Raw genomic sequence first — 144,179 nt, 5'->3', positions numbered from 1 at the left:
CCAATAGGCTAACATTTTCCATGGTTTGTTTGCAATTAAATTACTTCCCTGGATATTTTTAAATGAAGTCATGGCAGTGAAGAGGCATGAGTAGCATGTTCTTCTTGGTAGAGAACACTTACTTAGTCCAAAAGCAAAGATTTCACCCCGTTGTTCAAAGGAAAAACATAAAGAAAAACATTAAATAAAAAAAAGTCACATGTTTTACTGTGATAATTAATGGTTGGATGTCGGCAATGTGCTTTGTCATGGAAAACAATTTGGAGACTTTTCTACCTACTGAAACTTTTTCTTACTGTTGTTGTAACTTTTATTCTTTTTTCTTGTCTGTTGACTTATTTTTAGACTATTTACAACTTGATTTTTGTGCTTGTTAGTTTTTTGATTGAAGGACTGATGCTGTAGAATCTGCATGCTACACATCATGTCCTACTCTAAGTCCTATTCCTAGTTCTTGAAGCCCATCTCTGTGTCACCCAGGAAGAAACTGAGAAAACACATACTGTTTGATGTGCATTGTATCATGTCTCCATTATGCTTCTTCCCCACCGAAAGTTTTAAGGTGCAGGAATAACACAGTGCTAGGGCTGGAGTAAGCTCTTCTGAGTTGCAATGCAGCTTTTTGTTATGACTGCCTTGTTCTGGGCAGTGTGACAGGCTTTGTCGTAAACATAATGGAAAGGGCTGCACCTTTTCCTAGAACAGCGATTGCTCAGAGGTAGCATTTTGTGCTGGTGTGGGAGTTCAGACTTGCAGGCTCCAGCCTTGAAGCTCGAGCAATGCCATCACCTGCATTTCCCTTGGTCCTATTCTGCCTGCATTGGGTTGATCTTAAGCAAGGTCAATGCCTGGCCATAGAAAAATACATTGCTGACTGTGGAGAGACAAGTTATGTCTTTAGAAAAATAAAGACATGGATGTAAAAAATAAATGAATGGTGTGTGTGTCCAAATTGTGTACTTGCGACCTGCATCACTGTGCCTAAAATGGGGGGGGGGGAAATGGTTATATTGGTCTCACACAATAGGACTGAAAGAAATCAGTGGTTTAATCGCTCACTGAGGGGGGGAGATATCTGGGCTTTTTCATTGCCCTTTGCTCCTCCTCTTTTGGCTTTGTGTGAGCTTTTAGGAAAAAAAAAATCTGTCTGGGGGCAAGCTGTAAACATAGTTGGCCACGGCTGTGATTCTGTGGTACTCTGCTGAAGTGACTCAAATTGGGCCAATTAACAACAGCAGGAGGATCTGGCTTTCCAAAATCTGTGACGAGTAGGATCAAAACATGCATTCAGTCCTGTGGAAGACAAGCGGCCTCCACCCGTTTGTCCTCAAGGTGTCCTGCAGCAGAGCTGTAGGCCAAGGCCCACAGTGCCTGCTTGTGAGGCCCTGCCTCCTGAGCAGTAGACCTGGCCACGCGGCTCCTGCTAACCTGTGGGCCTGGGCCTGCCTGGTTTCTGCAATGCCTTTGGCAACATCTGCTTTGCCCATTAGAGCAACACTCCTCTCCTGGCCTCTGGCCCATGCCTTTGCTGCCATTGATTAGCAGCAATTTCCTTCCCAAACCTGAAAGTTTGCGAATGCCAGATTGGATTGCAGTCTGCCTGCCGTCGCAAAGCTGTGGTGTGGCTGTGTGCACAGATGTATAAATAGCACAGGCTCATTGCCCTCTTCGACGTTTCAGGAACTCTTCTGCTCACTCTGAAGTTGTGATTGCTTTTCAGATGTCTCCCTTTTGAGCCCATGAGTATAAACTTATTGCCCTGCCAACTCTTTGACTCCTAAATCAACGTTCTCTTATTTGCCTTACGTTCCTCCTGTTTAACTCCAGCAGCTGTAGTGCTAGACATCTCTTACCATCTTCATTTGCTCCCTTGACACCAACGTATTGCCCTGCAAAGCCCCTTGTAAGATTTCCCCAACTGGTTGCTGGATGAAGACCTCAGTTGTTCCTAAAGCCAAAAATACTGCACTTCAGTAAACTGAAGCGAGGGCATGGTGCTGCTGTTAATTACATTTTGCAGATGAAGTGCTTGTAAGCAATATATTTGGTTAGAAACCAAAGAGATGATTAGGTGAGCTTTTTGGGAGGAGTGTGATATCTTTCTATGCTGTTCAATACAGGGCTACTCTCAGAATTGATGCTTCATTTTGGAGTGAAAAACGGTGCTTTTTTTGCAAGAGTCAATGGAACCTATCACAAGCCAAGGTGCTGTGGATAGGTCCCAGCAAAGACAGTACAAGGTATGTTGGAAAGGGGGCAAAATATATGAAATACCTTGTGGTAGATCACCTCATAAAAGTTATTGCTGCTGCTTCTGCCATCTTTGTATCTTATTACTAAGCATTAATTCTATTTATTATGCTATTTGTAGTTTGCAGGAAGCATCACTTGTTTCTCCTGTGGTGGAAAATTTATGTCTGTTTTAGAGTTCATGACTTACTTGCCTTTCTGAAAAGAAAGGGAAGTTGTTAAAGTAGAACTGTTTTCTTATATAAATAATCTCTTATACCCTTAATAAACAAAACAAAACAAAAACCTCTCATCCAATGCACCAGATCTGTGACCCTTTAAAATTCTAGAAAACCAATTGTATTTAGATGTTTTGTAAATTAGCAGGCTGTGAACTATTTCCTATGTCATAAAGCCAGTGCCAAATCCTTTCACTGTTAAGTCTATACCCACTCTGTCTGGCCGAGCTCTGGTATTTGGGACAATTTCCAGAAAAATTAATGGACAATCCTGGATGAGCTCTTCTCTGGTTAGGTTCCTTGTTTAAGATAATCAGATAACCTCTAAATTTTCTATCCAGCCCCAAGAAGAACAGTGATGCAATACTGGCTGAGACTGCAGTGCAGTGGTCCAACTCCATTGTAGCATGTCCACCTCTTGCCCTGGTAGTCAGGAGTTGTAGTGGGTAAACAGCTGGGTGGGATGTGGTGTTATGGTCTCTACCTCTGTGACAGCCCTTGTGCTGCAAAGCTTGGCCCTGATAACAGGGAATCCTGGCATGCTCCCCACAAGGGCTGCAGGTCCATGGGACCTGGCTAAGGTCTATCCCTTTGTCCTGCTTGAAGCTGTCAACTCCTATCTCTCCCTGCAGCAGAGATGCTGTCAGTCAATGTTGCTTTTCTTGCCATCTGTGGCTGAGCCAGATGCAAGGCTGACAGAATAGGAGGGATGCAGCAGCTCGATCAGCAGCTTAGAGTTCCCTGTCCTTAGTGCCAATGCTACCAAGGTGCTGACATAGCACTACAAGAAGACCGTATAGGTGAGGCCTATTCCATCTCTTTGAATTCAAACCCATCAAAGAAGTGAACCATTCCTATAGGAAGTGATGTATCTGGGAGAGCATAGGTTTGTGGGACATCAGCTCCTCTCTAAATAAATGGACACACTGGGTTGGTTTAACACAGGATGTGGCTGTATTAAAGTATCTCCAAAGGATATGACCAAAAGAAGCTGTACCTCTATTTAACATAGCATCATAATATGGAACCAAACCAAAGCATATGAGAGCATGAAGGAGTAATCTGGTGAAGTGTATAGTGAAAGAGAGGATGGTACTTATAATTATTAAAGAATAATTTAGATCAAAAGAGCTTTCTGGAGGCCTCTAGTCCAACCTTTGCTCAACGGCAGGCCAGCTGTGAAGTTGCATCATACTACCAATGCTGGATTCTGCCTGTAAATGATGTTACTGAAATCAAGATCAAGAAGCTGATCTTGAAGATCTGCTTAGTAAGGTACATGGCCTTCACGATCCATCTTGTTTCAAATGGTAGCTGTCACCAAGTTGCTGCAAATGGGACAAGGGAGGAAAAAATGTTCTTGAATCTCTGCAGGTTAATGTCCTTCCAGGAAAAAAATGGTGCTTGGCTCACACTAGAAAACAAACAAAACCTCCCTGACTGTCTAAATTGCCATCTGCAGTAGAGGGAAATGTTTACCATGGCAAGCTTGAGGGTGATGCAGCCTGTCAGAATTATAAAATATTCTTGAAATTGCATAATGTTGTAGATGGTAATTCTACTTCTGGAAAGTTTCCTGTTGTAAATGAAATCTACTGAAAATCAGCTTGATACAGAATGAAACTGCTCATCGAAGTAGGAATTAGCTGCTTCTTGGTCCCAATTTATTGAATCTTGCTCAAGGATACTCTACCAGATGCTCAAAACCCTGTAACCTGGTAAGGAAGGCTGCACTAGTGAAAAAGTCAAACTGACATAGAAGAGATTGCAAGATAACTACTTAAAACCAAACCAAGCCTCAAAACAGTCTGCAAGAGATGGAAATAATAAATGGTGAACCATGGCTGTGAATGAAGTGTTAGAAGTTGTTCAAAACTGACAAGGAAGTTAAAGGAAATGAGAAGAAATTTTTGGCCAGTGGCATTAAAATGAGAACAAACACCACTGTCCCCCTTTGCGGCTGCCAGTCCTCCCTTGTCACCACCTGGAGACCTGAGCCTTCAGGTAGGTAGAGCTGGTTCTTGAAGAATGCAATTAAATAGTTTAAGACCGTTAATGGTATTAGACCTTAGAAGGTAAATTACATCAGGATAAATTGACCAGGAAGGTGTTAGAGGTTCTTAAAATCAGAAAAATCTCCCTCAGGACCGTGTGCCAGTGAGCTGATATGAGAGAAGTGGTGGACAGATGCTAACCCCCCTCCTACATCACTGCCCAAATGAAAAATAGCTTCAAGAAAGATTTTTTGCTTTTGGATAAGCAACTTCTGAGAGCTTTGGAGAAGTCTGAGGAGCTCTGAGAGCTGCTGGGAGCTATTAAAATGCACCATAGGGGTGGTAACAGCTCCCAGAGAAGCTGCAGGAAGACAACTCAAACTGCTGTAAACATGCAGGTTGACCCAAGCAAGCCCTGGTGATTGTGTAATTCATACTGCTCATTGGGCAGTCACAGGAAAATGCATAGTCCAGCCTTTCCTGCTCATGACTGGCAAGACTTAAACATTGAATCTCAGGCAGATTAAATAAATTTGATTCCTATAAAGGCATTGTATTTGGTCCTGCAGGACCATCTGAATGGAAACATCTAAAAATGTGCATAAAATGCATTAACAGGTTTAAAAACTGTCTGGTGAGTCTGGACATCCCTGTGGAAATAATTGTAGAGTGTGATTCCCACAGTGAGGGTCTGGCCTGGACTGATTCTTTGCCATGTGTTATTTTGCATCAAAAAAAAAATATATATATTATTATTATTAATTATTTATTATTATATATATATTATTTACTATTATTATCATTTATTATATATATATATATATTATTTCAACATTCTCACATGAAGCATAAAGTCTATGCTAACTGTTTGCAGGTGGAAGAGGCCAAGAAGCCTGCTGACACTGGAGTGTCTGTCATGCTTTATCTAGCCTCCAAATCAGATGAGACCATATCCTGAAGCAAGCCAACACCTTCCAGCTTCAAACACTTCAATATCAGGCAGTGGGTATTTACATTGCACTTCATTGTCAGTGTTGTTTTCATGTTTTTATGACCTTCTGTGCTCGTGAGCTTTTTCAGGTGTTGACCCTGCTTCCACAGCAGAAATACAATTTTGTGGCAGTGCCAGTACTTGCTGAGCTGCATTCAGCCCCATGTTGCAGCATGGCCATGGATCACCTTCTGCTGCTCGGACTCCTGGTCCCAACATGTGGTGCATTCATATATCCTTGCACTGTAATACTTGTAATAACAATAGCATTGTCATTACCTCTTTTTTAACCTTGCTCTAGTAAAGGGTTATTTTGGAAGGGCTGATAAAAATGCTCAATGGAAGTTGTCTTGTAAATAAGCAGTCGCACACTAACAAAATTAAGGTAGAGTTCAGAAAGGCCAGGTAGCACAGAACTTGAGTAAATCCTGCAGAAGCTGCCTGTTTCGTCTGCTGCCACCACCGTGGCTGGCTGCGAAGCTGAATAACAGCCTTGGGAGCAAGCCAAGATGCTATTCTTAAAGTAAAAAGAACGAAAAGCAGGCATGCCAGAATGCAACATCTGTTATTGGCCTCAGTGCCTCAGGCTGATGTTGCAGTACAGTACAGACTGAAGTGGGGGCTGCAGCTCTCCTCTGCAGGTACAATGAAGTCCCTTTGCTGCCAAAAGCCCTCTAAGAAACCTTTTGAGTGACAAAGCATGGTGTCCGGCTGCATCCTGCCACCAACGGAGAGCAACGGAGAGAGTAATGCCATAGTGTGCTGAGTCATTGCTTCTGGCTCTGTAGCACTGATGATGGGTGATTCAAAAAAAAAAAAAAAAAAAGGCAATTTTTTAGGACAAAGTTCCACTGTCACATCAACTTAAAATGGACACCAAGCAGGCAGTTTTAGGTAGAGCAAAGCATTCATGACTGCATATATTCTGACAAAATGCAGGGCCTACCATGACATGAGTCTGAGTAAGGTTTAGTGCTGGGAAGTCCTAGGTAGGAAGACACCTTTAGAGGTCCTAGGGACAATGCTGCAGCTCCCTAGGTTGCTTGGGGCTGTCCCCAAGGATGGAGATCCACCACCATTCCTAGGGACACCCCTCTCACGAGGCATATCACACCGACACACGCAACACTTAACACACTCAGGTAATAAACCAGTAAGCACAACCGTCGACACTTAAATTTGTGGTCTATGTCTAGAAGTCTTGCTTAAATCTGTTCTCCTTTTTGAAAAATCATATACTTGTCACACAGCAATAAATTATGCCCTTGTTGAACTGTGATTCCCTAAGAGCAATCAAACCACTAATGATGGACATATGGTTATTTTTGGAAGTTGATTTCCTATTACTTGGTTTGTTTTCATTTTTTCTTGAGTGACTTTAACCGTGGAGGTCTGTGGTTTCTTTCCTGGATTTGATAATAGGGACAAAATAGAGACACTTGAAACTTCAGCGTGCTTAGCTACTTGATTCAACAGACTTTTGAAAAATTTTCTCACAGAAGGAATTTTGGGGAAGTAGGAGCTTGCCTATCAGATGTAGTTGTGATAGAGGACAAGAAGGAATGAAGAGCAGCAAGCATAAAGAAAAGAATGCAGAAAATTCATACTGAATCCTGTTCTGACTTCAGAATTATTTCCTTGCTTGCTAAAATCAAGAGTGACTCAGCCCTGTTATTTGGCTGTGCCACCAAAGGTGCAGGCTAGACTTGCTCTTCAGGAGACCAGTGGGTCTGACTGGAGATGCTTCCAAAAAGAATTTGTCTTTAGAGGTGAAACTGGTGCCACTTGGTAAAGATGCTGTGATGATCTGATCTTACCCCTCTGAACAGCCATGGAGGAATGGGATCTGTACGGGTGATATCGAATGGAGAAATGGGATAGGGAACAGAAGAAAGGCAGGTGATGCTGGAGGGGGCCAAGGGTCCTGAGGAGTTGGTAAGCTGGTCCAGAACCAAAGCAGCAGGTCTGAGGTAGGGATAATCTGTATGTAGCACTGGGGAGGTCACATCTGAATCCAGGGGTCAGTTTGGGGCCCCCAGTACAAGAGAGGCGAACTGGAGCATGCCCAGCACATGGCCTCATGAAGCTAGGGGTGGGAAGGAGCCTAGTGTTTTCTTTCAAAAAAAAAACGTAAATGGTGGTTTTTCTTTATAAGGTAACAGGCTCAGTATTTTGAAATGGGTATAAGGAAATCCTCCTTGCAATATGCGTTACTCTTCAGCAAAATGCAGGGAACATCTATACTCATATACCCAATAAAAAAAAAATAATCTTCCAGAGGTAACTGCAAGCATTTGTATACAGCTGCAGAATCAAGATGCCGCAGACTGACTCAAAGCACACAAGTTTGAGTGACTGATTTCATTTAGAAAGTTTCAAATCCACTTACTTTCCAACTGTGCTGGTTGTGTTCATTTATTAACTTCCTTCTCCACCTTATTTGCTGTGTGTCAGATGTTCACACCCAGGAAATGTGCACTTGCATAACTGAAACTTTTGCAACGTGAATGTTTAGTGATAACTTCACCTTCTGTTTTTTTCTAAACTGTGCTTTGCTGTCTCCATGGTACATGCAGATCTATAGTAATAGCATACTGTTAATTCCTTAGCTGAGTAAAACAGACCCACACTCTTCCTCAGATAGGTGATAAAAGCTCTGAAAAATAGCTGCATGTAGCATGGGAATTGGCTGTTTTCTGTGGGCATGGGGCAAATGAAGCATACTGACCAAAAATGTGAAGCAACGACAAGCAGCCAGGCCACAGATAAGAGCCAGGTCTTCTCCTGTTTTGATTCTTGAATTCATTTGTTTTGTTTGAGTGATTGGCATACTAAATATCACAGACAAGTGTTCATCTCAAGATCATTTATTGCATGTCCCATTAGGAAAAAAAGGATTAGCAGAATATTTTAATTAATACTCATGAAATAATTTTGTCATCTACCCATAAATTTCAGATTAAAGTTTTCTTCATTTGGTGGGTGCACATAAAGAAGGAATGTGCATTGCACCCTATAAAAGCATTGCTCGTTTTGAGCTTTGATATGCAACTCCTGCACTCAGGAGCATGGATTCAGTCCCCCGTTCCTTGGTACCAGTATTTCTCTGTGCTTTCACAGCTCCTCACGTCACAAGAACTCAAGTCCAGGCTCTGCAACATTGTCAAGTTATGCATTCACACTCTGCTAGCACAGTCATCTGGATCACTTGGGAAACCTCAAACTAAAGACAGACATTACTTGCAGTTGAACATAGATGGGGAAAGCCTAATTTTGAGCTAATAAATTAGCATTTTTAAGTGCAAGCCTCGTACACTGGAGGGTACAGGGGCTCTGCTTCCACCTCTTGGTGAAGAGGGAGAACAGCTGGAGAACCACAGCACCCTGAGGAGCAGATGCTTACCTGGAGACGTTGTGCTGTCTGTGGAGAAAGGGGAATAGTGGGCACAGACCATGTAGCCATGGGATAGGCCATCCAAAGAGCAAAGGTGGTCTTTATCCCTCTTCACTGCTTGTCTGGCAAATGCAACAGTTGCTCTGGTCCTTTGGCAGGGCCAAGGACTCCTCCTGATGGGGAGGTTGCCCAGGTGCATCTCAGGGTACCCAGGCTGGAATTTGCTGTCACCTGTCTGAGTGGGATCAGTAAATAATAGGGGAAGGTATAATTTGCCTGGTGATGTAGGGAAAGAAGAAATGCCCTGTTGTCTAGGCCAGTATGAACATACTGTGGGGGCTACAATGAGCTACCAGGCAGAGCAACCCCTGCTCCAGCATCAGAGTTACCATGAAGCACATCATTTTTTCTTACAGAGGCTCAATGATGCATTATTTTGAGCAGCATATATAGAGACTACCTGAATGATGCTGTCAACATCTGCTACAAGGCTGACAGTGTGGTTTCTTACTGAGCCCTCTATAATCCAGGGAGCTGAGCAGATTTTCTGTCTATATCTGCTTGAGTGCACCCTCAGAAAATCTGCAGATGATACCAAGCTGAGTGGTGTGGTTGATAAGATGGAAGTAAGGGATGTCATCCAAAGGGACCTGAACAGGCTGGAGTAGTGGGGACATGTGAACCTAATGAGGTTCAACAAGTCTAAATGCAGAGTGCTGCACCTGGGCCAGGGCAATCCCAGATGTGAATACAGACAGGAGAATAACTCATTGAGACCAGCCCTGCAGGGAAGCACTTGGGGCTTCTGCTGGATGAAAAGCTTGACATGAGCTAGCAGTGCACACTTGCAGCCCAGAAGGCCAGCTGCATCCCACGTTGCATCAATAGAGGAGTAGCCAGTAGATAAGGGAGGTGATTGTCCCCCTCTGCTCTGCCGTCATGATGCCCCACCTGGAGTGCTGTGTCCAGGTCTGGAGCCCCCAGCACAAGAAGGAGGTGGGTCCAGGGGAGGGCCACAAAGATGATCAGAGGGCTGGAACACCTCTCCTACGAAGAAAGGCTGCGAGAGCTGGGGCTGTTCAGCCAGAAGAACAGAAGGCTTCAGGGTGACCTCATTGTAGCTTTTCAGTACGTAAAGGAGGCTTATAAAAAAGGTGGAGAGCAACTTTTTGCTCAGGCAGATAATGATAGGACAAGGGGGAATGGTTTTAAACTAAAAGAGGGGAGATTTAGATTAGAGGTTGGGAGGAAATTCTTCCCTCAGAGGGTGGTGAAGCACTGGCACAGGTTGCCCAGAGAGGCTGTGGATACCCCACCCCTGGAGGATTTTTAGGCCAGGTTAGATGAGGCCCTGAGCAACCTGATCTAGTGGGTGGTGTCCCTGCCTATGGCAGGGGCTTGGAACCAGATGGTCTTTGAGGTCCCTTCCAACCGGAGCTATTGTATGATTCTGTAGACCTAACTCATCTGAGGCAATTACAGATCTTGCACAATGTAAGAACAAAATTTTTCCCGATTAAACATATGTATCTGAGTTGTTATCTAGAGCATGCATTTCATTGCTTTTCATTTGATTGTAATCTCAAAAGAATAGATATATACGAAGATATAAGATGAGATGGGTTAGATTGCCATCTACCAAGGTGCTGAAACATGCACTGATGAGAGAGTTACATGGACTTTACTGGCTTCTGTATTAAATAGTTGTACACACAAATATTTCCTCAAAGAGATGAACTGACATGCAAGAGTCTTCCTTTTCAATATGGAAAGCTACCGTAACAAAATCCTACAATGCAATGAGCAGTCTTGTATTTACCACACAGTCACGCATGCTGTCATCTTTAGAAAAGTGTTGGAGGTTCTAGAATGATCCTTATTCACTGAACTATGAAAAAATGTGTTCCTTAATTTATGATAATATTTCAAGGATGGTTTAATATGAGTATTTTACTTTGAGAGCAGCTTGAGTATTTCTTTCATATGTAGCATACTGAAGACGTTGTCTGAAACCGCAAACAGAATAGCCCCTGAAAAAATATTTGTGCCATGGCTAAAAATGTGGAAACAAGAGCTCATCAGCCCTTCATTTGCAATGTTAAGGCTGCAATGCTACATTTGGTGCACGATGAAGAGATACCACAATGAAAAACTATGCAAAGGTTCAGAGGTGGAATCAGATACGCATCATAGTGGATGAAGTGACGCTCAGTGTTTTGCAATTTATAATCTGGGTTGGGTGAGAACGAATTACTGGTGGTAGGTAAAGCTTCTCCATCCCCAGTGAAAAAAGCACTCTGAAGGCAAGATGGTCAGTGAGAAGACAGTTTGGTCTTCTCACTGTGGAATCCCAGGAGAAGGATTGTAAGCCTGACAGGACCAATGTCACTTTGCAAATGATAATGGAGCCCAAGGGATTGTGGAAGTGGGGTCACAAGCTTGGAAGTGAAACTGGAAGTAGGGTCACCAGTGAAAAGAGTTTGGGAACCTCTGCTCTCTGGTCTGTGGTGGTGGTAAGAGCCCTCACAATGTTCAAATCTCTTAAAGGGAATGTCTTAACCACCAGGTCATGTTACCTTCCAAGCTCAATAAACTAGATGTAACCACAAGCCTCAAGAAAGGAAACCAGGAAAGAGAAGAGAGAGTTTTATCTCAGATTAGGCAGTAAACCAAAGGTGAAAAATCCAGATTCTTATGGACAAGCTGAATTGTAGCAAGAATTTAAGTCTCTGTGTACTTCTCCCATACAGTTTCTAAGCACAGGCTGCTGCTGATTCCTACAGGCTTCTATGAAAAGCTGAAGTTTAAAAAAATGCAAGTTTTTTCCAGAAACATTTTGTTGAGAAAAATCCTCAAAAGTACCTGAAATCATAGGTTTGCTAAGAAAACTTTAGAAATATTACAAGAAAATATAAATGTATTATTTCCAGCATGGTGGGACTTACAAGCATTCAGTGACTGTTTAGTTGAGAGTTTGTTAGCCCGTGACTATGCACTGACTGCTCAGGTATTCTGAGCCCTTATTCCTACATATAGGCTGGTGTCCTGGTTAGTGTGGAGATTTATGGCCTGCTCTTGTCCTCCTCATCATGGGGGCTGCATAAATAACTCATGTGGTCTCACAGTTCTCATATTTTAACTTGTTTTAGGAGGAGAATATAACTGCTCCCTTCAAAGAAATCCCAGCTCTTGCTGACGATAGCTAGCCTTTTCATAATGTCATCATTTCTCAACTACTCTCATGATTCCATGACACAGACTACAAGTGTGTGTCAGGGCATCTGGATTTTGGAACACCACAGATATCAACTTCTTCTGAATTACCGCTAACTTGAGAAAGGTGTTTTAAATACAGAGGACCTAAACTGCTACGAAAGATAGCATGTTGCTTAGAAATCAGGGGGAGCTACCTGTTTTCCTTCTTAGGTGAAGAACAGAAAGTTTCAGAATTTGTTCTGGATGTGGCTGGATGTTGTTAGGCGTTGGACTTCAATCCCAGGGAAAATCAGCTTTGAGATAACCAGCTCCACAAAAATTCATTTATTTGGTACATTTATTTGGTTTTAACTATATATATGCAAACCATAAACTATTAACTATATATCTATCTCAAATCTTCTATCCTTTTTGTGTCCATAGCAGAAAGAACAACCTTTATAGCAGCTGCCAATGGAATAAGATGTGCAGCAGAGGTAACAGCGCATTCTTCCTGCAACCTGAAGCTTGGCTCTGGTGGTGCTCACTTCAGGTGGCTACATGTGTGGTGTAGATGCCGCGAATGACTCACAGATGACTGCAATGCTTAAAACTTATTACAAGGGGTTGATCTGAGGTGAACAGATAAAGGAACGAGAAATTTTACATAGCTCCATGGATGGGTTTGCCAATGGCAAGGTAGAACTCGTTGGCCTCCCTCTGGCAAAGCTTAGTTTTACAGCAAAATATTCTTAGGAGTTCTGCTAAACTTGTGAAAGCCAAGTCAGGGGTGATGCCTGAGAGCAACACAAGGTGACCCCTGTATCCAGCAAACCAGACACGTCTGGAATGGTGTGTGAATGCAACCAAACAACCATGCAATCTAACACACCGAACTGCTGAGAAAACACCTTCAGAACCAGAATTTAGCTGGTGCATCTGGGTCATCCTATAGCTGCTCCTACAAGAATGTGTTTAGATCTATGGGATCTTTGCCTTCAAGCTTGCCCTGTTCTCTGTTGGCTGTATCTCTTGTGGAGAACCAGAAGAACTTCAGAAGAAATGGCTATGAGTTCTTATAGTCCTCAGTATTATTTCCAGCTCATTTCAGAGATGCAGCTTGCCCATTCTCATTCCATGCTGCAACTAGAAAGGGTGGATGGATTCAAGAAATGCCAAAACAATGCACATTTAGTATCAAATACAATTTTTACCCTTTGCCACTTGTCAGCAGCCCAGACACGTAAACATGGTTGTACCCATATGGGTGCTGCAGCAGAAGAGACAGAAGTTCCAGCCAACAATCATGGAATTACTTTAACCTGATGTCAGCAGTACTGAACTGTCAATGGGTAATCCCTGTGTCCATTTGAAAAATACAAGGAATTAAAATGTTGTGAAAGCTCAAGTTTCCCCTGTGTCCTAGAGCAAAAGCTTAGGAGATTCCAGAAGCTGAAGTAGCCCTATGTTTCTTGGGATCAAAATTCACATCTGCTTTTAGTGGCTTGGACCTAACCTTAATGTAAGCAACTGCTTTGTCATGTTGCACTAGGACTCTATCTGGATGGTGTTGCAATGTCCTTTGGGCTGTGAGAGAAGACAGTGCTTGAAATGTGCATGTTTGAGCAAGTTCAATGCAGCCTGACTTCCTTTCTTGGATGAAAGCAGAGATTTGTGGGCTATAATATTGTAGCAGCAAACCAAATTGGTGTATAGAAACAAGGGCATGTCCCTATTCCAGTTGCATAAAAATGTCAGAGTGTGGAGAGTATATGAAGGTAGAATGAAGGCCTCATTTATTTTCTTTCCTTTAAAGTTTATTTTGTTAGTGTGTTGTGTTTCTTGCTGCTGAGAATGATTTCATAATTACAAACATATGGTGAAAATTTCTTCGTGTTGGTAGAGTTGAGATCTGAACTCAGGTCTCGTCTAGACTGTATTCCTGTGGCTGCCAAGTGGGTAAATCTTGTGGCATATTTTCTTGGCATTTTACCACAAGGAGCAAAGAGAATGGACACCAATTGTGACCAGAAAGACATTGATGTAGCCAATTTATTGGGTGAAATTATTCTAACCTTTCTTCTGTCAGAAACTGTGGTTACTACTGCTTTTGTGGTTGGGCTCATGCAGTGTGCCATGGAGCTGGTATGCAACGTAAACTTAGTGATATGGTTTAGTGGAGGACTTGTTAGTGTTAGGTCAGAGGTTGGACTAGGTAATCTTGGAGGTCTCGTCCAACCTGAATGATTCTGTGATTCTGTGTGTTCATCACTGCCAGCATATGATGACCCAGCTGGTCTACTGATGATCTCAAAAAACACGGTCTGTTTGTTTACCAGTTTTGCCAGGGATGGTTTTTCAAGCCAGACCCTGTAGCCATGGCCTAGACATTTCCTTCTGACAGAAAGCAGAATTGAGACTGATGTAACTACTGGTTTTCATGAACAGAGGCTTTAAAACAAATTGTCAGAAGTTACAAAATGTGTTGTAGAACTGACAGTTCATGTTTTACTTATTAATGTTGTTCCAAATGTAAAACTGGAGAGTACTTCAACATCATTGTTACATTGCTCTTCCCCATGAGGAAAAATGCCTTTGGTCTGCTGGGAATGACAAACAATACTGGTGGAAGGAAAATCAACAAGGCTAAAATCAAAATGAGTGTATTTATAATTGCTTTTACCATGGTCCCTGGAAAGCTCCTGTTGCAAATGCAGGGTCCTGTAGGGTTAGATTCTATGCAGAAATAGAACAGAGCATAATCCCAGTCCCTGAAGGGTTTGAGCTATGTGGAACTCTTCCACTGAACAGATTGACACCAACATGCTTGATGAGGAGGTTACAGGCATACTTCTACTGTTTCTAATTGAAAAAAAAAAAAAAAGATTTTTTTTTTCAATTGCAAATTATATTTCTTCCATCTTGTCAACGGCTCTTGGATGGCCACTGTGGAAGGATCCCTTTTGTAAGAAAAAAAGGCTATAAAAGTAATAGAAATGAATGTCTGCAGCTGAAGAGCTTGGCTGAGACTTGAAAAGTTTGCTTTGGGTAGGATCCAGGTCCTGCTGAGGTCTACATGAGTTTTGCCTCAGTGGGGCCAAGCTTTCACCCTTGGAGACCATGTCCTGAGGAAGAATTTAGTCTAAAATAATTTTCAAAACTTGCTTGACTCACATCCAAGTGTAGGTGTTTTTGTTTGTTTGTTTGTTTTGTTTTGTTTTGTTTTGTTTTGACTGAGTGGTGTTGCATTTCTGGTTGACTCAGATTGCTCCCCTTAGCGTCTTCCAGCAGTGAGCTCTCAAGGAATTTCAAGCACAAGAGAGGATCAGATGTGAATGAGACTGCTGCTGGGTTCTTAAACCAACAGCTTCTACAGGCATGGTGCCTACTTAAGCAATGTATTTTTGGTGGGAGATGGGACCTTCGAGCCTCAGCACATGAGCACACCACACTGAGGTCATGGCCATGACCTGGAGCCTGGCTGAGGGTATGGCTGAGGATCCTGGCCATCTTTGGGAGATCCATCCCTCCCTTCTACAGATGCTTCTGTGGGTGAAGCAACTTTTTGAAAGAGAAACAAATAGTTAAAATAGTAAAAAGCATTTTGATTCCTACCACACATGCATGCTCTTCTTTATCATTTCCCCTATTCCCTGGACATTTTTCTTGTAGGTCCCAGAGACCACATTGGAAGTAACTGCTATCAAAGTGAGGTGTATGCTGTTCTTCTTTTTCTGCATAGAGGAAGGACAACACACTTGAATATTCAGTCTCAGGTTGGGAACAGGTGAGACAGCACTATTGTACCCTTATTAGGTGCAACTTCTAGGCACATTTCATATATATCTTAGATATTTACTTCCTCGTAAGGGGGTGTCGAGAGGCAGGAGACCTTTTCTCCAGAACCAGTGACAGGACCCGCGGGAACGGGGTTAAGCTGAGGCAGGGGAAACTTAGGCTTGACATCAGGAGGGGGTTCTTCACAGAGAGGGTGGTTGCACACTGGAACAGGCTCCCCAGGGAAGTGGTCACTGCACCGAGCCTGTCTGAATTTAAGAAGAGATTGGACTGTGCACTTAGTCACATGGTCTGAACTTTTGGGTAGACCTGTGCGGTGTCAAGAGTTGGACTTGATGATCCTTAAGGGTCCCTTCCAACTCGGGATATTCTATGATTCTATGATTCTATGAAATAGATATATATATAGATATATATGTTATATATATAGATACAGATATAGATATAGATAGATATATATAGATATATATCTTAGATATATATCTTATATATATCATATATAGATCTTGCTTTGTTGTGTTGCACCGGTAGCCAGTGACGTCAGTGTGGTAATGTTGGATTTTACCTCTCTGTATCAGCCTGTGAAAAAGCATGGTGTTATCAGTGGCCTTTTTCCTATGGTGAAAGCAGAAATGGCAAGTGCTTCTTTGATCATTCAGAACACGGAGTTGGGAAAAACAGTGTGTTCAGCCCACAGCCCTGAAACCTGTGGCAATATGTGGCTTGATGTTAAGACCTGCTTTAGTATCAGATTTAAGCAGTATATAATTATCAAGATTTAAGGTTTTATTCCTGAAGTTAATTTGTTCCATAGCAGACCCTGGCAGATCGGGTCAAAATTTTATTTATTTATTTATTTATTTATTTTCTGAAATGGAGTGTGAAATCATTTTAACAGGTTCTTCTTTGAAAACCTTGAAAACTGTTTAAGAAATAGATTTACAGGCCCCGAGACTATCCCATTCTGATGCACTTGAAGTTGTCCAGCATGGAGTGCATGATTTAGACTTGAAAAAAAAAAGAACCTGTGCATTAGTGACTATAGTACAGGGGCTACCAGTCATCAAGAGTCTCCTTTAAATCTCTGCTGAGCTGTGCTCTCTAAAAAGTGTGAGTTTGTGTGGGGAAGAATAATAAGAAGGAAATCTGAGAAAATTGAATTTTATTTTTAGGAAGATAACTTCTTTTTGCTAGGAGAACTTTTATTTTCTCTGCTTTAAAATAAAGCAGTGATATGGTCCTGCTGTGCCTCAGGCTGTCCACTTTACATAAGGAAGGGCTGAAAAGATGGACCATCTGGAAGCCTGTGCAGGAGTGTGCCAGTGCTGTTCTATGTGGAAAAGAACCCTTTGGATGTATTTTTGAACACCAGTGAATACACTGAGGATTTTGTGTTGTGTGTTGGGCTGATGGGAACATCTCAGAGGATTTATGCTTAACATGATAGTGCTCACTGCTTCCTTCCTGTTTCATCCTGGGAAATGGCATTTCTCTCAGGCTTGCCTCCTTGCACTATGATTAGCACCAAAACCATATTTGTAGAGAATAGACGGTGAAGAAAAGTGTTTTCTCTTGTTGTTGGTTGTTTCCCTGTCTGGCTTCCTCTGCAATCAGGAGAGCACTCTGCATTGCTGCTTCCACTGCTTCAATAAGGACCAGTTGCACTTCTTCTCCCATGCATGGGTGATGGTCAATCTCACTCTTGCCTTCCCTTCCCTTAGCTTTGCAGGGATGACTGTGGGTGCTGCTGAAGCAGCTGATTTTCCCAAACTTTTGGGCTGGGACTGTTGCTGGGTGTGAGGATGTCTGCTGTCTGTGGGCTCCAAATTGTTTTGATCACTTATCCTTATCAGTGAAAAAGTTTTGAGTGCACACCCAATATATACATGTTTATTTATTTATAAATTTATGAATTTATTGCATACATGCACTTCTGAAGTTCCAGTATTTCTTCTTGCACTTCAGTGCATTGTCTCATGTACCACACTTAGGAGATCACCACTCTAGGTGGTCACAATACAAATGGAGCCTGGAGGCTGGTGGCTTGATCTTGGCCAGATCTGCTCTTTTCCAGGGCACAAGAAGACCTTCCTCATTTGGTCAGTTTTTCTGGGAAGCCTGGAATCTCCTTGGTTCCTGCCAGACCTGCTTACTCAGCAGGCTTTGCTTCAGTGTTGCTTCTGAGATGAGGAGAAATTCCTCACTGTCCTGGGAAAAGGGATGCATCTCAAGCACATGCAGTGTTTCTCTGAGGTTGTGTGTGCAGGTGTTCAAGTCCCAGCCCTGCACATGCTGATGCCTATTTGGCTTAACCTGCACATTTGATTAAGACCATGCAAGGTGCTCTGTTGCTGATGATTAAGAGACCACTCAGGCATAAGGATTAGAGCCTTGTACTCACAAGCTTCTGCAGGGAAACACAAGCCAGCTCTTTCGTTTTAAAAAATGTTGGGCGACTTTTTATTTTTTTTTGGGGGGGGGATGGAAATTTTCATGAAACATACAAGATCAACTTCACCTCCTAAAAAACAATAAAAACCTCCCATTGCTTCGTGCACCCTCCATCAGGATATGACTCTTGTTTTTGGGTGGGTTGGTGGGCAGGGGATGTGGGCAGGAGAGGGACATTTGAGAGCCGATGCATTTTCTGGAAAGGACAATTGTAGGCAATGTTCCTCCTCTTAACATGGCCAATGTAGAAAGTGATGAAGAACTAAAGGACCTCACAATGTCGTGGACATTTGTGCCACTAACTGCAGTTGCTTTTGTCAGCCATATGTACAACTGCATTCTTTTTATAGTACTGCATATGGCACTATCATAATTGATTTTTTCATGATTGATCTGACCTGTATCATTCTGTTCACTTTAGCAGAGCTAATTCAAACAGATTGAGATTAGGACTAAAAATATGGTCCAGTCAGCAGAGGAACCATACAGAGCCTGACTTCATAGCAATGATGATGCACAATCTGTTTCAGCCATTTAGGTTTGTACTATTTATATGTAGTACATGGTCAAGGCAGTGTCTGTTTTGATTCCATTTGTGTCTTCCAGAAGCTGTGATATGTGGGGAGCAAGTGGTGGTGTGTCTATGCTGAAGATCACTCTGGTTCCCATGGTTTGATGCCTTTCTGCCTTCTGCTGCCTTTGGCCAAGTGAGCACAGCCATTCATTTCCTCCAGCAAGGCCAGCAGGTCTAGGACTGTGTGGCTCATGTCTCTGTCCATGCTGCAGTAACACTATGGAAACCACAAATGCAAAGGATTAGATCGGCAATGCCCCAGCCCTGGGCAGGAAGAGGTGATGGTCTCTTGTGTCATGTGCTAAGCTTCATAAGTGAGCTACAGAAATGCCAATGAAGGAAAAATGTGGAGTAGTTGAACAGAATCTATCCTCAGGTTTAGAAGCAAAAACCTTTTGGTGTTCTCTGAATCTCCCCTTGCTGAAACTGGAGCTTGGCTCTTTGGTTCAGATTCTCAAACAGTGGTGGCAGACTGTGGATGATTGAGAACATTAGGTATGGCCCTAAAGATTAAGAAGCTGCAAAAATGAATGGCAGCTACGTTCTCTCCCAGTGTTCTCAGCTGCAGCTGAGAATCTGGACCAGACTATTTTTGGCAAAGGGGAAAAAATAAGTCTCCTTAAAAAAAAAAAAAAAAAAAAAAAAAGCAAATGTTGAGCCCTGTGCAAAGGCAAGGATCTCTTCTGTTGTATAGCAGCAGTATTTTAGAACCAAAATCCACTTGCTTTGATCATTGATGGAAAAAAAAAAAAAAAAGAAAAAAAAAAAGAGAGAGAGACATAAAATGGATTTATTGTGAAATAATGGATTTGATCCCCAGTAATTCTTTCTTTGTGATTAACTTGGAATATTTTTGTGACCGGTAGAGTTGGACTATGCTGGCATAACAAACCAAAGCATGTGAGTTTAACTGCAGGATGAGGTTGAGCTGTGAATAGATCAAGTGAATTACTTGCACAGAACAAAGCAGCTGATGAATTTACAGTTCTATTTTTGATGACGCAAAATCTCCAGACAAGCAAAAACTACAGAAAAAGCTACCCCAGATTTACAGCAGAAAAGACCCCAGACCTTCTCTTCTCTCTTCTTCATAGCTGAAAATGCACCTGAGCTATTATGATCTGAGGACTATTGGCTAGAGCTGTTTTGAGTATTTCCTGCTACGAGAATTACAGTTTCTATCTGCTCCTGATGGTATGACTAAGAACTTTGGACTTTAAATGTTGGTGTAAGTTTCCTTGATTTGTGTATAACCACAGTGCTTTCCCAAGAGATTTGGCAAGCTCCACTTTCTCTGCCCAAACAGTGCTGCATTCACACATCTTAGGTCTTCAGCACACAGTTAATTTGGCTGGATATGTGCTGAGAAGTCTTCCTGAGCAGTTTGTTATGGGTATATTAAAACCAAATAGGTACAAAATGTGCTGTAAATCCTTGGTATGTAACTTCTAAGTCACAGATCTTTCACAGAAAGCTACTCCAAGAAACTTCTCCCACTTTTCCTGCCAAATTTTAACTTTTTGCAGTCGAGGTGGGCCTATAGATGGTTTCTAAACAGGGGGAGAGTTCTTCTCTATTATGCTTTGAAACAGCTGATCTTAAAACAAAACAAACAAAAGCTGTGAGACAGAGAGCAAGCTAAGGAAAGGGGGAAATATTCCTTGCCAGCCCCATTCTTGGTTTTGCTGTTGGACTCAAAACCACACTTCTGTCTGCAGAGGTCACTTCTGCAGCTGAACGTTGATCAGGCTCCCAGCCTCACCTTAACCTTGGGAGCTGCCGTCCTAAAGTGGCATGAAAGGAGTAGGTGAGGAAGAAAAAAGAAAGCGAGCCCTTTAAACCCCCTTTGGAGATGGGCCACCTTAGTCTGACGGCCTGCACCAGCTGCGTCTGGCAACAGACTCGGACCTTGCACTGCTTTGAATGAGAGCCGTGTTGCCTTGCAGCCCTGGGGTTTCAGAGCTGTAGACTGCCCAGCCCAAGCAAGAAACACCCCAAGTGTTACCTTTTCTGACAGGATACTTACACTCTTTCAGGTGAAGATCCAAAGCCTTCTGGAAGCTCAGAGCTGTTCTGGGATGTACCCCTAAATGTAACCTATTTCTGCATATCTCAGGCTTGATATTTTGGTCTCTTAGGGCCTCTTTGCCTTTCTCTCACAAAATGCTAACCCAGAAAGCTGCCTACTCTCTCCTGAGGGCTGCTTCACCTGCTGCTGCAGTCATTAACCAAGCACTGATGTAGGATTGCTGTGCAGCTCTCTGAGCTTGGGAAATTCATAGAGTGCCTGGATTCCCATTAGAATGTCTGCAGCTAGCATAGGGTTCCCTATAAAAAAAAAATTGCGACTACTTCTTGAAACTGGGCAAGGTGTACCATGTAATCCCCCAGGAAGCAGCTGGTGACTACTGCCCATGTTCCAAGGTCTTGTGTTTCCTTTGTGGCATAAAAATGCATTAATTATTTCCATTTTTGGTTCAGGAGGAGTGAGTTATTTTTCCTCACAGTAACATATATTGAAGGATTACAAGTGGTGCACAAGGAGTTTGGAATAAATCCTGCTTGGATGATATTCAAAAGCTTTTCTTGAGTACACTGTGTCTGATTATTGCTGCTGACAGCCTTGTACACAGTGTACTGCAGACTTCACTCCAGTATAGCACCATTACATGCCACCTGGCAAAATCAGGGGTGTCAGTTGCTGAGATTCAAAGACTGGCATCAGCGTTTCTCCCCTGAAGCCCTTAAGAAACAGCAGGAGAGATGATTCAGTTGTGCAGCCCTCTGCCCCAGGGTGGATGTGTTGGTGCATGTGTCCTGTCTGCTGTGTTCAGGCAGAGCTAGAATCCTTTCCTGTGTGCACCACTGGTGAGGGTGCCCAGTGGGATTCCCAAGCCCTCATTACAAGTCTTTCCAGCAAATCATTCTGCTTTTTTCCACTCAGCTTGCTGTGCCTGATGCTTCTGCCTTCCTTCTCAGCCACACTGGGGAATGCTGCCTGCACTTCTCACTTTTCTACCATAGAACTTTGCAGTTGGATATTCCTTTGCCTTGCATTGTTCTCTGTGCCTTCTTCCCCGTCCCCCTTGTCCCCGTCCCAGTCCCCGTCCCCATCCCATGCATGCCCTTGGACAGAACGCACACTCAGCAACTTTGCAGACAATGCAGAACTGGGGGGAGTGGCTGATGTTCTGGACAGCTGAGCGTCGCTCCAGAGGGACCTCAAGAAACTCAGGGAGTTGGCCAACAGAAACTTCCTGAAGTTCAGCAGTGAGATATGCAAAGTCCTGCCCGGGATGAGGGGGGCGGGGGCAGGAAAACCCTATGCACCCGTCCAGGCTGGAAATCAGCTGGCTGAGCAGCAATCCTGGAAAGGACCTGGGGGTTACAGTGGGTGCTGCACTGAATGTTGTCCAATCTGTATTCTCACCACAAAAAAGGCAAATCACATCCTGGGGGCAGTGGGAACAGTTTGTAGAGTGGATCAGAGGAATTTGTTATCTCCTCTGTTCAATGCCAGGGAGGTCATATCTGGATACTGTGAGCAGAACCCATATAGGAAATGCTGGTGCTTGGAGTAGGTCTGTGATGCTCTCTGCTGCAGGATGCCAAAGGTGCTAGCAGTTTCCACGGGCTCAAAGAGAGATGGTATGCAACCACAGAAGATAGACCTGCTGGGAATACATCCCAGAAGAAAAGTATGCATGGTAAATTATACTGATACCCCCTTTAATTCAGTGATGGACCTGAGCTCCAAATTGCTGGAAAAAGCATTTTCTGAAGATGTATAGTTGCAGGCATGCTCTGTTCTTCAGTAGTAAGTACCTGTTAGCAGCAGATGCTGAAGGAGTGATAATACACAGATTTGAGCTGTAGCAATTTCTTTGTTCTTCAGCTTCTTCCTGGGAAGCTCTTCTTCATTGAAAAGAGTGACAGATGGATGGAAACGCATTCAGGTTTGCAGAAAAGTCAATTAGTGGAGTCTTGGGAGGCACAGGAAAAGTGGGATTGAAGAGTTTTGCCCCATGCCCTGATCTCATGCTCAGCAGGGCTGGGAAAACAGCTGCTCTGAAGAACTTACATCAAGATCTCTAACTTGGTGGATATGGATGTGATTTGTTCCTTCTGGTCTCCTTCTAGCTTGGTAGAGACCAGTGTGATTCTTGTGTCAATAAGTGGCCTTGAGCTGACTTTCATAGAACCACAGAATCATAGAATCATAGAATATCCCGAGTTGGAAGGGACCCATAAGGATCATCAAGTCCAACTCCTGGCACCACACAGGTCTACCCAAAAGTTTAGACCATGTGACTAAGTGCACAGTCCAATTACTTTTTAAATTCAGACAGGCTTGGTGCAGTGACTACGTCCCCGGGGAGCCTGTTCCAGTGTGCAACCACCCTCTTGGTGAAGAACTTCCTCCTGATGTCAAGCCTAAACTTCCCCTGCCTCAGCTTAACACCATTCCCACGGGTCCTATCACTGGTGTTTACAGAGAATAAGTCACCTGCCTCTCCTCTCCTCTCCTCTCCTCTCCTCTCCTCTCCTCTCCTCTCCTCTCCTCTCCTCTCCTCTCCTCTCCTCTCCTCTCCTCTCCTCTCCTCTCCTCTCCTCTCCTCTCCTCTCCTCTCCTCTCCTCTCCTCTCCTCTCCTCTCCTCTCCTCTCCTCTCCTCTCCTCTCCTCTCCTCTCCTCTCCTCTCCTCTCCTCTCCTCTCCTCTCCTCTCCTCTCCTCTCCTCTCCTCTCCTCACTTCAGCCAGTCTCTGCAGGCACCTGCTGACTTTAAGATGTGTGTCCACAGTTGGTATTGCAAATCCTCTGTAATACACAGCAGGTGATGGAAAGCACTTCTTTGTTCTTGCAAACTGTTACCCTGCATGTGTATTGCATGAAGTGTGGGAACACATACAACAAGCTTAAAGTTAGTTTCCATTACTCATTGTTTTAGTTCTACATAGTCATTTTTCTTGCCTAAATGGAGCAGCCTGCTTTTCAGCATTGTGTGATAGAACTTATTTCTTTCTGTGACCTGGACCTGCTGACCTTGGAAGCAAGGTCACAGCTTGCTGATCTAGCAAGCCCCGATTTTTCTTATGCTCACCCCCTAATCATACAAAATAGTTCTCAAACATACCTACGTCATGACCTCAATTTTGATTGTCAGTTTGATTAAAAAAAAATTCTTTTCACAGAGAGAAACAGGCAGCTACAGGGGAGGTTATGCTCTTTTCAGCCCTGTTAGTGCAGGAACTAAACAAACCACAATGCACAAAACACTGCAGGCAATCCAAGGTATGATGCAGAGCCTGTAGACAATGAAATGCAAGAATGGTGGAATAATCACATGATAGAAACAAAAATATTCATTTCTACATGAGTGACTTTCTTTGGGCTACAGTGGAAGGAATATCTACCTGCCAGGGGGATTCTTGATGTTAAACATTAAAGGATGTGTATTTGCATTGAGGTAGTGTCTGAACTCCTGTCATTGCTATTCAAATGTTGTGGGTCCTATTCTGTTTTCATTTTGTGCTAAGAATTTTGTTGAAAGTATGAAAACCAAACAGCTGATTGTAGGAGGCATGTACAAGCACTGCTCTTTGTAAATCTGCACCGCTCAGTGAGCACCAATAGTTTGATGTCAACACACAGCAGCTGAGCATCTGCAGCAGAAACTTTTCTACATTTTCTTGCCTCAGTATTATGCCCTGTTATAGTTTGTTGTGCAGTAAAAGCCCCACTAAAAAGCATAAAGATTCAAAAGTTGTTTAGGTTTTGTAATCACAAAAGCTTGTAACAGCCACTGTCTGTCCCACTTAAATGGGAAGTCTTGCCAAAATGTCCCTTGCCCAGTCTCACCAAGGTGTTCTAGTGTGCAGCCACATGAGGCTGGAGTCTTACTCTGTGGGTCATGGCTGCAGTCAGCCCCTCTCCTCCATGGTTGCAGGTTCTCTCCTCTCATGATTCAGAATGCTCTGCCACTTGGTCTCTGTGTTTAGCAAGGTCTTGCCCTGCTGAGCTGTCTCTTCTGCCTTCCCTAAAGACTTTGTGCTGCTCTCATGGACGGCGACAGTTCCACTTCTGCCTTTTCTCCAAATTTTTTATGTAACATGACACTTCATTTTTTGACTTTTCACACTTAAGCAGCTGGTGAAGGTTTCCTCCTACCCTGGAGCTGATTATGACCATGTGCCCTTGTACCTTTTGCCTCAGCCTCTCTGGTGACTTCTGGCATGCCTGTACCATGGAGAAGATCATCTCAAAACTTCACTTGCTGCATACGGCTTTGAAGGGTTCTGTAAAGCCAGTATCTGCAGGATCTGTTGTGGAGTCTCACAACAGGCTGTTTTTTTAGTGCAAAGAACTCCTCTCTGCTTCTTACCTGTCTTGTCTTGAGGCAAGCCCGAGGTAAAGTCTGGGGAGGTGGCACCATCTGCAGCTGTTGGGACAGGATTGCTGTGTGAGAGCTTGGGTTATGATGGAGACAGCTCTACTACCCTCCTCCAGGATTATCACTGCACTTCTCTCCCCGTTTGCACCAGTGGGTTGGAGTAAGACAATCACCTTCCCCTCTCTGTGCTCCTGCAGTTGGTGAGGCTCCTTGGTGGGGCACCAAAGATTGGGAGGGAAGTGTTTTATTGCCTTCAAGGTTTTTCACCTGTTTTTGTTGCCTAACTTTGGTAGAGAGAATTTTGCCCACCATTGTGAGTTCTCATGAATGAAGTCTGAAGGACTTCCCAAGGAGATGTAGATATCTGCTTATTGCAAAAGGAGCATCTTCCATGTCTGTTTGGATAAAGGGTAGAAAAAATCCTCAGTTCTTCAATGGACTTTCTGGACAGCCCATGTACAATTGACATCTCCTGTAATGCCACAGAAGGAAGCAACATCTCTGACCTTTCCTCCCCACTTTATCTGGCTCTATGTCTGTCAAAGATCTCTTGTCTGCTTTTCACAGTGACAGAGCTGCATCAGATATGCCCACCAGAGTCACTGGCTCTTGACCAGCTGTATGTTCATTTCACTTGCCTGCAAGCTTGGAGGGGTCTGAAGATGAGGCAATAGGCTGTAACTGTCTTGGATACTGGATTTTACTGTGGATACTGGATTTTACTGTGTCCTTACCTTAATGACTGGTGAGCAGCTGGACTATCCAAGAATGAGGAGTTTTGGGCAACTGGTCAATGCTCACAGTCTTTTTCATCTCGCTTTTGTGAGATTGATAAATGTCATGTGATTCACCGATGCCTGTGAAAGGATAACTCTTGGTCTGAAGGAGAATCATAGAATCATTAAGGTTGGAAGAGACCTTCAAGATCATCTGGTCGAACCATCACCCTACTACAAATGTCACCCACTAAACCATGTCTTAAAATTGTGTTGGAGCCCAGTTGTTCTCAGGAAAGTTCTGTAGAAATCAATTTCTTACAGGTTCTCAGATCCTGCTGTTCCCATTAAAGTTCATTTGACATAAGACAGCATGGTGAGAAATTTCCTGGACAAATTACAGAATCACAGAATGTTTGAAGTCAGAAGGGACTTCTGGAGGTCATCTGGCCCAACCCTTGCTCAAGCAAGGCCACGCAGAGCAGCTTGCCCAGGACCACATCCAGAAGACTTTTGAAGATTTCCAACTTTTGTTGATTTCCACAACATCTCTGGGCAACCTTTATGTTGAAGAAGCGCTTCCTGATGCTTGGAAGAGACCTCTAGTGCTTCTTCTTGTCATGTCACTGGGCACCACTGAAAAGAGCCTGACTCTGTCCTCTTTGTGCCCTTCTTTCAGGTGTTTATAGACATTGATGAGATCCCCCTCGTCTTCTCCAGGCTAAACAGTCCCAGCTCTCTCAGCCCCTCCTCACAGTGGAGGTGCTTCTATAGAAACTTTTTTTCTAAATCATTCTATAGAGTGGTGACCACTGTATAAATCTGTGCTCATCACTGAATTAAAACTCAGTTATAAACAACATAAGTATTGTAATAAATAATATTATTTGGAAAAAATAATACTAATTGAAGTGTCCTGAGGAGGAGGTCCAGTGTGCAGCTTGCAGAACAATTGGTTCCTTTGCAGCTCTCTTTCCCAATGCCTCCTTCCCTCCTGCAGTCAGCCTCCCAATGCATCCCCATGGCTAAATGCCCAGGGAAGCCAACAGCTCCAGGGCAGATTCTTCCATTGCTACAGGAGAGTGCAGGATTCATGTCCATGAAGCACACCAGCAGGCCTGAGGTGTCTGAATTACTTTATTAAACCTGTATCTTGTCTCCATCCAACCCATCAGACCCATAGAAACAATCCTCAATGTTGGCACCAGCAGAAGGAGGCAACGGAAGGAAACACTTAGCAGCTCCTTGTCATTAGCAAAAGGCTGATGTTGTCCATAGCAAAAGGCTGATGCTGTCCATACCTTCACAGAATCACAGAACGGTTTGGATTGGATTATAAAGATCATCCAATTCCACCTCCCTTCCCTTCCCTTCCCTTCCCTTCCCTTCCCTTCCCTTCCCTTCCCTTCCCTTCCCTTCCCTTCCCTTCCCTTCCCTTCCCTTCCCTTCCCTTCCCTTCCCTTCCCTTCCCTTCCCTTCCCTTCCCTTCCCTTCCCTTCCCTTCCCTTCCCTTCCCTTCCCTTCCCTTCCCTTCCCTTCCCTTCCCTTCCCTTCCCTTCCCTTCCCTTCCCTTCCCTTCCCTTCCCTTCCCTTCCCTTCCCTTCCCTTCCCTTCCCTTCCCTTCCCTCCAGCATGCCAACTGCGCCACACAGCTTGCTGCCATCAGCAAACTTGACGAGAGTGCACTTGATCTCACTGTCCATGTCACAGACAAATGCATTAAATAGTGCCAGTCCCAATACTGACCACTGAGGAACATCACTTGTCACTGGTCTCCACCTGGACATTGAGGTGTTGACAACAACTCACAAAAAACAAACACTATATTGTGCAAACAGATGAACCTCAGTGGGGAACAGCCTTGGCACTTCCATGTTGTTTTATGTTTTTTAAGTGTAAGGTTAATCAAGATATCCCTGTAACAGCTCTTTGAAGTGTACTCAGCCAGGCTGAATCCATTCTTCCCTCCAGCTGTACAAACGCCCACAGCAGGACAGGTGGGACTGGAGGCTGGGGAAAGAGGATGTCACAAAATGGATGGGAGCCTCAGCAAAGGGAACAGCATTTGCTGGGCTGGTACACATGGCTGGCAGCCATCCTGCCGGAGGAGGTAGGTGAATCCATGCTGAAACTGCTGGAGACCTCAGGAAGTCCTGGGAGCAAAAAGTGTTGACTAAAGCTGAAGATGGACAGGTTTTCTTGTTACATTTGCTTTTTCTTGAGATTTCAAAAAGGCTCTTTGCTAAAATGTCTTCTGTTAAATATGAAGCAGTGGCTAATAAATGAAGTACTAGGATTTCAGTTTCCATTTGCTGAACTTCAACATATTCTCAGCCATGTTTCCAGAGAAGCACAATAATAGAGAGATTAAACCCATATATTCTACTATAAATGTATTGTATACGAGGATGTATCTGTTTCAGCATGCTAGCTATAAAATACTGGTCTAATCTCCCTGGGCTGATATTGCTTCAGTTTAGTTCTAACAGGTTTATTGCCCCCTTAGGAATGGAGACCAAACACATGGGCTCCTTAATCCAGGAACCATGAAGTGTCCAAACTCAGCATGACCTAACAGACAGAAGTTTCCAACTGTCATTGCAGTTGAATAATTGTTAGAAATGTTCATTAAAAAAGGTTTGGACAAGGACATGTCCCTGGCTCAAAGGGGTCTACGAGATGCTGGGGCCAGACCCTGCTCCCAGGGGCACAGCAAGAGCACTGGAGGCATCAGCACAAGCTGCAACACAGAAATCACCCTTTATTAGGATCCAGACTTTTCAACACAGTCATTAGCAACCTGGAAGAGAAGAAGTTTGCTGCAGATGCTCTGTTTTGCATGATATCAATGCTGTAGGACAAGGGTGAAGGACTGTAGATCCATTAAGGAGGTGCAAAGTGATGCACACAGGAAAAATAACCTGAATGCCACATACGAGATGACAGGGTCTAGCAGATTATTGACATTCCAGAATGAGATCCCAGTGCTGTAGATAGATGGTCCTGTGAAAACACCAGTAGCATCAGAAAAGCCAACAAAGCTTAGGAAATCATCAGAAAAGGAAAAAATAATATAATGACACTGCACCATAATTCCTCCATATTCTACGTATTGGATGCTGGGTAAGGTTTTGGTCTTTCCCATCTCAGAAGGGGTAAAACAGAACTGGAAAAGCTTCAGGGAGGATGAAGGATGTAGAATGGTTTCTGTAGGAGTGACTGCATATGCCAGTTCTGTTTGTTGTACATGACCTCTGCTGCCATAAAAAATTAGAGAGCATCAGATGATGCTGACTTCAACTGATGGTAGGTTCAGACCAGAAAAGAGGAGTGGTTTCCTCTCCAGACTCATGGTTCCCCTGCAGGATTCCTTGATGCACAGTTTTGAGAATGTGATAAGTTTTTGTGAATTCGAGGGAGGGGGGTTGGGGGGAACAAGTTCATGGATGAGGAATTTGCTGAATGATACTGATCATTCTTCAGATGACCTATTTCATAAAATCCCTGAACATCAAAGTACCAGAAGCTGTGAGAGCACCCTGTGCTCTTCCACAGGGAAAATTCCCTGTGTGCTTTGCTTATTCTTATGCTCTTCCCCATATTTTTGGCCACAGTTCAAGACAGTATCCTGGGTTTAGTGGATTTGAGCCAATACAGCCATTTTCATGTTCTTTTGACACAGGAAATCAAAGAGACGTTCCCTTGTGAAGACGGATGTAATGAGCAAGGCATTGTGCATGAGTGATTTCTGTTTTACATCCTGATTCAAGCTAAACATTTAAAGATGAAGCCCAGAGTTCAAAGACTGAAGGATGGAAAAATTAATTGTGTGGAAGTATAAGTAAGTATTACATTTCAGAAAACTCATGTTATTAGGTTTCTCAGTAAAGAAAAAAAAAAAAAAGATACCTCACATATCTCACATTCGATCATTTATGAACTGAATCAGTAAGCAATACTAACAAGACAAAAGTCACTTGCACCAAAATGCTGTATAAGCAAAGAAACGCATGCAATTTTGCAGTGTGTTCACAGCATATTTTGCCAGCAGAAAAGGGTCTCAGTCTTCTGGGTGATTCACTTGCTGCAATTTGGCTTCACTTCAGGGGTGAGGGTTTCAGAATTACTCACAGCCATGCTAACGAATCGGAAGTCATATAACGAAACATGTTGCAGCTTTGCCCCCTTTGAACCCACAGACGTTCTGAGCAGATGACTTAAAAATGAGACCTTGCCACTATTTTTTTTTTCCAGCTTGATTCAAGTTTCATACCAGTTTTGCACTAGTCCTTACTTTAAACTTATTTGTTTGCTCATGGCTGATATGAACGATGACTCAATAAAACAATCTCAGTGCTTCACTGTGAAGAGACAAGTGGGCTTTAATTATTGATGATACAGTGCTCTTAGTCACTACCCAAGCCTTGCCAGCAGCCACAGAGATTTTTCAATAATACCTTAAAGCAGAGTGTTGGGGGCATGGCCTGAATGGGACACAGCAGAGCAAACCAGAGGGAAGCGTTTTCTCTAGGGCAGTGTTGCTCAAACTTCTAACAGGTGTAACTCCCTGATGCATTTGGATAATGCTTTCAGACATGTGGTCCGTGGTTTTTTTTTTTTTTGTGTGTTTTTTTTTTTTTTTTTTTTTTGGGGTGGTTCTTTGAGGAACCAGGAGTTGAACTCGATGATCCTTGTGGGTCCCTTCCAACTCAGGATATTTTATGATTCCCATTTAAGTCTACAGATTCTTTTCCCTCCCTACCTTGACTTTCTACCTAAGGAAGAAGTATGGTAAATGAGAAGGACATGTATTTGTTGGTAGGAGATGGGAAGTAGTGATGATCCTGTCCTGAACTGCCTGGCTGGTGTGAACACTTGCAGCTGGGAACTTCTCACTGCTTTGCTGCAGAGGAGTTTGGTTTTTGGCCAAACCCGAGTACTAGAAACACATCTCCAAGAGATCTTACTCTCAAGGGAACATCATCATTGAGGTCATCATCGTTGCAGTGGGAGAAAACAGTGGAAAACCATTACATTCAATTTGCTCTGACTGTACAGAAATGCGTTCCTCAATGTGCTTTTAGTTCATCTTTTCCGTATGTACTTAGCTAGTTCTGACTTTTACAGTCCTGAGACAACTACAGAGAGCCAAGTGGTACTACTTTTTTATGACCTTGAGTGTTTTCAGTACAAGCTCAATGCACATTTGTTGTTAGAACTGCATATATATGTGTGGAAGCATGCTGCCTTTCCTGAAACTAGACTCTAACACAAGAGAGCAGAAAAACAAAACAAAACAAAACAAAACAAAACAAAACAAAACAAAACAAAACAAAACAAAAAAGCCCTCAGGCAGTCTGTATATCTAAAACACTTATGAAAGGAAAGATTTTAGAGCTAAATTCCATTAATTTTAAAGCCTCTGAATGTGTTCTTTTTCCTTCCACAACTGTCATTAAAAAGCTACTACTCAACCTGCATGGAGATGGATAGTTTCCTAAGGGAGTAAAATGTTTGCCCACCAAATCCTCCAGCAGAAGCTGGAGAGGTCAAAGGAGAGACTGCCTACACTATGGTAGGGATCCTGTTGGCATAGTTGCCTCAGTCTTGCAGGGCTGGGAGCTGTGGTAGAAAATACCTGCTGGGATCTAGTTCAGTGCAGATGGGCTTGCAAGACAACTGTAGCTGTGAAGCCACACAAAGCTTCTCTGCCTCACCAAATTCTGCTTCCAGGGGTAGATGCTGAGCCCCAGGGCATATCACATGAAGTCACCAGCCTGGTGATCGCAGCACAGATGTCACATCTTCATTCTGCCTTCATGGATGGTGCCTCCTCATTAGATCTGGCTGGAGCTCTGCAGGCACCAAGGCAGTGTGAGGCTCATTTTTGCTGTGGGTTGTTTTTCTCAGCATTGCAGTCATCTCTTTGTGGGTATTGAGGAGGATGAGCAGCTCTTGCATGGGAATGTAGTTTTCTCCTTGTCCATCACAGGACAACTGGTGACAGCCTCTCAAGTCCTCATGTTTTCTGAGATGGGGAAGCTTGGCATATTTTTCTCCAGTTTTCAACTACATGACCACCTTTGTTTGTTCCATGGAGCCTCCTTAGCCAAACGAATGTTTTTATTAATACTCATCAGCAAAAATATAAACAGATAATGATTTATGTCCACAGGCTCTGTTCTGATTATTTGACCTTTAGTTTCTATTGACAACAGCAAAGTAAACAATATCTGTAGTGTCTCAATGCTGATTTCATCCAGGAATAAACAAGAACACAAAATGCATACAGTGAGCTATAAGCTATTAAACCAGAGACCTAAAGCCATCAAAACTGGCAGCTGCACTAAAAGTGTCGATGCCAAGGGAGCAATGATTGTCCCTTGCAAAACACTGCTCTTTGCTCATCCAGGAGTCAGGGATGGGATTGATTAGCATGGATCTACCTAGTGGTTATAGACTTGAAACATTTTTAAAAAGTGCTAAACTGAACTTGAGACAAGCATCTTCCCTCCTGATCAGGTCAGGTTTTCAGATGAACTCTGGAGCCAGCAGTTTAGGAGAGTAAATGGGAAGTGATGCCTGTGAAGGCACCTTCTGGGTATCTACATAGATAAGTATCTTCATCTGAACACTTGGGCAGACCTTGTGGGCTCTGAGGCTGTCATCTACAACCCCTGAGGGCAAGACAACACTGTTAAATGTGTATGTCCCAGCACCAGCACTATAGTCACACGAGGTCAAGCTCTGCCCCTGGGTCTCCCCAGCACACCCAGAGACAAGTGGTGATACCAGGCTAAGAACTGAAGACACACCCTAACCAGTGATCAGAGAACCTCTAACAGGATAAACCAGAAGGTGCAAGGCTAGTTTTCCAAAAATGTTTGTTGTGGAGGATCACTTTGACAGACCAGAGGTTGAATGTTAATGGAAGCTGGGGCCTTGATAATAAAATAAAATAAAATAAAATAAAATAAAATAAAATAAAATAAAATAAAATAAAATAAAATAAAATAAAATAAAATAAAATAAAATAAAATAAAATAAAATCACCTTGTTAAGAAAAATGACCTATTATTGAATTAAAACAGGATGACAAAAAGCATGAGGGCCTTTGTTATAGCTGTAGTAAAGTAGCCAGAAGTTTATTGGAATGTTTTGATTTCACCATTGTGAATGTTTTTTTTTTTAGAAACTAATGCCTGTTGCTAATCAGATTTAGCTCTGCTTTGGGCAACAGGTTGGACTAGAGACCTCCAGAGGCCATCTAGCATTAAACGATGATTATTAGGCAAGTGTTTTGCCTACAGTACTGGGCTGACTCACAGATGACTTTAGACTCACCAACTGCTTTCTACCACCTTGTTTAGTTACATATCATAATTTAGGGAACTCAAAGCTACAGCTTTTCATAAAATCACAGAATCATTAAGGTTGGAAAAGACCTACAAGATTATCTGGTCCAACCATCCCCCTACCACCAATGTTACCCACTAAACTATGTTCTTGGGCACTATGTCCAACCTTTCCTTAAACACCCCCAGGGGTGGTGACTCCATGTCTCCTAATTTCCAACCTGAACCTCCCCTGCTGAAACTTGAGGCCATTCCCTCTAGTCCTATCACTCCTATCACGTAGTCCTATCATCTATGAGAAGAGGCCAACCCCCAGCTCCCCATACCTCCCTTTCAGGTAGCTGGAGAGAGCAATGATGTCTCCCCTGAGCCTCCTCTTCTCTGTTCTTGACGTTGTAGCATCATTACCAGACCAAACAGCCCCAGTGCCTTCAGCCGCTCCTCACAGGACTTGTGGACCAGGCCCTTCACCAGCTTTGTAGCTCTTCTCTGGACATGCTCCAGGGCCTCAGTGTCCTTGTAGTGAGGGGCCCAAAGCTGAACACAGCACTCGAGGTGCAGCCTCACCAGAACAGAGTACAGGAGGACGATCACCTTCCTGGTCCTGCTGGCTGCACTATTCCTGACACAAGCCAGGATGCCGTTGGCCTTCTTGGCCACCTGGGCACACTGCTGGCACACGTTCAGGCGAGCATCGACCAACACCCTCAGGTCCTTTTCCTCTGCACAGCTTTCCAGCCACCCTGCCCCAAGCCTGTAGTGTTGCATGGGGTTGTTGTGACCAAAGTGCAGGACCCAGCATTTAGCCATGTTGAACATCATCCCCTTGGCCTCTGCCCATTGACCCATCCTGTCCAGGTCCCTCTGCAGGGCCTCCCTACCCTGTGGCAGATTGACACTTCCATCCAACTTGGTGTTCTCCGCAAGCTTATTGAGGGTGCATTCAATTCCCTCATTTCCCAATGCTGAGCTTCTTGAATGAAGTCCTGTATGCCTGCCATAGAATTTATATGGGAGAGAGCTGTCTCTGGCTGTTGCTCTGAAGAACCACAGCTCTAAATTCAGCTCCTTCAGTGGATAAATGCAGAGCTTGTCAAAATACCAAGTGAGTGACCATCCTTGTGCTGGCTGGTTGTGGTGGTCCACTGAATGCATACAGCACTTCTGAGTTTACAGTATGAGTCTATGCCTTGTGTCTTGTTTAATCTTCTGACATCTCAAGACAGTAATGTTTGCAATACTTCACAGTTTTGCTACAATAAACAGACACTTCTAATGCTGGAATGAGAAAAAAGACTTGTGGGAGGTGAGGGTTGGAAGCCCAGAGCTCATCTGCCAGCACCACCCATGGAGAGCTTGTTGTGTAGGAGCCATAATTCTCTCAACCAACTGGTCCTGGAAGGAGCTAGGCCAGTAATGGACTGAAGTGGGATGAACAAGAAACAAGCTGGGGCCTTGTTTGGGCTCTGCAGAGTGGCCTCTCCAAAAACACTATGTCCACAGAGACATTACCCAGGATCTCCCTACCAGGAGATCTTCGAGCCAGGACGGTATAACCTCCTCCTGATAGTCAGCTCCTGAGGAAATCACCCCTCCTGCGTCTGAAATGAAGGGTGCTCCAGCACCTGATTACATCCACCTTCCTGAAATGCAGCATTCAAGGTCTGTGCCCCAAGCTAGGCCAGAGATTCCCAGTGATTTTTGTGAGCTGCCTGAGGAAAAAAAAAATACTTTTTGGTTGGGTCAAAGAGGTCAGTTTTCCCTCGTGTCATTATAAGCACAGGCCACTCTGCTCTTTTTCTTTTTGAGATGAAATAACCAATATTGGTTTTTAAAGAGTAATTGTTAAGGTTGATATGCTGTCTTGCAGCATGTGCATTGCTTTCTGAGTTCATGTTCTCCAGGAGTTTGTTCCACATTTTTTTTTTCCTCTGCCTTTTCATACCTTTGTGTCAAGCAGAGGCAAAATAAGGGGAGTTGGGTTTCAGGGTAATCTTTACAGCTGATCAGAAATTTCCAGTAGAAGCAATTTCCATGCAACAAATAAATAAATGTCTATTTGATAAACCTGAAAAAAAAATCAGAGGGTAAGTCCCAATGGATCTTGCACTGGAGCAGTGGCTGGCTGCCCAGCTACCCCAGCAGGTGGATTTCTGCTAGAACCCCCCAAATCCCCTCCAGCCCCTGGGACCCAATTGGGCAAGAGGGACCTCAGTCCCCAGTTTTGAAGCAAAGCCAAGGGAATCAGTGATTCAAGAGGCTGGGGAAGGAGCTGGGATGGCAGCTGGGAAATAAATTCTTGACTGCTCCTGGGTGGACAGCCATGGTGTTACCCACTGCAGGCAGCAGCTCCAGGGGATCTTGGAAAAAAAATAAATAATAAAGAATTAAAAAATTAAACAAAACAAAGAGAATCGGTAGTTTTGACTTTTCCACCTAATTGCAAGTCCAGCTGTGTGTTTCAAAGTACTGTTGGTGGGTATCCAACAACGCCTGTGCTGAGACGAAGCAGAATTCATCTCACCTTGATGTTTTTGATGGAGCCATGTTTTCCTCAGGCTGCTGCAATCAGCCTTGATCAATGCAGAACAACAGCAAGTGCCTCAGGTTGTTATGCATTTTGATGCAGGTATTTCTTAGGAATAAGTCTTGGATACTACATATTTGCAGACACCTCTGTCCAAAACCCACTCTAAACATTCACACAGGGATTTGCTGGCATTTCCCAAAAGCCCTTAGCAGGGAGTTGAGGGATCCACAGTTTTGAAGGTGCTGTTAGATAAATAAATGTCTCCTGAGAGCCTTCACCTTCTCCCAAACCCACACACCATATGTCTTGGGTGAGACTGTTGTGTCCCAGGCATTTTACCCCATGGAGGGGTTATTTGAAAGAAGAATGTGGGCAAAGGATGTTTGTGCCTCTGAAAGCCACGGTCTGTCATGCTACACGTTATACACATCTCCAAGAAGAGCTGCCCAAACCAAGAGGAACAGCCCTCGCTATATCTCACAGCCTGGAAAGGGCAGCAGCAAAACTCAGTGTTCTGTGTCTGAGGTTTGCACTGCATTTCAAGAAATGGCTTGGATTGGTTTTAACAGTATTTTAGCCTGCTTGGACAGTGTTACCTCTTCCTCTGGGCTTTCTTCATTTCTGTGTTGGGAACTTTTCTGCTTCCACTCCCACCTAACCTGTCTCACATCTCTCTTTAAAACACACCTCTGTGACTGCATGCAGAGCAGGGAGGTAAAATTCCAGATCCCATTGCTTTATAATCAGGGAGAATAATGTTAATTCACAGCTAGTCCAAAGAACCCTCAAATGCCAAAGAACCCACAACTAAAGTGAATATCTTTGAAGACTGTGCAAAGAGCCCTGATTTTATTATAATGATTGCTATTATCAAAGAATAATATGCACATCTCAGTTAAATGTTCTTATCTGAACCAAGGAAGACTAATTAACAGGCCACTCCATCCTTGATATAGTTGGAGGGTTACAGTAGCTGCCTGTGCCACACTGACCTTTTGGTAGATGTGAACTGGCTGGCTCTCCCATCCCTCCCCCACAGGCTGGGACAGCTGTAAACATCCCCATAATAATGACACAATTGTAATATCCTATTCATTTTACATTAAGAACCAGATCAGTGCAGACCTAGGTGGCCTGAGGGGCTGAGCAAGCAGAGCCTGTCCCTGCCCTCCTGCCACTACCCACTGCTACTTACCCTGGGACTGGAGACACCTTGGGGTGGAGATCTCCTGTCCAAGCCCCTTCTCAAAGCCCAGCCAACCACAGCTCATCAGGGCTGCGTCCCAGCACACTGGGGCTATTCGTGAAGATGGAGATTCCCTGACCACACGGGAAATGCTATTTCCTCAGGGCTGTGTCCTGTGTTGCAACTTGTGCCAGTGCCTCCAGTGCTCTTGCTGTGCCCTTGGGAGAAGGGTCTGGCCCCAGCATCTCCAAGACCCTTTCTGCACCATACTGCCTCTTTGCCTCTCACTAGCTCTTCCCATCCAGATTTTCCCCTGGGCACAGGAGCAATGTGTGGGGAGGAGGACAGGAAGATGCTGACGTGTGTGTTTGGATTTCAGTTTGGACACAGTCCAGAAAGGAGCACCAAATATTAGTAAACAGTGAAGGAAACATTTCTGTGTTTGGTGATAACTCCACTTCTCTATGGCAGCAAGCTTCAGTGGTTTTTTCATTAGAGAAAAAGACCTACTCAGTTGCTCTGCTTAAACTGGAGCAGCTCAGAGTCTGAACCCCTTCAGATCCCAGCCATCAAATTAGTTACTCCTCTCCCTTGGAGAGGAGTAATCATCAGCAACTCATCATCATGGAACTCATCATCAGCAACTTCTGATGATGTCTGTGCAGGGAGCCAAGTCCTGCAGAGCAGAGGGTGCATGCTCTTGTCCAGGGGCTTGCAGGACCCTGCAGCTGTCTCTAGCATCACTATAATGATCCAGGCTGAAAAGGAAAGGGTCAAGATGGTTGGCCTATTTTGTTTCTTGAAAGAAGATTATGAAGCAGTTTTCTTGCCATGTGCTAAAGAGGGAATTATTGCATGCCAATGAGATCTTTAAAGCAATGAAAAAGGGTCTAACTAGTCCTGGAGGTTCAAGCTACACCACCTGTAAGGTTAGAAACAAGACCCAAGAGTGATTCAAGCACTGAAACAGGCAACTGAATGATGTTTCACAATTTCTCAAAATCCTCAGATCAACCCTGGAAGCCTTTTTGAGAAGAATAGCCACTAATCTTGCAAAAACTAGGGGAAGTATAATGGCACATGATTTTGGAGAACTGAATTGATGGCTCCTTCTAGCACAGAGAAGTAAACCCTATGTTTCTATACTCTTCACTGACTTCCCCTCAACAAGATCAAATTTGGGTCAGTGGATGGTACATGGTCCTTGGTGGTACATGTTCACAAACCAGTTTTGGAAGACCTCAGCTGGGCACATGTCCCACACAGGCCCTGATGGATGTTGATTGGATGGAGGTGTCCCCAGCATCAAGAAGAGCAAAACTGAGAGGATGAGGGTCAAAACGAGACCTGAAAACAATTTTTGATGAGACAGCTTCTATACTGGACAAAATGCTTGCCTGACCAACAAGGAACTGCAAATATAAATGACAAGAAGAAAGAAGCAGCAGGATTTGCCTGATTTTATGCTAAAGTTTATGAGATGGTGTGAGAATCCATATGACATAATAGTCTTGCTTGACTTGAAATGTCTGATCTTAGCATAGCTTATTAGCATGTCTATGGCTTAGCATTGCTAACTATGTAATTTCAATGCACTCTCCAAATAACTGATGTGTATAGCACTTAATATGCTAGGAACTGGTTTGAGTCAGAGAAGTGATGTTCAAGGTAAAAATTCTTATTTAGGTAAATTGTGAGAGCTGGACCACTCTGGTTGTCCAATCATGTGGCTGCTTGTCCACACATCAGCTTGCGGATTTGAAGCCAGAGAGCAGCAACGTGTCATGTTCCACAGGTAAAGCAGTACTCAGCTACCAGCTCAGAGCAGTACAGAAGATTGGGAAGGTAAAAAGCATACTAGAAAAACATCATCAATGACATCTGCAATAGTAATTATCAAATGCTAATGTACCCTACCTCTTACACTAATTTGTTTTACATGCTGCCTAATCCAGCTTTTTACCCAACAGTGTATATTATGAAAAACTAAAGACACAAATTGAGTTGCTCTTCGTCTTTCTCAGATATTTGCAAGTTGTAGCAGCTAAGAATGAGAAGGGAGGGCAGCATGGCATGATGCTGATGAAGCAGGGAGAGTTTATGCTGGGCAAGCTCTCCTGGTCCTCTCTTAAGCATACTACATTGTGTTAGGATTAGGGTTAAGATTAGGGTAAACAATGATTTCATAGTATGACAGGTAGATTTACTCTAGATGGGACCTATGGAGGTCTCAAGTCCAGCTCCTGGTCAGATCTGGGCTAAATCCAAAGTTAGACCTGAGTGAAGTTTCTCTGTAAATTGTCCAGCTGAGCTTGTCTTCACTTCTGTTTTAAACATTCCTTTTCATTTTACAGATCGAATGTCTTGCTTGCATCTGTAATCTGAAAGAGCAACAAGAGGTATTGTAGCCATATTTCATTTAATTTCATGTGGTTTTCCTGGTCTTGTCAGGAGTCCTGTCCATGTTAGAGAGCAGCTAGGGAAAGGAAGAAGATGACTGAATGTTTTCTGATTAAATGAGTCCTGCAAGTCAGGAGGGAGAAGACAGCAAACAACGTTGTCTTGCAAGGAATTAGCTTAGTGAAATAAACATCTGACCTTATCCAAAAGCAAGGCAAAAGCCATAGACCATCTTGTGGTGGAGAAGATGGGTGGCAATTCTGAGTGCTACTTGGCAGTGAAGAAGTTACTGGATCTTTTTGGAGAACTGTTCTGAGACTTCTGAAGTTACTGGAAGGCCTTCTATTATCCCAGCAATTGAATATGCTTCCTTCTATTTGATCGTAAGCATTTCACCTAGCAGCACAGTTACAATGGAAAGCCTTGGTAAGTGGAACCAGAAGTATGCTTGTAGATGGATCCCACCCAGGTGAACCCATGCTAGTCCTAGGAAGAACCTTTGCAACATAAGTTGGCAGAGGCATATGGGCCAGTAGAAGCCTTGTTCAGCAGGTTAGGGAAGGTTTCAACCCTTCTTGTTTCTCCATAGTGGGTTTAGATGACCAAAGCCATCAGGAAGGGGCTCAACTCATAAGGTGGAAAGTAGAAGCTTACTGAGCTATGGAGCTAGGCTTCTTCAGGTGAGAAGAATCACCTCAAATATACACTACATCTCTGGTGATGCTAAACGATACGCACGTGAGGTCCTCAGTGACCCATCAGTGTTAGCTGTTTTGGTTCCTGTGGATTATCCACCTGTTGGGTCAACCACACTGATACACTGGCCATGATGCAATTATCAATAATGGTTAATAGTAATTACTCCACTGTTGTTGTTACTACTAATAGTGATAATAGTAATAACAGTAGCAATAATGGCACACTGCCATTATTAAAGGTGCTACTGACAGCCACCTTTGTGGCTGTTGCACTTATGGCTCCTGAGAGACCTCTGGAGTGGAGAGAGGGATTGTTTTGCCCAGTGATGAACAACATAAAAAGGATAAAGCACACAGCTTCCAAAAGAAAGGGCTCGGCTCTGCACGTGTGGGTGGCTGAGATGTCTGGAAGAAAGACTTCAAACTGACACACATGGTGTCAGCAGGATGGAAGGATTTTTCCTTTGTAGTTATCGCTCCATCCCTACATGCACTGTCAATAAGAACAACTCTGGGGTGGTATGCATGTAAGCTCTGCTTGCTTGCTGACAGTTACACTTTTCTCCATCTAGGATGTATTCAGGTGTGTTATCAAACAGATTTACCCAAGGTTGCTGGACTGGGTTGCATTTCATTTTTCAAGAAGGAAGGAAGGGAGCTACTGAATCTATTTACAAGCCAAAAAAATTGTACATTGGCTATTAAGGACAAAGTACACCATTGGGACCCACAATGTGCCTCTCTCCGATGTTTACCACCAGGTGTTTAAGATTAGTGATGGTTTAGAAGATGCCATCAATGCTGCTAACAAATGACATGTTGCTTTGGGAACTACTGTCTCCAGTGAGATGACATCATGCAAATCACCTCCAGCTTTTGCCATTTGAACCTCCTTCCTACACCCTTGTCCTACCTTTTCCAGTTTATAAAGATAAGGGGCCTTGGGTGCAGAGAGACTGCTAGAATAGCAGCTCTCCCCCACCCCACCTCCCGAAAATACAGCTCCTTCCTACTGCTTTGGAGGCTGGCTCCATCCCGTAGGATGCCTTCACGGAGTGTGGGACTGCCAGAGCCCCTGCAGCCGCCTGGTCCGCCTTATACTTCAGCTGGGTTGATGCATCTGGATCCTTTTTTATGCCCTTCCCTAATGCCGATGTTTTGCTTTTTTATGAATCACAAATAAAGAGGAGCGTGGCACCTGAAGTCTCAGCAGTGCCTGAGAGGTGACACTTCTCTGTGGTTTTATTTCAACAGCCAGCACACTGCTGTCAATGTGATGACCACCATGGTGGAATTAGATGAAATACTGCAATATAGCAATTAATGGACAGAGGCCTGTTATCTCCTTCACTTCTGGGTCTGGGTTGGCCAAGTGGGGCAGGACCCATCCCATGGGGCAGGGTGCTCTGAGTGACCCTCCAAACTGCAGCTGGAGTGCCGCAGAGTGAAAGAGATGGATGCAATTTGGGGTTCGGCACCTTATCAGTTTGCATGGGTGGGCAGAGCACAAACAGCATCACCTGGAAGTAACAGCCTAAGTAGATTAGGAACAATTCACATGTGTAATGGGTTAGACTCCCAGTTTCCCTTCTGTGGCTTTTCGTAATGCAAGGAATACCTGCAGGCTGTCTTAGTCCTTAGTGTGCTCTGGTTCAAGTATGTTTTGTTTGCTGTCCTCACTTGGTTGGTGTTGGGAGACATTGCTGTTGGGAGGTGGAAACACCTTCTCATCCTGGGCATCCTTCATCCCAGGAGCAAGGGATTTTGAGTGTGCAAGCTGTCTGCCCTGAAGGATGTCCACAGGACTGTTTTTATCATAAACCACCAAAAATCAACCCAGAACGTGTGGACTGGTTGGGGATAGAAAAGCCCTGCTGACCACCCCACTCTGGATGGGTCCAAGCAGGGTTTTGGGAAAGAGATAGAAAACACAGCACCCACAAGGGAGTAAATCCAGAAAGGAAATGTGGCTTCCAAAAGCTGACCCTACTCACCAATCCAGAGACATGGAGCTAACACAGCCCGAGGACATTCCTCACACAGCCTCCCCACATCTGTGGCTGGCCAGGGAAGCCAATGCTTGGATTTATGGAGCTTTGCTGTTCAAGCTCACCTCTGGTTCACCTGGCACAAGAAGATAAGTTTGCCAGTGCATTTCAATGAGGTTTAAAAATAGTTTTTACCCATCTGCTCTGCTTGTTGGGCTTAAATGAAGCTAACAAAAATGCGCTAAGACATAGATGGAGCCTGGCTCTTTTGCTAGCAATAGTCAACTGGGAATAAGAGCTACTTCCTTATAGCAGATGTGTAGCTCAAAGTTCACCATAAGTGCATTCATTTTGAGAGCACAGCACACTGTTTTCTGCAAGAAAACTAGGCTTAGCCCTTCAGGAGACTACAGAACAACTGATTTCATTATTCAGACAATAAAATGAGTGACAAAATTAACCCTCTGGTCACTCTCCTAGTGGGGATTTGTTTAATACCCTTGGGTTTTGCATACATGTTTTGCTCATCTGTACTCAACAAGGGATGTGAAAAATCTGAGCGTGCCATCCAGTGTCCTGTCTCTGCTTTTCTCACTAGTACATGAGCTAAGTATCATATTCCTTCAAAAGTCACTCATTGTGCTAAGGCCAGGTAGAGCACCATGCTCCACCACCAAGTCCTCTGTGTTTATGCTGCATCAGTGCATGCAGGTGGGGGTTTTCATCTACACATAGGACCTCCAGGTAAAACCAAAGCAACAAATCATGCTTTTTTTTTTTTTTTTTTTTTTTTACATTACCCATACAGGAACAAATCATTTTCATAGACCAAATTAAAAAGTAATACTTGCAGGCAAGAGGAGAAGTACCATGAGAAACAGGTATTCTTAGATGTCTTTGAGGAAAGAAAAGAAATTTAAGGCATGGATTACTTTCCTACAACTGCTAGCAAACAAAACACTTCAACTTGTAGCTCTTTGTTAATTGTTTGGTCCAAAACCATGGCAGCTACTTCAAGGACTGTGAGAGTAGACGAGGCTGAACACCCTGGTGTTTAACAGTACCAGTGACTGGAAGGAAGGAGGTTTGACTCCTGGGGGGATGGATGCACACAACTCCATAGCATGGTCCTTGCAGGATGAGGCCCACCTGGCATCATGTTGCTGGCTAGCCATGGTACTGCGATGCCAGCAACAACACTGGTAAGTCACGGTCCCTCCTGCACCGTGCACCTCCACTTGGGGTGAACTGGGGGGCAGGTACCTTTGCAAAGCAGGAGGGGTGCAGGGAGCAGACAGATCCCTTGAATTTGCTGTCACTGTTTGCAGCACATGGTCCTGGAGATGCATGTGCAAGGAGCCCTTTTGAACAGCAAAACAGCCTGAAGTCACCTCCAGCCAAGTTCTGGTTAGAAAACCTGATTTTCTCCCTAACCCAGAGCTGTTACATTCTACAGCCCCTCCCTCTCCCCCCTCCGTTTTCCCTTCCCCTCCCCAGATCCTCCAGCCAGGGGACACTGCCTTAAATCCTGTATCGTGATACATTAAGGGTTTTGTTTATACCCACTCCAATCCTTTGTGGTTCACTTTCCCAACCTGATCTCCAAAACCTTCTTTTACATAAAAGGAGAGCAGGCTTTGCAGTGCCCAGGTGTGCTAAGAGAGACGGCAAGGGTGCAGGGTGCTGACACACTGTGTTTTGGACCAAAGTTGCTCCACCAGCTCCATAGAAATAGCACTTATAATGCACAGCCTTTAACACATCTGTGAGTAGCTGGACAACAAAAATCCAGCAGTAGATCTCTTTGTACCAGTGATGAAACTCAGTGAGACCCAGTTTCTTCTGCAATGGGGAACAGCCACACACATATTTACTGCTCACCCAGTGGCAGATGCAAACTGAGAGGCTATGTTCCACTAGGTTTTGGGGAGCTGAGCTGGGATTTTGTGTAGAGTCCTGCACCTGGGAACAACCACATGTACATGTATCAGTACAGGCTGGGGGACGACCTGCTGGAGAGGAGCTCTGAGGAGAAGGACCTGGGGGTCCTGGTGGATGACAGGTTGACCATGAGCCAGCAGTGTGCCCTGGTGGCCAAGAGGGCTAATGGGATCCTGGTGTGCATTAAAAGGAGCAGGTCAAGGGAGGTGATCCTCCCCCTCTACTCTGCCCTGGTCAGGCCTCACCTGGAGTACTGTGTCCAGTTCTGGGCTCCCCGGTACAAGCAAGACAGGGATCTCCTGGAAAGAGTCCAGCGGAGGGCCACAAAGATGATACAGGGCCTGGAGCATCTTCCCTGTGAGGAAAGGCTGAGAGACCTGGGGCTGTTCAGCCTGGAGAAAAGACTGAGAGGGGATCACACAGAATCACACAGAATCTCTAGGTTGGAAGAGACCTCAAGATCATCGAGTCCAACCTCTGACCTAACACTAACAGTCCCCACTAAACCATATCCCTAAGTTCTACATCTAAACGTCTTTTGAAGACTTCCAGGGATGGTGACTCAACCACCTCCCTGGGCAGCCTGTTCCAATGTCTAACAACCCTTTCAGTAAAGAAATTCTTCCTAACATCTAACCTAAAACTCCCCTGGCGCAACTTTAGCCCATTCCCCCTCGTCCTGTCACCAGGCACATGGGAGAACAGGCCAACCCCCATCTCGCTAGAGCCTCCTTTAATATACTTATACAGAGTGATAAGGTCACCCCTGAGCCTCCTTTTCTCTAGGCTGAACAAGCCCAGCTCCTTCAGCCGCTCCTCATAGGACTTGCTCTCCAGGCCCCTCACCAGCTTCGTCGCCCTTCTCTGGACCCGCTCAAGCACCTCGATGTCCTTCTTGTAGCGAGGGGCCCAGAACTGAACACAGTACTCGAGGTGCGGCCTCACCAGAGCCGAGTACAGGGGGACGATCACCTCCCTAGCCCTGCTGGTCACAGTGTTTCTTATACAAGCCAGGATGCCGTTGGCCTTCTTGGCCACCTGAGCACACTGCTGGCTCATATTCAGCCGACTGTCCACCATCACTCCCAGGTCCTTCTCTGCCTGGCAGCTCTCCAGCCATTCCTCTCCCAGCCTGTAGCTCTTCTTGGGGTTATTGCGCCCCAGGTGCAGGACCCGGCACTTGGCCTTGTTAAACTTCATACAGTTGACCTCAGCCCATCGGTGCAGCCTATCCAGATCCTCCTGCAGAGCCTTCCTACCCTCAAGCAGATCGACACACGCACCTAGCTTGGTGTCATCTGCAAACTTACTGAGGGTGCACTCAATGCCCTCATCCAGATCATTGATGAAGATGTTAAAGAGGACCGGCCCCAGTACCGAGCCCTGGGGGACGCCACTAGTGACTGGCCTCCAACTGGACTTGGCTCCATTTACCACAACTCTCTGGGCCCGGCTATCCAGCCAGTTTCTAACCCAACGAAGCGTGCGCCAGTCCAAGCCAAGAGCAGCCAGTTTCTTGAGGAGAATGCTGTGGGAAACGGTGTCAAAAGCCTTGCTGAAGTCAAGGTAGACCACATCCACAGCCTTTCCCTCGTCCACCCAGCGCGTCACTTTGTCGTAGAAGGAGATCAGGTTCGTCAAGCAGGATCTGCCTTCCATAAACCCATGCTGACTGGGCCTGATCGCCTGCTTGCCCTTCAAGTGCCGCATGATGACTCCCAAGAGGATCTGCTCCATGAGCTTCCCTGGTACTGAGGTCAAACTGACCGGCCTGTAGTTCCCCGGGTCTGCCCTCCGGCCCTTCTTGTAGATGGGCGTCACATTTGCTAGCCGCCAGTCAGCTGGGACCTCCCCCGATAGCCAGGACTGCTGATAAATGATGGATAGGGGCTTGGCCAGCTCCTCTGCCAGTTCTCTCAGTACTCTTGGGTGGATCCCATCCGGCCCCATCGACTTGTGCACATCCAAGTGCCGTAGCAGGTCACCAACCAGTTCTTCGTGGATGGTGAGGGCCACATCCTGCTCCCCGTCCCCTTCCACCAGTTCTGGGTACTGGGTATCCAGAGAGCAACCGGTTTTACCACTAAAGACTGAGGCAAAGAAGGCATTGAGCACCTCCGCCTTTTCCTCATCTCTTGTAACTAAGTTTCCCCCCGCATCCAGTAAAGGATGGAGATTCTCCTTAGTCCTCCTTTTTGTGTTGATGTATTTATAAAAGCGTTTTTTGTTATCTTTAACGGCAGTAGCCAGCTTGAGCTCCAGATGAGCTTTGGCCTTCCTAATTTTGTCCCTGCACAGCCTCGCTACATCCTTATAGTCCTCCCTAGTGGCCTGCCCAATTTTCCAAAGATTATAAACCCTCTTTTTCCTCCTAAGCTCAAGCCACAATTCTCTGTTGAGCCAGGCTGGTCGTCTTCCCCGCTGGCTCATCTTTGGGCACATGGGGATAGACCGCTCCTGTGCCATTAGGATTTGCCTCTTGAATAGCACCCAGCCTTCCTGAACCCCTCTGCCCTTCAGAACCGCCTCCCATGGGACTCCACCAACCAGTGTCCTGAGCAGCCTAAAGTCAGCCCTCCGAAAGTCCAATACAGTCTCATCAATGTGTATAAATACTGGAGGTGTGGGAGACAGAGGGATTTGGCCAACCTCTTTTCAGTGGTGTGGGGACAGGACAAGGGCAACGGCCACAAGATAGAGCACAGGAAGTCCCGCATCAACATGCGAAAGAACTTCTTCACGGTGAGGGTGACGGAGCACTGGCACAGGCAGCCCAGGGAGGTTGTGGAGTCTCCTTCTCCGGAGATATTCAAGGCCCATCTGGACACCTACCTGGGCAGCCTGCTCTAAGGAACCTACTTTGGCAGGGGGGGTTGAACCCAATGATCTTCTGAGGTCCCTTCCAACCCCTTCAATTCTGTGATTCTGTGATTTTCTGTGCACTGACAAGGTGGTGAATGAGGAGGGCTGATCTCATCCCCTTCCCCTCTGCCGCAGTGAGGAAAGTATCTGTCAGGGCAGAGGCTGTGACCTATATTCCGGTGCTGACAATCACTTGTCAGCACTTCTTTTTTGGGGCTGAAAAGGGCAGAGGATGGCCAAATTTGCACAGGGCTCCATGCATGTGCTTTGAGCATCAATCCCATGACCCAAAATGCACCGGGGAAATGAGATCTCAGCCCTTGCAGCAAGGCGTACTTTGCTTCAAAGATCTTCATGTGCGTGATCTCCTGGAGGAGAGATCTGAGCGGCGATAGCGCTGAGGAAGGAAGGATGTTTTGGCACTGGCATAGGTGAGGGAGGAGGTGCCTTACATTTCAGCAGGAACCTGGTGCTGAAAACAATTTCAAGCTCAGCTGTGGTTTACCGCAGTGTCCTTGTGACTGGTGGGGTGCTTGGTGGCCAGCACAGCAGGGAACAGGGTCACTTTCACACAGCCAGGGTGCAAGCAGGCCCAAGTGATGCTTGTCTGTGCAGCTCCACCGGATCCCCCAGATCTTTGGAGCCATCAGAGAGGAGGGTGAAAGCCACAAGCTGCTCAGTGCACGAGGCTTTTCCTTGCTGGGTTTCCATATATTTTCTTCCATGTGAGGAACATTTCTCAGCCCTTTCTGAAATGTAATCTGGACCCACCTTGGGCTGGAATCAGAGTTCTGTCCTGCAATGGCTGCATCCCAAGCTGCCTTCATGGGGGTCATGCTTGGCAAGGACCCATTTGCTGTCCTGTGGCTGCACTGGGAAACACCAGCAGTATCACCACTGCCTGGCCTGGAAGGTGCAACCTAAATATCAGAGTTAAGCAAAATCCTGAAGCGGCTCACACTGAGGCCACGTGGTGAGACAGGTGGAGTGGCAGCAGGCGGCTCTGGGATTTGGGGGGGTTCAGCTCTGCCTTGCAAAGCAGCTTACAAGCAGCATGTCCAAGCTGGAGTGTGGATTAGAGGCAAAAAACAGCTTTGTCCCCACAGAATCTTGGCATGCTGGATCAAGGAGCTCACTTGTCAGCTCAGAAAGTTCCCATTGTGCCCCCGAGAGCTCCAGGGCTCCTGACCCCTGCATCAGCCTCCTGGTTGTGCTGCATTTTGCAACACGGAATAGCCAAGCAAAATATCCCAAGGGCAGGAAGACCATGAGCAAATCCTGGCCTCCGGAAAAGCAGGTCTTGCTCCAGTGGCTTTGGCTGAAGGGATGTTTCACAGCTCAGTGCTATGGGAACCCACCAGGTATGTTTATCTGGGAAGTGCCTCCCATCTGCAGTCACCTTTTAAAAATAAAACAACGAAGAAAAAACACAAAGAAACAACAACTAAAACAAACAACCAAAAAATCCTAAATCAACCTCAATTTATTTTCATGTGTGTGCACAAAAATACAGCCTGGTTCATTAGAGACATGCAATTTGTGAACCAAGGAGCTGGGCACCTATCACCTCTTCCTAGCTCGTTTTAGAAATGGGCTACATTCCTACAGACTGCATCCATCACAGCATCTTTATATCTTCCCCAGGGGTGCACAGTGTGTTTTACAGATCTGGGAGAGTTATTCTAACTAACAGCCACCTCTGTTAGGTGCAAGCACAGTCACAAGAAGACATTACTTTTCAGCCTGGCAGAGGCAGCCCTGGACAGAGCAGTTGGGATAGAATTGCCCCCGCAGTAAGCCAGGTGTGGGGACATGTCCACTGGCCATGGCAGAGTCCTGGCCTTCAGGAGGTCTTCAGGATGGGCTTACAGGCTTGGGCTACTGAGCACATCCACAGCTTCTCACCTGAGAACTAGTCCAGCCTAGATCTGAATGTTTTGCCCCCAGGCTCATCTCTTCCCACCACAACTCCTGTGGTGGGGGCTATCTGCTCCCATCATCTGCCCACTCATGGGACACCAGACACGCAGATCTGTCCTTGCTGGAACTGCAGATGGGAGCAGTGGAAGCTCTTTAAGCATGCCATTAAAATCACTTTTTGGGGACAGGCTTTGTGGCACTGGTGGGCTCAGCCAAGCGATGTTCTCTGGGTGGAACTTAAAGCAACTGTGCGTTAAAAGGCTTCAAGCATTTATGACCCAGTCTTTCCCTGTGATGAGGAAGACAATAGAGCTGAAATGCTTTAATTCAGCTGAAGCATTTGGACTACTGGAAGGATACATTTTGATAGACTGGCATGCTATTGGGAATGCTGGGAGCAATTACCCTTTGTTACTCATCATGATTCAAGTTCAGTCAGGATTCTGGCCTTAAAATCTCTGAATCTGTGATTTGTTTATTATTGGGTATTGTGAAGTCTAATAATGACCAAAGCTGTAAGATTGCTGAAAGAATGCGGTCAGAAACATTTCCACTTATCTGTCATTTGTGGTATTTAAATCTGCTTCTATTACCATAGCACTGTGAATGCATCTTTACTCCTTGAAGCATGCCTCTTTATGAGGCAGCTAGAGGAACAATGTAGCATTGGGTCAAGGATGGCTAATTTTCTGTTTTCTGCATGTCACACACTTTTCAGGATTGATCTTTATTTGGATTTTCAGTAGTTTGACTCAATTCCATTCAAAATTGAAGGAGGGGAAGGAAGTACAAGTTTAGTGTGGTTTAATGCAAAATCTCTGTATATTAAGGCTTGGACGAAAGGATATTGGTGGGATGGGTCCCCACTAATCATCACCATCATCACCACCAGCAACAGCTGGCCCCACTGTCATGGTGGCACCTTCCAGGGGAACTGAGTACCCAGTGGTAAATCCTCTTGTATGGTCCAGCACCACAGAATAAATGTTTTTATTTTGGCAACCAATTCCTGGAGGATGCCTAGGCCTGGATGGAAGCTGAGGAGCAATCTGAAAAATGTGGCTTCATTGCTTTTGTATGCCATCCTCAGTGAGCTATGGTTCATTAATTAAGGTTTTCCAGCACTGCAAAATCAAACTGCTTCAGCTTGGACTTTGGTTGCTTCTGAGCTCTCACTAGATCAAGCCAATACTAAATTCCTCACCAGATTAGATTTATTCCATTACCATGTGGCTCTTCTTGGCTACCTTCATCCTTGGAAGACAGGAATTCATGTGTTCTTGTATAAAATTTGTGCACATAAATGCTCACCACTCTTTCCTGTTTCTGAGCAACATGTAGTGATGGAAACCTAAGGTCTGGAGCTGAATGATGCCTACACAACAATAACATGTAGTTTTAAACTTGGGTTCTGCAAGGAAAGAAGAAATAAATCAATAAAACCAGCTGGTGTCATGAAATATCCTTAAAAGATATTTTAAAAACTAACTTAAACCTTAAACTTTGGTGTCACTTAAAATACTCTATTAGAAATGGTCAAATGCAGCAGGAAACTACTGTGTTCAGTTGCCATGAATGCAGGATGTCATATTTTTGTGAAATGTGGGCATTTAAAAAAGAGAGGCTTAACTGTACTTATTTAATGGATGCAGGGTTAACATTTTGCCTGCTGTAAATAATATTTTGGTAATTTTAGTGCTGGAGTACAGAGAGGTGCTGAACTTGTGACGCATGACTGAGGAGGAAGGGCAAGTTAATATCAAATTTAGAATAAATGATTTGTTAATTTCTAAGCACTTTCAAAATTAATTTCCCAGACACAGTTTCGCAGCTTAAAAATACTTGTAACTGTGACAGTATTTTCAACACAATTACACTTGCTGTTTATTATTTTAGGATTTCAAATCAAATTCCTTGTTCATTCATTCGTAAGTGTATTTATGTTCTTCCCTACACCTGCCCCTGTATTTCTACACCAGTTTTGCAAAAAAAAGTATAGAGCTTCTAGAATTCACCTTGTTTTCAGACTGACTGTTTAAGTGAGTTTTTATGGTGGCAGTGATTTAATTCTAAGCCAGAAATGTCTGCAGTTTTCTTATTAACATGCTGCCATGGAATACACTTCAATTACTTCTCCTCCTCCTCCTCCTCCTTTGCCAGAGAAAGCAGCCAACCCATCTTCCACATTGGCTGCTCCTACCTGATTGCTCATTCACCTGGAGGTAGAAAAAGCTGCTCCTCATGCAGGGCAGCCTGAAACTGCAGAGAGCCATAATGCACTAGCCAAACCTGGCAAATACTGAACTATTTAAAGTGCATCTCTTTTCTTTTACTTTTACCTTCTTTTATCTTTTACTGTGTTAAACTTGTGTTACAGCCCAGATGTCAAGGTAAGTCCCAAGATGCCTTTGGTACAGCAGCCCTATTTCTATGAGAGCATTAGAAACATGCACAGCTTCTATTTCACCTTATCTCCATCCTTTATTCTTCCAGCACTGCTGGGCTGATGTTGCTTGGACCACAGCCAACATGGGTACCATCGTTTCAGTAGCACATCATTTCCAGCAGCAGCATCAAGCTGTTGAAATAAATGAGGTCTTCCACCACCCTGCAAATGGGGCTCCAGAACACTGGAGGTTAAGAGAGCTGGGTGGCAGAGAACTACAATCCCTCACTTTTTTTTTTTTTTTTCTCCAAGTTTGCCATACTTGGAGAAATAGAGTTTGAGTAGATGTTGTTAGACTTTGTGGAGGCTGTCCAACTTGAGAAGCATAGCAAGGCATGCCCCATCACTGATTCACCATGGCCACATCTGTGACCACTGCTGATCTGTACTGACAGAAATGACCACAGGTCTATGACACCTCTGCGATCAATCGCACATGTTCTTTCTTGTCATGTCCGGAGCTCCAAATACTCAAAACAGCAGCCAACTTTGTAGCTCCATGGGTTTTTATGCTCCTTCAGGTTGGGCTCTTCTCCTTGACATTATTTTCGTATGCTGTAAAAGCATCAGGAGATCTGACAAGGCTGTTAGAACTTAGTGGCTCTAACTGGAGATTTCAAGCAAAGTAACCACTCATAAAGCACATATCCTGGAAAATTCAATTAAGTTCCATTCCAAGAATTATTAAAATACACCAATAAATCTTCCTTTATTACTTTATTAATTTCTGCAAGATAGAGGCTAGTGGTGTTAATACTAAACTAGAATGCAATCCATCATAGTTAAATCCATCATAAATCTAGACTATGTTTAGCAGATAACTGAAATTGTTATAAATGAGACTTCACAGCCTCTGCAAGACTCATGGCAGAATCTATGCAGCCATCAAAGTTGGAACAAGTAAATCCATCGCCCCCACAAATCAGGAGAGGTTGAGTATGAAGAATCATGTGTCCCAGACAATTGGGCACAGATTTTGTAACCTGAAAAAGAAAAGCATATAGGAGATGGAAAAGAAAGTTATTTTATTTATCTGAATTCCATGCCAGAAAGAACAGTATTACAGAGAAACGAGCCTTCATATGAAGCACTCCTTCCATCCAGATCTCAGTTTCTACCATTAACAATCGAAGTGCTGTAGTAAAATATTTATCTTGTGTATTTAAATAATTAGAATAAAGCTTTCCTGCATATGGAAATTTTACAGCCCTGTCGTGTCTTATTCTCAATGTGTTGCAGAAGAAATAAAGCCTGATCCTGGACAGAGGAAGTGTGGAGATCTCTAAGCCAAAAGGAATGATGGTTACTTCCGACTTATCAATCAATTCCACTCTTGATCAAGATCTTAACCTGCTGGCCTCATGGCCTGAACTGTTGTTAGCACACATAAAATCAATAGACTGAGTAAACATAAATTCTGGGGGATTTGACTACTATGTTTCTATAGATGTTGTCTTTATCTGCTTTCTCTAAAGTTGAACTAACCAGGGCTTTGCTGTCCTTCATCTGAGAATACAGCTGCAGGAAAATGTGCAAGTGTTAATACAGCAAAGACATTTAATCCAAATAAACCAAGTCCTCTGCTCTCTAAACTCACAAAAAGGGCAAGCACAGGAACCAGGCACTAACAGTGCCATGTTGGAAATCCGGTCAAGGAAATCCATGGGCCAGATCTTGTGGTCCTGCAAGAGACACCACTCATGACACAGCAGCACAGAGAAGCCAGTGGATTTTTATGTTACCCCATGGAGCTCTCTTGATTTAGAATCACTGTGATGCCATGCCATGACTTAATGGACAGCAGGTCAGTAACAACGAACCACAGAGAAGCCAACAGAGACTCACATAATCTGCCTCTATTCCTTTTCCCTATATATTTACTCTCTGTTGGTTCTTCTGAGATCTGTTGGGTGGGATGGCAGGGCTGGAGAAGGAAGAGGATCCTGCCATTTCTGAGAGAGCCTGCAACACAATCGGCTTGACCAGATGACCTTCCCAGATGGGAAGTGAGGTGGACTTTAGTGGAATGACTGTTATAATGACCTGTCTGTGCTCCATGCATACGTCTTGGGACTCTAGCTCTCCTGCATTGACCTCCTCTTTTATTGGAGTAGAGTAGCACTAAAGCTTTTTAGATATTGCCCGAGATACAATCAACACTTTGTAAATAATATGATGACAAGTTCTGAACAAGGTTGCTTTGATAAATATTTAATGTCATTCTCAATGCATGAACCGTATTTATTTAAAAAATAATATTCCAGGCACTATACCCTTGATTAAACTTGTATTTGTGTATTTGTGGAGTGGCTTTTCTAAAATTTAACAGACTTCGCTTTACCAATATCTATTAAGCTGAAGCTACATCTAACTCATGGAGAAAAGATCTCTTTTCAGTATTGTACTTTATGACAAATTTCAGTGTGTGTCAAACAGCGGAGTAAACGCACAAAGCACTTGTGTTTTAACCATGCTTTGCTGTGTCACATTCTCAACTGTTTCAAACCTATGTACAAAGACCAAATGCCCACATTGTACCAAGTCAGTACATCCTAGAGCAGCACCGATGTATCTCAGAAAGGAGGTAAGGTAGCAGGAGCAGCACTGGTAAGCATGACACCAAAGCAGGGTCAGTCAGAGAAAAAAAAAAAGATGAGAAGATGACGGAGAGCTTGATGATGTAGTGATAAGGGGAGGAAGGTGGGAATTATGACAAAAGGAATGACAAAACAAGACCTATAAGGATGAAATGTTGAAATAGAAGAAAAATATCTAGAATGACAGAGGGAAAAAGGAAGCACAACAATAGGGTAGAGTAGAAACAGAGATCGAACCAAAGAGATCATATGGCATGATATGGAGAATGCAGTTTTATTTCCATGGCTCCTTTATTTTATGCCTTATTTTTGGTCCAAAGATATGTTTTGGATTCCTGTGCAGTAAACCATTCCTGTATCCCATTGTGCAAGCATTAAATTCAGTGAACAAGATCTGGAGTCCAAGATATCTTGTTGAGCCCAGGGGATTTTTCCATTGACTCACATGTAGATTACCGTTGGCAAGAAAAAGACCCAGAGCCTGAGAGCTGCCATGGAAATCAGTGCAGTACCAAAAATGATTCTCACTAAAAAAGCATTAGTTTTAGCCTGCACACATATGCATGTGTAGAGAGGAAACGTGAGACGTAATGCACAGGTGTACATTGCCAACAGCAGACACTGTGAGTCTAGCCAAGTCTAACCAAAAATCCCAGACAGCCATAAATGTGGGGGAACAAGAAGCCAGCAGAATGGATCCACTCTCCCAGTGGCAGGAGGGTCACAAATACAGACAAGGAAGACATGCAGCATTACAGGAACTGAAAGAAGCAGGGAGCTGAATTCTAGCCACTGCCGTGCTTCTAGTTGCCTTTTCCAAGAACACATCATCTGCCAAACACCCACACTTATGTTACTTGCTGTACTGTGTGTTACCAGAATGTTAGCATGTTCTTTAAAGGAAAAAAGTACCTGAAATGAATTTGTAGCCAGTTGTGACCCATTCATTCATCTATTACTCAAGTTGATGGAGGAGTCTAGCTGTGTAGTGTCAATCTGGCAAGAGATCTTCTTTCTCTAACTTTACATCAGAAGCTAATTTATGCCTACAATTTTCTATTAGACTGAGGGCACAGAGCACATATAATGAAGAGACGTTTAGCACGAAAAGGCTTCTGGAGTGTTCTTCCGTCTTTAATACCCAATGCTTTTTCAATGCTGGCTGTACTGAACAGTTTCTGATTTGTCATACTGATCAAAGGATCGATACGTTCACATCTCAGACTGCATCTCTTTGCCTGTGTGGCAAGGCTATGCTCGATATAGTAATACATGTATTATGCAATAACAGTAATATAGGAGTAATCATAAATAGAGTGACTGGGAAGAGGAATGATTCTGTCCCTTCTTCGAGTTCCTCTAAAGGTGCTGTACAAAATGAATTCCAAATTACTGTCAGCTACACAGCACAGCCTGTTCCATCTCCAACCTTGGAAGACTTCAATGCTCAGCTAGACAAAGCCACGGTGGAGATTGATCCAGTCTTGACAACAGTTCTGCTTTGAGCAAAAGGTTGGACTAGAGACCTGAAGAGATCCTTTCAGAGGTCTTCTCTAAACAGGTCCAATTTCTGTGATTCAGTGTTTTGCCAATCTCCCTTACAAAGTGACTGTCAAAGGAACATGGTGGCTAGGAAGCTGCTGGCTCTGAATGCTAATAGTGTCTTATTGCAGTTAAAGCAGGGGATACAGAATTGCAGCTGTGCCGCTAAGTAGTGTCAGTAGAAGTTTGGAAGTCCTAGTCCCTCATCTGCCATGGATAATCATAATGTCTGTGCTTTAATCCCAGGATTATGTTTGGTGATGTGAAAGATGCTACAGATGGATTTAATTAATAAGCAGGATAAATCCAGTCTGAAAGAGCCAGGGGAAAGATGCACCCATCTTATCAGTTGCCTTTGCTTCCTCGGCAACAGCTTTTTATAATTGAAAGTAAAGATAGCTGTAAGACAAAAAGGGAACTCTGTCTCAGATATTTAATTTAGGCAGGGATTATTTTATAGGGTCCCCACCTGGTGATAGAGATCTTTTATTGAGAAAACTGATCTGACCTATGCTAACTTATTTGCAACCTAGGATATGTCCACATTCAACCACCGAGTTACAGATTGGTGATAATTCTTCCTGTGACACAGATATAAAGCACACGCAGATGCTGGAATAGGTGATTTTGATTAGTAGCAGCATAGTATAGTAGGCAACAGTGGCAGAAGAAAGTGGGAAGACCTGTAAGCTGTACAGTGCTTTGGTGTTTGAGAAAATAACAGATAATTGTCCAGCAATATGATATCTGAATCTAATTTTTAAATAGGGGAACCAGGACGCATACCTAGTAATTTAGAAAGATGACAAATTTGAAGCAATTGTGGAAAATAAGCGTTCATTCCTGTTCCAACTACCTCTAAAAGATGAAGCTATAGGTATAAATTTATAATAAATGTTCTCTGACCATAAGGAAAGAAATTAATTAGCTATGATTCAGGAAGCATAGGTGTTTGATGAAATATCATTGTAATATGAGGAATCTAAAACATGAAAGTATATATATTAAGATCATCTTTATACATCAACTGACAACAAATACTATGTACTGAGAAGTAATTTGCAAACTAACAATACCTAACTCACAGAAAAATAAACTTTGTGCTAATGAGACCAGGCTCTTAGATTGGATACAGATCAAGGGGTATGAGCAGACTTCACAGCAGTCATCTACAGTAACTTTTCTAGACTTCATAAAATGAAAAATTTTTAGGGAACTGCTTTACGTAAATATTTTGCACCAATTTCCACATTCAATTTCACCAGTGTAATTTAACTTAAGAGGCTTTGGGTAAACATGTAGATATACTCCAATACTTGAGGAAATTGCCAACAATTTCCTTGGATTTTTAAGAGAAGTATGTAAAATCTACATATTTTGCTATTATTACCCTTAGATAGTTTACTTTAGTATACTTAATGTATAGCATACTGTTGAATTGAACTGGGCCAAATAAAATAATAACAAATTTGGAGTATGTCCAAACACAAGAACTTCTGCTACTCTGTGGTAGGGTGGGAATTTTGCTAATAGTATCACATACTTTCGGATGCAGAAGAGACAGACTTAGTCATATTCTTAAATATCAACAAAAATCCCAGCAAAGCATGTGGGATTTGCTTCCTTCCTGTGCACTGCTCCCATTCCAATTTATCAGGAGTGTTGCATAACTTACCACTAAGCCAGGTCCACTATGTGAAAAGATTACTAGAAATGGTTTGGCTGTACCTGGCCAGCCTTGAATGCTGCTCTAGGCTACGTGGAGGAATACAATAAGGATATCAAATGACGATATCCTTTCTTCTTGAGGATGAAAACCACTGGACTGTAGGATGTTCTGTTTCTTGTGATGCCCTCAAAGTCTGTACTACGGCATTAACCAGGCAGCACCCTCCCAGATGCTTGTTCACCCATGTGTTACCTGTGAGTATCTCCATTTCTGACACTTGACACTAGCTGGTTTGGGCAGAGATGGCATAATGCTTTCCAGGTGGCTGAGAATTAACTGCTGTACCTCTGCAGGGTCTGAATCCAGGTGCTCACTCCCAAATGTCACAGTTGTGTGAACTACAACTGAAGGTCCAATTTCAGGAGACTCTGGAATAAAGAAGAAAGATACTTTTGAAAGATTACTCATTAATATTTTCCTTCCCTTGGTACTGCCCATTGTGCCTCTAGCCTACGAGTCACTAAGAATCTGCAGCACCACCCTGTTCTTCCAGCTGCAAAAACACAAGGAGTAACAACACAAGTTGTTCGCGAGAAGTACAACGAAGAAATCCAGGCTTTTTGAAGAATTTGCAGTGGTTTTCTCATTGCAGTAATCCTGTATGTTCCTAGAGGAACCCCAAGGTACTCCCACACCCCACAGCTTGCAGCTGGAGGAAGCAGTGTATGATGTGAACACACTGGAAGCAAACTCTTCCTTTCCCCCATAGGTCTGACATTGGCACAAAAAACTGAATAAAAATAACACAAGGGCATGAGGACAGCCAATAAGAGAATTTCTTTATAATATCGGATTTTAAGGCTTGGTGATTTCGCTGTGCCAAGGCACTATGAAGGCCCAGCAGATCCTTGTGTGAGTCCTTCCTGCTGGGACTTTTCCACTTTGAATGAGACAGGTGCATTTGGAGGAGCAAGGGCATGACCTGGATTCTGCTGTATTTCAGCTGAGGGACTGAATTCACAAAGCTGGTAGTTACATTCAGTGATTCCCTCTCACCCCATTAACCAGAAACACCCTCCTTTAGAAAGCAGAAAGCCTTTTCCAGCTAAACCTTTGTTTGAACTACCACATATTCTTAGAAAATATATTTCAGTTTCAGCAAATGAGCACTTTCTGACCAAAGAATCCACATGGAAAGAGACAGCTGAACACTTTCCAACCAGTTCTGGCTATTGCATATCAGGCTTGATCAAAATCTTTATGTTTAATTTGTCAGTGAGGATATACAGGCCGCCTCCTCCTCCAAGAAGACAGCATATTCCAGCTTTTAAAAGCAACATTAATTTCCTTCTCTGGAAAACTTTAGGCTGAACATTTCAGATTACACTACTGAGGCACAGCAGGACTAAGTCCCAGCATCACAACATGAATGAAAGTGATGGCTTTCGCTTCAACTGGAAGGATCCCTTCACTGAGTCTTTTTCTTGGGTAGGCCAGCTCAGCCAACGCTTACTCTTGAGAACTGGAAAAATGTGGAAAAATGGGTAGGGAGCTGTTTCCTGGTTGTGGTCAGGAATGCACCGTGAGGCCACATCTGAAAGCACCAAGCCATGGTGCTGCCTTTTCTTAACATTCTCTTTTTCCAAGTGAGGCACTTGTAAGAGCAGATCACTTCCTCAATTTGGCTTACAGGCTCTACTTTCAGCAAGTACCGCATCTCTTTTCCTGAGTGGTTTCCTGAAGCATCCAGAGACTTTTAGTTTGTTTCCTATTTTAATAGAAGAAATAACTTCAATAAATCTTAGCCCTCAGGGGTGAAAAGGCCCATGATCTCCACATGACATGAATTTGGGATGAGGCAGAGCATATCAGGGGACTAAGACTGTATAGTGAAACAAGGCCTACTCTTGCCTAGAAGCAGAGACTCAACTGAAGGAAGCATCTTCTTCTCCAAGCTCTGATGAACTGATTGCCTAACATCCAGCCTTAGACTTGTCTTCCAGCAATTCCTCCTGCCACCCTCAAGCCTGGTTTCGTAGGCTAGAACAGGACATACTTCTGTTCACATCAGCTTTTCCAAATGTCTGGAAAATCCACGGGAATGCTACTCCCGTGCTGTCTGTCCTCATTTTCGGATGGAAAACAGGTATTCTAAATCTGACATTTCTACGCAGACTGTCAGGGACAGAAGACCAAGTGGGGAAGCCTATTGGGTACCTTGGGATTTATTACAGTGCACATGGTATTTGGCAAATTCTTCCACACAAACTTGGTAAAAAGGCTCATTAAAAAATGTCTAAGCATTTTAATAACATAAACATTCATTGCTTGCTGTGACTTGTTGTAGCCAATGATTCTTGGACAGGGTCTGCTTCTTCCAAATCTCTCATCTCTTCCATAGCATGTACAAAACAAGTTTCAGGAAAACAGGCAGTTCGTTGAGTTTTTAATTCCTCCTTCAAGCTACTCATAGCTTGGAGAGCTTCCAGAGGCCACTGAGTCACAGCCTTCCAGTATTGAAATGTGCAGACTGCAGGGATCAAGTTTAGCCTCAAGCCCTTTTATTTCTTTCATTTATTTTTTTTCCTACAGAAATGCTGGCTAAGAGAAAAGTTTAAAATAGATTTTTCCCTGAAAGCAACGGGGGTATCTCAGCCTTGATACCTTAGAACTCTTTGATCAGGTATGTTCACCTGTCACAGGAGTAAAATTGGCACTTTCCTCCCAGTGTGTTTAGATCAGGCTGCAACAGCTAGTTTAAAAACCAAGGTTTCTGGCAGGACTTTTCCATGAGATTTTAATTTTCTTTATTTGTGGCAAGAAGCTAGCAGTCTATAGCCATGCTAGCAGATGACAAAGTAGCGTGGGAGATGTAGCAAGCCAGAGAACTCTCGGCAAAGTGAGGGGTAATGATCTGAAGGCAAATGGAAGCAGCATAAAAGCTTTCATCTGCTCCCAGTTCTCCCCCCTCTCATCCCAGCTGCACAGCAATTAATCCAATCAGTTGATGTGGTGGAAGGCATAAGACACCGGGTAGATCAGAGCTAGAGTGAGACAGCAGAGTTGGCTGGAGCTTATGCCTACTTAATTAGCAAGCAACTGCTCAGCCAGTGTTGGCAGAGTCCTCGCCATCCAGAGTTGCTGAGGGATCCCACCAAAAACTCAGCTGCAGAAAGCTTGTGCCTGGTGCTCCTTCATCGACTGCACAATCAGCCCAACCGGGTGTGCACCTGCCCCAGCCACTCTGGCCTGCCCCCACTCACTCACAGCAGGAGGAAAGGGACTTTATTTGCACAGATCCCCTTGAGGTTGCAGTCAGGGAGGGGAGTACTGGCAAAATCTCGTGCAGCTGCAGCAACTCGTACCCCAAGTTCAGACTCTCCTCTTCCCTACGGCATGTAGAAGATGGAACGCCAATATTACAGACTTTCTTTGTTTTGGTGTTGGTTTTCTCCTTTTCAGCGTGAATTTCTTTTGCTCTGCTGTGTCACACAGGACCAACACCAAGAGATGAAAAGTGAAGAACATAAAGATAAACACTTTCATGCTTCCATGTAAACAGAAAAGCACTGTGTGATCTTTGGCATATTGCCCTATCCCGCCAGAGTCCTGTCTGTGACAGTGAAGTTGTCACAGAACTGACTGAGCCCCTGCCTGGTCCTGCAGCAGTGCTGGGGCTGTGTGGACCTTGCAGATTCTAAAGCTGCTGGCTCATGGGGATGAGGAGAGGGGCAGAGTCAGCCTCTGATGCGGGATCCAGATTTAACAAAACCTTCCTCCTTGGGACATCTTGACCACCAATATTTTGGCTGCCATCACAACCTACCTGCAGTCATTCTGAGCAGCCTGCAGGGCTGAACAGAGTAGTAGGAATGAAGAACAATTCTCTTTTTTTGTCGCAAAGTCAACATATGAAGCTCCACCAGTCCCCCAGAAGTTAAAGACATTAGGGGAGACACTGAATCACTTGTGACCAAAGTACAGATGCACTATCAGCCTGACTAGCAGTATTTTCTCCTCTTAGCAAGTCTGAAACCATATCCATGGAACAGGAGAAGGGATGAATTGAAAAGAAAGGAGATGAAAAAAAAAGTGAGGAATTGAAAAGTGAGGATCTATCTGCATCTTCCGCATCCTAAAGGGAAGGTGACAGAGAAGACAGAGACAGACTTTCTTTAGAAGTCCAAAGCAAAAGGACACGAGCCAATGGGCACAACTGCAACAAGAGAAAATCCCAACAGGACATGAGGAAGCAGCACTTCTCCATATGACTGGGACTTCCCTGGCCCCAGGCTGCGTGGGGTCTAAATCCTGAGGGACAGCCCTGACTCACCTCGACATGGCCCTAAGCCACCAGGGGAGTAGATGATTGCTGAGCCTGGTGGGATTGTGAAATCTCTGAAACCAGATGAGAAAGGGCACCAACATGTAGTAGTGTGAAGTAGAAACTGCCACAGGTAGAGGACGTATCAGCTATCTGGAAGGGGTGTCAAAGACAGGAAGCATGAAAGAAATTAAAACTCACCATCCACTACATTTCAGCCAGTTGTAACAGTGAATTAAGCACTAGCAGTCTGTTTTGAACTCTCGAGGGAAGCTGGTGTTCCTCCACAACCTGGAGATGAGGGGATGGGTATTTGTTTGGCTAGCAAGGAGGGGAGGAAGGCCATCAGCTTCTTGATATTTCTGGACTGTCTTCATACTCTTCATCAATTCCGAGCTGGAGAAAACAAAGGCTATGGAAAGAAAAAGAAAAACCGACTGCTGACAGAGCGAATTTATGCAGTATTAAGCCTGCTAGGAGTATAATCATCCAGAAAAATATTGGGGCTAATAAAAGATGTTCTGAAGAAGAGGACAGAAAACAGAGCCCAGTGCCATTCTCCCAGCACAGTGCTTGTGGCTTGTGTGTCAAGAACATCTGGGGTTAGAAAGGTGGCTTCTAGCTTTGAATAACACATTTAATGCAGAACACTAAGATGGAAGAGCACAGTATCCTGGGTGAAGCTGCTCAGCAAAGCTGCTCAGGCTAGAAGCATAGCTGTCACTATTACGATAGGATAAAAGACTTATCAGCCAAGCCCCTGCACTCACTCAGTACTGCAGGATGGTGACAATACCAATAGCCTGTGGTGCCAAGTCCTCCCACAGAGACCTTGTTCTGCCCTGGGAAACATTCACATGATATTAAAGGCATCAAGTCAGCTCTTGCAGTGGCTATGTCCTCCTTACCATCAGTGTCAGGAAAGGAAGGGGTTTAAGATGAAAAGGGACACAGATTAAAAGTTTGCTGAGAAAACCAAACTAAACCAAACAAAACCATAAACATCCCAATAAAACAATACCACACAACTTCTCAGAGAAAACCTAATGTGGACTATGTTGTCCACCAAAATATATACTCTCCCTTGTAAAATACAAAAGCTACTTCTGTGCTGTGTGAATCCAAGCCTAAGTCAGCGTTCAGAGTCCCTAAATTCAAAAGACATTTTAGAGATATAGGGCAATTAGCTGTGATCCCTAGGATCAACAGAGGCCTGAAGCTGAATGTTTCTTTAGCTTAGAGAACATTCTCACAGCCTGAAAGTTGTAGGATCCACTTGGCAAGTGGTCAGCACAGCTATGTATATTGTTCTGGGAGTGTGATGGGTCAATAAGCAACCACAGTAGGGGAGGATTCAGTGGGCAACATGGATTTCTGTGCTTCAGGAAGAGGGCAGAGCACGGTGCTCCTGGGACTATTTTAAAGATAGAAGGTAACTTGAGAACCATCTGTCTGCCCTTGAGACCAGCAGTGAAGACTTGGCACAGATGGAGAGCAGCAGATACCACTTCCCTTGCCATCTCCTAAGAAAGCAGAAGCCAACTGCATTTGTCCAAACAACCAAAATCCAGGAGTGAAAATCATGTCTGCAGGCCATCAGGGAGTATGTCTCACAGCTACTGAGCTAAAAGACTTTGAAGCAAGAAACCCTGAACCATAATAGATGCAGCTGCTCCCAGTATCCAGCAAGGTGCCAAGGATGGGGCAGACCGAGAGGCTGACCAGCCTCATGCCTAGAACTGGTTGGGCTAGCCTGGGACCAGAGCACACTTGAGAGCATGAGGCAGCATGTGCTGCTGCTGGTTGGACTCACTTCCCAGTTAATGTATCAGTACGTTCAGTAACTAATCACCAGAACACTGCCACAGAACCACAGGATTTAGGTAGGGAGGAACCTCTGGAGGTCTCTAGCCCAACCTCTTGCTGAAAACAGGGCCAGCTTCAAAGTCATGCTGTATTGCTACAGTTCCAGGGCTCAGTTGAATGGCTGGGAACTCTTCCAGCACTGGCATGAACAGCACATTGCTCCTTCCTAGGGGATCTACAGATGTCGGTTTACAACCTAGTCTGCAGAAGAGATCTGTGCATGGATGCAATAGGCACACATCTTCCACAGGGATGCTTTCTTCGTTCCTAGAGGAAGAGTGTCAAGTATTTTTCTCGTAGTCCTGCCCAGTGACACAAAACCTAGAGTTAAAAAAAAAAACAAAACTTGTTTGCTTCCTGCCTCTAAGGAATTTTTAATTTGCCTGGGGGGATGTGTTTTGCTATCCAGAACCCATTCTGATTCTATATAACATGAGGGGAAGGGAAAGGACTTTATCACTGCCATGTCAAACAAACCCTAAAAGCTAGGCTGTGAAACAGTGCATGGAAATATTGTTGGTCAGTGCAGAGAACAGCAGACAAGCTGGGCTCCTTCAGACAGGCTGGAGTGGTATCCCTGCTCCCTGGGAGGGACCAGCAGGATGAGTTTCTCTGATGGAAGAGAAGTCTACAAGCAAGCCTCATAAAACTAGAACCAAAATGAAAAAAAGAATAGTGAATAATTTCAGCACACCTAGAAAATAAGCAAGAGAGATGGAGATTTCCTTTCAAAATGCCACACTGCTGTTTTGCAAAAGAGACAGATTCCTGAGTTATCCTTAACAGTTTTCATGGTTTGTATGGCCCCTTATTCTCCACGGAGTAGAATCTGCTGTAATTCGCAAGGCACAGTTTGGAAGACTTCCTGTAAAGAACAGCATATTATATTCAGAAATTCAGCATTTCATTAGACTTACAGATCGTTTCTCATTAGTTTTCCAAAAACAAGCAGGGTAGGCAGGGGATTACAAAACAATTGGCCAGGTAATGAGGGTAAAAACCTAAATAACTCTTTAACTCTACCGAACTCGTATTTTGGTACTGAGAAGATAAAGGAATCTTTATTTTAAGTTTAAAAAGGATACTCAGGAATTACAATGATCCTGAAAACCTAAAAAATAAATCTTCCCTCTAAATTATACGACCTCACAATCCTTACGCAAAAGAAGTAAAGGAACTGCTTCCATTGTTGTGCGTCATCTATCTTTAGTCCTTCAAATGCAAAGAGATGCAAAGACTACAGCATTGCAGAAATGAGGTTTGAAATAATTTATACTGAAGAATTCCCACCATCCCCCTGACCAGTTATAAATATTGATGGGGTGTTTAAAGCAACCAATCACACAAATATTTAATATTCATACATACTGCACAGGGAATTCAACATACACTTCTTGTAGGCTCTTCCTTATGCAACTTTTGAGCACATTACATCTGTGGATGGAGACACAGTTTTACGATCAGCTGCTGAGATCCTCAGCTGATGCAAAAAGCCTTCCTTCTCAGAGGCCTGGTAATGGCTTATAATGCTCCAAATTACACTGCTAATGGCAGCATCAGAGAAACAGCTTTGTTACTGATTCCTCTGCATAAACTGGGAAGAAAACAGATGTCACCCATAGCTATCAGTAAGGAACTAGTCAGAGTCATAACAAAGCCAACTGATGGCAGCACTCAAACTGCAGCCTCCTCTGATAGACAGGTGCAGCCATCTTGCAAAGCCAGCCCTGGGCTTTCTGTGCTGCAGAGAAGAAAGGCAGGGGAAAGGGCTTGTATTTCTGGAGAATTACAGACCTGCCACTCTGCCCAGCCATTTGAAACTCACCGCCTCTGGTAACAAACTGATCTTGCTGAGGATGTGCCACACTACCCTGTATGCTGAGGATGTACTCCTCATAAGCACTGCATTCACCTCTGATGTGCAGCAAAGCTAATTTTCATCTTAACACTGAAGTAATCGAGGGATTGATGCAGGCAGGCACAGAAGAAATACACACCACTGAATATAAAGGGACATTCATGCGTTAAGGTGCTGGCTGTTGGGGAAGGATCACTGTCTGAAAAAGCTCATCCGCTTCACCCAGGACACTGAACTCTGACGTAAATCCTAGTCTGAGCATTTCTGATTTCTCTTGCTGGACACTGACATTTTCATTGTTACCATAATCTTCCTCAGATGAGGAAGGTTTATGAATGGAGGAATGGGGTAATGATGAGTGAGTGGAACATTGTGCTAAAAGATCAGCAACGGCACTGAAAAAACAGTGAGTGAAAAAAGTTGTTGCTGTTCCTCTTATTGAAATGTTCTGCAGGTCAGATCAGCTGTTCTAGATGTGCCCCTCTTTGCAGATGGGTGCCAGTAGCTCCTGGAGTGCCTCCAGAAACAGCAGCTTATGCTGGAAGCAAAGTTATTGCAGAGATGAATAAACTCACCACTGTGAAAGCCTGCTTTTACTGTTTCTCCAAAGAATTTAGCTTATTGGTCTGAAAAGATGGAAAATGAAGGAATGTCTGAACTGGCCAAAACAAAGATGCATCCATTCTGATATGCTTCTTCCTGCAAGGGCCAATAGTGAACACATAAAAAAGAGAGTAAGAAAAGCCAGATGCAAAGTGATTTTTTTTTTTTCTCTGGCATTGTCTCCTTGTTACTGACAATGTGCAGCTGGAGATTTTCTTACATCTCAGATAACATCTCCACTGTTGTGTTTAATGGGAAGTACCTGATGGTTAATAGCACTTACCAGTATTGTCCACCCCAGCTACCTGATTCTAGCTGTGCAGAAGAGGAGGACACAGCCCAAAGGAGAAAATCACCCATCTTTTCCTCACCTGATCATTTCTGTTGATTCAAAGCACCAGCGCTGAGAGCAATGAATATGTAATTATAATTAAATTATCAAATAGCTATCTGCAGTATCTTTGATGGTTCCAAAGGAAATTCAACCAGAGTATTTGGGACATAGCACTAACAACTACCTAGAAACTACTAGAACATCAGTGTTGACACATACCTTTCTCATTGAGATTTCCCTCATATCATGGGAGAGATCTGTTTATACAAGTGAATTTTTCCAAGAAGAGCAAATTGGAACAAACTGGGGCCAGCGACTGAAGATGATTTCTCTCCCGTAAGGCCCTCCTCCTTGTGACTTATAAACAGTCAACCAGACTCCTTGACTGTGCTGTCTTTCTTGGTGAACTTGCGTTTTGCTGATCTGAACTTTGTTCCAGGAAAAGTAGTACTAGGATGAGAGAGCAGTGCATGTTAGTTGGAGCAGTATTTGTGGCTGTGAGCATTCCAGCTGAGCACAGGAGGATTGGAAAGCATGCCTGTATCATGCTCAGTAGGGATATGCTGATATACAGAAATGGAGCAACCAAGAAGCAAGAGCGGTCACCAAACGATTCACTTTTCTTCAAACACATGCATGGCTCTGCTCTAAATGGAAATACACAGACTCAGGCACTCAAACCCTATTAGACAAATTGGGCAAGGGGTACTGAACATGAAATTTACTTATTCATATGCCATTATCACCATAGCGCAGAGGAGCACAAGGTCCTGCATCTGTCAAAGGACAGCCCCATGCAACAAACCATTCTGAAAAGATTCTTCTACAAGTTATGGTGGATCCACCACTGTATTTAAGCCACCAGTGATGGCAAATCACATCATGAGAAGCACAGCCAGCAGATCTCAATTATTTATCAACCCTCTCTACTTGGCACCCACAAAGATGTACCTGCAGTGCTGTGTCCAGATAGTCCCTATCCCCTGCAGTGAATGAGGATGTGGAACACTGAACAAAAACAACGTGAAGAGCTCCCAAGGGCTGGAGCACACAGCATAGAAGGAGAGATGATGAAGGGAGCTGGGCTTGTTGGACCTGGTTGGGGGAGGCTGAGGGAGCAAGGGATCTAAGAGCAGCTGCATTGGATTTATGTGGGGAGAGTTTGGTAGCAGGAGGGCTGCAGGGGTGGCCTTTGTGAGAATAGACAAGGAAATCTCCATGTTAGAGAAGAACCACAGATCACAGAATTTCTAGGTTGGAAGAGACCTCAAGATCACCGAGTCCAACCTCTGACCTAACGCTAACAGTCCCCACTAAACCATATCCCTAAGCTCTACATCTAAACATCTTTTAAAGACTTCCAGGGATGGTGACTCCACCACTTCCCTGGGCAGCCTGTTCCAGTGTCTAACAACCCTTTCAGTAAAGAAGTTCTTCTTAACATCTAACCTAAAACTCCCCTGGCGCAGCTCCACCTATCTTCAAAATGGACCCATCATTGGCCTGAGCTGTGCCACTGAGTGATGCTGGTTGTGCCTCTGGGAGAGCAGATTCAAGGCTTAAAAACATTGTGCAACAGCACAATGCTGGGAGGGATGAGTGAGAAAATGTGAGAGAAACAGCCCTGTAAACACCAAGGTCAGTGCAAAAAGATGGCAGGAGATGCTCCAAGCATGAGAGCAGAAGTTCCCCTGTGGCCTGTGGAGAGGAGAGGCCTCTGGTGGAGCAGACTGTCCCCCTGCAGCCCATGGGTCCCATGGCAGAGCAGATCTCCATGCTGCAGCCCATGGAGGAGCCCACAGTGGATCAGGTTCATGGCCAGAGCTGCATCTCATGAGGGACCCATGCTGAAGAAGTCCTGTCCTGAAGGGTTGCACCCTGTGGTACAGGTCCATATAGAACAGTTCAGGAAGGACTGCATCCAGTGGAGGGACCCTACAGTAGAGGATGACGTTTAAAAAGGAAAATGTGAAGCCCTGCAACTGAAAGGGGGCTGGCCCATGCAATACTACATGCTGAGACTAAGGGAACAGAAAGCAGCTCTGCAGACAAGGTCTTGTTGTCCATATTGTTCAGAAGTCATCAGTGTGCCTTTGCAGTAGTAGTACTGCAGCCCCACTCCATCTCCATCCCTGAAGATATTCAAAGGCCAGGGCCTTGAGCAACATAATCCAACTTTGCAGTTGTATCTAACTTCAAACCTTGAGGGGAGGTAGGACCAGACAATCTCCAGTGGACCCTTCCAACCTGAATCACTGCAATTCTGACTGGCAAGGGCATTCGACACAAGCTGTAATATCCACAGGGTGACCCTTGAGAAGTTCAGACTGCAGATGAAGAAACACCTCTTTCCCCAGTGAAGGTGCAGCCCTGGGAAAGGTGCCCAGAGATGTGGGGTATCTGCATCCTGCTTTAAAAAAAAAAAAAAAAAAAACAAAAAAACAACTCAGCTAGACGAGGTGCAGCTGCTCTGATGTTGTGTTCGCATGGTCCTGCTCTGAGTGGGAGAAGAGATTGCTCTCATCATGTGTACCCAACACCTGAAACAGTGTGCGTGCTTGGATATAAGTGTGACAGGCAAGGTTTGCAATGCCCTGCCAACAGGTACTACCACCACTGGTGTTTATGGACTACAGTGAATCCTGACTGAACAAGGAAGACTAGAAACAGAAGTTTCCTAGGTCTAACTTGAAACATGCTTTAGCACAGTGAATTTCGTAATGTGTAAAAATTATCCCTTGTATTAAGCAGCATAAGATTATGGAAATCTTTCCTTAGTCTGTGGCAGTGCATCATAGTACTTCTTAGGTCACTGCAAAGGTGGAGAGATTTTCACCCCCACTTCACTAATGTGGCTAAACTTGGTAACCATCACAATGTGATCAAGTAATAGAATTGGGAAGAATTTTAAGTTAATTTTAAGTTAAGTTAAACGTACTTGATTAAACTCAAATGCCAGCAGATATTCCTGAGATACTCTATGCCAACATACTTAGCAGACTGTTTAGTATATGAAGTACATTTAATAAATAAAACATATAGCTATTTCACTGCCATCTTCCAGAAACAGATGAGAAGTGTCTGAGTTGTGGGATGTTCTCCAAGCTTTACTGAGCAGCTGTACAACATGCAGCCATTTCAAGGATTTTCCGTCATTATAAAAGCAAACTAGCTAACTGTGAATTAGACTGAACAGCCTCAATTATATAACTTGTTACTACTTCCAAACATGCTCAGTGGAAAGAACAGGAGTTGTAAAGTAATGGATGACGGGAGATAAATTGGCATGTATGTGAATCAACGTTTGAACAAAGGAACTCCAGTTCTTTCTTGGAATAGCAACATTTTGATGTTTTGAATCCCCTGACACTGGTTTCATAAATGCAGTAATGTAAACCATGTGCTGGGTGGTGATTTTCTGAGGACCTTCCCCTTTTCATTGTGTATTTTATTACAGGCCAAATGTGACATTAATTGCTATCCACTGCAGCTTGGAGTTAAATACTTGCTCTGTTCAGAATAGCAACACTCAATTAAACAGCATTTTTCATGATCTACACCCTCTATTGTCACTATCTTTAAGGGAAATAATGGGAGCACTGACCTATATTGCGTTTCTTATTATCGATGGAGATGAAGCGTATGCAGGGATTATCGGTGATGTACTTTGCAGCCCAGGGGACATCAATACACACACCAGCTTCATAAAAAAGTCCCAGAGCGTAGCGGGATGAGTAGCTTGTAGCTTCCAGTTGCTGCTTTTGCCTTTCATTAATTACTGTGGGAGAAAACAAAAACAAAAACCAAACACAATTCAGACAATTCCTTTTCTCTCAGAACATTAGATGTATGAATTCTGTCGTTAAGCTTATTCCTTCCTGAAAATGTCCAGGCTGCTCAAACAAAGAATCTAATACTAAGCCTAGTGTTTTGCAATACTTTTTCTGGGACACCTCTTCATGAAGTTTTAATGGCACATTATGTAACATAGCCCCTTCACGTGCAATCTTCCCCCGTCTGTTGGTGGTTGGTAGTTTGGTGGGTGGAATCTCTCCACTAGTCACCTCTGATTAGAAATTTGACGATAGGTGACTTTTTCTCAAATCTTTCCTCAAAATGTGAATACATATTTCTTGGTGTGAGTAAGAGGTCACAGTTTGTCCCTAGTACATAAAGTGAATGATTGTACAATTTCACATATCAAAAAGAATCATAGAATCATAGAATATCCCAAGTTGGAAGGGACCCATAAGGATCATCAAGTCCAACTCCTGGCACCACACAGGTCTACCCAAAAATTCAGACCATGTGACTAAGAGCACAGTCCAAATGCTTCTTAAACTCCAACAGGCTCGGTGCAGTGACTACTTCCCTGGTGAGCCTGTTTCAGTGAGCGGCCACCCTCTCAGTGAAGAACCTCTTCCTGATATCCACCCTGAACCTCCCCTGCCACAGCTTGACACCATTCCCATGGGTCTTATCACTGGTGACTAAGGAGAATAGAGCAATGCCTTCCCCTCCACTCTCTCTCGTGAGAAAGCTATAGACCATGATGAGGTCTCCCCTCAGCCTCCTCTTTTCCAGGCTGAACAGAACATAGGAACTCTTGAATTTCTGGGAAAAACAGTCACCCTGCAACTTCTATGTTGCAATTCAAATGAATGAAAAAATCTCTACAGCATAGCACTTTAGCACTATATTCTTGGATTATAGTGACATATCCATACTATTAGCATATTAGTGATTGAAAACTAGTGAAGAATTTATCCTAAATATATATATATATATTCAACACAGTATCTGTCTGTGGGGACAACCTGAGAAAGTCTCAGAAAGGAGAAGACCTCACAAAGGGTTCAAAGCGAAGTCCAGTTACTTCAGCTGAAAGCATTTTAAGGTAGTTAAGAAAATTTCAGAACAATTATGAATCCATTTCTTCATGTGATTAACTCTCCTATCTTCTAATACAGTAAGATACGCTTTTTGCTTCAATTTTCTAGTTTCCATAAAACACTGCCCAAAGTAGTTTTAGCCCCACTATGCATTCAAATACTCTTTTATTTCATGCCAAAGAAGAACACTTCAGTTTGACATTGTGGAGTTAGGTACCACATCTCTCTTTGTACTACAACACGGATGGCCAAAGCATCTGAGAGCTGGAGTAGCAGAGGCAAGAACACAACATCATGGAGGTCTCATGGTCTTCACTCGTACATGAAACTACAAACCCTATCAGCTTGTTTAGAGATTCAATATCGAAAAGCAAAAGAACACCAATCAAGGTGCTTAATTTGATGTGAAATTTAGCCAAGCCTGACATGATGAATGTGTTGTATGATGAAATTAACAGCTGATGGCTACATCCACTGGTGCACTTCTGACAGGCAGCAAACCACATAGGGAATGCATCAGGGATCAGCCCTGTCATGATCAGGGCTCTCGTGAAAACGTCTGTACACCCAAACAACGGCTATGTGCGTTGAGGCCCTGCTTCAAGGACATGGTCAAGCATTGCTCGTTGGTGGGAAGTAGAGAGTAATTTCTTTCCTCTGTGCTTCCACATGGCCTTTTCTTTTTTTCTTTTTTTTTTTTCCTGTTTCCGCTTTCCCTTTAGTTAAATTATTTAATTAAAAATAATGTTCTCTTGATAATTATTTTTCCCTTAATAAAATTATCCCTATCTCAACCTGTGAGTTGTTTCTTTCCTTTTCTTCTTCCCCTCCTTTTCTGAGGAGGGGGAGTGAGAGAGCGGTTGTGGTGGAGTTCAGCTGCCTAGCAAGGTAAAACCACCACACCTGGAGAAAAGGAGACTGCTCATGGAAGCAGTTGAGCCACCATCCCTGGAGATATTCAAAAGACATGTAGAAGTGGTGCTTAGGGACAGGGATTAGTGGTAGACTAGACAGTGCTAGGGTAACAGTTGGACTTGATGTCTTTTCCAGTTGGAAAAGACACCTAGTTTTTGGACGTCTAGTTGTTGGACTAGAGGTCTTTTCCGACCTAAACGATTCTATGATTCTGAAGTCCCATGCTGGGTAACTAACATGGTCCCTCAGGGGGACTCCATCCTTGGGTACTGCTGCAACTTGCCAGCACCTTGAGCAACCAGATGGAGCTGCAAGGGTGGCCATGCTGGGAGCAGGTTGGCCTGGAGACCCCCACCCTGGAGCTGCCAGCTGGAGCCTGGTGTGACTGCATATCTTGCCCATGCCACAGGCACCTCCATGTGACAACAACTGACATGCATCAAAGAAAAATACTGGCATGACTGACCTTGCTGTCATGACTAATTCTGCTGCTCAAAACTTGTAACTGGGAAAGCTTCATTGCATACTACGCCAGCATGTTTTTTCTCTGGAAACTGATACTTCCTCCTGGACCAAGGTGAGACTCTAGGAACCACAGCCATAAATCAAACCTCTGTGTTTGGAGCCGTAACGTAGGGACTCCAGAGTCATGCCATGCCTGCCAGGGGCAGGTATCCAGCAGTGCTGGCATAGTGTTTTCCTGTGGGATGCACATCTGAGAATACATTCATTCACATCGAGAAGTCCTTGCAACAACTGCCACTGAATTTAAAGCCTACACACCGCTGGTCTGCATCAAGGTCCATTCCCACTGCTACTGGTGTGCTTGCTTCTCAAGCAGCATCAAGGCTGCATGGGTCTGGACTCTCTTTAATACTGCAGAAAACACGGCAGGGGTCTGGCTGCTGTTTTAACATGCAGGGGCTGTGTTTATACTAGTAAATGTAAAGAGACCATTCTCCAGCACCTGATAGCAAACTCAAGGGTGCAGCCATCTCAAACTGGGATGGCCACATCCCAGCTTCAAGTTTGCTGGCACAGACACTTGAACAGAGCATATCATAGAATCACAGAATCATAGAGTCATAGTCATAGAGACATAAAATGGCTCCGGTTGAAAGGGACCTCAACGACCATCTGGTTCCAAGCCCCTGCCATAGGCAGGGACACCACCCACTAGATCAGGTTGCTCAGGGCCTCATCTAACCTGGCCTAAAAAACCTCCAGGGATGGGGCATCCACAACCCTGGGCTGCAAGTGTGCACTGCTGGCTCATGTCAAGCATTTTGTCCTCTAAAACTCCCAACTCTTCCTCTACTGGGCTGCTCTCAATTAGTTCTTCTCCCGGTCTGTACGCATGTCCAGGATTTCCCCGACCCAGGTGCAGCACCCTGCACTTGGACTTGTTGAACCTCATTCAGTTCACGTGGGCCCACTCCTCAAGCTTGTTCAGGTCCCTTTGGATGGCATCCCTTCCTTCTGTTGTATCAACTGCACCACTCAGCCGGGTGTCATCTGCAAACTTGCTGAGGGTGCACTTGATTCCATCGTCTATGTCATTGACACAGATGTTAAACAGCACTGGTCCCAGGACAGACCCCTGGGAGACACCACTTGTCACAGGCCTCCACCTGGACACAGAGCCATTGACCACCACTCTCTGGGTGTGACCTTCAAGCCAACTCCTTATCCACTGAATGGTCCACCCATCAAATCCATCTCTCTCCAATTTGGAGATCACGATGTCATGTGGGACCATGGGGTATCTGCTCCCTCCCTGTGTTTCTCTAGCTGTTATTTTTTTCGGTAATGTCTCCACTCTATTCCTCTCCACATCATGAAGACGACTAACCCAAGAGGCAGCTTTCTGCTCTCTCTCTTGATGTGACCTTATGTCAGAGTGCTGCTGATCCTAACTCAGGTTCCTGGCTGGTCTCCCCCACTCCATCACCACCTCTGCACCCACACAGGCTTTACCTAATCACCAGCATGCCAGAGGATTGAAGTCAGATGCCATCCCAAATCCCTTCTGAAATAAACCTTGAAATAACCCCCAAAACCTGCAGACTTCTGATTTCATGAATTTTAACATAAATACTTCTGGGGACAGAGAAACATGGGGGGCAGATAAAAGCAATGATCCACCCATGAAAGCCAGGAGGGGAAAGGAGGAGAAATAAGGCATGTGGCACCAGAGGTGGTGGTAGATTTGCCAGAGGAAGCCAAAAGACAGGCCTGCCCCAGGAGACAAGACTAGCTGAGCAAAATGGGCTTTGAAGAAACCACTCTTCCTTCTCTGGTTCAATGCCCCCTCTGAGTAGGTGTGGAGACATCTGCTCCTGGACTTAGATCTTTTCAAGGAAGATCCATTCACAGAATCATGGAATCACCAAATAGTTTGGGTTGTGAGGGAACTTAAAGATCATCTAATTCCAAACCCCCTGCCATGGGCAGGGACACCCCCCTGTAGACCATTCCTCCTCATGGACCTCAGGAACTGCCTTGAATGGGCTTCTGCAGCATACACAAACACACACACTGTCCAAGGAAGAATGACTCTATATAACACACTCCAGAAAGAACAAGAAAGTGGCTGTTGCAAGAGGTGCTCTTCAAAGACATTTCTTCTCACTTGACCTTGATCATGTCCTAGCTGAGGAACCGTCGTGTGGACTTCCTCTCTGCACATGCTGCCTGGATCATCAGCACTGAAAGCCCTGTATGCAACCTGCCCTTCCACGGTGCATTCTGCCTTCCTCCAGGCCAGCTGCTCCCCTAGGACCCAGCACACTGACGTCTCCTAGCTGTGCAGGGACTCCATGCCAAACCTCCAGTGCAGCCTGGCAGAGCAGCCACCCTGGGCTGCAGCAGAGCACTGGCTCCCATCCCAGCTTTTTACGCCGTTTACAGCTTTTACATTCACCTGGACACTGGCAGCTGTGTGCTTGCAGTCCTTGGCTACTGGGTGCCAGGCTTCCTTAGTGCTCTAAGTCTCCCACAGGCTGTCATCTCCTTCCTCTTCCACCCTTCCCCTCTTCCACAGCTTTCTTTCAGCTCCTGAATCCCCCAGAAATGGAATTTTTTTGCGTTTGGCACAGCCTGCAATGAGGAGGGGATTACACATGGATATAGGGCTTGCTGGAGGACTGTTCCAGAGAAAAGGATGCCAGTGTGGCAGGGCCTTGAACATCCTGCCCTAGCGGAAATGTTCCCTGGCCTGTGCTAACTCCCCTCTCACGCTGTGATTTCAGCAGTACAGGCACTTGGTGACAGCATCCAGGAACTGTCTGGGGGAGCTCTTCATTGCCAAGTCCCAACAGCAACATTATCAAATTCAGCAGTGGTTTGTCCCAGTTCCTCCTGGCAGACCACAAGAGCCCGGACAGGAAACAGGGCAGCAGCTAAACACACAACGCGCAATGGAAGGCACAGTCAAGTGCCTGGGACATGTGTTAGTCATTTCTGTCCTACTGTAAGTTCAGAAGTGAGGGCTGCAAGGGCATGGCTGAACTCAGTGGCACAGCAGATGCCCTCTGGCTGTTGGGCATGGAATAGCTATGGAGGCAAATGAAATAAGGGAAGGGCCTGTAATGCTTCCACCAACTCTGTGCTTTGATGTCTACTTCCCTCTGCATTGTTGGGTGGCATCCTCTTTCAGCCTGCCACTGTTTCCTCAGCATTCAGCCTTTCTGTCTGCCCAAGATGTACTTGGATGTCTCTTTTTTTTTTTTTTTTTTAAGGTAAGGACCCTGCACAGTTATGTTTTGAGGAGTCCATCACCACCAGTCCCCTTTCTTCAAGCTATAATAAACAGAATCATAGAATTATAGAATCATTTAGGTTGGAAAAGACCTCATAGATCACCTAGTCCAACCTTTAAGTAGTCACAATGCATTACGTATTCTTGCTGTGCTTCAGAAGAATATAAAAGTCCTATAAATGAGCAAATAAATACAAAGCTGTAATATCCCACCAAAAGCATTGCTCTTTGACACTCAGTGTGGTGGGGCCTGACCCCACAGATAAGCCAGAGACTGAAGGGAACCAGTCCCAAGAAATGAGACGGAAACAAAGGGGTGGTGCTGCAGCGTTACCCACCCACCCTCTACCTTACACAAGAAGCACACTACACCGTTTTCCTCTCTCCACTTCCACAAACAAGTTTTTGCAGCCCTGGCCAGTATCAATCTGCATTGTGCACATTCAGGTGCACCGTGTCTAAACGTGCATGGAGTCAGAGCTGAGTTCAGGCAATTCCTGGGCTGCTTAGGGTATGCCAGTGCCTCTGGTGCTCTCACTGCACCCCTGGGAACAGAGTCTGGTCCCGGTGTCTCCAGGGGCAGATATCTGTAGGGAATTCCCCGGTGCCTCCTCGCCAAAGACACATTGTCCAAAGCATGCAGCTTTATAACACAAAATTAACAATTTTATTAATTCATTTGCTGATGTATGTTTGCTAACCAATTCACTTAATTATTGCTTACTTTAAAAAACAAACAAACAAAAAAACACACCCTGTAGTTCACTGGATTCTAAACTACTGCAAATTTACAGGGAAGAGGAATTTTACACAGCTTGAGAAGACAGGCAACAAAGTGATGTTAAGTTTGAAATCAAACAACAAAAAACCTGAACTGATTTGTAAGACTGATGTTTCTTGCTTGTTTCATCCTTTTTATGTTTTAACAAGGACAACAAGTTGATCTAAGGACATTAACAGAGCTTTCATTTTGAATTTCCGTACTTTTATTGGTTTAAATGAAAACCAGACTGTTGTTTTAATGTTGTGTATGAAACCACAAAATAACTATTAATTTTTCCCATTCCAACAAAAATGGTTAAGATGATTTTAATAACACTTTGGAAAAAAAAACAGCTTTCAGGTCATGGAATTGTCTAGCATACAGAAGTCAGCCATAGTGATATTTTTAAAGCAATGCATAGAGACATGAAAATTGTACTTTTTCCACTGAAAAACTCAGCTACAGCTGCACTGGGAATGCCACTGAAGTAAATGTCCTCTGGAGATTTCATCACATCAAAGCAAGGGGTATGTATACTTTATTTGCTGTTTCTCTAGATGCTGACAGCAGAGTGGGTTACTTATCTATAGCACTCCATAAATATAGCCAAAGCCTTTTATCTGCTGTTCAAGTACTTTATTGTCACCTCGCTCGTACTGTGGGAAGGAGAGGACCCAGAGATCCCATCAGAGCCAACAAGAAAGAGGAGAGCCAAGGCTTCTGCTGGCAGGCAAGGAGTACAGGCACCATGCCATTCAGGAGTCCAGGACTGAGCCCAGCCTCCCATCACTGAAGCCAGGGAAGCAAAAATAAACCCATCTGTTCTTGTGGCCAAGAATTGATGATGATGACCATGGTGTCACTCTGGGATGTTCAGACATTTGCCAGGAAATAGAGGAGGGATTAAAATACGCACCTTTACCTGGAGAAAGGCACTGAAGAAGTGAGGTAACACCCGAAGCACTCGCCACCAGAATGTGGCAGGTATCAGAGGCTCTGGCAAGGACTTGAGTTGCAACAGCAATTTTAAGCAAGTAGAGATGGGAAAGAGAAACGATGTGAGGGCAAAGGTTTCAGGTCAGTATGGTGACATTAGCAGACAGTTCTCATGAAGTTTCATGTACCTGTTGCTGTAGGTCACAGCTGCTGCAGACAGGGAGAACTGCACGGAAAAACAGATGGTAAGATGAGATGCACTGAAAAAAGACATGTTTTGGAAAGTTTTGCTATTCCTAATTCAATAATTGTAAAAGCTTGTGTATTCTTATCTCCCAATCACATTACCATGTGACTTCAGAGCTCAGATGGGATGCTTGCATCCAGCTCTTGCATGCACATAAGGATGTGAAGGCAAACTTGGGTAAACAATTTGAGATCTGGTTTGAAATACTTCCAGGGATGAGAGGGAAAATGCTCTATTTTATTTCACTGTCTGGTTTTGTTTGGTGGCACAGAGGATGCTGCAGCCTGATGACTAGCTCTGAAGAAGATGACAAGCAGCCAAACATAGATTCAGCTTTGTCACTTTTCCAGTGTCCTCCCAACTCTGTGCAACTCCTGTTCCACATGGGCCTCCTTGTTGTGCTTAAGCCATTCCCACAAGCAGGTGTGTTCTATGTCACCAGTGGTTTCTGCTCAGCAGATCAATCCTGCTGGGGCTGTAACAAACCAGGAAAAATGAAAATACCCTGAAGGACACTGATTTGTGTCAATGGATGAAACAACCCCCAGCATCCATCCCCAAGAATCACAAGAGACAAAAGGCACTTTTACAGCCACCTTTTACTCCTCTCTGCTTAAGTTTTACTGAGCAAAATTTCAGTTGAGGCTTTGCCAGCAACTGTGGCTTACACAGTGTCTCTGCACCGATTACTACTTCGAAGTATTTGCCAAGAAAGTCCCCTTCATCTCCTGAAAGGCTCAGCATCAAGGATGGCTAGCATCATGCCCCCGTGTCCCAGGAGGAAGCCACCTAGCTTTTGTCACAGACCCGTCACTGACCCCCAGCTTTTGGAACCTGAGCTTTCCTGTCTTGAAGCACAGCCAGTCCTGCACAACCTCTGGTCCCCACCTGTGACTGGATGGCAGAAACAGAAATAAAAATGCTCTGTCACTGTTGATCTCTCTCACCTTCTGGAAAAATTTGCTAGACGTATAGATTTAAGAAGATCTGCCTAATTTATAGATAATTTTGGTAGGTTTCATATGTTTGCCAGCAGATGGATTAACTGAAAATTGAACCTTTCATGTGGAAAGGAGCCCTGAAATCCCCTAATTCTCAGTTTGGCCCTTGAGCATGAAGGTTTCTTCCAACCTTCATATTTTCTATACTTCATTTCTATGAGCATACACTCTTTTCACAGCTTTGCTCTTGATAACCCTGCAACTGATGCTATCCCCCTACAGGTTTTGTAATTTCCTTGCCTTGCTCAAGCTTTTATTTGTAGCATCTAACTTGATGTGCTGACACAAATCTAAAGACATCAATCAGATGTCATCATTGACACAAATATTTTTAACTGTCTAGTGATCATCACTAGTTAAAAAGTTTAAAAGGAAACACTGTGGTTAAACGGTAATAGATATTTTTAACCTGGGCATCTTCTTAACGGATTTTATTAGGAGGCTCACAGGCAGCTCAGCTAAGTACCTGGAGATACACCATTCATTGCCACAGCTGACAATGTGCTACCATATCTGTGTTTGGGAAATGCATTATGCAGAATGGCACGTTACCATACCCTGCACACAGTGAAGCCTTTTTGGCTGGCAACACCTTTTCGTCAGCAGGCTTACAGAGACCTTGTACACAGCTCTCCAGAGCACAAAGGTGCTGCTCTGAGATCCCAGCTGAGTGGGGACAAAGGACAGACTTCTCAGGCAATCCCCCACTGCATGGTCATCGATGCTGGCACCACGCCACGTCACTGGCCCTCCACCATTGCACTGACCATTTCAAGGAGCAGGCTGTTCCTGCTTCTGCGTTTGCATAGGAGGGAGCAGAAGTTATGAGAAAGACTGTGTTCTCAAGTTCAGCTGCCTTATCAAACAGCTTGAGATTTTAAAAAATGCATCCTAACGGTTAAATGCAACCATGCCTATATTTGCATCAAACTAATGAACACGTTGCGATATAGTTTTCATTTTCTTACTATGCTCAGCTTCTGCTAGAATAATCCTGTTTGGATACAGTGCAATGCTTCGTCCTGCAGGCACAGTGTCCAGACTCAGGATAACAACTTAAATCATTATTTCAAATTACTGCAAACCTGAGTGATGTGACAGAAAGCTGTTTTATTTAAGGTGTGTGGCACATGAAAGAAATACGAAGGTGTACTTTGAATGATTATTGAGTGGAAAAGAAAAATTATTGAGTGGAAAAGAAAAATGCTGAAAAAAGAGTATATAACTTTTTAGGTATAACTTTTATAGGTATAAAAGGTATAACTTTTTATGAAGTCTCTAATGATTTTGAGAAGAACTAAGAGCTGCCCTAGACAAGATGATTATTATTAATTATTATTATTAACTCATTATTAAACCAAAACCTCTATCAATTTGCTTAAGAAACATTTACATTCATTTCCTACACTGCCACACGTTGCATTAGAGTCAACTTTTGCTACAAACAGTGAAATGGAACTGTATCACTGTTGGAACAGTGGACAAGGCTGGCCAAAGGGCAGGTGGCCAGGTGCTGCTGTCACTTGGGGGATAGGCAGGTGGCAGAGGAGAAGGGATGGGGAGATCCTCCATGGGACATTTGCTGAAGGAAGGGCAGTATTGCTCTGGGAGCTGATGCGCTGGGATGTGCGCACAGCCCCAGCTGCAAGATCCTGCCTTTTGGTGCTGCAGGAGACCCCAGCAGCTTGCTGCAAAACTGTGTTTGCTTCCCCTCCCCTTAACTCAATCCCCGATTTGATGCTAAGGTCATACTTTCTCCAAAAAATCCCTGACTCAAATCACTAATCCTTTTTGTTCCTTTTAATATAATTCATTTTTTAAATTTAACAATCTTCCACCCTCCTGCCCCAGTTTGGTAGCTTGTTCTCAACCTGCAGCCTGCACACACAACTGAGGAGCACTGCGCTGTTCTCATCAGCCTGTATGCACAGGGTCTAATTTACATGATTTAAAGCCTATGCTTACATTAGATTATTTTTTGTTGTTCGTTTGTATTAGTACTTTTGCATTTGTATTAACTTTTTAGACTTATTCTTTCAATGACTGGGTTGTGAGCGGAGAAGATGATTCTTAACCAATAATCTACACATCTCCTTAGCAGTGCCATGGTAAGCAATACAGGCCCTGAAGATATATATACAATGATGCCATATTCCATTTTAATCTCATGAAACCGCAGTGTACGTAATGTCCACACACAACATATCAGGGAAATGCTACTCACTGCAGTTTATTTTATCTATGGTCTTGATTCATTATGAAACCACAGCGTTTTGCAAAATTAATCACATCTTAGTTTATAATATTAACATCTGTCTAAGATTCCACCCTAGAAAGAACAGGATGTGATATTTATAAGCTATAAAATAAAGTAAAAATGAAGGGGGAGACGATAACTGACTTCACAACCAAACTACTTATCACCACATACCTGGGGGATGAAAGCCAGTCTCGTTCAAAAATTCAAAATGGTTCAAAATTAGCATGCTATAGCTAGGAAACTTCTTCCAGATTTTCCTGGAAGGAAGCAGAGAGAAATACCTCTATAGAGCCACCATGACAGACTGACTCCTTCTAAAAGGAAACAGGATACTTGGGATTTTCCAGGAGACCGGACTTACTTCCAGATTTGAGTCATTTACAAAGAATTCCAAGAAATTAGGCAATAAAGGCCAAATAAAATATAAATAACACACACACATTGTAAATATATATGTAATACGCATCTACATATACTACACATATGCACACTCCTGCTTCCACTTTCTAATCATTTATAGGTAGCAGAATATATAAGCTATACCATCATATAGCTCTCATAAGCATGTCTGCAAACAGTTTTCATACTATAGGCAGAGTAATACCTATGTGGTGTTGTGGCAAAGTCCGCTAGTTTCTGTGACTGACACTGAAGTTGACAGAAGACATCTTTGAGAAAATCAGTCTTATTTAACTCAGTTACCTCACTATAGATTTAAGATCTTATCTTTGGGCTAAGAGACTTGGAAAAGTTTAGCTAAAAAACATAAAATAAAGCTCATTGTCACAATCAGTCTGGATTAATTTACACGTTCACCCAGATTCATCTTCCTGTTGTTCCATGTCATTATAGAGGACTCAGAAGAGCTTTCTTCGTACATCATTACAAAGTAGTACACACCGTTCTTTTACTCTCTCATGCCAAAATGTAAAAGCTCATTACTTCCATAATTTTAATCATAAAACATTTAGCAAATAACTTATGCACCTATTGTACACTGCACTGAGCTGCATAATAAAGTGAGAAAATTTATTTTCTCAGAGTACAACACTAGTTGCTGAAATAGCATTAAAAGCTTTTCAAGGCAACAAAGAAAAATGTTGGCTTACTGCTCTGTGTTTTGACTCGGATGGAATAAACACATAAATACATTGAATTAGATCTGCCTGATGTTTGCAGCTTCTGTGTTGCAGCTCCCCGCTGACTACACTGGAAGACCCTAACAGCATGTAAAGTTGAAACACAGCAAGCGGAGGCTCACCCACAAGATCTTAGTTCAGACAGAGTCCTTGCAACGCGTTCCTATTCCTAACATCAAGTCAATACCTGTAATACAATATCAGACAGTGGTAATGCATGCTCACAGAATCGTAATTCAGCTTTACAATAATGGACAACAAAGATATTTCAATTTAAATAAATACTGGATAAAATCCTTTCAGGCATTAATTATTAAGGAAGAATTCAGCCAGCCACTGGAAAGTGACTTAAGATTAAAAAAAAAAAATTTTTCCCTCTCCTTTTCAAGCAGACAAGTATGTCTAGTTTATTATCAGGAGGACATAAAGGGAAAGAATAGGCAGAGTTGGTGCAGCTCAAAAAAAACCCCACAAGAATAGTGTTCAGCTTACAAAAATCCCCCTGGGGGAGTTTTGAGGGGATTTCTCCCCCATTCAGGCCAGACTCATTAGTAAGTTCCAGCATTACCTCTGTTTAGAACTTTCCTCTTTTTATTTTCTGTATCAGTCCAAACAGCTTCATTGGACTTAAGTTCTTGTACCGGAAGAGAGGTTTATACTTCCAGAGACTGCTAATACTATGCAGCTGTCTCTTCCAGGCTGAAGAATCCCAGTTTATTTAGTGATCCCTTGCAGGGAAGCTGCTCCAAGCCTCTGGTCATCATTCCCTGTGGTCATCAATCTCTGAATCTTTCTGAATGATGAAAACACAACTGCACTCAATACTGAAGATGCAGGCACACCAGAGATGCATATAGCAGCATCATTACATCCCCTTCTGTTCTCTATTTAATTCATGTTAAACATTCAAACACTCCTTGGGAGAAGCTAGCTTATATTTTTATTGGACCTCAGGCTCTCAATCAAATTTGATCATGCTGAGATCAGGTCTCTGCATACCCATACGTTTTCCAGGTGAGGAAACACCATCAGAAGAAACTTGGCCTTATGAAATATGAGCAGGAGCCTAAGCAGACACTTCCTTGCCTCTGTCACTAACCTGCAATGTGGCTTTGTGCAAGGAACGTAACCTTTCCATGCACAGGTTTTCTAGTAAGGAAACTAAAATAATAATGATCTTTCTCATAATGTTGTAGAAATTAATTAATCACTTGCATCTAGACTCTAAATTCCTTCCTAAATAGTATCTGTAGTAGAACTGAAGTAGAAGATGTAATCAGGAAGTGGTCTGCTGCCATCCCTTCCTCTTGTGATAGCGGAGCTATAGTTTCCATATATTTTCTACTGCTAAGAAAAGTGTGTGTTAACTACCAGACCATCTGTCTGCTGCTTTAACTATTTAAGAAAAATGTCTGCTGGGGAACTTAATGACTTTACTCTTCTGTTGGGAATTTTTGGTCATCGATTCTACCGTTTCTTCTCAATATAATAGCTTTGTTTACTCATTTCATTGTAAACAGTTTCTTTTCATTACTATTATGACCGTAAATTTCTATCTGCAACATAGTCGAGCATACATGTTTCCATTCTTCACAGAATTTCTAGGTTGGAAGAGACCTCAAGATCATCGAGTCCAACCTCGAGTCCAATCCTCTTCCAGAGGATTAGTTTGGCCTGAAGTTGCCAATGTATTTTATCATCGAATAGATTACCTTACAGCTCTGCTGGTTTCCACTCTCTTCTACTGAAGTAAACCTATTAATGAGGAACACAATGCATACTGATACATCTCTTGGAAAGGAGAGTTTTGAGCTTTTTTGGATCTAGTGAGAGCAGTGTTCTTCTAAAATGACTCTCCTGATGCATGGCCAGGCATATCTGCAATCACACTGACCTTGTAAACCACTTCACTGAAGAAACAAACTACACTGTATTCACTGATTTTGCAAAACCTTGAAGTAACTTGGACACCTGACTTTCCTAAGGGATATAAGTCTTGATGGTACAGTCAAACATTTACATGGATACAAACATGATTTAGTGTGTGTTATTTTTTAATCTGCAAAGAATTATTCCATTAAGTAGAGGATGGGAATCAGCTGTCTAATCTATTCTGCTTCCAACAAAGCAAGGCAGGGACCAGTATTTAGGCAAACAAAACATAGCAAACAAGTCCTCAAATAAAAAGGGATTCTGAAATGAGCCTTAGTATGAAGAGTCCTGAAATCTCTCAAGAAAGGCAGATTTGCTGCAAGGACATGTTTTTCCCTGTTTGTTTTGCCCTCTCCCATGGTTTGGTGAGCTGGAAGCCCAAGAAATAACAAATCATATTGTTCGTGTCATCGCATGCTAAGGAAGGTGTCTGCTAATTAAAAGGAAAAGGGATCGTCATCAGAAAGCTGCTGGTAAGAAGCAGAGGAATGGTACTGGCACAGAGACAGTATCGAGGTGCTAGAAAATTCATGACAAATCACACAAATATTTGTAGAATAAAGGGCTAAATTATATTCAGAGAAAGTCTGTGATTTTCTACTGTTGGGAGAAATCTTCTCATCATGAGCTTAAACACTGAATACATTTAAATGTAATTTAAACTCCCAATGAGGCTTTCAAGTCAATGTTTTCAAAGGCTTACAAATTATTTTAGAGGATAGGCTCATATTCCAATAAGCAAAGACTGAGAGAACTGTGCTAGCCTTGTCAATATGCTTGCACTAGGACTATGCAATAGGTTTCAGATGGAAGACAGTAAGACATAAGGCAGAAAGCGTGAAAGATTCAGAAGGATGATACAAGGCAAAGACACTATTTTCTCACCTTATTATCAGAGAATGCAAATAGTTGCTAAATGTAATCCATCACAAATACGCATGTGTAAATGCAATGCCCATACGAGGCCTATGCTAGCACTAGCGGCTTTCTGATTATCGGCACTTTGCCTAATTACATATAATTGCTACTATAACTGCTCAGAGGAAGGCTATAATTCACCCCAAACACTTATTACAGGCAGTCAGTAAAAGTACCTACCTGCCCGATCAGTATTTTAGGGGATTGTAGGTAAGGAAACAAAACTGTAACATTTATTCTTTCAGGAAGAAAATACTAAAACTTGCTCTGTAAGGAAGTTGTTTTATATAACATACTCTATGATGGGAAAGTTTGTTTTTAGACGCTGTCTGCACTGTAATAATTAGTTCAATAAAATTTGGGACACAAAGTTTCAGGAATCCATATCCTGAGATAAAACTGTATAGTATTAGAGCATCACGAGTGATGCTTTTTGTAATCATGTCATAAATATCTACACATGAAATTTTGGATGCAATTTAAAGCTTGATATTAACAAAATTATGTACAAAATGTAAAGAATCCCAGTACATTTGTTTTCATTTCAGAAATATTCAAAAAGCTTTGAAAAATAATGCCAATTCACTTGCTGGGGAGGAAGAGTCTATTGGACAATGGGAAATGCCAAGACTTCACAACTACCAGCCTGGACAGACATTTCCTGCACTAATAATTTCTCATTCACCACAGCTTTCAGAATTCATTCCTCCTTTCTTCTCTACAACTTTCCCTAGATAAACTGTTTTCTTTGAATCTCACATCAAGTTACATTGTCTTTAATCCCATCTAGGACAACTGTGAAATATACAATAAACCCCTTCACGTAAATGAAAAGATGCAGGATGTGAAATGTCACTTAGAACTACATATGCTACACTTATACCATCCTTATGAAATTTGCATTTTTTTAACATATATTTTGTGGCTATATATATATATATATATTTTTTTTTTTTTTTTGTGTTGTTCATATTTTTCCCTGCAACTGAGTTACTTATAGACTTTATGGGGCTTTCCTCCCAGGAGTTCTAATACAGCAGAGACTGGAAAAGCTGAAACAAACAATTTTATCCTTTTACTATTTTTAGAAGCATATTTGAATTCCTAAGTGCATATTTTTGTAACTTAAAGGATGAGGGAGAAAGGAAAAAATACTTTCCAATATATTCCAGCACTGCAAATGTAAGAATCTGATGTGGGGGATGGAAAGGGATAGGCAGGAGAGAGAAGGGAAGAGCCCATAACTGAGTAAAAAAATGCAAGTGAGAGAAGTAGAAGAGACGAGAATCTAAGTACCAGGAGGTATGTACAGGAGGAAGACAACATGTATTTACAAGGCAACAGGGGAGGAGCAAAAGACAATGTAAAGCATGGTAGAGATAACCGATTTACAAAGGAAAAAGTTTAAGGAAAGTCACTTTTCCAAAAAAGTAAGAGATGAACTGAGAAAAATGTGAACTAAAAGAGGAAAACAGAACTGAAATAAGACAGAGGCAGAACAGAATAAAGGCTCACAACTAAGATTAACAGGTACGTTTGTGCATTTCCATAGCAGATGTTCTGTCTCCTAAATTTAGAAGAGACAATGGGATGAATCCTTTTACTGAATTGGCAGCGTACTTTATTTTCAATTATGTGGTTTAATAATTAAAGTTGCCTTGGCTGGTGATAAATGTCTGAAAGCCTGTACCATATTCTGGTACCTTCACTCTGAGTACTGTGGTTTTTGGAGATACTGCTTGAGCTAAAACATTCTTCAACTGTCGTAAGTTTTACAGCAGATGCTGGTTTGAGGCTCTATGCATTTTCTTAAGGTAAAAAACTACAGTCGCATACCTAGGCAGGCTCTTCAGCTCCTGGTGTTTTCATACTAAAATTTAAAAGAATATTTCATATTGAAGTAAGGGACACAAAAATGTGCTGGTGGAACAGATCTAGTTTGTTGGGCACTGTTTGTTGGACATTGTTACTGACAGAAGTCCATATAAATGTAAATATTTACATAAGGTTCACAGATGTCACAGTGAACTTCAGAAAATGGACAACTAACTTATTTTGTTTCTGCATTTAGCTAAGCCTAAAAACAGGAATCTTTGCCTTTATGTGTCACATAACTCAGGCAAGTTCAGCTAACCACACTGGCCCTAACATTTAATGCATGGTTACCTGCAATTGCAGAAAACTAGACATCACGCCCTCAGAGGACCTCGGCAGCCCATGCTGCTACTGTTAGCACAGGTGTATCTGAAAATACAGCTCTGCTTCCCCAAGGATATTCTACAGACAGCTTTTGCTTACACGTTGCTCCTCACTGGCTCTGTATTTGGAACTCAAATGAGAAGTAAGTTCATAGGGTTTGTACTGGGTGCCTCCCATTATCAAACAGAGGTTAGCAGACCAGCTGTGTCTGTCATCTTCACAGCCTAGGTTTACAACTGGTAACTGCTTGAGCTTCAGTAGTGCTTGTATCCACAGCCTTCAGATTTCCTTGAAAGTTTACAGCAGTAAGTAGTGACATTTAATTTGTTAAGATTTTTTTGAGTTACTCTCTGTAACTTCACATTTGATAATAAAATATAAATTAAACAGAGAAATGATGTCATAGAATCACAGAATCATAGAATATCCTGAGTTGGAAGGGACCCTTAAAGATCATCAAGTCCAACTCTTGACACCGCACAGGTCTACCCAAAAGTTCAGACCATGTGACTAAGTGCACAGTCCAATCTCTTCTTAAATTCAGACAGGCTCGGTGCAGTGACCACTTCCCTGGGGAGCCTGTTCCAGTGTGCAACCACTCTCTCTGTGAAGAACCCCCTCCTGATGTCAAGCCTAAATTTCCCCTGCCTCAGCTTAACCCCGTTCCCGCGGGTCCTGTCGCTGGTGTTAATGGAGAAAAGGTCTCCTGCCTCTCGACACCCCCTTACGAGGAAGTTGTAGACTGCGATGAGGTCTCCCCTCAGCCTCCTCTTCTCCAGGCTGAACAGGCCCAGTGCCCTCAGCCGTTCCTCGTACGTCTTCCCCTCCAGGCCTTTCACCATCTTCGTAGCCCTCCTCTGGACACTCTCCAACAGTTTCATGTCCTTTTTATACTGTGGTGCCCAGAACTGCACACAGTACTTGAGGTGAGGTCACACCAGCGCAGAGTAGAGCGGGACAATCACCTCCCTCGACCTACTAGCGATGCCGTGCTTGATGCACCCCAGGACACGGTTGGCCCTCCTGGCTGCCAGGGCACACTGCTGGCTCATATTCAACTTGTTGTCTACCACGACCCCCAGATCCCTCTCTTCTAGGCTGCTCTCCAGCGTCTCATCGCCCAGTCTGTACGCGCAGCCAGGGTTTCCCCGTCCCAGGTGCAGGACCCGGCACTTGCTCTTATTGAACTTCATGTCACTGTCTCCCACCTCCCTCAAAAATAAAATAAAATAAAAAAAATACAGGGAATACCTCAGGCTCTAGAGACATTGTCTGAATTTTAAAAAAAGAGTCTTTAAAGATTTCCATTGTAACTGAAGAGAAGACTAATCTAGGGAGCTGCTTTTCTTCTCCCAGCGAATATACTACGTGAGTTGTGATTTACTCTTCCAAAGCACAGGACCGCACCAGAGTAGATCTCTTTCTATAAAGTATCTAAAAATATTTAATATTCTGTAATTAAATGGTCAGCACCACCACCAGTCCCAAACAAGTTTTGACTTCATTCTGCATTTGCACAAAACATACCAAAAGGCCAAGACAATAAATGAATAAGCCTTAACAGTGATTTAGGCTCACTAGCAGATGCAATTGTAAACATACTAAAAATGCAATGAATGCATAAATGTTCATTTGAATTATGGCCCAAATATAGAACAAAAGGAAGAGGACTTTATCACATAAAGATGGAAAACAAAGCACCTTTGAATACAGAAATACAGGACTGAGAAAGCTCTTACTATTTATAAAGACTTGACCAGGAACAAATAATAGGTAGTTTCCATTTGAAACTACAAAAGCAGCTGGCTGATCTCTGTGTGGCCTCTTTGATGCAGACTTTTTAACATGTCTTGGAATTCTAGAGAAACCACAGAGATGTGAAATGGTTTGAATATTGTGCCAAAAGGAAAAATAAAAGTGACTCAGGTAGGGGAAGGAAGGAAGATTGGCCTGACATCAATCCCCAGGCATAGTGTGTGAAATCTGATGGGGAGATCACTAGTAAAACAGGCAGAATTAGTGACAACAACAACGTGACTCCAAAATAGGTCTTCCTCAACCAATCTAACCTCTCTTCAGAGTAACTGTCAATTTAGTTGACAAAAGCAACTACATATTGGCAATATGTGAATCTTTGTATGCCATGTAACTTAGCTCTCTATGCTTAAAAGACAGCATAAATGACACTGAACACTGACAAAACATATGCCAAATGGGTTAGGAACTAGTGGGCTGTCAGGTCTTGAAGTACAGCTGTTGGTGGGTATTTCTAGCAGATCTCTACAGAGACCAATAAGAAGCTTAAAAGTATATAAACAATTGCTGAAAAATTAGCGGCAGTGAAAGTCACTAATGGCAAAGTCTATCTGAGCAGGCAGCCTTGTATGATCCATAACACTATGCAGGAAGCTAGAGTAGGAAGCAGGAGGAAAGCTTGAATTTGTGTGCTACATTTATCAGATGGATAGTGAAAAGCTGTGTTAAACTCTACCCTCTGACACCAATCCAGATTTCAATGAGTTAGAAGCCATTTCATGCTTACTCACCTAGGCATACACTACTCCTCACTGACTTGGAGCAGAAATTATGGGATAGAGAGTTTTTGAATGTTGGCTTTCATAGAATAGTTTGGGTTGGAAAGAACCTTAGAGATCATATAATTACACAACTCCCCCCTCCCCCCCCCCCGCCCCAGCCCCAGGCAAGGACACCTTCCACCAGACCAGGTCGCCCAACCAACCTGGCCTTGAACACTGCCAGGGAAGGGGCATCCACAACTTTGCTGGGCAGCCTGTTACAGTGCCTCACCACCCTCTGAGTGAAGAATTTCTTTCTAATGTCTAATCTAAATCTACCCTCTTTCAGTTTAAAACCATTACCCCTAGTCCTATCACTAAACTCTTTGATGAAGAGTCTCTCCCCAGCTTTCCTGTAGGCCCCCTGTTAGGGGCTGGAAGGCTGCTATAAGGTCTCCCTGGAGCCATCTCTTCTCGAGGCTGAACACCCTCAGCTCCCTCAGCCTGTCCTCACAGGAGAGGTGATGTAGCCCTTTGATTATCCTCATGGCCCTCCTCTGGACTTGTTCTAATAGGTCCACATCCTCCTTATACTGGGGGCCCCAGAGTTGAATGCAGTACTTGAGGTGTGGCCAAGTACAGGGAGACGATAACTTCCCCAGTCCTGCTGACCACACTATTCCTAATACAAGCCAGGATGCCGTTGGCCTTCTTGGCCACCTGAGCACACTGCTGGCTCATATGCAGCCAACTATCCACCAATACCCCCAGGTCCCTTTCCACTGGGCAGCTTTCCAGTCACTCTGTCCCCAGCCCGTAGCACTGCTTGGGGTTATTGCGCCCCAGGTGCAGGACCCGGCACTTGGCCTTGCCGAACCTCTTACAGTTGGCCTCAGCCCATCAGTCCAGCCTATCCAGATCCTCCTGCAGAGCCCTCCTACCCTCAAGCAGATCAACAGTCCCACCCAACTTGGTGCCATCTGCAAACTTACTGAGGGTGTACTCGATCCCCTCATCCACATCACTGATAAAGACATTGAAGAGAACTGGCCCCAGTACCAAGCCCTGGAGGACACTTCTAGTGACTGGCCTCCAGCTGGATTTAACTCCATTCACCACGACTCCTTGGGCCTGGCTACCCAGCCAGTTCTTAATCCAATGAAGCATACACCCATCCAGGCCTTGAGCAGCCAGCTTCTTGAAGAGGATGCTGTGGGAAACAGTGTTAAGTGCCCTACTTAAGTCTACGTAGAACACATTCACAGACCGCCCCTTGTTCACTAAGCACATCACCTTGTCGGAGAAGATCAGATTTTTCAAGTGGGACCTACCTTTGATAAACCCATGCTGACAGGGCCCAATCACTGGGTTGTCTTTTAAGTGCTGCATGATGGCACTCAAAATAATCTGTTCCATGAGCTTCCCCAGCACCAATGTCAGACGGACAAGCCTGTAGTTCCCCGCATCATCCTTCCAGCTTCTTGTAGTTGGGCATCACAATTGCTTGCCACCAGTCAACTGGAACCACCCCTTGACAGCCAGGACTGCTGAAAAAAGGCTTGGTTGATTCATGCACTGGGAACACATAGACCATGCTCTCATAAGGAGAAGGAGTTCAGAGGAGAAACACAGAGTTTGCTGCACTGACATTTACAGCTGTACCTCTAGACAAGAGCTGTGAAGAAGCAGATGCTGCTCCCTCCCACCCTCACCCTACTGGACCAGTCCATATGACCTACATAAGTCAAGAGAAAAACACAACTTCCCTACATATAACAAAAGACCTAGTATCTAAGCTAGAAAAGGGATGTTCTATCATCTCTCAGTGATTCTGGTTCTTCACACTGTACAGTTTGTCACAGGAAACACAGTACTCAATTACTGACTAGACATAAGGCCATATAGATAAAATAGCTGCTATTATTTAACAAAACTGCTGTCAAGAACAGCTACCAAACAACCTCTCTTTTAAAAAGAATAACTGTCGGGTGTTAGTGAATAACTCACTCTTAAGAAATGGGCAGGCCAAAGAAGTTCCCATTTTGGCAGGAGAGCCATTGTTAAAAAGAAATCTTGTTTATACAAACTTTGAAAGAGAGAGAGAAAAAAGAGAGGAGAAAATAACTTTTATTTCAAAATAAAATATTCAGTGTATCCCAGGTCGTGTAGTTGGTATGGAAATGTGTTGGTAGCAAGCTTCAGGGTGTGAAGAATGGATGTGAACAGCAAACAGCCTCAATGTATCATGGCAATGTCACCTATTTGAACTTGACCCTCTGGAATTAGTGCAGCCAGGTACCACAGATAGCTGCTGCTTCTTCTTCTTCTTCTTTCCAGAATGGATTCACACAGCCTTTCTGCCATACCACTCGCAGCTTGGCTGACTGGCTAAGGGGAAGATGGGAGCCCACAAGCAGCTACGCATCTGAGTTCAAAAACCATGATGCCCAGATCCGTTCGTGCATCAGTGCACAGACCTGCACAAAGCGCTGGTAGCACTGCCATCTGCTGCAAGTGAACTGAATGTCAGCCAAACGCAGCACAAACACAGCTCACAGAACAAAATTACCTTCAGTTCTCAGGCATGGGTGATCACACAGAAAGCTATTAAGGGCAACTGTCTTTGCTGTGTGAAGCACTATGTTGTTAATGTCATCACTAAACTTCAGTGTCCCCAACTCCTGGCCAGGCGTAAGTGTAGGGCTCTGTCTATTTGCCTTCTGACTCAACTGTTCTCTTTCTTTCGCACTTTAAAGCTTCACTCACCAGTTACACAAAGTATAAAAGTACTTTTTCAGACATGATCAAAGCAGCTTAGAATTTACGATGACTCTTTAAACCTGGATTTAAAAAATAAACTCAAACCAAACCCACCATATGTTGCAGAATAAAAAAACTGATACCGCTATAACCACATGAAAAATACTATCATGATTCCTGCAAAAATGGTATTTTTATCTGAATAGCTGTCTGGCACAATCAAAGCTCTCTAGCAAAACATTGCCAGAGAAAACTCTCACAGCCCCATAATAGCAGACAAACCTGCGACAGGCAAAGAAAAAGTAAAGAATTATAGTAGAATTATGTCAGCAGATTAAAAATCTTCTGTGGAGTAATATTACATTTAAAAAAGACCAAGTTCTTGAATAAGCACTACAGAATTGGGACCAAGTATCTTTGATTCATAGCAGAAATCCCCTCTGTGGGGAATTCTACTGTGGGAAGTCTGTCCCTGATGAAATGTTTACTGAAAAAACATCTAGGTTGCAAAGTAACTGCACCACTTCACTGGAAAAGATGATACCCATCACTTCCTCAATAACATTGCCATTTTATTATGTCCTATATCATTGTTAATTCATATCTAAGAAGGAAAGTAAGTTTCAAAAGATCTAAAATGAACACACTGAAAGCTGACCAGAAGTGCCACCACGTCTTAAAGTTACTGTTCAGCAGGTTCACCCTCAATCACTGGGAAATGACTTATTTTAGACAATTTCCTTCATTCTGCAGAACCTGAACTTGTCACAGAGGCAGCAGAAACACATAAAGTGAGTGGTCCAGGCTTCTCAGACAACCATTCCACTTCCTTGGATCAATTTGTGTTGTTTAAATAAAATCCAGAATAAGCAACTAAATTGTTACCACGTTAACAGTAATTTAACAGCGTTGCTTTTCAACTTATATAGATAACCCAAAGTAGCAAACTTCTTCTGAAGGAATAAAAACCCAAAGAAAATCACATTCTGTGATTCAGTGAAAATCTTGTTACATTGCAGATCATCCTGCTGGAAACCTACCAGCACAGTTCCTTATCCTAAAAGAATCTCAGAATGATCAGTTACTGAAGGGAAAATCAATTACAGCTCAGTCTGTTCTACAAGAAATCACGCCATCTACCTAAAAAACAGCCCAGCTATCTTCAGTTTGGGAAAAATGTGCCTTTACATCACATGCAGAATCCTAAAATGAAGCAATGCACAGACATCTTCTGCAAGTCAGATACAAGTGTAAAGAAATCAGCATGATTTCCAGTGAGACCACTGCTAACTGCAAGGAAGCCACTCCCCTTTAAAGCCAGCTTTGCAGCTAACATATTTGCTCACCTGACTCATCAGAAGTCAGGAAAAAACAAACATCCTGAAACAAAGAAAACTTGTCCAGTTTTCTGGCAGCAATTCTTTCTAAAAATCATATCCTGGACCTTAACAGAAGGTCTCCTCTTTTTAATTCACACAAAATGCACCTACCTCACTAAAACACATTTTTCCAAGTTTTGTACTTACACATCTGGATAAAAACAAAACTGAGCAAGAGTATCGTAGCCACATGTAATGTGTAACATGTGTAACATGGTTTACATGTTTACATGTAACATGTAAACAAACAATAAAGACACTTCAATATTCACACAACACTGAGTTATATGATGACCATAATGGATATATCATGGTTAAAAATATCCTAAGCAACACAGTCAATGCTTGCCACTTAAATCTGCATTGTTTATTAGACTGAAATGTTTTATTTTTATTTAAAAAAAAAAAGCTTATACCTATATGATCGAAGAAAGACTTCTTTGCAGCCATACTTACTAAAGAAAAAGCTTTTCAAATTAAGAAAACACTGTAAGGTTGAAGCTTTCCTTGTCCAAGTCTCAGCCTGCAGCAAATTTTGCAGTTGAGTAATAAACCCTTTTAACATACGGTTTATTATGGAAATACTGTCAGAGCCTTAATTAAAGTAGGCGCCACAACACTGGAGCTGCTTACACAATACATGCAGAGAACATCAGGCACTCATTGACCTCTGCATTAAGTGCTTTTATTTCACCCTCCCATTTCAAATGGCATTGTCAATAAAGTCACCTGAATGAGATCACTTCTATATCCCACAGCAGAGTCCATGGAGCGCTCGACAGAATAAGAGTGATTAACCAGCAGCTAATGTCACCAGCTGGTCTGAAACCATGAATGTGCATAAGTCTCCCACAACAGACCAAGGAATAATTGTTGTCTGTGAAATAAAAAAGGACCTTTAAACCAGACTTTCAGGTCTGAGATTTAATTCAGCTTTGGCTCAAATCTGCTGCAATCACAAAGAATTACACTCTCATGTCAACAATACCTATGTCTCATCAAATTTTAATAAAAGGTGAAATGCTGGCCTCATTGAAGTCACAGAAAATTCTGCCAATGGCTCAGAGCCCAAGTTTTACCCAACGTGAATTAGAGAACCATCTACTCTTCAGGTGATTACAGACTCTACAGAGGCTGATAAATAAAAAAATATTCTTAATATCCTCTTGTCAAAGAACTCAGAAACTGTGTATAAAACATGTTTAGTCCAATCAGTACCAGAAGCCGAGTACTCTGGTTTGATTCTCCCAAGCAGGACTGTTCCTAGCACCTGGAGTAAGATGGGAGGACTGTTCCTCCCACCTTACTCCAGCCTTCATTTCGGCATGCACACCATGTGTCTAGGCTTAATCCCACAGTTCCTTATCCCGAGGCAAACAGGATTCTTTCCCAGTCAATTATGTTAATTGCAAAAGAACTTGTCTCTCCCTAGGGAAACTGTGGGAAGATGGCTGCATCATCATGCCAGAGATTCTGGCCACATCCTCAACACCACTGCAAAGCTGCAGGGAGGACGGAAAAGAAGAGCCTCTTGCCTCCAGGTTTAACTAACGCTGTCACCTGTGCAAGAAAGCTGCTCTAAGGAGGAAAGAAGCAGGATGATGAATGTTGTCTGAACAGACAAGGTCTCTGAACACTATTTTGAAGGTTTTGTTGTGTTTTTGTTTGTTTGTCTTCCAGGCATATTCTCCTCTTAGTTCCTGCAATTGTTACCTGTGCATTAGTAAATGTCCCCACTGCTAACTTCCTTTTGTATTTGGTCTTTTCAAAAGCATTTAAAGAGAGCGCTGGACACCAGATATTTTGTGACGAGAAAACCAGTGGTATAAAGTATGTCTTGACATTCATGTTTATTCAGTGAAAAAAATGCAGAGTTAGCACACGCAACAAACCCTGTTTAGGAATATATGAAGACAAAGGATTGGAAAACATGTCTTCTAACGAAAAGCTCACAAATAGAAGGCCAAGTAATAAGCAAATTGCTCTGGGATTGCATATTTATGGGAAACAAACATTTGATAGCTTTATGCTTTGGCAGACACAAGTCTAATGAGATCAAATGGCTAGCTAAGGCTAGACTGATTTAAAGGCCTGACATTTCTAACAGTGAGAGAAAAAAAAACATTCAAGGGAAAGGAACGGAATACCCCCGATCTTACCAAAAGCCTAACATCAAAAAACATAGCAAACCCCACTAACATACCAAGAATTGTTTCGATCATTCAACATAGAAGATGTATATGCCAAGACTGGGTATTTTTTACTTGACTGACCCCAATTAAAACAGTCTTCTGGCCTGCAGGAGACTGTTTTATCTGGTCATAGTGGTCCCTCTGGGCTTTCCAATCTATAATCTAATTTTCAATCACAGAACTGGACTGCTACGTACTCTCCTTGGTTCCATCCTTGGAAGTGTTATGCAGTACAGGATGTGGTAAATGAATGCACATAAAACTTATTTTTAAAGCTGGATGGGTTGAAATAGGGAGGAATGAATGTACTATATTTAATTCATTACTATATTAAATGGCATTCATCAGATGACACAGAAAGAGGCACATAACAAGGATCAAACAATTAAGATTTGCTGAGAAAATGCAGTAATTCTACTTATTTGGAATGAGTAAAGATGGCCTGCTCCCTCAGCCAGCCACTGGATTTTTTTTTTCCATTCATTGGCTCCCCCCAAAAGCCTAGGAGTGAAATACATACCTCCTGTGTCGGGTTTAGTGACATCATATTTAAGGATATACATAATTGAATGCAGGTCTCTGTCTCCCACTGACAAATTCTGGTGTTTAAAAGGAGGACAGAACTGAAAATTAACATGTTTGAGTGTGGTCTCTACATTCAGCATTTAACTAGCTCCAGTTTGCTTCTGATCATTTTTAATTTTTTCTGTATTTGCCAGACCAGAGTGACCAAGTGGCTCTTCTACCTGCCTAACACTGCTGTGCTGTTCATGATTTCAACAAACTTCAGAGTTGGCCGAATGGGCTAGGTCTTCTGAAAGTTAGGGCAGACTTTTATATAAAATAATAAATTTACCTGGCCAAAAATTGGATTCTTTCAGGAGTGTCCAAGTCTATGTCCAACTTGCCACATGATTAACAGACAAGAGATGCTTTTACCTTGCATGTTTCTTTGAAAAGAATGTCTATGGTCTAAAAGAAATTTAACTAACGATAAAAAGTTAGCTCGTTGGAAAACTGCAGGAATTGTGAAATGATCAACTTAATTCATAAAGACAGACACAAAAAAAAAGTGAACATTTGCTCATCGTTTTCCAATGTGGCTTCCGAAAATAAATGGTAAAGAACATTTCAATAGTATGTTTCAAAGTCTAGATAAAAACTGTATGAAAAAAACTAATTACAAATTTTGGGCAACTTATCTGTAAAAAAGTTTTTAATTCACATTATGAATCTAAATGAAAGTATTGCTGTGAAATCAACAGTCTGCTATTTTTCATATGATAAGCAGACCTCTGTTTATTAAATATGCAGCAGCCAATTTTTATTCCACGAGAGCTGTCTTTGTAATTACTTTAAGTTTTTCTGGAAGGCAGCACTGCAGTGCTCTGGACAGACAGTCATTCTTTTAATCCATTGATGTCTGTACTTTATGAGCTTATGAGTGGGAGCTCCTTTAAAATTTACAGGAATGAACTATACACACAAAAAGAGCATACTTATAGCTAGACAAACAATAAATAGCTCAATGAGGTCAGAGTGTGATATTACAGCAAAGACTTGTCTAGCATGCGTGCATGTTATTTAAAAGTTCAAAAAGTCACATACATTTTTAACAAAACAAAAACACACATTATGTCTTTATTACTGTTGAAATTTAAAGTAGTAGCTTAGCAGATGGGAATAAAAACCAAAGTAGAAGTTTGCAATGTCCCATGTCTTTTTCTGCATGACAGATTTAAGCCCCATGCAGCTCTGTAACCAGACAATTCCCACTCTTCACTCATTCAATCTGGGATTTCCATAAACTACAAACTCCCTCTAACTAAGAGAAACTAAAAACAAGAATTATGCAAATCACAGCCCAAAACACATATCTGTCTGTAGCAGAAAGGAAAATGAAAATAATTAATCTACACCAGTTTAAATTACACATAATTATTTTCTCTCACTTCAGTTAGCATAAGAGAAAAAGAAGAAGTCCGTCTGCTTTGTGGTTAAGTCGCAATGCATTTCACAAATTTACACAGTTCCTGCAGTAGATTTAAGGCTCATGAGTACTGTTCATGTTAAATTAGAAATTCCACAGTTTTGAAGAAATTAGTAACTCCTCAAAACAGAGAAGTTCAAATGTAGCTGTTTAACCACCCTACAAACCTGTTTAAAATAAATCCAGTTTGTTAAGTAAGGAAAGGAAGTAAAAATGTCAGCATCACCCCTACCACGTTTCCTCCACTGGTGCATGTGGGGAGCAAATCAACATGACAAGCATGCAGTGTTGTCAGCCCACAGAGAACTGTGGTTATCTGCATCTCTGAAATGGCTGGGCCTGTGATCAGGGCAGGTCCTGCTGTCTCCTGCTCCCGATTTGAAAAGGAAATTTTGCTGCCAGATTGTAGTATTTGAGAAAGGCCCTGGAGGGGGATTCCATGGTAAGGGCCCAACTATGCTAAAACACTGAACAAATTCCCAGAGGAAACTCAGCTGCCACTGGGTCAGAGCTCATTCTGGCTCTCTGTCTCACAGGCTTTACATTTCTGGGATATGTAAGAGTAACCTCCACAACAGAATCTTACTGTTGGACTCATTTCCCCTTATACAGCTGCATTTTTAGTGCATCCATCAAAAGCTGACCCACTAAAGCCCTCTCTGTAGATAGATGGCTGAATTTTTCAGTGGGGGAGCAGGCTTAACAGAACTCTTTCCCCTGTATTTGCAAATGAAAAAGACCATCAAAACACAATACCAAAGGGCATCACTTCATCTGGGCCTCCATGACAGAAGGAAACAGGACAAAGTAGGAATTAATGGTGGTTTCCACCAGAGCACATCTTCATACCACATCTTCATACTGTCACATCACTCACAGCTCTGGGACTTGCAGGTATCTAGCTACAGCACCGTCTTCTCCAATGAGCAGAGCCACAGAGATGGCAGAGGTCTTGTATCCTCAGGACCAGCTTCAGAACAGGGGAAATATGCTTCTAATTGAACCAAGTATATGTAAGGAACAAGGCTACAAAGACAGCTCACAAATTTTAAACTGATAGTGTTGCCAGCTCCAAAATGAAGCTATTAATTCCCCAAAGAAAAACAAAATGGCTGTTAAATTGCATAAAATCATTGTGGCAGCAGCAGAACTTGTTAATACTCTGTGTGGTATCCTTCATTTTACTAGTGGAAGTTACAGCGATTTTCATTTCCAATGAACAGTTCCCACTGACCCTACTCTGTACCTGAAACTACAAATGCCTTTGCCACCTGCCTGGTTGTTTGACTTGCAGCTGGTGAGTCCCCTTGTAGCAGCACAGAAGCAGCTGTGAAACACTACCATGCCTCTACTTACTTGACTTACTTTGGCAAGTTTCTGCCAATACCAGCCAGTCCTGGCAGCTGCTCAGGGATGTCTTAGTCAGTCCTCTCCAGCAGCCATTTCAGTCTGAAAGGTCTGCTAAGGGCTGTCAGAACAAGCCCCAATTTTTTTTTAAATATATAAAAGCTTGTACTAGGCTTACATTTGAGAAAATATTTCATGCATTCATATTAATCAGTAACTCAAACATGAATATTTATGACATTCCTTTTATTTTTAATTCTTATGAATTGAAGATACAGGTTTTAGCCTGACTGCAAGCAAGACTATAAAAGCACAAAACCTGACAACTGGGGAAGTGATTCAGGCTACCTGAAACACCGCAGGCTTCCCCAAGCAGCTCTCTGCATGCAACCCACAGTAGTATTGCCAAATGAAAATTAAGACTAAGGCCAACACTCACAGATAACATCGCTGCATCTCAGCTTTGGCATCATCACACTGAGCATGCCAGCTGGCAATTTTTCATCTGGAAGATTGTGCACATCACAGACAATTTTCAAGTTAACATGGATCTGTGTACACATGATAGAGGTAAGAGCGAAGCCGTTCAAAGTTCTTTTTACTTGCCTAAACAGGCCCATGTTTAAAGGCAACATGAATAACTCTGATGCTGATCCATGTGCAGTGGTTAGCTTATTCTAAAATGAAATCTTTATCCTGATGTGATCTGATCACTGTATTGTTTATCCAGTCATACTGGATTCACTCCAAAATTTCAGATTGTCTGTTCAAAATTACCTGAGTTGAAGCTTGCTATGATCACATCTGGTTTACCCAACAGCTGTGTCTTACCAACTCAATTAAAAGAATTAAAACAAAGCCCCAGTACAAACTGAAGTCACAAGAAGACCTCACCTTCAAAATACTGAGCCAGATTTGCCCCTCCCACAGTTCTTGCGCAGCCCAGCTGGAGTCACTAGTATTTCTCATGGTCATAAGGGTGGACCTAAAGGGAGTACTTCATTTAAAATGGTCTGCAAGTGATAAGCAATAGCTAATTAGTGTCCATCTGATCTGCTTAACAGAAAAACTCAAACACCTCATTGTACTTGAGGGTTAAAGACATTCAAAGCCCTTGTTGCAAAAAAAGCATGATTAGATCCCACATTAAAACAGGATTAAAATCACTTTTAGCATGCTCTATGTTTCGGGCTTGGCAGAACCTAATTTATCAAAGAGTATGCAAGATTTCCCCTCGCAATTCCCCACTAATTACAAAAACTATGTAAATTCAATTTAAAAAACAAAACAAAACAAAAAACCTCTACATAAGAGATTTTTGTTTACTGTGCAGTCAGAGCCCTGTTTTAATTTGGTTGCCACAAACCTGACCTTCTCCCTCTCATCTTCTGGCTTATATCCTGCAAATATGTTCCACTGGCAACCTTGAATCCCACCTAAAAGGGCTTAATTTACTTCTGTTCTCCTTGGAATCAGTGCAGAGAAGAGACTGAAACAGATGAGATATACTGGATGACAGAAAAGGAGAAAGGAAGCTATAATAACATGATTTGTGAGGAACTTTTCATGGACAATCTTCCTATGAGGAACTATTGGCATTCCCGATGTTTCTGTTCAAAACTGTAAGATTGTTAACAGGCAATCTTCAAATATCACACACACACTTAGCCAACCTTGGGAAATTCTCCAATGAACTAGTGAGTCTTACAATTTCAAATTTCATATATACAGAGATACGTGCATTTGCGTATATATGGACACATATACAAACAATGTGTATATACACACCTATATATACAAAAACACGCACCCATTATATATATACACCCTTAAAAACTGTGCAAACCTAAAGCACCCCTAAAGCTAGTGGAAATCAACCAGGCTTTCTCCAAGTCTTTCCACAAGTAGTCATCAGGGCTCAGGTGCTTTCAAAGAAACCTTTTACAGAATGAGCCTGCTAAGCTGCATCAGATCACTTCATACGGAAGCAGACTGAAAAGTGAAACAAAGGCTTTCTCTGAAATGGCCAGCACACTCCATTTTGCAGGGGTCATTCCTAATGCTCCGAAATTGTGCTTTCCAACAGTCTGAACAGCAAACCTCTGCAGGTAGCTTTTCATCTAGATCGTTGAAGTGCACAATTCTTACTAAGGCTCAAGAAATGTCTGAAGAGGGTGAGAGAAACCAGAGGTGCTTGCTCCCATGCTCAAAGGTAACAGCTTCTAGAGCATTGCTCCATTCCTGTGCTAAATGCAAACTGTCATACCGGCCACCTGCGCTGTACATTAAATCCCTACATACTACAGCCCAGACACAAGTACATTTGAATGATCTATAAAACAAGAATATGCCAGAAAATTACCCACAAACTTGTTTTTGCTCTAGTTTCCAGAATGCATAATCCCCTGTTATGTTTGTGCATATGAAGAATATGCAACACTCTCTTCATCGTTCTGAAAATATGTAGAGGAACATCTAGCCAAACATCTTCAAATCTTGCATAAGATTTGTAATCCTAATAAAATTGATGACTCATGATTTGTAGCCTCAATAAGTTAAACTGCTGACATCAAAATCATTGCCAACAGTGAGCTGGCGTAATAATTATGTCCATTTATTGTTAGCTAGCCACCTGCCTCCCAAAAATAGAACCAGAGATACACTGTCTAATTAGAGGTGCCTGAATTACCAGGGTTCTTATACGAAAAAACTAATGAGAATTCAGCAGAAGGTTTCCACTGCCATATAAGAGTTCAGTAAAATATTCTCTGCAGTATTCAGAGTATTAAAACCTTAATTTAATGACTGGCCCCATGAAAAACTTACAACTTGCAAGTTTTGTCCTTTGATTTACAGATAATTCTTTTCATTTTGTGTGAGGGTGTTTTAGGCACCCTGAAATGAAAACGCACCTCAAAAAGGATCACAGCCATCAGGAATTTGTAAAGAGAAGATAAATGTTATAAACTGCATTGAGAGTTTTTCAAGTAAAATCCAGTGTAAATCTCAACAGTTAATTACTGTGCATTCCTAAAAACATTTGAAAGTTAAGGAAGGTCAGATTGCACATAACTATTTATAATGAAAACATGCCTACCACATCTGTGCACTACTAGTTTACTTCCTACTTTGTTAGAAAGCATCTCAAGAAATTGCAGAATTCTTTATGACATCAGAGGCCATATCTAGATGCACCTTTTAACTCAACACAAGTCCAAACTAATTCCTTCAGCAAGGACCTGATGTCCCTTTCTGTCCCAGCCAGTTGTGAAGGAGCGGTGGGTTCCTTAACGAAAACCTGCATTGCGTGCTTTTAAAGAGTTTAAACATCTATGTTGTGGAGTCTTCTGCATTAAAGATGCTGAATTTTCTCTCTAACACTGTTAAATCCCCAGCACTCCTGTTTAAGAGACCTTTTGCCATTGTCCTTCTGACTCTGACAAAAATTACAATCACCAACTGTAACCTGTTCCTTTCAGTGTTTTTTTGTAGCCTCTCCTGTCTCCGTGACTGGTATCCTTTTGCACACTGTCTCCTGCAAGTGAAGGCAGCTCTCCTGTTCTCACCTGCAAGGTGAGAACACACGGGCAGGTCAGCACTTACCGTAAATTTAATAGGGAGATTTGTCCTAAGAGGAACAGAGCAGCCTGGATGAACAGTGTCACAACAGGACGACCACAGCCTGGGATACATCATACAGGAAAGCTTGAGATATTGCTTGCTGTCTGAGTGGCACAAAGGTCTTCTAACCTCTCTCACTCCAGCCTTTGGTGCCTCTCTTCGTGGTCTGCTCCCATGTTCTCCTTGTTCTACCTCCATGTCCCCACATTGCTCATGTTCCACATCACATATTCCCACCAGGCTTATTTCTCTGACTCTCTCCCACGCTTGTGCCAATTGTCCTATCATACTTCCCATAGCTCTTCAAGCAGAGCTAGCATATAGTGAAAGGACTTTCAGACATCTCCCAGAAGCAAAACATGGCACTGGGGATTGATTACACAGAGGAATGAAAGCCTGGCAAGTGGTTGGGATGCAGAACAAAGTCTGGCTTCACACAGGAGAATCAATGCTTCACTCTAACTTGTGGGCAGGATTTATTTCTCTGCCATTTGGACACAGCAGAAGACAAATTGCCACCAAAGCAACAACCCCAGAGAGCTGAAACCTGAAACACGCAGCACGTGTGTATCTTTGCACAACATACCCAACCCACCTTCCTGAAGTTGTTCTGTGATGTACCATGGCTTCTTGGCAGAGAGACAGCAGCCAGCACGGACAGCTTAATGACAATTAAAGCACGGAGTGCACTCTCAGTGGGGCTGCCATTGTCATCAATACGGCATTCTTTCTAACCATTAAAATTCTCCCACAATGGCTACTGAAATCATCAGGCTAGATCAGTACAGGCTTACTTTTACAGGAGGTTCTCCCCCTGCCAAACCCTGCCATATATTTAAATGCAAAAGGTGATAGATGAGAATGTAATCACATTATAAAACTTTCTGAGATGAGAAAGATCTGACTCTCCTAGACGGTGATACCATAGCTATTCCTTTTTGTGCTACTGCAGAGTTGATGAAACAGATGACTCACACACACACAGAGCACAATCAGAGTGTCCTGCTCACCAGCCTACCAGCATCTTCCGTATCTTAAGTTCTGGTAACACTAATGTCCACGCACAAATCCACCACTGAATCTTCTGATGATTAGACTTGCTTTCACATGTTGATGGAAACAGAACTTTCTTGTACAACAGCGACTGACGGTCTAGGGAACTGGTCTGGAGGCTGTGCGCTTCATTTCCCAGGCAAACTATAAAAATTATGAAGATGAAAGCAGTAAAAACTGTTAGTCAGCATGACAGCCTTCAAGAGCACTGCTTCTCTCAGAAATGCAGTTCTTAGTAAAGCAGAAATGGCTGGTAAACCATTCAGGACTCATCCTGCAGACACCTGTAAGTACAATTTCATTTTATACACAGGGATTAGACATCATAAGGGAAGAACAAAACCTATTATTTCCTAAAGGTACTTGTTTTGCAGTCACTGCAAAATTCAGCAGTCTTTTAGGCATTCCAACCCACAATGGAGCCATTTGATTTAACATTTCCTTACAGATTGTTATTTTCTACAGCATAAAATACTACAATTGAAAAACTTTACATAAAGTACTAAAACCTAGTCAAGCCACAGAATGCATTACTTGCATCACCCCAAAAGGAACATTTATGAATATCAAAATGAAGCCAATTTTGGTACCAACTGTTTCTACATAAAAGAAACACTCACTTTGATTTCCCCAAACAGAAAAAAAAAAAAAGAAAAAAAAGGAAAGATATTTTTGATCATATAAAAATACAAAGAACTGATATAACCAACAAGGAAGTGTGGCTTGTGTGTGATACTATTAATCTATCTTGACTGAACAATATATATATATATATTTATTTATTTATTTTACTGTACTACCTCCTCTTTTTGTTTGCTGTTGAGGACAGGTAAGTGCTACTTTCAATATCTTGGCATGGGACTTTCACTAAGCACTAGGTACTGCAACAGCAAAATCTCAGTCCCTCAAGTTTTGTAGCATTTTACCTCAGGCCTATTTGACTAAAAGCTCTCAGCTCCAGATACGTGTTGGAAAAACAAGTACTCGGAGTACTAATGTTTTCTCTGTAGAAAGTGCCAGCTTGGTCAAACAAGGTATTTTTAAAATTCTGACAAAATCCCACAAGCTTCTGCCAACCATATACTAGGAGGGCAAACATGAACTGAGACAAAGAACACCACTTCTGAAATGTGCAGGGTATTTAAAATCAGAAGCATGAATGGTTAAGTGAGGCACATCTCTTGCGGGCTCCCAGCACAGAGACAAAAGGTCCACAAGAAAGTTGAAAGTGCTGGTGCTGGGGACTGCTTACTAACTGGAAATAAGTAGTAGTTTTTATACAAGCAAGCATTTAGGAGAAAAACATCCAGTGCAGACCCACAAATACAAACTAGAATTTTGTTACCAAGCAACTTGTAGCTTGTAAGCAGCAAAAGTGGATTCAGCTTTCTAGCAATGAAATTATTGTTTGTCCTTCTCTAGTGATGGCGTAAAAGCTACCAGAGGACACAAAGAGCATTGCTAAAAGTAAGTAATGATTAACTTGCCACAAAGTTGACCAGACACCATTTCTGAAGCATGAATCTTAAAGGGATTCAGCAATGAATGCTAACTTTTATAAATAGTATTTTATTGAATGTTGTAATAGACTCAACAGTTGTACAGGCTATTGCAAAACTTATTTAAGCTCTGTATCTGTGGAAGTAATGACTGTACTTCAAGCTTCGGTCTCAAAATTAAAAAGGTGGGCATAGAAGGGCTCGAGTACCTTTACTGATGCAAGACCCAACTTCAGTCAAGAAGAGATCTCCTCCACCATCCTCTCCAAAAACAGGGCTGACAGCACAGAGAACTAAGCAAGATTAAACCCAAAATGTCAGGAATATGTCTTGTTGCACACGACTTGGTCACCTTGCTGCCAAGATGATGGTGTCAGAGATGACAAAGAACGGAACAAGTGGCACACCATGGTGGCAAGAGCTGGGAGAGCAATGCTCAGTCAGAGCAATGTTGCCAGCAGTAGACAGAAGAGCAGGTGAAAGTCCTTGTGCATTTAGCAGATGTAAAGTCAGAGTTGTTCAGCACTTACAACATCAAAATAATCTGTGAAAAGAGAGTGCTTTAACTACCATCCCGTGGTAGACGGATCCTGGAGGACACACAGATGGCTTGATCTCACGTGGTTTGACTTTTGACCCAATCCATGACTGGAGAGGTGTCCAAGAAAGCCAGCCTGACACCTAGATGGGTGTTCGGGGTAGCTTCAAGGGCTTAGGAAGACTCAGTCAAACATAGCACTCCATAAAAGCAAGAAGAAGATGGACATTTGCTGCAGATGGTTTAGTCAGTCTTCCCTGGGGCAAGGCTACACTGGAGATCTAGGAGGGATTGTAGATAGAGACTTAAGATTACAAAGGAGATGGGAAGATCTTCCCTTACTGATGTAAAAATAAAAAGCTAGTCATCAGCATCTAACACCTTAGAAATTTTCATATGGAGAGAGACAGAAGGGACTTGTTCTTTTTGATAAATATTCAGAATTATTAAGTTTTCTTTTTAAGGACTTTTTTTTTTCCAAAATTAGCTCAGAGCTGTGTCACCTTTCATGCCATTTTGTCAGGTTTACTAAATTAACTTTTTGTTACTCTAAAGTGTCTTTTTAGAAAAGACTTAAAACTGTGCCAGAAAATAAAAGTGCTATTTTTTTTTTTGATGTGAAGGTATCTTAAATAACTATGTTGCTGTGCCTTTGATCATTTATGGGTGTAAGTGCTGTTGAGAGAAGTCATACCCTCTGTTAGTTTAGCAAATACAGCACAAAAAAACAGACATGCTTTCAGGCTCACTAACCTTCTTCGTCTTTTTCAAGCCTGAAATAAAAGCCATAATTGGCAAGCTAAGTACTAATTGAGAGCAATTGCTCTGACTGTAACTTGATTATGTTAATCAAGTAACAGTTTAGGAAAAAAAAAAGGATGATGGTTGATAGTAATTATCTTTCTCTTCTGCAATACTAACACATTTATCATGCTCCTCTTTGCTAACATCCTTCTACTAGATCGGCATCAACTACCTTGTCTTTCAAATTGTTTGACTAAAATACAGCTGTGCCTTCCATAGGCAGGGTGTTACGCAAGCTACATTCAGATTTAGTTTTAATTTCGCTTGTGTTCTTTCTCCCTGTAACAAACCCAACTGAGTGTGCAGGACAACATGAACAAAGTATGGAATCAATCATCACCAACGAAAGAGGATGTTGAATTTGTGACAGTACTATTTTAACAATAGGTGGTTTTTTTTCCTCCTATACACTATTTCAGGATTCTCCTACTCCTGCTTTATTATGGTTCTGAGAAAGCATATGTTATTGCATATTCACACAAATATCCAGCATAAACTGGTAAAACGCTTTTCATTGTTTGCTTTTTTAAGATGCCCAATATTTTCCATCAATTATAAGACCCATAATTTCTTCTGCTGACTACTTCTCACTTCTTCCTTCTATTCCTGAGTTCACGGATTCCATAATTTATTTCCTCTTTTTCTTTCTGTTGGGACTTATTTTTATATGGGCAGTTCCTTATTTTATTTTATTATTATTTTTTTTTAATTTTACAAAGTTTTCCCCAAGATAACCACCTAAAATCACAAATCCACAGTTACTCATCCTGTGTTGTGTTCTGCCAACTTGATGTAAAATGTTTGCTGCACAATTAAGACAGACTGATTTAAATTTTTTTGAGTAAAACAAATACATATACCTAAACTGCAGCTAAACGTACACAAAAACTGCAATGTCTTTTTTCAATGAAAGACATGCTTTGATGTGTGCAGAAATGACAGAGATAAGAAGCTCAAAATACTTTCCCATAGGAAGAAACGTGTCAACTCTACTGCAGTCCAAAAGACCCTGCTCCTTTTGATTCTCAAGACACTCAATCAGCTTAGACTGTCAGTATAACAGAACTAGATAACACAGGACCCAGCACAAATCCTTACTAGAACAAGCTAATAACATTAATGGGAAGAGAAAAAAAAAAAGAAAACCACCACCCTCAAGTAGGGTAGTAGGTTTTCCTACAGCTAACAATATAAAACTATAAGGCTGCAAGTAGTGATTGTAACAAAACATGATGTGTCAAAAGTTTCAAGAAGAAACTCATAAGGCCTTCAAGACTTCGTTAATAAGTTCCATGTGAGTAATTTTTAATCTGTTCTTCATGCAGAGAATGGGTTGACTCAATTGATTTGAATGTAAAACTGAATGTAAGGTTTTATTACACTACAGGCTTCCTCCCCCTCACTCCCCTGATTTCAAGGCCATTCAGCAGGCACAATTTCTCTACAAGCTCTGTTATTGTTAGGGACAAGGATTTAACTGATCACAGCATCACACAAATTTCATGACCCTGCAATCCAGTTGCTAGCATCAGTCAACATTATGCTTTTTAAAAACAAAGTTTGGAGTCTGCAGCTTTTAAGACAGATATCAATCCCCCATCCCATTGTTCTTTTGTGCAAAAGCAAGGTGGCACCCAGAGCATCCTTTCTTTTCTTTTTTCATTTCTACCCTTTTTCACAGTATCATAATTACACTCTTCTAATGTACAATGATTTTGACTTTAATGCTAGGCAATATATAGATTTTCATCTGTATTGCAAAGATTTAGATTTTTTTTTTTTTGCACATGATGGCTTCATGAATATTACAACATCTATCTTATACCACCGTTTTCATGGTTCGTATCCTATTACTGTAACACACTACTGGCTGCATCCCTTCAAATATGAGTTGCCAATGAGTTGTTAGCTCCATTTCAAAGCAATGAAATAGAGAATTATGCACCACAAAAATAACAATTTATTATTACTCATCACCTTGGGAGATGATATGCTTTGGACTTGTGAAAGCTGATCATCATCTTCCGCTTCCCTCTTTCATAAAAGAGATGTATGTGAAGTGCTCAAAAATATGCAGACTGCTTACAGTCAATAACATTGCCACAACTGAAAGGGAGAACCCTAATAACAGAGCTCAGTGAAAATGCGTGCAGGAGCATGCATGCCTAATCATATTGCAACTCTAGGTTTAAGAAAAAAAAAAAAAGAAGCAAGTACAGGGGAGAACTTCAAAGTCAAAACTGGAACTAGAAACAAAGTGTACTAACTTTTTTTTGTAGCTGTCTGTTGTTCCCTTTTTATATCATATCTGCTACAGAACGCTGAAAATGGAACAAACAGTTTCTAAATAATCTATTTTTAAAAATCTGTTTTAACAGTACCAAGAGATATTAAGCACTTGGATGTGACCAGACGAAGATGCTGCAGTTTATCAGCATTTTTAAGTTAAACATCATGTAGTAGAAAACACAAAGAAACAATACGTTCATTTAAGGACAGATTCTCCCGTTCACTCGGGCACTTCAGTATTTGTGTTTGGACTAGTTCCTGTTACTCTCTTATTCTCCAAATATTCCCACATCATCGTTGAATTTTCTGATGGAAATTCACCATTAGTCTACATACAGAGATCTCAGGAATTACCTGCTCTCATACAAAGAAACATATTTTCCATCAAGAAGTATGTTTTTTCTACCATACAAAAAATAAATTTATTTACCTTAGTGAAATAACGTTTATCCTCAATTTAATAAACTAGTGCCACCTACTTTCATGGTTTTTTTTTCCCCGTAAAAATATGAGCACACACATCAGAATTTTTTACTTGCTTGCAGAGCAAATGAGAGGGAGTGCGCTGCACAAGTAAGTCCAAAACTGTATGAAAGAGAGTACCAGCATTCTCCTTTTGCTGTATGCTGAATGAAGTGTTGGGGGGTAGATACCAATACAGGAGTGAGAGCCTGCACACACGTTTATTAAAAGCAGAGAAAAAGACATAAAATGGAATAGTTTCTCTCATTGTTGGGCAGGCTGAGTGCATGAGACACTTCACATTAACAAGAATTACAGAATCTGGTTTCCTTTCCCATTTTCTCATTTGAAACAGTTGTGAATTTGTGTCAACCAGTACCTGCAGTATATGTCTGATGTTTTCATGCCTGTCTAATACTTCAGTGATATTCACAGCACATACCTGAATATGAAGAGGCAAAAAAAATAAATAAATCCATTTTGCTCGTAAAAATAACTCAGTAACAAATGTAGTATAGAGTCTGTTAGAAAGTGCTGCAATTTGACCTACTGGTTAAAGCCCTTGATGACACACCCTGCAGTATCAGTTCAGAGAAGCTATGAAACCACCAAACCATGTTGTTTATACATAGTAGATTTCTGTAAAACATGTCTCTGACACACAGTTTCTTTTACTGAAGCCATGTTCTTCTTTTTCCTTCCTTATCTTCTTTTAAAATACGTGCTTTGGTGACAAAGGAAGCCTAACACAGAACATGGTGAAGAAAGATAAACTAGCTCATTTTTCTCTTGTACCACGACTTTTTAGTGATCTAAAACATACCAAAGAGAAAATGACACAACTCTTCTTAGCGTAATATGCATCTATTTTATTTCCAGTTATGCAATGATCTCTCCTGTGAACAATGTTCTTTGCTTCACAGGTACTAGATAACATGCAGAGATGTAAGGCTGACTATTTGTTGCCATCATGGTATTGATCTACCCTTTTGTATCCTGCCTCCTATTAAGGTTGCCCTTAATGAAAGTGCAAAAGAAAAACAACACTTTCTAAATGTTACAGTTCTGCAATGATGGAAAAATTCATATTGGGAAAGCAAGTCAGTAAGCCTAAAATACCAGAATATTGTTCAAATGCTTGAAAAAGATAGTAATATTTCTCAGGGGTCAGTACTGGGACCAACTCCATTTAACATCTTTTTCAGTGATACAAACAGCAGGATTCAGTGCACTCTCAGCAAGTCTGTGGGTGGCACCAAGCTGAGTGGTGCAGTTGACATGCTGGAGGGAAGGGATGCCATCCAGAGGTACCTCACAGGGATCTGGGCAAGCTTGAGAAGGCCCTTGCAAACCTCATGAGGTTCAACAAAGCCAAGCGTAAGTTCCTGCACTTGGGTCTGGCCTTCTTCAGGTGGAAAACAGATTGAGAGCAGCCCTGAGGAGTACCTAGGAGGAGTATCTAGGGGTATTGGTGGATGAGAAGCTCAACAAGAGCCAGCAATGTGTGCATACAGACCAGAAAGCCAAACATACCCTGGGCTGCACCAACAGCAGCATGGCCAGCAGGGTGAGGGAGGGGATTGTCCTCCTCTGCTCTGCTCTCATCAGACCCCACCTGGAGCCTGTGTTCAGCTCTGGAGCCCCAGCACAAGAAGGACATGGGTATTAGAGTAAGTCCAGAGGGGGGGCAACAAAGATCATCAGGGTGCTGGAGCACCTCTCCTGTTAAGACATGCTGAGGGAGCTGGGGGTTCAGCCTCAAGAAGAAAAGGCTCCAGGGGGACCCAACAGCAGCTGAAAACAGGGTAGATTTAGACTGGATATTAGAAGAAATTTTCACTGTGAGGGTGGTGAGGCACTGGAACAGCCTGCCCAGAGAAGCAGTGGATGCCCCATCCCTGGCAGTGCTCAAGACCAGGCTGGATTTTTTTTTTTTGCAGCCTAGTGTACTGGGAGGTGTCCCTGCCAATGGCAGGGGGCTGGAACCAGATGAGCTTTAAGGTCCCTTCCAATCCGAACCATTTTGTGATTCTATGATTCTACGAAAACTCCTCAGAGACTGTGAAAACATAAATGGCCACAGCATTATAGAGGGAAAAGTGTTTCTTTAGATTAATGCAAATATATGTAGTAAGTTTTGTGAATTTTACTAAAGGTTATGCTACATCACCATGTATCTAGAAATTGGCTGGTTTGTAGAGCAAGAATGCAGAGAAAGCACCAGATAGGACTAGATTTTGAGACAAGAAAGACTAATTGAACTTATCCTCTGTAAGTACCTGTGTGGTAAGCGTTAACCTCCATTTGTACAGGTTGAAATACCAATAAAGAGAAGTTAAGCTTCCCTCAAAGCTGAAAGAGAATGGGCATACAAATCACATTCACAGTACAAGAGTTGTTGTTAGACTACTTTTCCATTAATAACAGGACATTTTTCTTCAGACGATTTGCCTGATATTTGGATATACCTAAAATATAAACCACTAACAGAAAAAAGCCTGTAATGGATACAAAAAATTAAAGCAGCATACATTTGTTATGCCTCATCCACAACCATTTAGCTCCTTCATATAGCTTCAATTGTATCAAGTGCTCTGGATGTCTTGCTTATTTACTTGCTTTTGTTTTACCACGTATTCTTCCAGTCAGCATGTCTAAATCCTTCAGAAAGTCTGACATGAGAGAAAGGGTGCAACCAAATATGCATGTGTTATGGAAGCAGATAAGTTAAGCAAATTGTACATGACCACAAATGGCCTCTATGCCATGATTTATCCAACTTTCATAAATGAGAACATGCATATCATGCACACGATTTTAGACATACAATCAGGTATACAGTGTAAAAACACGTTTTCCCACATTTTCTTTAGTTTTTGTGTTTTTTTTTTGTTTGTTTTGTTTTACTTTCTTAAAAGTAAGCCTCCGCTGCATATTATCAGTATTCAAAATGCAATACAACAAAAAAACAAAAAACTTGAGAGTTATTGACAGATCAGCTACAACCTAGCAGAGGATGAAAAAATACCAGATGGAGCAGAAGGAAGAATTCCTTGACATTAGTACATACCAAATGCTGTACTTAAAAGCCAAATTTTCCCTTCCCCCGGCACAACAAGCCCTTCCTTGGAAAACTGTTTTTCAACTATGGATGGTGACTATTGTCAGAGTTTGCTATTATAGTCAAAGGCAAAAATAGTAGAAGTTCTGATCTCAAAATTCTCCTCAGACTTGCTTAGCTGCCTTGAAAGTGCCACTTAAAAGAAAGAAATGCAGGTACTTACTGAAAACTGAAGCCTAAACCCCATGAACTGTTAAAATACTAAGTATTTTCATATTTGACTATACAGAAAACTGCAAGCACAGACAGGGTGATGCAAAAAAAAAAAAAAACAAAAACACAACAAACAACAACATAGGGAGATGATATTTACTGCTAAAGAAAACATGACAGAAAAGACTAAACATTCATTTAAAAGAAACCAGGTATCTATGTATCTCATTGCCTGTAAACACATACGTATCAGCAGCAGCTTCACTGACATTTATGAGAACTTAAGAAAAAATCCAAAGCCAAAAACTTAAAAATAGTATTAATATGAAATTCACGCCAGTAAGTCATCTGAAAATCCTACTTAGGTTGTTTCCAAAGCCCCATGCTACCATAGCATTTTTAAGCAGGTAGGAGATGTGAAAGTTAACCATTTTCTCTTACAAGCCTTAACTGAAGCTGTCCACAAGGAAGCGTCATACTTTTTCCCCCCATGGGATTAATATGGCATTTTATCTCCTCCTAAAAGTTAAAGAAAAAGAGCTGAAGTGTTTTATTTCCGTTCTAAAGATCTGACTCTGTTTCTACTTCTTGGAGCATACTGGAAGCAGAAAGTATGGCATTGTGACTGCTATCATAGAGGAGAGATAGAAAAAACACACAAACTCCTGAAGAATGAAGGGACAAAAACCTTGATGAGTTTAAGTTAAAAAAAAAAAAAAAAAAGCTACCACCTTTGCTTCCCAAAATTATGACCCTTTATAGGCTTTTAAGCAATACACAAATTAAGAGTAGAATACCTTCCTAGAAGTATTCTGACAGCATCAGAGAGCATTTATTAGTTTTCCTGGAAAAAGGTATAAAAGTGCTCTTCCTGCCAAGGTCCTGTTGCACAGGCATGACACAGACAGACTTACTTTTATCTAAAGACATCTATTACGTGATGCCTTAAGAAATTATTTAGGAAACACTAGCAACCTATGAAGTGCTAACAACACAGACATGAAGAAATGCCAAAATTCACAACTTATACACACAGGAGACAATTTCCATTCTCTCTCAACCTTGAGATTCTGTTTAAGATTCCATGCCATACTGTGAAGGGATGATATGTTTCTGTAAATGCAAAGGAACACTAACATACAAAATATTAAAAATTACAAGAAATTTGTTTTGTGTTTTTTCTTCTCCCCAAATTTAAAAAATCCACTTCACGAATCACGTTGCTTAAATGCATGTATGGGAAAGGACACTGAGGCCCCTAGAATTTTGATTATCAGTATTTAATTCTTCCAATGGTTCTTTGCAGATAAAACAAACATTCAAAACCCAAACTTGAAGAAACTCTCCTCGTTTTGTTAAGAATTGCACGGCATTTTCTTCAGAACAAAAAATTAAGCTTGTTTTGGTAGTTGTATCTTATGGAAGCAAGGAACCTTTTTACCTGGTCAGTCACAAATTCTAGCAGTTCAGCTATTTAAAAGCAAGTGTTCATTTCAAACTTATTTTTTTGCCTGCTTCCAACACGTCTTTGAGCATAGCATGTTATAAAATGGGAATGTTGGTTTTGAGCTTATTTTTGAAACAAGCATTTCTAATTCAAATTAAGTGAGTGCTTTTGATGAATATAATTCCTATTGTGCTGGTGAGAAAAGAACATGCAAACAGCCAGAAAAGGCTTTCTTTTATGCTTCATAAAAACATACATTGCTTTCTTGTTCTGCAGTCACTTAACAGTCTGCAAGACACTTAAACCACTTGCTGTCTGCACATTGTACACTTAAAGTTTGCCTCCCTGTGTTTCCATAGGTAGCTAACCTGTTCAGCCTTTAGCTCACGTGCTGTTCATTGTCACTCCCTTCTGACCACTGCTTTTGCAGACACAATTGCAGCAGAGACTTTGCTGCCATATGCGGCTTAGAAATACTATGTTCAGCTATATTTCAGGGTTTGCTTAATCTGTATAAGGCACTGAATTTGAAACAAATCATTTTATGACTGCAGTTACTGTATATTTAAGTGACCAAGAGCTCAGGTCATGTAGTCATAAGATGTTGAAGTCCATGCATATATTTTGTTCTGAGTCACTGTCCAAAAGCTAGAAATACTCACAGAATTATTTTTAAAGTCTTTTAGCTATCATTAAAATAAAACAGAAGCATCTCCTATAAAGCACAAATCAATGAGAAAAGATCAATAAATTCTTCTTTATGTACAGGTAAATGTTTATCTTCTTATATCTATCTCAGAGAAGCACCAATCAGACACATTTCAGCCCAGTTTTATTTTTAAACCATTACTTCTGGGAATGGACTCAGAGGCTACTGGTACAACAGAACTGACTCCGGACAGCCTTGTTCTTCTGAATAAATTAAGTAAAAGAACAGCTTTAATCCCTTTAAATAAGATAACGTGTTCTTTCTTTACATTTTAATAATTTGTAGCAACTGAGTTTGTTGATGAAGCTCCCTATGTTACAGCAAAGTTAAAATCAACCAATCACACCACTTTCTCCCACCTAACCTATTCCATTTCCTATATCAATTAAGTGTTGGGATTGTGAAACTGCCTGCTTGCCCTGTTAGAGAACAGTGGATTGGGAAAACTACGATGCAAATGGTGCTTCCTAATCTATATTTGAAATGTAACCAACATTCAAGTGCACCTTGATCACCCTACAGCAAGTCTTGACCAGCAAGATCCACATACAGCCACACACCTGACAATTGTTAATAAGCTACAAACTTGTGTTTTCAATTTTCTTGCCATCGGGTTTTACACACATGATGGCTTGGCATTTGGAGCAAAGTAATTCATAATTTCAAAGATCAAAATTTCAGTAGTCAATCAATAAAATCAGGCACAAAAGCAAAGCCCAAAACAACCTTGGCACAAACAGGAAATGTTTGAAGCTTACAACATCCAACTGCTATGCTACTATTAGCTAGTCCAGCCATTATGAATGATAGGAATTAGAAAGTGAAGCAACACTTAAAGTTGTTCTGCCAACCGCATCTGAAATAAACTTCTCAACCCCTTGAAACATCCGTAGATACGAACTCATGGCAGATGCTAGAATAGTTCCTAAAGAAAACAGAAATTATGGTAAGTGAACAAGAGCTGAAGGGCTTTGGGAAGTCTCACATCTGATTTTTATTATGAAGCTCCAACAATATTTACATTCTTCAAGCAAACTATTAAGGTATATGACAAATGAAAGATCTGTCATGTGATTTATGAATCAGTCTGGTGACCACCAATGGTCATCTGCTAGCCTTCAGGAAACTCATGTGGGTCAGAACAGTGGGATTGGTCTTGTAATTAGAAGTCCTGGAACAGAATTCATTCTCACAAACATGACATGGACATTAACAAAGTTTTGAAAAAAAAAAAAAAAATCATGCTACAACGAAATTGAAGTAAACCTGAAGAACACAGTATCATCAGTAATTTCTGAAACACTGGGTAAGGAAGACAGATTCTGTCTTCATATGAGGTGAGAACTACACTAGTCTGAACAAATTTTATTTTTTCAAACGGAACACAGTCACAGGAGACCTTCACAGTGTTTTGAGTATCTCTGGAAAGGTGGCATTTAAATAAGGCTAGTGCCAAGGCAGCCAAAATTAAATGTGGGCTTATAATACACCACAGCTAAAATACTATCAGATTATAATATTCTGGATTGAAATTACAGAAGGAAGAGGCCATTGGTCAAGGAGCAAAGAACAGGGTATACGAAGGGGTAAAGGAAACACACCTTTATCACCTTTATCCTGAAGTTTCAGCTTCTACCGTCCTGACTGCAGATTTCTCACCACAGAGGGCATTCCCATCTCTCTTGGGTTGCTCAGCTCTAGAGCTCACGCAATCACAGACTAAGTTGGACCAACTTGCTGAGGCAAGCACAAACCTTTTTTGTTATGGGATGTTTCCCCTAGTGTTAGTTTTCAGCCACATCAGTGAGCTGACCCATCAGACACATTCAAGACCAACAATATGCACTGTAATACTTCTGCAAAATAAAGGTTTACAGATGTTATCAGTGTGAGGTAAAGGTAAACTTTATAAAAAATAGTCTCAATTACAGTGGTGTGAGTGAACAACAGCTATTAAAATTCTGTAGAAATCCATGAAAATGCATCTAGTCTAGAGGCACTGCACAGAACATTAAAAAAAAAAGTGTTCCAGTGAAGTGTTCCATCTGCCTATCTGATTGTAATGAGATTATGTGATAATGATAATGTGATTTTTTTTTTGGTAAAACAAAGACGAAACATCTGCAATTAAGACTACTGCAAACATACACTAGACTTAAAAAGATTTTCAACTCCATGAATACATTCAAGTTGTAGGTTTCATTTCAAAATGGCTATAAAATCCTCAGAGGTAGCCTAGGGTCACCTTAGCCCATGTCTTTCCCACATATGCCTAGCAGGTATGGTAACAGGAAAGGAGAGAGATCTTTTCTAAACATGTCTCCATACAAGTTTAACCACTGCCCCCACCTATAGATGAGCAAAATTTCAAACAAAAAGAATTTACTCAAAGTGAAAGGTGAAGAACTACATTATCACTGTCTCCCAAAAATCTACTGTAAAAAATTTTTAAATCCTTAACGTAAATTTAAAGTCTAATATAAATCCCTTGGCTAGACCTACCGAAGAGGTAGTTCTCAGTAGCACATCCAGGCTTCTCACAACACAGAAACAATCAGCTCATTAAACACATGTCCCAAGAAACATGAATGAAGAAGTTTCAGAACTGTTCAGTTTGTTCACATTTTGTGGCAGGGAAACTTCTTTTCTTCAGGCTCACAGCTTTGGAAAGATTTCTGTCTAAACACAATCCCTAGACAGTACCAAAGACTGTCTGTTGGGAAAAACTGAGAGGTATCTGTTTATTGTTTAGATAAACAAATTTCAGAGCATTTATTTCTTCTGTTCCGAATACGTCCTGTGTTCAAATACCATCACCTTTATTATTTAGAAAAAAGCTAACGTGTGCATATACACATGGGCTCATGTTTAGCTGATCTGATATTCCTAGGGTGCCAATTCTCCATTTGGAGATATACTACTGGAGAAACATGAAGTTGCTAAACAGGCATTAAATAAATTTTCCATGATTACGTCCCCTGATGTTGCAGCATTCTGCCAACCAACACAGACAGTAAGGGCAGGAAGAGAGGCATGTTCAGGTTACAATACTTACAGATAGCCAGAGTATGATAAACTACATGTTTCAACACAGAAAAGCAGATTTGCCTCACAGGTCAAAAGTAATTTTTTAAAAGCAATTCAGCTAAATCAGCACAATCTGCTGCCTGTTTAAGGTGCAGTTGCTCTGAATCTCTCCTGGGACTACACAGGAAATCTAAGCTTAGCATTCAAACCACAGATTCATGAGCATTTCTTTGCCTATATGGCTCAATCAGTTGCACAGATCATGTGCTGCTCTCCTCCCCTTGCTCAAAGTGCATATTGTGCCAGTGAGTCTGCGGACCACATGGTGAACTGAAGATCACACACACAATCCTGCTAAAAATAACCTTTTGGGGCAAGGGTGGGGGAGGAAGCTACATTATTGTGGTCCCAGAGACAGTCGTACTGATACAACTGCCTTGCTGGAGGAAGGGTAGAACAAGTAATAGAAGACTGCTGAAGGAAACATTTCTGTAACATTACAAGGCACCAAAGAGAGATGCTCTGATGGTGTGTGACCCCTCTGCAGGTTTCCTATTAGGAGCTGTCATCCTTGATAGGCCAAAGAAAACTGGAGGCTCCCCTAGAGTGGGAAGCAGCTGCCCCACTCCCTTCCATTCTGAAGACAAAGGCAGCAGGCTTTTTCTTTTCCAGCACTGTATCCTTGTAAAAAAATCCATTGTATTGGATTTTTTTCCTCTCCAGATTTGAAATCTGTTAAATCAAAATTACAGCTTTTTACCAGACAAAATTGTGGCAGTGTTGACTGACAATAAAATGCAAAGTAGTCCTTTATCTAATACTATGCTATTTCATTCTCCTTTGCAAACCTCTCATGCTCACAAACATCTAGCTCAATCCTCAGACTTCTCAGATGAAGAGGGTCACTGGAATCAGTGTGGCAGTATGTTTAACTTTTGATAGGCTTTTAATGTGTTCTATTAACAACTGTGGGAAGAAGTCTATTATAATCACTCCCTATTAAAAAAAATAGCATGCACGGCATACTGTGATTTTTCCTGATATTGTGATTTCAGCTTCAGTAGTCTTTTTTTTTTTGTTTTGTTTTTAAGGTATTCCCTAAGCAGGAAGGCTATACCTGAGCTGCAGAAGGCAGAGAGCATATAACAGCTTAGCCTGCTTTAAAGCCAATGTTGTGGTTCCTAACTCCTCAACGCAACAAAAACAATATCATGTGTATATATATAGATATACTTCCTGGATTGGCAGGTCAGATCTACCTACAGGAGGGAACAAATTGCTGCAGCAGAAGGTAAGCACCAGAGCTGGCACTAGCGGAGGGAGGCAGGGACAGGACCTTCACTGAATGATAGGAAAAAATCACAGCCAGAAACCAAACACACTGTAAGAGGAATGTTACCGCTAAGGAGAGCTGTCTATCCTGGCACATCATTCCAACATCTCTCCCATAGGCAAGAGCACAGGGTTTCATGTCAGAGTAAGACATCATGCGTTTCTGCCAGAGCACTAAGAATCCCAATAGCCACTGTCACGTCTCCATCAGTGACAGCAATTTTATCCTGTTTTACCAACACTGATCCTTCCAAGATGACAACCTCAGTCAGAACTGGGATGCACCCATTTCAAATGAATGATGTGTTTTTAAAAGATCCCATTAATATCAACAACTACTCTCATGCAAAATTAGTAACTTAGTAGTATTTCCAGAAAGCACAAATATTTGCACTGTGTGACCTCAGTTTCTAGGGCCCAATAAGTAACTAACAATTCAGTGTATGTGTTTACATTAGACATTTTAGATACGTTAGGTAACAAGTGTAAACTCAAGGTCTGGATAAGCCCTGCTAAGATTGCTTGAAACTGGAATTACAAAATGGAGAATTTACCATCATCCTATCCAAAAATAAACACATACAGAGAAAGCGCTCAGCAAGAACTTGGGACTGATGCAAAACTCTAACTTTTCATTCCTAATTCACATTTTAAAGCCTCCCTGTGTAAAGGTAGTCCTATTTGATTCATATCTTCTCATCAGCTTGTATTATTTAAAACATGTGGGACATTTACACTGATGAAAAAATAGGTCAGGCTTAAAACAAAACACGCATAACTGTAATTATAAATTCCAAGTAAAGCAACTTAACACAAACATTCTGAACACACAAATATTCAGAACACACAAATAAAAGCTACTTGAGATCTTTAATTGCAAACTTCTTACTAAAAACAGAGCTGAAAGATAAGTTCGTTGAGCTCATTTGAAAATGAGCAAAATTGCAACTATTGATTCTTCGAACAACAGCAACCAATAAAACAGACCAGCATGTCTGAAATACTATTAGATAAGTATTTGTAAAATCTAGACCTTTTACTTTCAAAGTTTCTGCTTTTAACCACGTTTATTCTTCTTTTGACGCTGAATTTAAATTACAAAACTCAAACACATTTATTCATCTTTAATTTCCACATAACCACAATAATTACTACCAAAATATGCAAAGTCCAAATACGTGTAAGCCCAGTAGATACAGTCATGCAAACAGAATGTCCCAAGTATTATTTGATTGCTGCCACCTACTGTTGTTCCAAACATGTTGCAAGGAGCTAACCATTTTCCCCTTCTGCCTCGACCTGAACTATTTAGAAAGCTCAGAAAGCCAACAACTCTTGTCATACCACGTTATATAAAGAAGAGAAAGCAGAGGAAAATGAACATACTGCAAAATTTTTTTTTCTTTTGATTATTTTTGTTTGGCAATTCTACTGCAATTTCTAATAAAGACAGAACACACACAATTTCTGAATTGAAACCAACCAAAGCAAACCAGTGAATGGTAATTTCATCAGGTACCAGTATACCAAAGAGTCCTAACAATGCCCATTTCACAGCCTACCAATTCAAGATACATCAAAGCTTATGACTTACAGTAGGACTAGTATTACTTCTCTCTGCTATTTCTAAACATGCACCTGATATATCCATCTAGGCATGATGGTTGCAGAAGAAATTAATAAAGATTGAAAATGAAGATGAACAAAGGTGAATAAATGTAAAAGGATTGACCATAGCAAGTCACTTTCTTCACTTAAAAATTGATAAATGCTGGCCACCTAGTCCAACCTCTGACCTTACACTAACAAGTCCTCCACTAAACCATATCACTAAGCTCAACATGTAAATGCCTTTTCAAGACCTCCAGAGATGATGACTCAACCACTTCCCTGGGCAGCCCATTCCAATGCCTAACAACTCTTTTGGAAAAGAAGTTCTTCCTAATATCCAACCTAAACCTCCCCCAGCGCAACTTTAGCCTATCCCCCCTCATCCTGTTGCCAGGCACGTGGGAGAATAGACCAACCCCCACCTCACTACAGCCTCCTTTAAGGTACCTGTAAAGAGCGATAAGGTCGCCCCTGAGCCTCCTCTTCTCCAGGCTGAACAAGCCCAGCTCCCTCAGCCACTCCTCGTAAGATTTGTTCTCCAGGCCCCTCACCAGCTTTGTCACCCTTCTCTTGACTTGCTCAAGCATCCTGCTGTCCTTGTAGCAAGGGGCCCAAAACTGAACACAGTACTCAAGGTGCAGCCCCACCAGAGCCGAGTACAGGGGGACGATCAGCTCCTTAGCCCTGCTGGCCACACTGCTTCTGATACAAGCCAGGATGCTGTTGGCCTTCTTGGCCACCTGAGCACACTGCTGGCTTATATTCAGCCGACTATCCACCAATACTCCCAGGTCCTTCTCTGCCTGGCAGCTCTCCAACCACTCATCTCCCAGCCTGTAGCTCTGCTTGGGGTTATTGCACCCCAGGTGCAGGACCCAGCACTTGGCCTTGTTCAACTTCATATAGTTGGCCTCAGCCCATCAGTGCAGCCTATCCAGATCCTCCTGCAGAGCCTCAAGCAGACCCACACACTTGCCTAACTTGGTGTCATCTGCAAACTTACTGAGGGTGCACTCGATCCCCTCATCCATATCATTGATGAAGATATTAAAGAGGATTGGCCCCAGTACTGAGCCCTGGGGAACGCCACTAGTGACCAGCCTCCAGCTGGATTTGACTCCATTCACCATGACTCTTTGGGCCCGCCTATCCAGCCAGTTTCTAACCCAACAAAGTGTACACCAGTCCAAGCCATGAGCAGCCAGTTTCTTGAGGAGAATGTTGTGGGGAATGGTGTCAGAAGCCTTGCTGAAGTCAAGGTAGACCACATCCACAGCCTTTCCCTCATCCACCCAGCGCGTCGCTTTGTCATAGAAGGAGATCAGGTTCGTCAAGCAGGACCTGCCTTTCATAAACCCATGCTGACTGGGCCTGATCACCTGGTTGCCCTGCAAATGCCACGTGATGACACTCAAGATAATCTGCTCCATGAGGTTCCCTGGCACTGAGGTCAAACTGACAGGTCTATAGTTCCCCGGGTCTACCTTCTGGCCCTTCTTGTGGATGGACACCACATTGACAATGTTCAGTCTCAAAGAGGTTAAAAAACAGGGAAAAGACCCAAACTAATATGCCAGCCTAACAAAAGATTCTGTCTGCAGAGCTTTAAGTATTAAAATGGAAACTTTGCCACTGAACATAAAATTGGGGATGGGAAGTATGCCTCTCCTGCCATTTCAAAATCTTAGTTCTCTGAATATCCCATGAAAGTGATTTTTAGAAGGGGAAAGAATGGGATGGGGAAGAATGCCTCCCTGAAGAAGGTGTGGTTTTCCCTATTGCTCGCCTTCATTTCTGAAGCCAGAACGCAAATGCAAGAACTAGTAAGTCATCTCACTACAGGTAAAATTTTGCTGTTTCAAATTTATAAACCTGATCCCATTTGTATTCTGCAACAGAATACTAAAGATGTCTAAAATAATAACCAAGGCAATAAACATTTGCCAGTCTAAGCCCAGATCAGTCACTAGACCTAAAGGCACCTACGTTAAGATTAAGCTGATTGCCAGGTCACAGCTGTTCAGCACAGTCATGCACAGCAGCTCTGCCAGGGAGAGGAACCCACAATGTGCACCTGTAGGATGCTTTTGTTGAAGCACTTACCTACAAATACAGGGGCCTAATTTTCAGGACACATCTTTGAAAGCATTGCCATAGGTGCCCAAACTATTCTGTTGCTAAAGAAACATACTACATATTTAAGGCAAGCATTTATGGGACCACTGTTTAAAAATACAATATAGAAACAGTTAAGTGTTCTCAAGCTGGGGAGAGTACTAGTATGAGAGTTAAGCTCCAGACTTCCGCAACAAAAGGGTGAATTTCTGTTGCGGCGACTTTCCACTTCTGATTAGCCATTTGAACACTCCAACTTGGGTTCTTAAACAAGGGTGTATCAAAGGTTAATTCCAGTGCTTGCTACTGGATCAAAGCCTCACCTATTCCACACAGCTGTTCCCATGCACCATCACTTATTTTACAGCCTTTATCTTTACATTAATGCTAACAACTCATCAATCAAAATACGGGTCCAAGGGGAGCACTTGAGTCTCCAGCATGTAGCAAAACTGATGTGAAAAGACTTCCCTAATGGCAACCTCACCGAGGAAGTGGTGGAGGAGAACAGTCAAGGATATTGAAGATCTTTAAAGTAGCTGCCACTAATTAAGAAATTGTCAAAACAGGGATAGCAACACCAAGGCAAAGCAGAGTATGTAGTGAAGGCTGGTTGTAACACGGCCTACAATCACTGCTTGGGAAATGGCCAAAGCGCTCTCTGTTGACGCTGCTCATCACAACCAGAACAGTGGCAGAGTTAACATCACCACAAGTTTGCCAGTCTATGTCTTTAATTTAGCCTCTGTGTCTGTCTTCTATATTATAAAGACCTCAGGATCAACAGTTAAGGTAGAGTTACTCCTAAATCCCCCCTTCACTTTAATCCCATTGCCTGCAGTCTCAGGCCAGTTGCACTTCCATCTGAGCAGACCTCACAGGCTGCTGCTAGAAGCAGAAAGTCAGCCCCTTCCTCCGGTTGGATGTATCTGAGGCACCTCCTGCTTCAGCTGTGGCAGAGCACAGTGAGAAGTGAAGTGATTCCTCCCACCCTGAGTGACAGCAAGGGGGAAGTCTGCAATGAGAAGCAGAAACCTCCCCTTCCAGGAGGAATTGCAATTGCCAGTTCATACATTGCAAATGTACAAATATGTTTCTCGTTAGAAGCGCAATATTTTTTCTTTGCACTTGGAAAGTCAGAGCACACAAGGGACTGTCCTCCTCTCCTTAAAAGGAGGCAGGTCCAGAAGATGTGCAGGCTAACAAAACTAGCAAGCAGGCAGACACTCATCAAGTCAGATCAGCTCATAAAGCCGAGTGAAAAAAAATACATTTTACACTGTCACAGTCAGCTCAGGGTCAGAACAGGGAGCAGATCTGACTTGCAGTGTGACACCCACTCACTAATGCTGACAGGCAGCAAAAGCAGGACAACATCAGCACAGAGAGGAAAGGACTATTCCTTTCAGCAGCTGTCCAGTTACACCTGTCTGAACTCACCACGAAACTGCATGTTAACTCTCAAGTGAGACAGACCCAGGAAACCCTAATTCTCTGTCAGCAAAACTCAGCTCTTTGACATCCAGTCAATATAAGACTGAGATCTGGAGATACAGTAATGCACCCTGACTCCTTGGAAGTCAAGAAGGATCCAATACCTAGACCTTGTTCAGGCACTGGAACATCTCCCTTATATTCTCCTGATTATTTTCCCCTCGCTTCTTAGCCTATAGAAATAGTAGCACAGAAGCCAAGAGATCTAATGCCGGGGAACTCCAGAGTATGGGGAGTCAGTCCTGTTGCTTGAGATGAAAAATTAACGGTTGGGAATCTCTATTTGGCAAAGAAACTAGTCCCACACAGAGTAAAGACAGAGAGAGAAAAAGAACTGGGGAGAAAGGAAGGAGAAGACAAGACTTGCTGGGTTCCCGTGGGTAGAAGTTAATCCTGCAGTTATACAGAAGACAAAGATGCTTTTCACAACATCTGACAGTTCCAGCACCAGAGCAGGTGAAATGAACCATTCACCTTAACTACATCTTCTGAAGGGGACTTGCCTTCTTTTTGGACATGGAAGGATTCAATTTTCAAAACAAATTGCCCTAACAATGTTTTCAAAAGGGGGCAGAAATGCACAGTTGGTACATACTTGAAGGTTTTCTGCTTTCAGTGGTTTCTGGTAAATTTTATCTTTTTTTTCCTTTCTTTATATTACCATTATTTCAAAATGTTTCAAAGCATTCTCAACCAATGTAAGAGCCTCAGAGTGCCCATAAAGTCATATGATGTACATATGCCACAGATACTTAATCATCACTCAGTCCCCATCCACTGAAACCGCATGGTAATTAAATGTGTATTAAATCCAGTTTATTCCAGAATACTCATCTTTTACATGGCCATGTAAATTGGAAATTATTTTCAAGATGCCAAGGAATCTACGCCTAACTCCACTAAATCAGTCTATCTATTCCCACATTATCACTTGCTGCTTTAACAAAGTGAAGAATGCAGTCAATACCCAAGCACGTTCCTCTAGACACTGCTCTCAGAGTGACATTGAGCAAGTAGGGTACCAAGTACATGATTTTCATGAAACAATACATTTTTACCTTATATTATCAGACAGTACTACCACTTACTCTTTTCTCTTCCCAGGACATTCACTATCAATCCCTGTTGGAAGGGACGCTGGACAGAGCCACCACAGTGCAGTATTTGCCCTTTTAGTCGCACCACCAAGCAAACTGCTATCTTCTTAGGCCTGTCCCAATACATTTGTAGAGTCTGGACTGCTGAGGTGCTTGAAGCCCTGACACATGTGAGCTGACCAAATTGAACTGGAGTAGCTTGAGAGTTAGCCATGATGGCAAACACCTTTGAAGCACACGTGTATTTAAACGCATTAAAATCCAAGATACAGCACAACACAAGGAGCCAAGATCAGTTCTTCATCTTTAGAGTGCTGGTAGAGCTGCTACAAACCAGAGAGTGGAAAACCCATGCATTTTAAAGCGTCTACTTTGGGATCTGGCAGCAAAGAGGCAACAAGCCCTGTCAGACCAGAACTGACTCAGAACAGTCATGTGGCAGCATTGATGCCAACACACTCCATTCAGTGAGAGTTTATGAGCCAGATGCAGCATGTTCTTGGTACAACACTGCAGCTGAGGTGATAAATCCACAGCCCAGTGCACTTCACATGGCTTTCCAAAGCCAGCACAGGCCTGGCTAGGCTTCCTGGCCTCTGCTCAGCATCAACCGTAAGAGCTGCATTGAGAAACGAGGATTTCCTCCTCCTGGAAATCCTCATGAGGCCCTTCTGCAAGGGCTCCTTAATGTGGATCAGGTCCATGGTAACTGCATCAGATCTGCTCCCTTGCAAGGCGGCACCTCATGCTGCAGGGAGTATGCTGTGGACAGGCACCGAGCAGGGCTCACCAGCTAAATTTCAGAGAAAAGCTGGCGCTGCAAGCCACAGGCCGAGATAACACACCTAAGCGAGGAAAGCTGTTCAGACTGGAGCTTACATTCCTCTCTCAGCACAGAGCTGCTCCTCCTAAGCCTCCATGGCACTGTTAAACACATTTACCCCAATTAAGCAAAGTTTAACTGAGACTTAATCATGTTTGGGAAATACAACCCCCAAGGGGACAGCCAGAAACAGCAAACAAGCCAGAGGGTCTGAGATGCTTTCATCTTCTAGACTACAGATCAAAGAGCCCTGCTCCCTGCTTTTTTGTCCCCTGAAGGCCATACGATTCCATATGATTTTAGTCCCACTGAATGCCCCAAGGATTTTCCCTGCAGCACATACGTTATTCAAGTCTTACTCCCTGGGTCATCCCAAGTGCAAACATACCAAGGGCAGCAATGAAAAAAAAAAAAAAAACAAAAAATCAGACTTCCACAAAGAGGTAGCAACAAGGAAACAACCAGGTCCAGACTAGCTGAGGATCTTGTCCATTTTGGTAACTATTTTCAAGTTACAGAAAGCCTATCCTGTTTTGGAAGCCCCCCCCAAATTAAATCTCAGATTTTCCATCTAGTATTACTGCTCATGCACTACACATATAGCCCCGCAACTACCCATCTCCTATCAGTTTGAGATTCATCATACTCTAGCAGAAATTAAAAGGCAGCTCAGACTGTTGAGGGCTTTTTTTTTTTTTACTATACGTGAAGCTCAATCACCATTTCAGGCTCAATACCTGCAGTTCTGAGGTACAAACTTACTGTTTACAATGTCACCTTGTAGCTGAAGAATTTGTGGAACCGGAATTGTGAGAATAACTACATCAAAGAGTTCTGGTGGTCCCGTTTTCCTGGAGACTTCCCATTTCCCATCTCGAAGAGAGATGTGAGTTACGTGGTATTCATAGAAGACATCTGCACCTGGTTCAAAAAAGAAGAGTTAAATACTTGTAACTGGATTCCATGGAGAAATACACAGTAGTTTCCCTTAGTAAGTGGATAGCTTTTAAACAGCAAAGCACACAGATGATCTTCGGGCAAAGTTTCACAAATTAGGTTGCTGAATTTAACAGCCACCATAGGACATTTAAAGAAGAGATCCTTACTGGTTGAAAAGTTCTTTTAACTCTCTTGTACTAGGGCTGGCATTCATCTGACTCCTTACTGACATGATTCAGCTCAATGAACAGGTGGAAAACTATCAGCTGCTCTCGGACAGGTTCACTTCTTGTGGCTTTAGTGAGCTGAACCACCTCAGCGTGAAATCGGAGGAGCACAGGATGTGGCACAGGGTAAGGGTCCAAAGCATACATCCAGGAGCTGAAAGACAGAACTGTCCCCCTTCGCGTATCTCACATATAGGAAGACAGTAGCACAATTATGTGAAAGATTAGGGACTCAAAAAAACAGCTAGTTAAAAGAAAGAAGTCCCATAAGACGTGCAAAGCTTGACTGTTCATAAAACTAACATTCTTCAAACCAGAGTTAGATCAGTTCACTAAGCAGTATAACATGGTTCTGCCACATTCCACCTACTGTAGTAGTTACAGTTAAAACTAGCAGGTATTCTTCTCTTCAAGTCTTTTCTGAAGAGATTTCAACACGGAGGGTTTACATACTAAGTTCTCATTTCTTCAAAACACAGGATGTAACTCACCACCGTGCTCCCAGCTGCTCGTGGAAAAAAAACAGCACTCACTTTATTCAAGTTGTATGCAGCTTAAATATCTTCTCAATTATCTGTGCAAACACAGTGTCATCTTACTCCCACTACATTAGTTCTGTCCTAACTGCGTAGGACTTGCTAACCAAACAGGATAACCATAATCTTGGCTACTGGTCCTACAGTCCTTACATCTGTAGACATTTTTCATACGCCTGCAGCGCAGCTGAAGTCAGTGAAGCACCTGCAGGACTTGGAAATTTCTGAAGCTCTCAGATATGTTTAACTACTTAAGTAACTTCAAGACATATATAAACAAATAAGGAACTTGAGCAATTTTTCAAATTTAAATCTCCGACTAGAACATTCAAGAATGCCATCAAAAACATCAGAATTAAAAACCTTAATTGCAAACAAAGGCATCTAAAAATTACCTGACTGCTTTAAATAATACTTGACAACGGAGGAGATGCCCTGAGGCGCCATGTAATTGCAAGAGTCTTCCTTCTCTACCATTCCTTCAATGGGTGCAGTCAGTGGTTTCAAGATGCCGTGAGACAGAAGCTCATCGAAGAAGCTTAAAAAGAGCAAGTGACAGCGATGAAAACACTGCATGAAAACCAACGCCAGCTGTCAATACTTTCTCCAATTAAAGACGAGAAGCCCGACTGCCGAATCAATAAAAAACTGTTCCGTAGTCTCCCTGCTCTTCAGTCAGACTGGGCACGGCCGGACACGACGCAGCAAAGCCCCCGACCGGCCACAGGGCGGAGAGGGGGGGCGGGGGGCGAAGGCAAAGGCCGGGGGAGCCGCTCACCTGCCGCGCCCCGCCCGCGGGCTGATGTACTGCGCTCCCAGGTCGGCGCTGCAGGCGGCGTCCCGCTCGCTGCGGCTCGTGCTCATGCGGCCCCCTGCAAGCAACACTCAGATCAGATCAGATCAGATCAGATCAGATCCGCCCCTCCCCGCCCCGCCCCGCCCCGCCCGGCCGCCCCCAGCCCCGTCCCGCCGGGCCCACCTGCGCCGCGCGCCTTGTCCCACACGGCGACGCGACCCCGCACCGCCCCCCGCAGCAGCGCCGCGCAGGCGCCGCCCGTCAGCCCCGCGCCCAGCACCAGCACCCGCGCCATCGCCCGCCCCGCTCCGCCCCGCTCCGCCCCGCTCCGCCCCGCTCCGCCCCGCTCCGCCCCGCTCCGCCCCGCTCCGCCCCGCTCCGCCCCGCTCCGCCCCGCTCCGCCCCGCTCCGCCCCGCCGGGAGGCACCGCCCCGTGCCGGCTGCGGCCCCGCCCCTGGGCCCATAACCTCGCGCCTGGGTTGTCAAGGCGGCCTTGGGTTTTGTTTCACAGAATCACAGAATCACAGAATTTCTAGGTTGGAAGAGACCTCAAGATCATCGAGTCCAACCTCTAACCTAACACTAACAGTCCCCACTAAACCATATCCCTAAGCTCTACATCTAAATGTCTTTTGAATACTTCCAGGGATGGTGACTCCACCACCTCCCTGGGCAGCCTGTTCCAGTGCCTAACAACCCTTTCAGTAAAGAAGTTCTTCCTAACATCTAACCTAAAACTCCCCTGGCGCAACTTTAGCCCATTCCCCCTCGTCCTGTCACCAGGCACGTGGGAGAACAGGCCAACCCCCACCTCGCTACAGCCTCCTTTAAGATATCTGTAAAGAGCAATAAGGTTGCCCCTGAGCCTCCTCTTCTCCAGGCTGAACAAGCCCAGCTCCCTCAGCCGCTCCTCGTAGGACTTGTTCTCCAGGCCCCTCACCAGCTTCGTCGCCCTTCTTTGGACCCACTCAAGCACCTCGATGTCCTGTTTTCGAGCCCTTAGGTTTAGCGTAGTTGATCAAGAGTGGCGTTTGAGCCAGGGGAGGCAGTACGCTGCAGTTAGGAGCATGGGTGGGATGTGTGCTAGAACTCATCCACCGAGCTTGACCTGTCATGGGAAACTGTCCCACAGCATTCAGCCTGGGAAGTGGACCGCGGCACTGTATCATGAAGGATACGGTGCATGCTAAGCCATCCCTGCACCGGTTATCCAGGAATGCTCGGGGCTTGATCCACCCTGATGATCAGCTTCTAAAGTAATCAAAACCTGCCCACCTGAAGGTGCTGCCCAGCCAGAACGACTTGAGGGTGTGACAGCTTCCAGAAAGTGCTGATGGGCCATCGCCAGCACCTAGAATTTTCCTGTAACCATACCTGGCACTAGCTTGATTTTGGCAAGAAGCTATGGCTTAGTGTTAGGAAAGAGGGATCCCAATGTATTGAGAGTGGAGTAGATAATGCTGAGGGGCGGTGGCAGGTTGGCACCTGGAGAAGGATGAAGTTTTCTTGATGATGGTCATAGCACACTAGTGGATACCAGTAGGCGACAACCAGCATGTTCTGAATTTATGAGCTTGCTGCTGCGGCTTCTTGGAGCCCACAGTCAGAAGCTGAAGGAACTTCACCTCACCTGTTGTCTTTGTAGAACTGCCCCTTCCACCTTTAACACACTGCCAACAGTTTGCCTTGTGGCCACCATTCAGGAAAACACATTCCTGTCCTGCCAGCCTGGAGAGTGTGTGACTGTGAAATGGTTGGATTACTGTCCTTACTGAGCTGCATAGGTGAGAGTAGAAGTGCCAGAGAACTGCAGATAGGATCATGGGAACATGGGAGACACTATAACCTGATGCTTCAGCACACATCTTGCAACAGATTGATGTAAAACCAGATAGCTCAGGAAGCACTTCACAGCTGTGCCTTTCTTTTTGGTACTTAGGACATAGCTGTGGCAAAGCTGTAGTCCCCTGTGGTCCTTGGGCCCAGGGTGCTCCCGAGCTTTGCATTCAGCCTTGCCCAGAGGCATGAGGTCCTGATTGGAAATTGGTTGTAGCTGCTTTCCTCTAAAATAATCTGATGGATCATGCAATTATATCTCTGGGCTGAGCAGTGGTTTGTTGCTTGTTTATTTAGTAAAACGAGATTTCTCAAACTTCATAAATGTTTTGTGTAAGACCAAATGACCAAATACATTAAGTTTGCTTAGGAATGGTTTATTTTACTGAAGGTTTATCTGGATTCTCACTGGCAGCTTAATTTGTGAGAAAGTTAAGTAGAGTTTCTTGATAAAGAAAGTCTACATCGGTAGAGTTTCTTGGTGCATTTTCTTGGTAAACTGTGTCCTGGTGGAGGCAAATAAGAAGGTATTGACAAGAGAAGAGTATTAAGATAACCAAAACAGAAATATTAAGGATCGAGACAGAACCTTTGACACTGATTTTATGGAAAAAGATTATTAAACTTGAGTGCAATAGGTGGTAAAAGCACCTAAACAAGAATAGTATAGAACACTCTGTGCTCACTTGGTGACCATTATGGACTGTTAGCAGATAGAGTAAATGTGTTGCAAGAAAAAGCTCCATGAAGTGGGTGAGGACTCTTGGATGTGTGACATCTTTCTGTTTCAGGACCAAACACCTAACTTAAGTATGTGTGGGTGACAGAAAGCCCTGGATGAGGGGCATGATAACACACTCACTAGGAGCTGTGGCATAATAGCCTTTCTGAAAAGGACCTGGGAGAGGTGGTGGATATCAAACTGTGTATGAGCCAACAGTGTGCTGCAAAGACAGAGGCTGCAGGAGTGGAAACATGGCCACCTGATCTCAGTCAGTTATCTCTGGCACAAGGGAGGTCACACCTGGATGCCAGGTCCAGTCCTGCTCTCCCCAGTGCAAAACGGTTGTGAGACACTGGTGAGGCCCAATACAGGCTGGTAAAGTTGCAGCATCTCTACAAGAGGTGGACAGAGCTGAGTTTATCGGGTTTGGCCACAGGCGGGCTGAGAGGGGTCTGCAAGCAGCCTGTGACATCTCAGAGTGCAAAAAGTGTTAGAGACAAAAGCCTCTCTGGTGCAGCACATAATGTGGTAAGGGACAACAATGTTGTGCCTTTGGATGTTGACGGTAGACCTGTAGAAATGCTTCTTGAGAGTGAGGAGCAGCCCCAGGACAGTCACCACAGAGCTGGGGGATCTCCACCCTGCGGAGTTTCCAAAACTTAACTGCTCAAAGTCAGGGCCACTCTGATCCAGTACTGGGGATAGTCTTGGTTCTAGTGGGACACTGGATAAAGATCTCTGGAGATCCATTCCCACCAACATTTCTTTGACGCCATGATTATGTGATCATTCTCAAGGGCCTCTCCTTGATGTTTAGCAAGAGCTGTATATGAGATTTGAGAGGCCTAAGTGTCTTGCAAGACTTGTGATAATGTTCTCACTTTTCAGGTGTTGTGGGACACTTGGCTATGAATGAAACCTTAGCCTTACATCCTTCAGGGAGGACAGTGCCTCTAGATGAGCCCAACCAGAATTGCCCTGCCATTGCCCCAGAATACAGACTTCCACGATCAGTTTCCTCAGAAGGTGTCTTACTCATGGAAGTGTGGCTTCTGTACTGTAAAAGTAAGATGCAAGAAGCAACCTCCAAGTCTCTAAATGATAAGCATTTTTTATTTTTTTTTTTACTATGGCTATGTTTAAAGAGCAGACCCATTGCCACATCTTGTAACGTGCCTTGGACACATACCAGGTCCGCTCCAGTTTGACAGTCAGGACCCATCTTTCCCCATTGATCCTGCACTGTGATTTCAAAGCAAATCAATCCATGAATGTAGGGCAGAAGACAGCCACAGCCCTGACAGGGATGATGGGGAAGGATACATGTGAAGAGATGCATCTGCCTACTGTGTGTACATACGATAGAGCTTAGATGCTCTTTGTGCTTTCCCATACATGTGTGAAGAACAAGGATGTTGCAGTGGGTCAGCCCTGGCCAACAGCTAAGCACCACACAGCTGTTCAGCCACTCCACTCCCTCTGTCCCCAGAGTGGAAAAGGTGGAGAAAACAGAAAAGGCAAAATGACAGAAAGAGAATAAAAAGAAGTGATGTAAAGACAATCACGCACCACTTCCTCTGAGCAGAACAATGCTCAGTCTCTGAGCAATGGCTGCCTTGGGGAACAGCCGCCCCTCCCCATTTTTTATTGCTGAGCATGACATTATATGGCACGGAGTATCATTTTCGCCAGCAGCTGCCCTAGCTTTGTCCCATCTCTGCTCTACAAAGAAAGTTAATGCTGCCCCAGCCAATGCATCTACAGAACTTTTTAAATGGTTGCCTGGGATTTAATCTTAAATTCACATTTACCAGCTCTGTCCATACTGTTGTAAAACAGAGGATTGTAGAGCTCTGTCTGGCATATCGTTGTTTCTTAAATACGGTATCTGCTATCAGAAAGCCATTTCAGATGCTGACTGTCCCTTGCAATAACTTAATAATTTCTCTTGTAATAAATATGTAAAATGGTCATTGAAATGTGAAGCTGGGAACTTTCTTCAGGCTTATCAATTAAATCACTTTATTGATGGAAATCACCTTTAAATTTACATAATTATTTGCTGCCTAAACAATATTTAGTAGGCCAGCATAAACAAATTCTGGGCAACCATACTTTCTAAATTATGGTATTGCCTAATCATTAATGTTTAACATCTCAATGTGTTTACATTTACTCTTCTCTGTTCTTGCTACCCCCACCCTTGAGATGGTTCAAATAGGGTTGTCTTAAGAGAGGTGACGAGTACTGTGCAGCACACCAGCGTGGAGTGGGGATTGGTCCCCAGCTGCTGCTATGTGCCACATCTCCATCCTCTGCCGACTCAGCATGCCCAGCATTGCTTTTGTGTACTGCCTGTCCATCAGAGGGACTGACATCTCACTGTCTCCTTTCACAGGAGCTGTGTGACCCTTTGGCCAGGCTGGTAGCCTTCACTTTTCTAGAGGTGGGTCTGGAAAAAATACTTGTGCAGCTGGGCTTCTATCTAAGCATGCATGTGTATGTGAACAGTGCTTATGACTCTGGCTGAAGGAAAATGGCTGCAACCCAACTGTCTGTGTTTGGCCAAGGAGAGGGGAGTGAAGCCTGGTCTTCTCAGTCAACTCAGAGATTGGTCTACCCCAGCTTTCTCTGCCTGGTTCAGGTGAAACAAGAGACTACCCAGGGGAAGCACATGGGCCTGGCCATTTTCTGTAGTCCGTCACCTTGATGTCGCCTAGCGTCTAAAGCTGTTGGAGGGAACAACTCTGTCCAGCCCTTTCAGTGTCTGTTTACAGACCTATTGTCCATAAATCCTTTTTGACCCAGAAGTTCCCACTTGCTTTCACCACTTCTTGTGGAAGGTTAAATTTCTAGTTCACAAAGTATTTTTAAAATGTTTTCAACCAGTCTCCTACCAGTATTATTGAGTGACTCCTAGATCCTCTGGAAGATATGTTGATCCCAAGTAAAGCGATGCAATTCGCATACTGATTGGCACTTACAAGTGTCCTTTTCTAAATGAAATGTAATTAATGTTGTCATTTTTCACTATAATCAAGGAGAAGAGCAAGTGACTAGAGGCTTTCTTTTCATGATTTTATTTCTGTTTAGGGAGTGAATATGATGTTGGCTCTTAAAAGATTATCAAAATCAACCTGCTGTCCTTACTTTGCCTCCTGGATAGACCTGGACAGTTGATTTAATAGGTGATGCAAACAGTATTGCAGTGTTACAAAGCTCTCCATGTCAGAGCAGCACCTCAGTTATACCATTTCCTGCAATGCAGTTGGGAAGAGATAAGTAGAAGTGGCTTGCACTTCTACTTGCACTAGGGGTTTATTTGTCATAACAGTTATGACACATCCTTTGTGTGCTTATAAAAGAAGGTCTGGCTCAGGGTCTGAGAACTGGGAAACAACCTAAAATACATTTTAATTGCATAAGGGAGACAGTCTTTCATCAGATGTTGTAGTGGCTATATCATAACTGTATCATCCTGGCACCAAGCTGGGTTATACTCGCTGCTGGACACTGATCAAAATCAGAAATTCACTCACACAATAACAGAAGAACTTAGACTGAAGGCACCCTGGTGGTTCCCTGTCCAACCCAGTATTTCGGAACCCAGGATACTGTAGTGGCTCATTTTTAAAGCCATGGCTAAACACTTAGCAAGTATATATTTGATATGTCTTGTGTTGCGTTCCTGAAATTTGTGTAGAAAGAGCCAAATGTCCCTTGATCCCCACCAGGTCAGAGTCTCTGCATGATAAGCTGGGGCCTAAAGATATCTTCCGGTCTCTATTGAGCGGAAGAGATACTTTAATCAAAAATAACAGGAGAAAGGTCAGGCATGTGATGTCTTTTAACACACTTGCAATTTCCACTGGTCTGTAGAGACTACAAGGATTGTTCCCTTGCCCCTTACTAGAACTCCTGAAATCCCATTCCACCTTCCTGAGCATATCCCAATTAGCATGTGTTTCCTGAGCCACTGCACACACAATAATGCTTTAAGACCATCTAAACCTCCATAATAAGTTTGAGTCCCTCCTTGAGGTATTTTCCTGCCCACATCTCTCCTTTCACTGCTGTGAGTCACCTGTTGATGGCTTACAATTAAAACACAGGTAGTACTTTACCACGTGTGTATTTGTCTGTGTGTGTTTGTGTGTGTGTGTTGGTGTCTCCTGAGCTTTAATCAGTGAGCAGTGTTTCTCTCTGACTATCAAGAGAGCATCTAGGTGGTATGAAATCAAAGCTGTTAGTGCAGGTGTGTTATGAGGCTCCCTTGCTTCTGACAGTAGTGACACAGTAAATGTGTTGTTCTAGGCAAACTGAGGATGTGGCTGGCTCTAGCTCTGATGTCCTTGGTCCATGGGATGCTATCAGGGCAGCAGCTCTTTGTTCCTATTTTCTAAGAATCCAGAAGCACGTATGAACATTTTGTGTGTAAGTATGACAGAGATGGAACAGAGGCAGTAGTTGTGTGGGAACAGTCATATAAATTATCAGTAGGTAAATACTAATTTAATTTTTTTAAAAACTTTTAAACTTTTTACTTATGGATTACATTGATGGCGAGCACACTATACTTTGCTTTTTTCACTTACAGAGTGAAATGGTCTCCTTCTGGAGATACCCCAGTGAGGAGTATGACATGGTGACTGAAGATGAATATATCCTTCAGATTAACAGAATTGCTTATGGGAGAGAAAATGCTGGAAACAAAGGTAAAATTAACCTGTGCTATACAGAAAAGCCACACCTTAAGCTGTTGTCTTCTGACTGGAATACCAGGGCTTGTGCAGGAGGTTTTTCAAGATCCCAAGGACATGCCATGACTTTGGTATCTGTAATGTCTCTTTTGATCAACAAGACTTTGTAGGGAGAGTGGATCCCTTGCAGTGATGTTTTCTCCCCTGTGTGGAGGCCTGAGAGTGGGTGATGCTCCATGCACACCGCAGGTTGCAGTCCTGGCAGTGAACAGTGGACCATCCATCTTATCTACCAGTTCCCCGTGCACAATTTGGGTTTTCCTTGTGAGCCTCTCTCCTAATATCTGGTCCTGCAGCTGTGTGGCAGATTGGCAGAGCAGTTTGGTACTCCTTGAACAGCTGCCATGGGGCCCTGTAGTCCTATGAGGAGTGATAATGAGGGGAGAGCAGAAACCACAGTACCTGAGGGAGCTCCCTTAGCTCACAGGGAGCAAGGAGAGGGGAAAGAAAGGATGAAAGGTTAGGGGAACAACGACAAAGAGACTTGAGCAAAACTGGAAGGTTCTAAATCCAAAATTTCAACTGAAAAGGGATTTCACAGAATTACAGAATCACAGAATGGCCAAGGTAGGAAGGGACCTCTGAAGATCATCCAGTCCAAACACCATACAGAGCAGGATCACCTAGAGCACATTGCACAGGATGGCATCCAGGCTGGTTTTGAATATCTCCAGAGGAGACTGTACAACCTCTCTGGGCAACCTGTTCCATTGCCCTGTCACACTCACAGTAAAGAATTGGCTTCTCATATTCAGCCAGAACCTCCTGTTCTTATAATCTCACCTCTCCAGGCACCTCCATGTTTGCCTACAAAGTTACCTGGGCACCCAAGTTCTGCTAATGCAACTGGCAAAGCAGCTCTGCCAAAAGCCTGCTGAGATGCAGAGCATAGGTACCAATCTGCTTGCATCTCTGAAAATACTTGACCCAATTTTGCTCTTGGAGACAAAAGAACATGCTATGAGATGTCTCTGAAAAGGCAGCACCAGCTGGTTTTATCTAGAGTAGGGAGAGTAATGGTATCTATTGCTCTTATAATAGTAATCACATATTATAAATATTTATGATAGTAATTAGGGACCTGCCACAGAGTGTGGGAGATAAAGATTTGATTCTCTTCCCTGCCTCTGGGTGTTCATCCTCCCAGCCCTTGGAACGTGTCCAAAGTAAAGATAGGCCAGACAGGAAAACTTATTCTTCCTCCTTCTGAAATTCATTGTGACAGCAAAGAACTCACAAGCACATCTTTCTAGGTTGGTGAGACATCCTTGAGAGCAAAGAAGATCTGCCAGCATTGTTTAGGAGTTAGAGAAAATAAGGAGAATTAGAAAACTGTTTTGTTTTGTTTTGTTTTGTTTCTTTGTATACTATCCCCCAGCTCTACATGTTGAACTACCTAGTGTTAGGTTAGCTACAGAGAAGATGAGAAAGGACGTTGGGGAATAAAGGGCAAAGCACTTTGAGGTACAGTGCACCTCGTGCATCTACTACCTAACGAACTTGTTTTACTGAAATCAAGGGAAGCAGAACTGCAAACTTCTGTACACTTAAAAAGTAAAAGAATTCCCGAGCTGTCTCAAATGCTGTCAGACAGTGTTGAGGGGAAAAAAGAAAGAAAGAAAAAAAAAAAACAAACATATTGTCATGATGCCTGTCTTTCAGGTCCAAGGCCTGTTGTATTTCTGCAGCATGGTTTATTTGCAGATGTGGGTTACCAATTTGCCTAACAGCAGTCTGGGCTTCATTCTTGCAGATGCTGGCTATGACGTTTGGATAGGAAACAGCAGAGGGAACACTTGTTCCAAGCAACATCGGGTCCTCTCTCCCAAATGAAAGGAATTCTGGGCTTTCAGGTAAACAGTGGTACTTCGAGGAACTAAGATACAAATGGCTTCTTTTGTTTTCAAATTGTTAGAAATGGCTCAATCTTCAAAATAGGATTAAATAAAAAAAATAGGATTTATTAAAGGAATAGAGGTAAGCAAACAGCGCTGGGTGCACCGGGAGTCTCCGCTCCACCAGGACGCACACCAGTTACATCAAGCAGCTGATTTTTATGCTCCTAGACTAATACATATTCATTACTACTTCTAAAAAAAACAGGTTATTATAATTAGCTTCCGGGGTCCAGTCCCTCCTACTGGAGCATGTGCATCAGTCTCCTCTGGGGGTCTCTAGGGGTCTTTCATGCTGAAGGCTCGTAGTCTTCCTCTCCAAGTTTTTTTCTCGTCCTTCCCCTTTGTACTCCTTTGGCACCGTACCAAGTTTATAGCACATTTTCTGCAGGTCTTGTCTCCCAGCCATCCTTCAGCTTCTTTTTTTCTTCTTCTTAATCTCTTGGCCACCTGGCCAGATACCAGAGGTTTTCATAGTATCCCATAACAGTCACTAGTTGTTATCAGTTGTTCTGAAACCCCCAGACATCAAAGACTTCATACAAACACAAATAACTTTCTTATTGACACTTCACCAGTAATTAAAACATTCTTCACCAGCCATTCACAGGGACAGTCACACCTATAGCAGTGTTAAGTTAATCTCGAAGAAGACAGAAAAAAAAAAGGCTGTAGCTGTTAGAAATAGAAGTCTGGAATAACAAAAGCAAACAGGTTCATAAATTTGAGGAGTATTTACTGAAGACTTGATAAATTGACTAGAATGAGGGGGAGACAGGGACACACTGCATCTGTGGTTCAAGAATTAAATTGCCAGTGCAGGGCCCAGAGGCAGACAGGACTGTTCTTTATGGACACGAATTGTTAAAACTTTCCTCACAAAGTGATGCTGTTCTAGCTTGGGGAGGAATGCATCAGGCTTAACTGAAGAGTGTCCTCTTATTTTAGGTGCATAATACACAGTTTTTAGCAATTGTGAAAAACCATGTGCAGTTCAATGTCTTTAATACCCCCAGAAGTCAGACCCTTGCTCCATCAGCCTGCACTTCCCATACTCACACCTGAAAAGATTGTCTTACTGGACCTTCTTGTCTCTTGCAAAATAATACATTTAATTGGCAAGGGGAAGACAAGTATTTTACACAAAATGTTGGGAGCAGTTGCAGAATGGACACAAAATACATCTCAAAGGCAGTATTTTTCCATGTGTTTACCAAAGGACATGCTAAGTAGCATGGAGACAGTTGTGGGATTGTCCTGCCCTCCCCATTGGTTTTGTGCTTTGTTGATGATTTTCATTTGGATGTAGGTAATCCACATATAAGTAAGATAGCAACTCTTCCTTCTGCAGCTTTGATGAAATGGCTAAACATGACCCACCAGCAATTATAAACATTATTGAACAGAAAACAGGACAAAAGCAGTTATGTTACATTGGTCATTCACAAGGCACCACTATAGGTAAGCTGGTGCGGAACAGCTTTCTGCTATATAACATTTCTAGTTTTAACTAGATATGCCATACTCTCTCTCTCTTTTTTTTTTTCTTTTTTTTTTTTTTTTTCATTGTGCTGGAAACTGAATATGGATATAAACCCATCATCAATAAAGTGGTACATGCTCTGCATTGCTCACAGAAATTACAGAACAATTCCTGTTGCTATCCAGATCGGAGTTTTGGCCAACATAGTTAGAAAAATAATTAACTCTTGGAGTGAGCAGATGGCATTTCAGCATCCACTCTTGGACCTGTGATCAGGAAGGTTTTAAGCCTGCTGCTTTCCAACTAGTAAAGGTTCCCAGGCAGCCTTTTGTGAAGCAATGCTAACAGCAAACTTTCCTGCAAGAAAGGATTGGTCTGCAAATGTCATCTTGACCCAGCTATTGAGCAACAGGGATACATGACAGTTGGACTGGATCACAGCCCACCCTGGGACAGTGAGACAAAAGTTCAGCAGGAGTAGTCTTGTTGACTGACCCTATGGCAATGTAGGATGTCTCTGTTATCTTTGACATCTGTAAAGCAGTTCTTACTAAACCATGTACCTGAATGCCTTGAAAGAGTAAGCCTCTTTTTTTCTTTTTTTTTTTTTCTTTTTTCTTTTTTTTTTTTTTTCTTTTTCCTTTTTTTTCTTTCTTTTTTCTTTTTTTCCCCTCTTTTTTCCAGCTTTTGTAGCCTTTTCCACTATACCTCACCTGGCTCAGAAGTTAAAATGTACTTTGCTTTAGCACCTGTGGCCACAGTCGCATTTATTCAAAGTCCATTTAAAAAGCTATCATTCTTTTCTGACTATGGTCTCAAGGTGTGTTGGTCCTTTGCACAGACTATTCCACATAGCCATAATGAATGTATTTTTTCATAGGGATTCTGAGATGACCTACATAGCAAATTTCAAATCATTTACAGAGAGATGAACTTTTTGCTCTGTCTGTTTTTATAATGAAGGGAATCATACATATCAGTCCAGAATCTTTCTATCCTGTCCTAAATTTTGTATCCACAATATTCTGTCAGAATTAGAGCCTAGAAGGTTGAGGTTATGGGCAGATGTGCAAGCAGCAGGTACCAAAATGTTGGAGCTGACTGCCTGGCTGATCCTCATGACGTTGCCCTCCTGCTCCCACAGATAGCTAACCTAGTTCACTACAGGGCAATTCCTGAGTGGAACCATATGGATTTCTTACCGGGTCTTGATGCAACAGGGATTTTGTATTACGAAATGGTCCATATGATGAAGAATCCATAAAGCTGCTGTTTTGAGGCTACAGTTTTGCTACATTTTTGCTGGTATGTCTTTTAATATTAACATTATGTTTGAAGTATTTTGAAATTTTTGACTATTTGGACCACCTAAATGTAGTAGACTAAAATACTCTGCCTTTAACTAGAGCAGTGATGGGAGTGAGGAGAGGAGGCTGATTGCTGAGGCTGACATCAGGGTAGGCACTTCCTCTTCCCTTTCCCTTTCCCTTTCCCTTTCCCTTTCCCTTTCCCTTTCCCTTTCCCTTTCCCTTTCCCTTTCCCTTTCCCTTTCCCTTTCCCTTTCCCTTTCCCTTTCCCTTTCCCTTTCCCTTTCCCTTTCCCTTTCCCTTTCCCTTTCCCTTTCCCTTTCCCTTTCCCTTTTTCCTTTTATTTTCATCAGCCATGTTTCATTCACAAGGTACAGAAAGGTATAGGAAGCATAATTAAGGAATCTGGTGTTTCAGACACTTCTATTTAGTCTAGTGTCACAGCTATGTTTCCTCTGAGACACAACGAATTTTGTGTAGCCTTTACTGTGTGGTATGCTTTAAAGTGCTTGCAATTCCCCTACAAGCACACAGACTTGTAAAACTGGGAATCTGGACTCCATCATAATTGAGTTTATTCCTGGCTTCAGCAGGGACACAAAACTCAATATTGCTGTCTCAGGACTGATACTGTTACCCCTGGACCTTTAAGACTAGCAGCATGGGTCAAAGAGAACTTACAGGCCTGTGATGAAAAAAACACTACATCTACTGAGAGGCGTTATGGTTCTAGTGGCTTTAAAAATCAATAAAAATGGCAATTAATCACATTTTGAATGTGTTTTGTTGTTGTTGTTTGTTTGTTTCCTCCCAACAGCTAAAAAGCCAGAGAGGATGAATTGAGAAAAATATATTCTGAAAAGCAATTACAAGACAGACAGTCCAACAGTCCTGTGATTCTGATATGCAATGTACAAAATACAAAGGAAAAAGGGCTTAAGGAATGTACACAGTGCCTATGTCTTAGGCTTTTTCTGAAATATTTTGGTAATAAGATTGAGTTATTTATTTTGATTTGCATGTTTTCTGACTAAAGAGCTTTCTTCAAATCCAGTGTGTATACATGTGACAGACCAAGCTGTGCCACAGAAATCATCCCTGATAGTGCATCATCTATACATGCATGCTGGTAGTTGCCAAATGGCAGAGGGTTTAGTCTATATTTCAGTGAATATTACTGTCAATATCAGTAATTCATAAACAAATAACGTAAAGTCTGTCTACATTAAGAAATGGGTCATGTTTTGACAGGTTTGGGATAAGTTGTATTAAATTCATCTCAGCCAACTTGCTAGGTTCTGAGCATTTGTGCTGAACTAAACAATGTCAGCATTTCTTTGTGTGGGCAAATACCTTAGAAAAAGTTTTTTCATTCCAGGCTCCCTACATACATGGAAAAATAGAGACTGAATTGTTAAGAATAACCATCTCCCATCCTCACAAGTCAGCTGTGATACTATATATTACTCTGTGATGGATGTTGCAAGTCTTTGCCCACTTGCTTTATGAATCCGTGTAAACTTTTAGCATCTATGGCATCCTTTGGAGGGAAGCTTCACAGAGTATCTCCTAGTGAAAAGCACAAGAGCACACCATACATGTATATTTATGCTGTGACACGGTGATGCTCTGTGCTTTGTCCTCTGCTGCTTTCTTCCTGTCCTAAGCCTTTCTTCTGTGAAGAACAAAGTAAGCCAGCAGAAATGAAAATGTAATGAAAGTTATTTATAAAGATAAATTTGCATTTGTTATGGTTTCCTTGTGCATTGCAAAGCCACACTGCTTGCAGCAAATAATTCATGCTTTAATGGTTTTCCCACTGTTTTCTTCCTAAATATGCTTCTTCTGCCCCATTTCAAGACATTTTCTATAAAATTGTCTTTTGAAGTAATACTCTGCCTAATCTTGTTTTTCTGTTTGTTCAAGAGAGTCTGTTTCCAGAATCTTTCAGTAAATACATTTATCTCCTCTATAAAAAATGATTTCTAAATTTTATCCCATGATCAGATTATCAGATTATGCAACTGTTGACTTTTCTATCTTTAAGAGATTCTTTAAACATCTTTCAGTAGTACAAATTCTAGCTTAAATTTATCCTGTTTAAACACTTTTTCTTTTCTTTTTTTTTAAATAAAATTCTGTTTCCTGTTCCTCAGAAACAACTTGCTCATAGCAGAAAGGCAGCTTCACTTGGTGTATTGCCATCAGTACAGAAGGGATTTCTCCTAACTGCTTTGTTTCTTTCATTGTGTCTAAAGATGAGACACAATATTTTCTTTCTCTTTAAAAACTTTGAAACAAAGCCATGACCCAAAGCCTGATTGAAATTAAAATATATTAGCTTCCAGTAGTGAGAATCATTTGTAGATGAGAGACACATGGCACCATGCTGGACACAGGTGGTGTCCTGCATCTCAGGTATCACTGATCAGTGCAAAGCACTGTATTTCTGGAAGACTGGGTATGTCTTGAAAATCACACAAAGCTTGTCCAAATTTTGGAACTAGGACCTCTGTAATATGTTGGTATTTCCTCAAGAATATGCATTTGGGGACATTTTGTGCAAAGGAACATAACTAGTATTTACCAAGGGATCTTACACTGGTGTGCAGCACTGCTATGGAGTTTACGCATGCTTGTACGATGGCAGAGAGATGGGGTGCAGTATTTTACAACAGTGTAGCCTGAAGCTGCTTCTGGGATTATTTCAGATCACTGATGCAAAAGAAGCTGGGGATTATGGCAGGCATAATCCTTCCATGCTGCACTGAGTCTTCCTGGAGAAAAGTGCTACACAAAGCAGCATTTTGGCCCCCAGGTCTGCTCCAATAAGGTGTGCAAGACTCTGCGAGTGTTCAGACAGCCAAAATAACTGCTCCTGCAGCATGCATCAGCATGGGACTAAAACAGAGGCTGGGGCACAGCCGGGTTTGGAAACAGTGGTTAGTGAATTTTGTGGCTTGGATGAGCTTGCTGGTGTTTGAGGCAAGGAGGATCTGGGCTGCACAACTGTGAATTTGGATATCTTGACCATGGCTCCACAGACACAAAATCCAACACAAGTGGGTCCCCGGTTCTTTGTGCTCAGCAGATACATGGGGCCATGCACCACAGCAGGGGAGCTGGGAAACACAGCACAGACCAGAAATCATCAGCACACTGATTACCACCCTGAGGTAATTTTCCTGTGCTCCAGTCTGCTGATGCTATTTTCCACCAGCACTTTTGCTTGGATGCTGCTTTG

The 144,179-nt window shown here is 42.7% G+C and overlaps 2 protein-coding genes across 7 annotated transcripts; one reads left to right on the top strand and one right to left on the bottom strand.

Annotated features, from left to right (window-relative positions):
* Positions 1 to 47,925: 47,925 nt before the first annotated feature.
* Positions 47,926 to 129,257, bottom strand: RNLS (renalase, FAD dependent amine oxidase). Of its 6 annotated transcripts, none has more exons than XM_072040269.1 (7): positions 129,114 to 129,257; positions 128,913 to 129,006; positions 128,530 to 128,672; positions 127,195 to 127,353; positions 69,696 to 69,869; positions 57,359 to 57,534; positions 47,926 to 48,331 (listed from the first exon to the last, which is right to left on the bottom strand). In XM_072040269.1, the coding sequence occupies exons 1-7, from the start codon at positions 129,223 to 129,225 to the stop codon at positions 48,077 to 48,079; spliced, it is 1,113 nt and encodes a 370-aa protein (XP_071896370.1). In that variant the 5' UTR covers positions 129,226 to 129,257; the 3' UTR covers positions 47,926 to 48,076. The 6 variants fall into 6 exon arrangements, with proteins under 6 accessions (XP_071896370.1, XP_071896371.1, XP_071896372.1 ...); XM_072040270.1 differs by having other exon boundaries at positions 127,210 to 127,353; XM_027460201.3 differs by lacking the exon at positions 47,926 to 48,331 and adding an exon at positions 52,001 to 52,281.
* Positions 129,258 to 132,447: 3,190 nt separating this feature from the next.
* LOC101802036 (lysosomal acid lipase/cholesteryl ester hydrolase) lies at positions 132,448 to 140,575 on the top strand. The gene is given in 7 exon segments (XM_072040222.1): positions 132,448 to 132,555; positions 136,088 to 136,205; positions 137,913 to 137,955; positions 137,957 to 138,103; positions 139,497 to 139,606; positions 140,313 to 140,348; positions 140,351 to 140,575. Coding segments are annotated over 7 exon segments (720 nt in total). The 3' UTR covers positions 140,509 to 140,575.
* Positions 140,576 to 144,179: the final 3,604 nt, after the last annotated feature.

This window comes from Anas platyrhynchos, chromosome 6 (genome assembly GCF_047663525.1).
Source record: "Anas platyrhynchos isolate ZD024472 breed Pekin duck chromosome 6, IASCAAS_PekinDuck_T2T, whole genome shotgun sequence".
In the NCBI taxonomy this organism is placed as follows: Eukaryota; Metazoa; Chordata; class Aves; order Anseriformes; family Anatidae; genus Anas; species Anas platyrhynchos.
This window is presented reverse-complemented; position numbering and strand designations above follow the sequence as displayed.

What these genes read in the sequence shown, in the direction of transcription:
- RNLS (XM_072040269.1), bottom strand. Translation starts at nt 129,225, where the DNA reads ATGGCGCGGGTGCTGGTGCTGGGCGCGGGGCTGACGGGCGGCGCCTGC. An exon ending in GGACAAGGCGCGCGGCGCAG is followed by an intron (nt 129,007 to 129,113) that starts GTGGGCCCGGCG and finishes TGTTGCTTGCAG; the next exon opens with GGGGCCGCATGAGCACGAGC. An exon ending in GTATTATTTAAAGCAGTCAG is followed by an intron (nt 127,354 to 128,529) that starts GTAATTTTTAGA and finishes TTTTTGAACCAG; the next exon opens with GTGCAGATGTCTTCTATGAA.